This window comes from Trachurus japonicus, chromosome 17 (assembly GCF_045865225.1).
Source record: "Trachurus japonicus isolate A0001 chromosome 17, Traja_1.0".
NCBI lineage: Eukaryota > Metazoa > Chordata > Actinopteri > Carangiformes > Carangidae > Trachurus > Trachurus japonicus.
In genome coordinates this window covers 15355472-15496056 of record NC_140923.1, presented here as the reverse complement: position 1 = coordinate 15496056, position 140585 = coordinate 15355472, and the positions used below count along the sequence as shown (strand labels likewise).

The window sequence follows — 140585 nt, the reverse complement described above, 5'->3', positions numbered from 1 at the left end:
TCTGTTGTCTCAGTGAGTTCAGAACTGCTTCAAAGGTTTTAGAAATCCTACACCTTCAAGAAGGTTCAGAGGGGAAATCTGCTTCTTTTTTTCAGTTTCTTTCCAGTTTTTAATCCACATGTTTTCCAAAACAGCAGACTTGATGTCCAGTCCACAAGTTATTCCATACATGTGTGCAACCTGCTAGTCATATTGGATCTGAAAAATTTCTTTTTACACCAAAGTGAAGATCTCTTCTTTGTGTCTTCATAATACACTTAGAAATTCTATGCTATTTTGATGGTAATCATTTTTCTAAATGCATGACATACTGTATATTATTGATTTGCATATAGTGTTTGGATCAAAACACTTTTGCAGTTCCAGGGGGGGTCCGGCTGGCAATGGATTTTCATATAATGGCGGCGGATAGAGTTCACTTAGAATCGTCCAAAACACACACTATGAAACATCCAGATACCTCCATACTGCTCGTCCGTACTGACCCAAGTGTCCTGAAGCCACAACATGAAAAGTTTTTTCAGAAAAAATTTATTTGATCTCTGTTTTTAGCCTTGTTGTAGTAGTAGTTTCCAGTGTCTCTGTTTCTCCAAACCGTTCCTTGGCATGAGGGTGAGTATAGAAAATTGGTGAATTATCAATTTTGGGTGAAGTATCCCTTTAAGGTTTTATTACTTGATATCTTAAGAAACAAAAACTTAAGTCACACTTAACCACATCATTCTAACAAGATTGATACCTGCTAAATATATTGGTAATCCACTGTTCGCAGTTGTGTTTTAGTCAGCCTCGTTATCTGTTTTGTGTTCAAACTAATACGCTGCTGAAATATTTAAAACTTTATGGAACACATTTGAGTGCTGGCAAATGTTGACAAATTACTTAAAAAATTGATACATAAAAGTTGTTTTCGTCCATTTGAATCTCCGAGTAGGCAGCAGTGGACACAAACTGTTTCAAGATCAGATAGAATGAAACATCATCAGCAAACAAACTCACTTTAGATTCAAAAGAAGAGAAAAAGTCCCCTCCTATGTTGTACCCCAACCCTGGGTAAAAGTTTCAGACAGGATATTGTTTGTGAGATTTATAATGAGTTCACTTATTTAAACAGGAAAAATAGAATATTTAAATACCTTAGATAAGAAGGGCCATTCGAACGCCTTTCGGCTTCTTGTGTTATCACTGCAGGTTTTGCCTGAACAGATAAGAGTGTTTGTCTGCATGTGTCGACCTGATATAAACCTGTTTGGTGGGCATGAATTAAACGTACCCTAAGGTCTATTGCTTTGGCATTGAATGAATCTTTTGAAACATGCACCATCATGTCCAACAATGAGCGTCTGACCTCATCTATGAAAAATTACAACCCTTCTAAATGATGATGATTTATATGTTCCTGTGAGATTTAAGATATTAAATCAAATCTGGATCATGGAGGTAAGCCCTTTCTGACAGAGGGTGTAAATATCTGGGATAATCTGCAGGGACACAGGTGCATGGTTAGAGATTACAATGCCATGACTCTTTTTTTTTTTTTGAGTGAGTTAATCCATTTAGTAAAGATTGTGAAACAAGTTGACACTAGAGTAGTTTTCCAAATAATAATGTACCATTAGCAAACAAAACTGTCTACAAGTCTTCCAAGTTATATTTACTGTCAAATTTGTATAGATAATTTGGGGAGAAGTGGGTATATTTAGTGCATGGTTAAAAATACTTAGATCACTGTGGAATTTGTCTAGTTTAGCCTAAAACTCATTAAAGCTAGATTTGCTGCTGTAAACAGAAAGGAAGAGTAGAGGGAATGAAGAGTAGAGGGAACGAAGAAAGAAGTACACGATGACAAATCTGCCCAGTGTTCTGCCTCCTGATATAAAATTCAAGAAAATAGCAACATATTATATTTATTTCAATTTCTTAAGGTAATGTTGGCTATTTAACCACCTGTAACAACCTGGATTAGATTTTCATTAGTCTGTATTGATCTTATTATTGATCGTCTGCATTCTGAGATCTGACTTATTTCATCTTGACTGATTTATTTTTCCTCTCATATGTGTTCCTGTGAGAAGGGAGTCTTTGCACTGGGATTTGAAACTAATACACATTGAATATTTTTTTTTTAAAAAGGGTACAAAAGACAAACAAACAAACAAAAAAACATAAAACAAAAGAGAAACAAAAAAATAACACATTACTATTTAGGGTTTTAAATCCCTGAATCCCTGTGCCTCTTTTAAATGGCGCCGCTAAAACAAACGGAAATAAACAAATAATTATGGAAAAATACTTCTTCAGGGATTGTCTGTGCATTAAATCAACACAAATCCCTCAAACAGTCATTTCTTTAGTCTTCGTGGACTTATGTGTTCCTATGATGATGTACATTTTGTCCAGTAGAGAGTTTAAGATAGCTCTAATAATTCCTCTGGTAAAAATTGATCGGAAACTTTTCCTACCTCCGTCCCTTAAAGCAGAAGTCAGCGATCCGGTGGTTTTGGCTAATGCTGCGTTCCAGGCAGGCTTTTGAAACCGTAAATTACAGCTTCAAGTCACAACTTACGACTTTGTAGCGTTCCAGGCAACCCACTCGTGTTTTTCCGACCTGTTTTACCTGTGAAAGTCACTATAACGGCCACTCGTAACTTCCGACCCGTGAACTCGTACCAGATCGAACTGGTACGACTTCACAGGTCGGAAAAACACGAGTTACGGGTTGCCTTGAACGCACCATAACAGTCCTCGTCCCTACGTCACCACATTCACGGCATCCCTTGGCTGCACACACAGCGCTTCATGCCGTTCTCTCTCCTCATTGGATAAAAACTGTAGGATACGAGAAAAGTTTTCTCCTCGGCTCAGAGCAGAGCAGAGTGACTGACAGACCCGTGTTTCAGACCAAACACTCTATGTAAGTGATTGCTGTCGGAAGATATAACTATTTAAGACTTATATTAACACAAAAATATCGCTTACTTCTGCTTTAACTCACAGGGGTTTAGGTGGAGGTTTAGATGGAAAAATGTCCTGGTTCGTTCTTGGGTCTGCATGACTAAGCGTCATTATACCATTTCTCAGGTATTAATTCTTTCTTTTAAACACATATAATGTAATTTCAAGGCCAGATGGAAATTTGCCTCGCAATTTCATGGGGATGAGGGCTCCTCAGGAAATGCAATCCAATAATTTACTCACCACGGGACATTGTTTTGGGGGTGAAATTAGATTGACCCCATACACAGATGTCGGAAGTGTTCATCCTCATTAAACCACTCAGAGTGCACTAAAGGGACACTCGCTTCATTTCTATACTAGACGAATAACATGAAAACAGGTAAGAGCCATTTACAACCGTCACAGAGTCGGTGTCTTTATGAAAGTTGTAGCAGTTGTTAAGGAGGGGGTATAGATAAAGAGAAGCAGAGAAGTGCAGTGTCACAAAGATGCTCCTCATATTTTATACATTCAGTGTACATTAAAGCACTGATGTGAGCAGTAGCATGAATGATTTAAGTTTTCAATTTTCCCAAGACTCTTAGACAGTGAAGAAAATTCAGTGAAGTGTCTCCATGGGGCATACTGCTGCATCAGGGGAGAGGTGGCCGCTCAGGCAGCTCCCTGTTTTTTGTTTTGTTTTTTTTAAAGCTTGATTATGCGCTGCAAATAACAAGCATGTGTGCAGTGCATTGTTAGGATACTTGTTGGTTGGATTTAAAATAAGCTGAAAATGTTGTTCACTGTAACACACCCTGTCAACTCATTCAACACATCATAACAGTGTGCGGCTATAGTTTTAACAGTCTGATATGGGGTGTCACTGTTTCCTTGTCAGAAAAATGATATAAAACGCACAACAAAACCACACAACTACAGAACAGAGATGAATTAAATCTAGCAATTGGTCCAGTTTTGCTGGTGTTGAACTTTGGTACCAATTAAAATGTGTCCACAGCACCAAGTATCAAAAACACAGACAGCGAGAGACGACGTTGAAAGAATAGGTGGGCAAAATGGGACAGGAGAGGAAAAGAAAAGGAGCCATTAAAGCTGTTAACTTGTTAAGACGTGTTAATCATGAGTAAGAAACACGGAAAGTCAAGCTACTTTTAATTTCATTCTGTCTAAAGCCCTCTCTTACAGCTAATGTAATCCTTGCAATAGAGACGGTATTATCATTATTTCAAAATTGAAACAAACAACAACTTTGTCTTACTGGACTTCTTTCATTTAAACTGAATGCCCCTGATGTTCAGCATTTATTTTTGGTATTTTGCCTCCATCCAACAGTTCACAGAGACAATGAGGCTGACATGCAACTAATGTCGCCAGCTGGACCATTGCAAATGTGGTACATATCTGTCCATAACCCGGGGGGGTTGGACATCCAGTGCTTTGTCTTCATACCACTTTTTAAAGACAGAGGTTTGATGGGACCTTAGCAACAGGGAAACACAGTCAGGCTGTGGATTAAAAAAGGAAAGGAAAAAAAGGACAGACTACACAGATAGGTACAGCCTGGTGATATTACAGACAGCATTAATGATATCCGCCAGTGTGTATCTCTTAGACACGAATACACTGTTGACAATTTGCATATTGCGTGACGAACACTGGCTCAGGTCTGCATCAGAGGGTAAACAGGGCGCAAACCATATGATACACCCAAAGCACCATATTGAGCTCCGGTTATAGGCTCATTTAGAAATATCCATATGTGTTAATTAGGTCATCTTGACCCTGGCGAGGACAGGAGAGTCAAGAGTGGCGAGAAGTGAAGTGTGGCTCCCATTCTCTAGTTTGTAATTGCCCTGCAGTCAGGCAGCGAAGCGGGAGGTGGGCAGGCCGACACAAAGCAGCGTGATGTAAGAGCTGCACAAGCTGGGAACTTTCTGAAGCAGCACACACGCATATGCTACACCCGTGCATATGTATGGGTGCAGAGCAGACAGTACAAGTACAACCTTTGAAATTCCTGTTGTAGCTTGTAGACAAGGATCTGCCTGCGGAGGTCCCACTTAGAAATACTGAGATTAAGATGACAGGTTGAGGTGTTATTGTGTCTCCTCTTATCGGCTTTCTGTCTCTGTGTTTGGATTGTGTACATGCATATGTATGAGCTACACAGAGTTGGGGAGTAATGCTTACATTCAGCGGAGGAAAATATCCCCAAAATGTCCTCTTCAGGTGAAAATATTGCTTGGCTAATATTTTGTCAAGGGGCGCTTAAAAAAAAAAAGTGAGAGTTTTCCCAAAGTGAACGATGATGTAATTCGAAAAGAGGTTAAAAGGACACAGTTGTTCAATGTGTTTCCACCTCTGCAATTTTACTGTCAATACATACTAAGACTGGACATCATACTTTGTCAATTACTTTGGGCTTTGGTGACATCATGGTATAGATCTGCCTTGTATTTGCCTTTTTAATTATTTTTATGCTGTCATCGTTGGTCATTTTGCCAAAGATTAAGGACTCTGTTATGATATTATTGGATTTTTTTACACTGTTTATGCATCAGTGCAGTGACATTGATTATTCAAGTACTTAATTCATAGAAATGGAAAACACACATCCCTATCTTTGTAGTGAAAGCAGCTATGATCAATATTTTTGGACCAAATGACAGCAGGGTTGTGTACAGTGATGAGCCCACAAGGAATTAGCCTACTACTCAGCTCTGTAGTTCCTGTTAGAGATGTGAATGTTTTTTGCGTCTTTCAGCTGTTTCATTGTTTTGGTTTTGGCTCTAGATATAAAATACACTATACACACAGACTACAACAAAACAGACATACAACAACAAGCAGCAATTTAACATAGTGGAATATTCAAGAGCTACTGAAACACACACATATACAAGATATTTCTCTCAGCAACTGGTGGAGACCAAAAACAGAGCAAATAATACAAATAATGATGATGATAAAATAAATATGTTGCTCTATAGGTGTTGGATGTGAAAACAAAACAATGTCAACCTTTAAAGGAGACATATTATCCCCCCTTTACACAAATTAAAATAGTTCCCAGGTGTCTTAAAGACATATCTGTAACATGCTTTGGTCAAAATACCCCAAGGATCAAACATCACAGCTCTTTTTTCATACTCTCAAAACAGCCCTGTTCAGAACGGCTGGTTTCAGAGCCTGTACCTTTAAATGTAAATGAACCACTGCTTGCTCCGCCCCTTCTACCGGTCCCAGGTAGGGGTGGTGTAATGCAAATTCGAATCCTAGTTAAATCACTGGAAGAAAACTGAGGGAACAGCTCGTAAAACCACGTGGATTTCAACCTAGACAGCCTGAACAGTACAGATTTTTTTGTGAATTTTCACATTTTGGGAGCCGGAAGGCAAGATAAACACCCAAATACAAAGAGCCTTCAAAAAGTGATATTTCCATAATATGTCCCCTTTAAAAGTCAATGACAGAATATTTTCACTGTGTTTTTTTGTTTTTTTACTGTCCATTGAGAGGTAACTACGATCAGTTATTGCTGATTTAATCCTTCAAGGTTTCCCAGAGAAATAAAATTTTATCATGATATAAATGAAGATACTGTAAGAGGCAGTCTAACTTCTTCGTATCAATCTTTCTTATGTTTAGTGTTAAATATGAGTGTGCAGTTGTTCATGGACCCTATTATAAGGATATGCAGTGTATATGTAAAGGTACAGACACTCCAGCTGCGTTTCATCTACAACAACAATCTCTCCCAGCAGCTGGGACTGGACGGCTCATCCTCCTGCTGGGAAGGATGAATCCCCTTCATCTTCCTCTGTTGTTATTCTCAGTAGTTCTTTTTTACAGCACATTGTTTTCAAAGCTCCAGTTATTTTCTTTGAAAATAAATGCCTGGCTTTCCTCAGTCGCTGTGGACAAAGAGCCACAACACAGACGCCTTATGCTATTTTGGAGAATGAGACAGAGATCTTGCTCGGTTGCTCATCCTGCTTTTCTAATTGTGTATGAAGGAGTTATTTTACCCCATTCTTATGGAGATTATAGTTATCTATAGTGCGCAGAGATAGGATGATGACTTTAACATCATCAGCCTGCATACGTAGCCTGACAGTGCACTGGTTGAGTGGCATTTAGCCATTGTGCAGACTTGAGAGGAAGACATACTTTCCTATACGGAGCTACTATACTGTCTGTGCTTCCCTGAGCTGAGGGAAGTTTTGCTCAACTGTTGAGGTGAAGTCACTTTAGCCGAGACAGTGATAGAGTGGGAGTGACAGGAATGACAAAGGACAAAGAGGGGAAGGAATTGGTGAGGAGAGAGGTAGAAAAAAAAGGAGATAGAGAATAATGAAAACGTTCCCCTTGTACAAAGGCAGCGGCTCTGTCTCCTTGACTCAGAGTGCTGTCTACTCCGCGTCTGTGTATGTTAGAAACCCCACCTCCCCCAGTGTTTCTCTCCTCCCCTCCTCTCCCCTCCTCTCTCAGTCTCTGGCCGAGGAATCCCAGGCAGCGTTTAATTGCAGAGTGCAAAGGCTTTAGTTGGGCTAATGAGCGCAGCACCGGGGCTGGGACTCTTTCACACACTCCCAGAGAGACAGAAAACATTAATGGAGTCCTTTACCGGAGGAACCTCACAAGGCGGCTGGATTTCAGGTGGAGAAAAAAGAAGGAATTCACAAATTCAGGTACTGCCGACTATGTGAGAGAATATAAACCAGAGGCAGGAGACGGAGTAAGAGGTGGAGAAAGAGAGGAGAGCGGGAGAGGGGAGGGGAGGAAACGGGAAATACACAGCCAGAGAGAGAGAGAGAGAGAGAGAGAGAGAGAGGGAGAGAGAGAGAGACTGGAAGCCTGCAGCAGCAAATGAGATAGAACAACGAGGCGGGAGAGGTAGAAAGAGAGAAGGAGAGGGAGGGAGAGGGGCCCCGTGTAGGAGAGAGGACGACAGGGTGAGGAAGAAGCAAGGAGCAGGAAAAAGTTAGGAGAAGTAGGAGAGAGAGAGTGTCCGGGGAAGGAAAGGAACGGGTGCCGAGATTAACAACTACAGGAGAGAAGAAGAAGGGAAACAACAGACAGGAAGGAAGGGGAGGGAGGGAGGGAGGGAGGGAGGGGAGGGAGAAGTCTTGGGCAGAGAGAGGAAGAAAAAAGCTGAAGAAAAGTTTTCTTGTGGGAAGACGCAGATGAGGAAAACAGAGCAAGTGAATGACTGGGCTGGAGAGAGACGGGAGGGGAGGAAACCAGTTGTTTTCTAAGGCGTTTTCCACACAAGCCTCTGGACTTCATTGGACATGTACACAGAAGGCGCACAAACAACGGGATACCACCGATTTCTCCAGCACAAGAACTCCCCCCCACCCACCCACTGCCCCTGCCAGCACTGCGACCGCGGCCACTATGAGCAGCCGTACGTCCATCACGGTGGGCCGGGAGGATACCAACCGTCAGCGCCGCCGACGGGCAGACAGACAGACCACCCATCTGTGGACGGCAGGAGAGACATCCAGGCTCCTCGGGTTAAAGACGTAGGAGGCAGAGAGTTCCTGGTGGACAGGATCGAGAGGAGCGGTCATCGCAGCCCACAGAGGAGGCCTGTGTTCGCAGGGCCGGGCCCTTACAGTCATTTAGACGACTTGAGCCAAGTTTGCCCCTGGGAGTTGAACCCTGCCCAGTGGAGCTACCCGCTGGAGTCGGGGGTCAGACACTACCCGTCTGTCAGAGAACAGTGTGGCTGTGTGGCTGTGCAGCAGCAGCAGCAGCAGCAGCAGCAGCAGCAGCAGCACAGTGACACCACCAGGGCACACCCCCCCTTTAAGGCCGGGACGCCACTTCCTCCGCCTCATCTTCAGGTCAAAAGTCAAGGCTACAGGTACAGGAGGACGGTCAGGTACGTGTCTGTGGACGAGGAGGAGGAAGGCTGCGAATGCACCTCTGAGAACTTTCACGTGGAGTCACATGGGCCCCATTTGGGTCACTTGCCGCCGGTGCCAAATGGCAACTGTGGACCGAGGCCAGCGCTCTTTGAGGGAGGGGAGGAAAGAGATAACCATCAGGACCAGGGCCGACAGAGGGGTGGATCAGAGGAAGGTTACAACGGGCGCCGTGACTCTCACAAAGGTTTCTTCCCCACGGAAGTCCCACAGAAACACTTGAACCAAAGCAGACGGAAAGGGCCTTGCGTCCAGTCCACCGGCATCGCCAATCCGGAAACCTCGAAACCGACGACCAACAGCGACCATCAGTGCCAGGGTTCGGAGGTGGTGAAGCAGAAGAAGAGGCAGGATTTGGTGAGGGATCAAATCCGACAAGTGGTGACAGATCTGGAGGATGTGTTGGGAGGTTTGAAGCAAGTTCACGTGGAGATGAAAGAGGTAGGACACTCTATTATTATCAATGTTTATTTATATTTCCCCGTAGGAGTTACATGTATATCAGGTGTCCGGACATGAAGGTGTGTGTGTGTCAGGTGCAGATGCCCCAACCTTTGATCGATCCTCCCCTGGATATTGTGACATTTAAAGGGGTTTAACACAAAGCTGAGATGCTGACAAAATGAGTCACGGTGCAGATCGGTTTGACACAGGTTGTGTATCTGTGTGTGCATGTTCATGAGAGCCCATCAGTATGTTTGTGTGTGTGCACGGGGACTGCATTGTTTGTGACTCACTCATCATCTCTTCTCCGAAGCGGTGATTGAGAACGATTTGCACTGACCTTTTGCAGAACACCGCCAAAATTGGCAGCACTCCGGCCAGCACATTAAAAAGCCTGGCTTCAGTCTGTTACTAAATTATGCCCTGCTCTTACAGTATCCATTTTGCATGCAGCTGGAAAACAGCACTGAATCGCTGATGAATTTATCTGTGCGAGGCCTAGCATTGTACTGAGGTAACAATACATAACAACAAAAAAAAAGAAAAAATCTCCACGATTGTGAATTTGCACAGATGGAAACAAAGGAGATCTAAAAACAGCTTTGCTATGAAAGGTTGGTTGAATTGCTGACTGTCGCATGAGTTTTAGCACAGTCAGAGCTTGTGGTTGTAAATAGCGTTTGGCAGTGGTGGAGAAAGAGCTAAAAAAAAAAAAAAAAGACTCAATTAAAAGTAAAAGTCCTGCAATAAAACCCCACTTAAGTAAAAGAACAGAGGTATTATGAGCCAAATGTTCTGCAAGTATCAAAAGTAAAAGTGATAACATCTTTTACCACCATATTATGATATATGACATTACGTGAGTAGCATTCACAGCAGCGAGTTGAGATGGAGCCACTTTAAACTACTTTATGTACAGTTAAATAGTTTAGATAGTTCAGTCCAGACAGAGGTTATCCAACATTTGGGTCAGTGCACTTTCAAAGTGTCACTAGATAAATCTGAGGGGTCATGTGACGAAAAAGTTCTGCCACACAAATCTGTATTTCTGACTTGTCTTACCTCTCCTATTAAATGCAACCACAAAGGCAGCATAAATGAAAAACAACTCGTGGTGGGACTGCTAAAAACACAGGCACAAGCATTGACTAGACAGTTTTTTTTTGTTGTTGCAAGGAGTCACAAGGCAAAAGGTTGAGAACACGGTGCATTTTATAAACTTATCATGTGATTATCATGAGGCCGATCAGAAAAGTGACCAGTGCAGCTGTTCACTGTAAGAACAACATTTCCCTCTGTAATGTAACAGAATATAAAGGGGAAAAGTTCAATTACTTTACTTCAAAGTTACACCGAAGTGCAGCACTATAGGGTAGAAATGTACTTATTTACTTTCCGCCACTGCAGTTTGACCCTCTTCATTATCATCCAGGTGGTCAAGCAGATTGATCGCCTCACAGCCAATATTGACCTCAGCGAGGAGGCGCCCTGCAGCACTCATGGCTCGTCCAACAACATCCACAGCTCGACTCATTCAGGTGACCTCAGGCTGGCCCTGGCGCCCAATCACAAGCCCGCCGCAGTCCAGGCGCCGCAGCACGTCGACGAAGACCGCATCATCCTACGGACTAACTCGCCCTCCCCCGTCCACATGGCGTCTGTCGTCAAAACCAGCCGCTTCACCCCGACCAACCACAGCAGTAAAGACGTCAATCACGAAAGGCCGGGCGTGAACGGCCACCCGCCTCACCTGTACCCTGTACCTCGGGACTCGAACCACGTTACTCACTCAGAGCGCCACCCGCAGAGTCTAGACCCCACGGTCATCATTGGGAACAGCACGTCCAGTTCAAGAACTCAGAAGCCCCCGCCATACCCGCAAAACGGGCGGTGTGGCAAGGGCCCATCATCATACCCGCCGCCTCCCAAGCCCGTGAGGACCCCCGCCCACCCCGGGAGAGGCCGCCAGAGCACCAGCATGGTGTGAAGGAGGTGGGGGGTGGTCTGCCCCGGTGCCATGGGGGCCTGAAACATGAGACCCTGCTGCAGCGAGTGGCGGTCAGAAGGGACCAGGCAGGGGAACAACTCATGGTGAGTTCAGATGCAAGAGGACGTTTTTTTCTTCTTTTTTTTTCTTTCTTCTCTCTCTTTCTCTTTCTTCTTTCTCTTTCTCTTTCTTCTTTCACATTGTTGATGTTTCCGTCAGCGCTCGCAGCTGATGACGATTCCCGTGTTTACTGGCAGCATAGTTTTCAAAGTCAGTAAATGAATTGCAGTGTTCCCCCTCCTCTTGCTGAAAAAAAGAAAAAAAAAAAAAGAAAAAAAAAGGATTTATGTGTGTGTTTGATGTATGTGTGTGAGTGGTGTCTGTGTGTGGGCGGTGGTGGTGGTGGCGGCGGCGGCGGCGGAGGGGGCGTAATGTGTCTGCTTTTGTTGATGTCACATGATTTCCCAGTCTTCCCTACACTGCAAAACGTGTCCGTCTCGGCAGGAGTAACGAGAGATTAATCTTCTCTCTTGAGTTCGGTTACACATGTGGTCAACATCAGGCAGCAGCAGGGTGAGACGACGCAGCTCGGTTCAAGCATAACTCAGCTTTTCTGCGTCGTTTTGAGGAATTTCTCTCAAAATAAGCCCCGAAATAAGGCGTGTGGTGTTGCAGCAACTTAAAAAAAAAAAAAGTGTTGTTTGAAGGCAGAAAGCGAGATAAAAATCTAGAGACAGATTTTTTTTTGCAGTGTAACTTAGTCATGACTTCGAGGGAACTGAGAGTTGGCAGGGGCTCAGTTGTTTTTGGCACAGGAAGACCCTACAGCCACTTGACTCCACATCATGTGACACAAAAGAGGAGTCATTATATTTACAGGATGATCATAGCTGTGATTCAGAATTGGCATAATTTACTGTCAGGGAGGTGATGATGAGGAGGAACTAGGCCTCTCTTCTTGTGCCACCGTCAGATGTATCATTACTGACTGAGAGCTAGAGGCAGACTTAATAACAAGATGACATCTGTGAAAAAGTCCCTCTAGCAGAGGAGAGGGGGGGGGGGGATTAAACAGCAGATGCATACTGTTTAGTATTCCCCTAAAAAAGTCTACCTATGCAGATGCTGCAGAGGCAGACGAGCATGTTTCTGTACTTCCCTCTTGTGAAGAGTATGTGTTACTGCAATCTATTTTTCCGGCCCTCTCCGAGTTGGGCAAGCGCAATCTGGTTTTAATCATAAAATCCCCTGGCCACGTGCCAGAACGAAGTGAGGCAAACTCTTGGTATATTTGTGACGTCCTTATAAACAGGAGCACCGCTGCACAGCAGAGGCGGCTCTCCACCACATAATGCTGCAGAGAGAGACACGCGCTCTCAAGGCTGCCAGCCTGCAGGTCGAGGCCGGCAGCCATAGAAACGGGTTGAAAAGGTGTGCGTGTGTGATTGAGCTTTCGTTTATTTGGGGAGATAAGAGTTTAATTAGCTATAAGTGAAACGTTAGCTAGTCCGCTCAACAATGTCCTTTCTTTTCACTTTCTTTTATATCACAGATGCTGCTGACATTTTAAAAGCCTGAATCATCTGAATTAGTCACCCAGAGCAGGTTCAGTGTCGAAATGGCTCGCGCAACACATTTTGTGCTCAGCAACGAACACACACCTACACACACGTGCATGCACACACTCGTATTTATTTACCTTATGAGGATTCTCACAGACAAAATGCACGCCCTGTGAAAGCAAGTGTCATTTCAAACATGCCTTTTTATATGTAAAGTATACTCAATTGTCACACACAAACACAGATTTCTTTCTTTTACTGATAGCAGGATCTCCTTTAACTTGATTATTAGCCTTAACAGAGTCACTTTTAAAGTTAGTATAACATAGAATACAATTGTAATATATAACAGATACAATAGAGTTGCATAAAACTACAATAGGTGAAGGAGAAGATATGACAATATAAAATACAATAGTAAGCCAAGTAGAACTAAGCCTGATTAATATGCTGTATAAGCTGTATAGCAACTAAAAACTTTAAAAGTTTCTTATTTCCCCCCGTTCACTAAAAATATTGTGAGATAGCATGAGGTTGTTTTCACTTGCTGCACCCATCGTCCTTATTTTACGGCCAATCTGCTTTTTAAAAAAAATGTTTTATATAGTTTTAATTTGTGTAGTGTTTTGTCTATCTCGTGTTTATTTGCTTTATTTTATTTTTGTGTTTCACGGCTGTATGACTAATTTTGGGGACAAATAAATGACTGCTTGTAAAATAGGGCAGTAAGCGGAGGACCACAGTTAATTCTCTCCCTCAGGCCTCGCTGCCAGTTTAATCCAGTCCTCTGTGTAGCTCACTGACATGAATGATCTCATTTGTCATCACATTTGTCCTCAAAGGTCTCAAACTTACATTGTTCTTCACAAAGACAGAAGTGCATAAGAAAAGACACGTAGATCCAGTTTATAGTGCTCCTCTACACGTCAGTAAACATGACTCTCAGGCACACACACACACACACACCTCATTCTCAGTACTGTAGAGATTGCCACTGTGTTTCGGTGGCTCCATCAATGAATGGTGTTAAAAGAAAAGCCTTGAGAGGAAATATGAATTATGCGCACAGTATTTGATTGAGGAGCAGAATTCAATCTGAACTCCTGGAGGTGCCGAGATCTGAAACTAAATTATTTTTTCTCCCCTTTCCTTCTTTTTATTATGATTTTTCCAGCAGGAACCGATGCCACAGAGACGTCAAGCTGTCAGCTGATGGAAAGAGAGCGCGGCCTGAAGGTGGGGATATTTCCAAAGGGAAAACTCCCCCAAGAGTCGACCTTGTCTTGCAAGCACAGCAGCACGGAGCAGTGGCAGTCGAACCTCTCTGAAGGTGTATGCTTTTATCGTTACTGGAGATATAGTGTCAAACAATGAGAACTGTGAACTGCTACAACCACCCATAGAAACATAACGGTATCTTTTTGTGCCAGTATTAATTTATTTTTGCTATTTTTTTTCTCAATTGTAAAAAAAAAACAAAAAAAAAACATCTATTGTCAGGCAGCTTACACCAGTCTGGATGCTACCTATCCTAATGTATGCTATATCAAAATTTACATCATCTGAACTATTGTGCAGATATTTCACAGATAAAAGGATTTAGACTGTCTGTTTTTCTTCCTGCTACATGGTTGTCACAGTATGTAAGAGGAAAAACCGAGCGAGGAGACAGGAAACTTGGAAAAGCAGAGTGGAGATTAAATTGCCATGCAATAGATTCGTCTGCACTTTTCTCATACAAATGCATCTGACATCTCAACTACCTAACTCTAGAGATGTTGTATTGACCGCTGAATGTCCTACATTTGAATATGAAATAAAAGAAATGGCGCCAGCATTTTATCACCTCTGACTCTGACAAATGATTCATGCATCCATTCCAGTGTGTCTAAGAGAAGTTAGAGACAGTGTGCCTCAAACCGTTGTGGGAGCTGTAGGAATAGTTCTCGGGCCGATCTGGAGATGGCAGTGTGTGATCTCTCATGGCCTTATTCTGTCAGGCCGCTCGTTGCGGTGCCCTGGGCCAGTGAAGCCAGCGTCTGTGACTCTGTTTGTTTAAATCTTGTCTGAGACTTTCACCACTCCACTCTCACAAACTCCTGCTGCTATCAGAGCGCACCGCCTCCCCTCTGAGAGCTGGTACAATTCATTCACCCTGCAAAACATCCCTCACTCTCTCTGTCCCTCTTTGCCTCTATCGCTGGTGGGGAGAGCTACAGATGGATGGTGACACATGCAAGCTGTTAACTGTCCTGCCCACTTTGTCATTCACTGCAGCTGTGTCTGAAACCTATCGCTGTTGGATATTGTGTTTATGGCAAGTGAGAGGCAAGGTTATGCACTCGATAAGGCGCTGAAGGTGAGATAGATGAGCTACCTCTTGTGCCACAGGTTATTACTTGTCAAGAGCAACGTTTAAAATGAAAAATGGTGGAGTCCTGGTCCTGATCCTTGTATCACTAATAGCGCAGACTTATTTTAATGCAGCTTAATCTGACAAATGTATTATGGATAAATAATTCAGGCTATAAACTGTCAGAAATGGTGATGCTAATCACAATTTCCCCAAAACACAAGGACAGGGTCATAGGCAGCTACACACCTGTGCATTTCAAACATAGCCAAGACACTAGCCACAATTATTCATTAAAAATGCTAAGGAGGAGCTGGAACTAGACAATGTTTGGCATTTTTTCTTGATGAACAACTTCAGGAATCGATTGTTTTATTCCCCCTTGATTCAGGTTGATGTAATTGTTTTAGCACTAGACTAATGGATGGTAAGTGCAGAACTGGATCCCCAAAATTTGGCATCTTCTTGCAGGAGCAAAGACTAAATATTTTTATAGTTTGGTCATGAACTGTATCAGAACATTTTCCATCTATTTTCCAGATACAACACCACTCAGCCTGTTATTCATAGGGGAGGTCTGTTTTAGCAGTGATATGCTTTGTAAAAGAGCTTTTTTCTAACTACTTTGTTCTTGACTAAAATTGAACTTTTTCAAACAAATATCTTGGGATAGGAGTAATGCAAAATGCTGTGTGCCAAGTTGCAATTGCAAAACAACCATCAATCCTCACAGTCTCAGACTCTGCAGACCTGGATCTGAGATAATGTCTGCAGCACCTTAAGCCTGATGGGCTTTGAGAAAGGCCATGTCTTGGCCTGCTGTCCCAATCAAGGCCTTTCTGCATTCCCCGTCTATGGATCTTGTCAGACAGCAGGCACACCGGCTGAGCCATTGGCCGCGCTGCCGTTGTAAATACTGGAGTGACTATGGTATGTCAGACAGAGATTCAGACCAAGAACAACAACGACTCTGCCACCTCCCGTTGGTCTCATCTGACCAAAAATAATACATGAAAAGGATGCTGTTCATACCACAGGTGTTCGATGCTTGTCCAGTGGAGTAATTGTTTCCTGATCTGTTTAGGGATTTGGATGGAAAACTACAGCGTGCTGAACAACCAGGGTCTTTGTCTCTGAGGCCATGGCCTGATCCTGAACAACATGTAGGTGCTAATAGATCCAACAAGACTTCTAAAACACTGAGCCAGCAGGGAAAAGACAGAAACGGCTTTCAGATAATAACATGTAATTCTAACTGATTACAGCTATTTCTGTGGTTTATTTTAATGACTGGAAAAACAGTGATCAGATTTTGGTTATATATTGAGTTAAGTAGGTACACTTTTATTGACATAGTGCTGTAGTATGCCTTTTTTAAATAGATTTTTAATGTTAATTCGAGCCTAAGAAATTGGCAGTACATTAGTATGTATTATGTGTTTACGTTGACTGAAAGACTCTTTGAAGTTTGGAAAGTGTCTAGACTAGATGCATCTATCAAAAAGCACTGTCATTTTCATTTTCACAGAGTGGCTAACACAAGACTTAAAAGTAGTGTCCTCCAGTTTAAACAAGCTATTTATATATGAATAAATTGATTTTCTTTTATTTATGTGTCTTACACCAATTAAGGTGCCTAGCCTATAAGGGCAAACATAATCAGCAGAGTACAAACCAAACCAAACCAAACCACATACATTGTACATTTCAAGTGGAATTAACACAAATAAGCTTGACTGACACACCACGATCCAACTGACTTCAACGTCGCGTTAATGATGATTGGATGCTGTCTTTAACAGGTTTGTCTGTCCCGTAGGCGACTGACTTTTTTCATTTTTGTGAAAAAGCATTTAATTATTGGTTGCAATCGGAGTGTGAAGAGGATTTCAAGCAATTTTGTAAAAAAAAAAGCTCCAAAATAGGATCTCCAAGTTACCTTTAACCTCATCATCAGTCCAAAACAACTACAGTACTGTGCAAAGGTTTTAGGCAGGTGCGGAAAAAAAGCTGAATGCTTTCAAAGATGGAAGTGTTCATTTTTGTTTCATCAATTACAGCAGAAGTAAGCGATCCGGTCGTTTTGGCTAATGCTGCGTTCCAGGCAGGCTTTTGAAACAGTAAATTACAGCTTCAAGTCACGACTTACGACTTTGTAGCGTTCCAGGCAACCCACTCGTGTTTTTCTGACCTGTTTTACCTGTGAAAGTCACTATAACGGCCACTCGTAACTTCCGACCCGTGAACTCGTACCAGATCGAACTGGTACGACTTCACAGGTCAGAAAAACACGAGTTATGGGCTGCCTTGAATGCACCATAACGTCTTGTCAGCCGATGGAGTTAGCAGCCCCCGCCCTCGTCATGGATCTATTGGTCCTCGTCCCTACATCACCACATTCAGGCGCATCCCTTAGCTGCACACACAGCCCTTCATGCCGTTCTCTCTCCTCATTGGATAAAACTTGTAGGATACAAGAAAAGTTTTCTCCTCGGCTCAGAGCAGAGCAGAGGGACTGACAGACCCGTGTTTCGGTCCAAACACTCTATGTAAGTGATTGCTGTCGGAAATTATAACTATTTAAGACTTATATTAACACAAAAATATCGCTTACTTCTGCTTTAACAAAATGCAGTGAATAAAGAGATGAGAATCCTAAATCAAATCAATATTTGGTGTGACAACCCTTTGCCTTCAAAACAGCATCAATTCTTCTAGGTATACCTGCACACAGTTTTTGAAGGACCTGGGCTGGTGATTTTTTTCCAAATATCTTGGAGCTCCTCAGAGCCTTCTATCTTACTCTCTACGTGTAATCCCATCCCAGACAGACTGGATGATGTTGAGCTCAGGGCTCCGTGGGGGGGCGGCCACACCATCACTTCCAGGACTTGTTCTTTATGCTGATGATAGTTCTAAATGACACTGGCTTAAAGTTTGGGGTTGTTGTGAATAAATGATGGTATTGCATGATGGATAAGCATTCTGACTTAACAGCATTTTTTCACACCTGCCTAAAACTTTTGCACATCATTAGTCCAAAACAACTAGCCTATAATAAACTTATGCCATTGCTACATTGACAACAGATCCTTTACTTACCAGTTGCAAAAACATCCAGCCCTGAACTACACCTGTAAATGAACGGGGAGTTGACTCAAAGTTATTTGTGAAATGTTCAGCTTGTTGCATTAGCTCACCTACAATTTATATCACAAAATATATTAAAGGCATTCTCAAAAATGTTACTTTACATCACGTTTTTAAAGATAAAAAGGTGCAGAATCTTTACACGACGCTAGTTTTGCTATCGCTAACGTTAGCATGAGCAGTTTCGCTGTCGATAGCATTAGCATTAGCATCTGTTTACCTACCAGTGTAGAAGAAACGTCGTGTGTTCAGCACTACGGTTCAGCATCAAGCTCCATTCATTTACTCATTCACTAACAGATGTCTCCTTCATGGGTGGAGAGCGACACTCATGTTAAATGTTCACTTTGTCACGTATTTTCTTCTGACGAAGTTAGCATGCTAACAGCTAGCTACGGCCTGTGTCCTCAGTCACGTTCCCATAGCAACTAAAGTAATTGAGAAACTCGTTCAGTTTCAGGTAAAAACTGTGAAAATACCTCATGTCCAGACATAAAACAGCACGAAAACAGTTATTAAATATGTTGTATTTCATTATTTCTATTTTTACATGTTACACCAACATTAAAAGAAACCTTTTCTGAGGTTATCTTGACCCACTATAAATTTCAAACTGCGCATGTCTAAAAAAAAAAAAGTAACAAAAGGTTTTCACAGTGTGTTATCAATTAGGGATTTTCAGTTTTCTCTGTGGTAAGTAAAAAAAAAACAAAAAAACACCAAATATTCTGACAATCGCACCATGAATTCATTTTCTACAAATCCATGTAGGCCCTATCTCACAATAAAAACACAACTTTTCTTTTCCATCATGACCGGAGGCATTATTCTTCAGACGTTTCAAAGTGAACAAAACAAATTCTGTTCTGAGAAAAAAAATATGAGTGTTTGAGGTAAAAGATGAAGTGCACGACGCAGACAAGACAGACAGACAGACAGTACAGTGGATCAACAATCAAAGAATAACAAATCCTTTGAGCCCTCCCTCCAAATACCACCCAAGTCACAAAATACCACCCAGCTTGAAAGAGAGACACAATTCATCATCAGTCGTCCCACTAGAAGATGACGCCTAGCTGTGTTTTGTCTCAGAGCTCGACACAGTTTTCACCCTCTAAATTGACAGCACCGTGTCTGCTGGTTGTGTAAGTGACCCCCAGGAGAGGAAGTGGTCCGGCGTGTCTTGCCCTACTACACGCCCTCGCTGGTCCACGGCTGACCTCAGCACTGTTCCTAATCTCAATGGGATGACAGAAGTGCTGAGGAATTTCTCTGCTCCGTGCCTAAACCAACCTGTCAAGACGCTGCTTTTTAGGCCCGAGCACGTTCCTCTGTTACGTCCCCATGCCGGCTCTCACGTGGGCCCCCGCTTTGTTGAAATATGACCTGCAAATACCAGACCCTGGCCTAAGTAACCTCTCCAAACACTGCCCAATGTCTCTCCTGGCCACAGAATGTCCAGCTTTTTAGGCTGCGTCCCCCTCCTCACCTTACCTACCTGTAGACCGGGGCCTTGCTGAAAGCCAAATGTCTTCATCTAGATCCTCTTCTTTCTTTTTTTTTTTTGGTTTGGTCTTTGCCAGTGCTGCTCGGTGCATGTGTAAAAGCTAACGAGAGACTCCATCCAGATGTTGGTGTGAAGCTCCACAGCTGAGCAAACAGTCGCTGTCTTCTCTACAGCATGACATGTTTAATATGACATGCTGGTCCAAAAAGGAGAAGGGCCGGCTGAGTTCTGAGGAGCAGCAGAGCCGGGGCCAAACACTCATCACATGATAAAGTTCAACATCCCCCAGAGTTTTTATTGGACCTATGAAAACACAGAGAATGAATACTAATGACTTTGGTGACCCCTTCATCTTTTCAACACTTTTTTCTACAGTTTATGCAAAACTAATCACATTCATAACAGCCTCATCTCTCTCTCTCTTTCTCTCTTTTTGTTTTACACAGCATATGCTAACAAGTGTAACTGAAATAGTGCACCTTTTATATCTTGTTTGACTTATGTTCAGGAGCAGATCTCCCCAGTATAGAGATCTTTTTGCTGAAATAGTCATTGTCTGCAAATATTGTCCTGGAAATTCCAAGACAGACGGGAATGGAGTCGACTAAATAAGAGTCGGGGGGATTTTCCAGACACTTTCAACAACATAGACAATCTACTCTGGCAGGGAAGCACCTTGGCAACATCCAACGTAAACCATTTCAACTGGGCTTCATATCCCTGGATCTCTTTCTCTTTCTGAGGCAGAGAGTCTGAGCCGCCGCGTGTCGTTGTAAATACCCAACATCTGTACATTTAATAGCGCATATGTTGTCTGACACCTGCGTGTTTTCCAGTACATCATTCAAGGTTGCCTCATGATATATAAAGCTTTTTTTCGTTTTTTTTAATGGAGTGATTTATTCAAGGTAAAAATATCTTTGGATCTGGAGTGGGTTGCGAGGCACTACCCAGTCCGGAGCGAATACAATTGACACAGGTTTTTCTTTTGCTGTTTGAAACAGTCTAGTGCTTGCTGCACTAACACTTTTGCCTTTAGTGAAAACACATTTGAATGACTTGCTGGAGATATGCTCCGGTGGCTGTGTCAGTTCTCCAACTCAGACAAAATATCCCAGTGCTATTAAAAGGCCTGTCTGCTCAGACAATCCCCCCTTGGATGTGATTGAAGACGACGTGGTGAATTCTGGGCCAGCAGCTCAGACACACTCCTTTCTATTGTACATGTGCCGGGGAGGACCGAGAGAAAGAGAGAGAAGGCCTCCATTCATCATGCTCTGGCTGCGTTTTAGTAGATATGGCACGGCTGTATAAGATCCTGCAGGATGTGTCTTCACAGAGGCCTGTCAGTAAACAAGCCGCCGGGTGTCTGTCGGCAGGCCTGTTTGTCTCTGAGGCCACAATCTGCATGTATCTCTCAAAGTATAGAAGCTTTCTCCATTCAACAGGACAAGGACGAAAGAAATACTGATTCACTGCCACAGAGTGTGTTGAGTCACTTTTTTATAAAGCATGTTGCTTTTCTCCAGCCTGGGCACAAGCTCTTGAAACTGTCAAAAGAATAAATTCTGTAAATTGTCCTTGGTATTTTTTATAATAAACACAAGAGAAAATCCTCAGAGGTCAATGTTGTCTGTTGGCCTCTGAGATTTTCTCAGATTTTCTGGCATTTTATGACATTACAGTAAACTCTTGTCTGTGGTTGTGACTTCAAAGCAAAATGGAGGAAAATGTATGACTCACTCCTCACTCCGTCTTTATTGCATTAAATCTAACAGAATAAGATAAAAGTCATCAACATGGTTCAAGCAATATTAACAGTTTTACATTTTCAACATTTTCCATTCGCTCAGTTACACACAAGCACACATTTACATACTCCAACATTGCTCTCTTACTTTTTGAGATATTTATTACCACCAGGTGTTTCAGGATTTATAGTCTGGTGATATTCTGTTTTCTTATAAACCCCATGAAAAGACCAAAACCAAGAATAAAAATATTGTCTGTGTATCCAAGGACGTATCTTATTCCTCCACTGCTGAGCCACATTGTTGCACTGGATGACACACTCCCTCATTACCATGAACACAGGTGCTGTATTTTATACACACACAGTGTCATGCTGGTACAAATTCACATAAATGCACAACAAAATCTTAGAATAGGTCCTTAAAAATCACTATTTACTCTTGTTTGGGTAAAAATTATCTCTAAAAAAAACATTTACTAGTGCAACATGTGCATCTTCAGGGGAAAGCTGTGGGTTTGGGACTAAGAGCCAAAGTCAAGAAGTACTGAGATGTAATGCGATGCTGGTCCTTGGTCTCTTCATGAGATTTGTTGCAAATAAAATAAAGAATATCATCCTTTAAATAAACCTGTAACAGCTAATGAGGTGCACATAGCGTAAACACTGAGCAGAAAAACTGGACTACAAAAACAAAAAAGCAACACAAGACAAAGTTCAAGCAATAAACCAGCATTTAAGAAAAAAAAACTATAAGAACACAGTACTTGTATTTGTTAAGTAAAAAAAAAATGTAATGAATCAAGGCACATTAAGTAAAAACACAAAGTCAAGTAAACCTGGCAATCTCAATACTTTCATTTACAAAGATTGATGTAAACTTTTGCATTTGATAGCAAGAAATGCAACACAGGACTCTATGGCAGTTTGTAATGCAGTGTTACAACTGTGTTAAACACATTACCGATTGCACCTTGTGTTAGTCAGAGTGTTGATGTTGCTGTACGGCACAGAGAGAGAGAGACAGAGAGACAGAGAGGGAGAGAGGGAGGGAGAGATGTTTGCTGCCAAACTCCTGCAGATGGTACAGGAAATGAAGATTTCAAGCCCTGAAAATAGAAGGAGATGTAAAAACGAAGACATCCAACAACAACACACACACACGAGGCCTGACACAGCATCTTCCCAGACAGTTTCCTCTTTTAGCATATTTAGTTTCCATGTAGCTCTAGATGATCTACTTTTCATGACGGTACATTTTTCTGCTAAATCAGTGGGTTTTTAAGATTTAGGATAAATAATTTCATGAATTATTCATCAAATCTGCAGACGGTGTTTTCTTTAGACAGTGATCGATCACAAGCTCGTCTTAATAAGTATTTGATATGTTTAAAATGAAAATAAAGCATATGCAGGGATCATGTTCGAGAGACAGAGACTCTTACACTACCTTGTTACTCGACAGTTGCGCGTCTGGACATAAATTCCTGTGTAAGTGATATCACATCTCACTACGTTGTTGCTGAAGTCCGACTCAGGAACAAGGAAATTGGGATTGACAGTAACCTGAAAAAAACATAAATCAGAAGAGTTGGAGCAACTGTGCAGACAGGAAAGTGAAATTAATCTGCATCCTGTGAAATAAAACTCGCAAATAAATGAGATTACGATATAAAGTTGACCTGATATTTTTTGTTTTTACCTTCAAGATATAGTTTCCAGGGGGAACTTCGGTGATGTCGATCCACTGGCAGTCGATGTTGGCAGCGTAGACGTCGTGACATCCTGGACTCAGGCCCTGAAAACACAACAAACCCCCCCCCAGAGTGGTTCAAAGTCTTACTTCAGACTCTTTAGACGACTTTGACTGCTATTTTCCAACAAGTACATGCTGCAAATGTAGCAGATTTGAGTGTAAGTTATACAAACAGTTCTTGGAAGTAAAGCTGTTACAAGAAACCAGGACTAAGCAGCACAAAGCCAGAATCACAGAGCCCAGACAACAGATATAATAAATATTCCCATGACTACAGGATGTTTTTTTTTGTTTTTTTTGTTCACTGGCATACATCTAAGTTTTAGTTAGAAAAACATTTCTCAGAAGTGGATTTGGAGGATTTGCAAAAAAACTCGGACTTTGCGCAGCTCTGCCTTGAAACCTGAAGTCTCATTAAATGGTGTTTTTTAAAACTAAACTTTTTGCCTCAAAATCTCACGTGTCTCAAGTGAAGACAGACTTTATATTGTTTGGATGTCTACACATAACGGAGGAGTGTTACGGCCTTATCCACAGCCACACAATTAAAATAGAGATATGGTCCGTTTTCATCCAACCTCACCACACCCAACACAGAAATCCAAAGACAGGTTTATGGTTTCATGTGCTCTTCCAACTCATTACCACAGGCTTTGTTCACTTTCTCTGCAGCCACTTAAAGATACATTAAACACAATCTTACTTTGTTTGGTTTTATAATTTTGTTTATTAATTGTTCTGTCTTTGAGTGTCTAGTGTGTCTGTCCCCGCTCTTGGCCAGAAGAGGTGTTGAAGGATTTATCATCCAGTAGAAGTCTGTGTCTGTTTTATTTTGTTAGGTCACTGAGTGCTTTGCTCTTTAGTCGCTATCTGTTTGGACGACCCCTTTAAATTAAATTAAATTAAATTCAAATTTGTTCATTTTCATAATATTTTTTGGTGGAATATAACCTATTTTATCAGGTAAAGCTGTGGCTGCTCATCCATGGGACAGAGAATTATTCAAAAGACTAAATCTGTAACTCATTGATCGAGTTAACTACTTCTATTGTTCTTGTCGGATTCTTAATTTGCCTTTTACACAGGCTCTTCGCTGATTTTACACGGCTGTGAGCACAGCTGTATAATGTCGTCTGTGGCTCTGGAGGAGCTTTGTCAAGTCAGAGAACATGACTCACTTGAGTAATCTAATTTCAGGCTTGAAGACTTTGGATATAAGAGAAACCCGAGAGTGTAAATTAAAAAGAAATATGCAGGTGTTTCCGAAAGAAAAGAGGGTATAGATAAATTGGATCGGTGATCCAGTGGTTTCGGGACTTGACCCACACCAGCATCTCAAAGTCAGGATGTCTCTGGCCTCTATTGTCTCTCACAAATCCCCCCAAACTTTCTGACCGCCTAATTAAACCATGTCCTTCTGTACAGTAACACTGCCTCAGTAGGTTACACCGCTCCTCTCTGCTGTTCACTGGACCAGACCTTAAGACGGACAAACTCCAGACATCCCAGCCCTGATCCAGGACTGTCTCACTACGTATAGGTGCGTGATGTGTGGCCATGTTGAACCCAGACAGACAGACAGACAGCGAAGAGGTGGGAAACCGCTGTTAATTCAGACAAAAAAAGGCTGCTGCTTCTTTTAAAGCCAGTACAAACCACATGAAATTGAACAGGATATTGGATTTCATTTCTTGGCATTTAAAGTAGTAGACTGTGTGTTTTTCCCACCGTACAAGTTGCTAAGATCATTTTCTACAAAGTTGAAGGGCTGCTGAATGAAATGTTTTTGGGTTTTTTGATAAATTGTGTAATGTGCAGCTCAGTGGTACAGTCTCACAGCCTCAAAGAAATATGGTTCTTCTAGGTTTGATTCCCAAGCCTCGGGCCTTTCTGTTTGTGGTTGTGGCATGGGTTCTGTCTGGGTTCTCCGGTTTCCTCCCAGAGTCCACAGACATGCACACTTTGTTGACTGGTGACTCTGTAGGTGTGAATGTGAGCATGTGAGGTTATATGTCGGCCCTGTGATGGACTTGCCCTCGGTGTACCTGCTGGATGGACTGATCCAGCAGGAAGTGACCTGATGAACCATGTAATTAAATGGTAAATTGAACTAAAATGAGCCCAGTGTGTCGGTTTGAACCTGTTTGTGTCATGGCCCGTAAAGATTTGATTTGCTCTTTTGTCGTCTTGTGCTTCCTGTTTGTCTTTCATGTGTGTATTCCCCACTTCCTGTCTAGTTCTTCTCTCTCTTGATTGTTGATTATCATCGTCCCTTCTCTTGTGGTTATACACTCCGCTTTCCCTCTGTGTCTTTATCAGTTCGTCTGCGTCTTTGACTGTAGCGTTTCCGCTTTATTCCTTGAGTTATTCCCTCATATTCTAGCGTTTTTTTACCTGGTTTACGGTTCCGACCCTCGCCTGGTTTTGACCTTTTGACACTGTCTATTCAATCCGTTTGCCTCCAATCTGCTCTGTGGGTCCAGTTCTGTCCGACTCTGACAGTTTGTGCTTTTATGTTTGATTCCTCGGCCTCTCAGTCACCATAAGCATCCTGGACCCATCTTTAACTTCTCAACTCTTTAACCTTCTACACGCATCTCTTATTCATATATGTATGGTGTTTATGATCTGTGTTGTTGTCTGTATTGTCTTGCTGCTGCTCTGTGACATTTTAAATTTCCCCTCTGGGATTAAATAATGTATTTCTAATTGTAATCTCTCAGAGTTGATTTAACATTCACCTTGCGCAGCACCTGTAGCTGTATATTACCTGTGTATGAGACGTGCAGGCATAGCGACGCCTGAATCCAGGGTCACAGCCTGTGTCCTCCAGGCAGAAACTGGCCTTGTGTCCCTCTGCGACTTTGCGTCCGGTGGCGACGTCCAGCAGGTCGTAGTTACTGAAGGCGTCCATGCTGTGGTAGTGCCTGAGGGAGCAGATTAGATTGATTATTATTTTCTTGTAGCGGGGGGGTTCAGGAATTCCTCTAAGGCCACGACTTTATTGTCTTAACTGAATTTTGAGGGTGTGGTGTTTTTCTAGCTCGTTCTATCAGATGCGAACGGAGCCGCGCTAATCACGGCGTTTTGAATGATGTGAGGTCATTTGATTTCACGTCGGGTGCTGTGTAAACTCACTGGTGACAGCTGTGCCAGTCCCACTGGTATCTCGGCTTGACAGGGAGGAAGTCTGTGGTGCCTTGGTTCTTCACTTTCTGGGGGAACCGCAGCAGGACTCTGAAGTCGATGTCTCGCACGGCGGGTCCATAAGCTGACCTTGGACGGAGCAGAGGGGAAACGGGCATAAGCTGCGTTGGAAAGCGCCGCTGGCCGAGCTCCCGGGCCGAGTATTCTTAGGAGTAACGGAGCGCAGAGGGTTTGTTCCATTGTGCTTAATGCTTTTGGGAAAATCAACCCAGAACATTTATGTCTTGGCAGGACATCACGTCGGAGAATCGTTGCTCCATCACAAGATCAAACAGCTTTTGTGACTCTATCAACACAAAAGTTATCCTAACACAATTCAAAGCTATTCTACTGTAGCACAACCTGAAACTGTCCTCAGACAAGGGAAATTAGCCTTCACACTGTAAAAAACAAAGGAAATACATGTCTGTAGGTGGATGTCATGCAGGTGTGTGTGTGTCTGCGTGCTGCTATGTGCGTGCTGAGGCGGTGAATCACTTTTGGCACCACAGATTACCTGGCCAGACAGTTTTCCTCGGCTGCACAGCGGAGCGCATACATCTGCATGCGCTGGATATAAGCACCTGCTTGGATGGCATAGGGGTCTGGCACAAGGTCAGGCAGTCCTGGAGGAAATTAAAGGGACAATCCAAGTTTGTTTTTTTTTTACTGTAGAGAGCTGTCTGAGATCTAAGTGTTGCAATTTTATTCATGCTGAGTACAATCCGGTGAATTAGAGGCTGTCCAGGCTGAAAATCAGAGCAGCTGTTTGTGTTTGTTGGCATAATTCAACATTTTACATTCCTGAGCCGTCAGTCTGGGATCCACACAGTCCAACTGAGGTTGTTTTTACCATTCAATCTTTTTCTTCTCTTACTGAATGAGACAATCTGTCTTTAAAATATTCATAAACCCTTCTTCTGACTTCAGATGTAATTTTAATGCAGTGGATGATTATTGAGACCGAGGAGGTTTTATCCTGATTGATGCAGCCACTGGACCATCATGTCATTTCAATCCGTGATCATTAACAAGGTTAGACTCACTCATTCCACGTGATTAAGACACTTAAAGGAACACTTCACTCAAAATTGAAATTTTGACGGACCAGGAAGAGGAGCTTCCGCTGCAAACAAGCTTGAAATATACTAGACTTATTTAATTTTTTACATTACATACGAGCACTATGGAGGTATTTGGATGTTTTTTGGTGTGTCTTTTTGTTGCGGAGACAGTTGGTATCCATTTGCAACCGTTATATGGACATGCACTGCTACGCCGAGACCCCCTGTAACTCAGAGAAGCCACGGAGGACTCTGAAACCTCTCCCAGCCCTTATTAGTCGACATGAGGGTGAGTAGCCTAGATAATGAGTGCAATTTGAATTTTTGGGTGAACTATTCTTTTACACTTACCATTTTGGAAATATCTTGTTCCGTGTCCTGTGCCAGGTGGTGGTCGCCGGGGCTCGGGCCTCCTCTGCGGCGGCGGATACATGTTGTAGAAAACCGAGTTCCTGTGGTTTTTTAACGGGTTTCGAGGGTCGTCGTTAACCATGTCCTCTCCGTTAGCGGCGGCCTCGTTGACCGCAGCAGCAGCAGCAGCAGCATCCTCGGTGAGCGCGGGGAGCGGAGCAGCAGCGGCCTCGGCTTCTCTGTCCAAAGATGTGTAAGGATATGATGGGATGGAGTGATGATGGTCTGTCTGCGCTGGTTGCCTGGCGACAGACCCGACCTGAGGTTGAGGCTGTGGCACCGCGCGTAACTGCTGCTGCTGGTATTGCGAGACGTTGATGCTGTTGGTGATGATGTGCTCGGGGTTTAAAAAACGCCGCGCGCCTGGATAACCTGCAGCAGCGGCTCCTGCGCGAGGGCGCTCGGGCGGCTGTCTGGCCCCCGACGCACGAGGATTAACCGGCACAAACTGTCTAACAGCGTCTTGTACCGGTGTGAAAGACCCCGGCTGCACCGCACCGTGATGATGATGATGATGATCAGTCCTGAACTGCCTGGCTCCTCTGTGCGCCCCCGACGACGACCCCCCCGACCCCCCCTGGCTCCTGCTGCTCATGAAGACCCTGGAGTGGCTGCGGGACCGGACCGGGGCCTGGTACTCGGACCCGGTGCTCATCAGACTGTAAACCTGCCCGTTGTTCTGCCACTGGATGCGGTTCCGCCAGAGTCCAGCTGCTGCGCGCTGCTGCTGCTGCCCGAAGATGATGAGGGGAAGTAGAAGTCCTTGAAAAAAGTACAAAAACACAACTGACCATTTCGCCATGGTAGAAAAAAAAGAAAAAAAAAACGTAATAAAAATCAAATTCCTTTAGAAAGTCCAAGAGAAGTCGATTTATGACATGTAGCAGCACAGCGCGCAGATGTTTCTCTGTGGGACGCGGATGAAAAGCAGGAGTGCGCTCAACAGCATATCAGTCCACGAGCGACAGAGGAGAGGAGAGGAGAGGATGAGAGAGAGGAGGGCTGGAGCTTTTCTTTTTTTTTTTTCTCCTGCTCATTTATCGAACTCAGGCCAGTAACTTACGCAAAGTCAAACTTTCTAGCAAGAAAAGTTTAACCCATCCCTCCCCGCGTGGTTTAGTCCTGTTACACAAGGAGGTTTGCTGAGTAAACTTTACGCACGGGTGTCAACTCAACTCAAGTCATCTCAAAGAAGTTACCGTTCAGTTCAGTGTGGTTGATTTTAAAGGAGCAGCCCGTCCAGTGCAGAGAACAAAATAAAGGTTATGTGTTGAATAAAGCTTTTAATTCCACTTTCTCAGTGTCAGTCTTTCATTGAAGATATAACATTGTTGCTAATCCGCCATTCATCAACATAAACACTATTGTTAATGTTAAGTGTCATGCCACTCAAGTGCTAAACATCGAGATTAATAAACAGTTAAAATACCTGATAGTAGTTTTTAATCTAATCTAGCAACTTTTAAAATCTCTACAGGGTCTCCTGCAGGACTGACCACCGACCACTAGGGGGCAGCCTGCGTCTGCACTGTGTCACCTGTAACTTCAACATCCTTTAACCATCAGACGTCACTGCTGCTGAGCATGGAGGGCCGGTTTGAAGAGAAAGTAAAAAGTACTCATATTGAAACAGAGATTTTGTTCTTCATATCATTTTTATTTGTGTATTATTACTAAGATATTATCATCAATGTACACACTGACGCCTCTGTGACAATAAAACAATAACACAGGTGTTGAGCCAACTAGGCCTACTTAAAGCAGAAGTAAGCGATCCGGTCGTTTTAGGTAATGCTGCGTTCCAGGCAGGCTTTTGAAACCGTAAATTACAGCTTCAAGTCACAACTTACGACTTTGTAGCGTTCCAGGCAACCCACTCGTGTTTTTCCGACCTGTTTTACCTGTGAAAGTCACTATAACGGCCACTCGTGTTTTTCCGACCGGTGAACTCGTACCAGATCGAACTGGTACGGCTCCACAGGTCGGAAAAACACGAGTTACGAGTTTCCTTGAACGCACCATAACAGTCCTCGTCCCTACGTCACCACATTCACGGCGTCCCTTGGCTGCACACACAGCCCTGCATGCCGTTCTCTCTCCTCATTGGATAAAAACTGTAGGATACGATAAATGTTTTCTCCTCGGCTCAGAGCAGAGCAGAGTGACTGACAGACCCGTGTTTCGGTCCAAACACTCTATGTAAGTGATTGCTGTCGGAAGATATAACTATTTAAGACTTATATTAACACAAATATATCACTTACTTCTGCTTTAACTGAATAAAAACACAGTCAGATCATCTGTTAGTGTTGTTCAAAAACATTCAACTTTTTATTTGTTTTACATACTTTTAATTAATGTAGTTTTAATATAGGCTATACGTAAATAAGTATTTGATACTTAAAGCGGAAGTAAGCGGAATATTTGTGTTAATATAAGTCTTAAATAGTTATATCTTCCGACAGCAATCACTTATATAGAGTGTTTGGTCCGAAACACGGGTCCGTCAGTCACTCTGCTCTGCTCTGAGTCGAGGAGAAAACTTTCCTTGTATCCTACAACCTTTATCCAATGAGGAGAGAGAACGGCATAAAGGGGCGGTCCTCTCTGTGTGTGCAGCCAAGGGATGCGCGTGAATGTGGTGACGTAGGGACGAGGGCGGGGGCTGCTAACTCCATCGGCTGACAGGAAGTTAGCCAAAACGACCGGATCGCTTACTTCTGCTTTAAAACAAAGCAGGTTGTTCCACTAAACACTATGAAAATACTTTCATTCTTCTTGAACTGTAATCTTTTCACACGCAAAAAGAAAAGAAGACTTATTAGGCTTTATGCACAGCTCCACTACTCCCTGAAATAAGCCAGCTCCTTTATTTCCTGTCTTACATTACTGGACCAACTGATTAATCCATTCCAGGTGTGTCTGACCATTGTTGTGAGGTCTACACACCTGGATTAATCAGTTGGTCCAATAATGTAAGACAGGAAATAAACGAGCTGGTTTATTTCAGGAAGTAGTGGAGCTGTGCATAAAGCCCATTACAGAAGACCATGTAACATGTAACAAGCATTGTATGTGATACTGCAAAGTGACCAGTACAGTAGCTGCTAAATGAAGGAAGTGTCGAATCCAAGTATGAATGGAAATAATATTGAGTGGTGAGACACTGAATAGGACATTTCATACTGTTGGAGCTATTTGTTATTTTTGTAATATTTAAAGCAGAAGTAAGCAGAATATTTGTGTTAATATAAGTCTTAAATAGTTCTATCTTCCGACAGCAATCACTTACATAGAGTGTTTGGTCCGAAACACGGGTCTGTCAGTCACTCTGCTCTGCTGTAAGCCGAGGAGAAAACTTTTTGTATACTTCCTTGTATCCTACAACCTTTATCCAATGAGGAGAGAGAACGGCATAAAGGGGCGGTCCTCTCTGTGTGTGCAGCCAAGGGATGCGCGTGAATGTGGTGACGTAGGGACGAGGACCAATAGATCCATGACGAGGGCGGGGGCTGCTAAATAACGAAGTTAGCCAAAACGAGCGGATCGCTTACTTCTGCTTTAATCACTCATTATTTTGTTATTTTTTGAGGAATACACCTTTAGTTTGCTTATGATATTTAGTATTGTTTGAGTTAATTTGGGTATTTAGCAATGCTTTTATTTTGAAGGTACTAGGTAGCTGGGGCTCACTAGGCAGGTCTAGGTGGGCCAGGCACCTGGGAGGGCTGATGGTTTTTTACCAGGGCAAGAGAGGCGGCCATTGTTCTTTGTTTGTTTGCCAACGAAAAATAAACTCATGAGAAACTTTATTTTTGCCTGGACCATGTACTCTGTTTTTCCTGCACAAATTCACTCCCCAGGTGTCTCAGTGGCCGTTTGATTTGATTTTGTTTTATTATAGATTTTGATATTTTTGAGTTTTTTTGATCATCAACACTGAGGACAAATAGCCACTACACATACTTATATTGAACTGAAAGTGTTTTACATAGCTCATTAAACCATTAAAAACACACACAGACGTATAAATATCAGGCAGCTGGTTGGTACAAGTGCCTCAAAGCTGTAGTTATGTATCTAAGTACAGAAAGTGATTATGTGAAGCCTGACGACCATTTCACTGAGGTGGACTCAGTTTACACATAAACATTAAATCCAGGCTACAGATTATTAATGTGGATTTTGGCTCTTAATTCAGGTCAGGGAGCTGCTAGGCTGCTTAATGTGGGTCACAGATAGGAGAAGACACACACCCAGTCAGTCTGCCAGGGGACTTGAGCAGCGCTCGGTATCCGTCACCTCTCAGATGAAGCATCGCAGTGTGTTTCCTCCGCCAAATACGGCATCACGATGCTGAGCCTGCGTGCTTTTTCTATTCTTAGCTAAACAACCCACCCCTTGGTCCAAAGTTTAACACCGCCCTCCTCTCCGCTCCCAGCTCCAGACCAGATTTATAAGAGCCACAGATCCTCGGCACTGGTTTGGCACAAGACTTCCTGAGCAAGGACATGTAACCCACAAAATGTAGCCAGTAAGTATTGACGTTGAATTGAGTCTTTCTTGTGTGTCTGACCTGAAAGTAAACAAATCACAACAAGTGTTGCCACAAAAAACTAATCTTTAGTGCTGTAAATTAACTGTGCTTGGAAATAAAATAAACAGTTGCTGGTTGTTTTCATGGTACACCTACAGCGGCAGCGGCAGCAGCAGCAGCAGATCTTTCCCCGTGTGAAAGACTAATTCATTTACGCTTTGAATATATCTTATCCCATGAATCTAGGTATCCAGGCTTTGCTTCTTGTGAGATTTAACGAAGATGATGGTCTTAAAATGGTTTTACCACAAGAAAGCTTCCCCTACAAGGAATATACCTGTTGTCTTCCCCCCTGAGGCCTCACACTGCCAGTCTGAGGAGTAAAATGATAGATCCAGAGGGTTTACCACAGATCATGGGGAGACAATACAGGTGAGCTGCTGAAAAAAATGTGTGAACAATGAAAATGAATGACCTCTGTTCTCTTCCAATTATGTGGATACTTAGTTCCTCCTGAAAGCAAAAAAAAAAAAAGTTGAATTCTTAAATAAAATGTTGATTTTTTGCAGTGTAATGTGAATGAAAATAGAAAACGTGTGATGAATGATGAGTTACAGGGCGTTTGACAGCTGCACGGCAGCAGATGATCATCAGGTTTTGTGTGACACATGTCTTGCTTAACATTGATTAACCTTTTACCAAAGTCAGCCTGCATCGCTCTCCTTACGTTTCAGCTTTGAGCAACATGTCACTATATCTGTCTTCATGTTTAAGTTCAGCTACACGTGACAAATTAGCGTTCATAACACTTAATACGTGATCTATTGAAAGAATGTATTCCGCCGTTGGCTCCCAACTTTAACGACGTGCGCTCTAATGTCAGATCTAAGAACGAGGGAACGTCTCCGTCTAAAGCTCAGCGATAAGAGTGCAGCAGGGGAAAGTAACTAAGTACATTTACTCAAGTACTCTGGTTGAAAACATTGCTACTCCCACAGTTGAGTTAAAATTAGTACCAGCTTTATTGGCTGCGACATAAAAGTGATACACACATTTATAGAAATAATGGTCATAGTATAAAATCTTAAATTGTCCGTGTTTTTAATGCAAGAACAGTGAAGTGCAAAAAATATTTTCATTAATTCTGTGTCCTGAAAAAAATGATTTAACACAGTTAACCAAATTTCAAAAAAGGTCTTATTTCCTAATTAACATGATCTTTGTTGTTTTAAATCCTAGTTAAAGATGTGAAGTGACTGCTGCTCAGTCAGTGGTGTGGACTCAACTCACATAGTTTAGCGCTGCCCCACGTGGCTGAGAGGATGTGATATAAAACCTAGACTGGCCTGCAGACTGTACTTATGCTAATTATACTGCTGGATTATATTAAAAAAATAAAACAGTTCATTCATTCATTATCATTAGAAGTGCAGAATATGAATCCATTTTAATTATTTCAGAGAGGAATAAATCTGCAATTAAAAACTGATTCAGATCCTCTGATGAGAAGGGTGGAGGTGACATTGAAAATAATAGATTAGCACCAGATGCAATTTATTATTATAGGCTTTTTAGGTCATTACGAGCCAATCACGTGCCAGTGACTTGATCAGCCACCTCGTGGTCTTTTAACACGGAGTGAGACACCTAAGGCCAAAGTGTTCAGGTTTTACAGAGATGCCACACGAGTCATTTATCATACAGTATATGATTATATAATAAATACTGTATAACACACTATGATGTAAGTGAAACAATATTACAGTGTCCTTATAGCTGTGCACTTTAATGTGTTATAAACAGTTGATTAAATGTTTATCTACCACTCACACATGGGTAATTCTGGCCTGTCAGGTGTTGCACAAGAATGAATTTACTTAATCACATACTCTCCACTCAGTGTGAGACGGCCATAAATATTCTGGTGGCATGACCACAACTGTTCACATGCCCCCTCCCCGTCTCCTGTGTCCCGGCCTCGCCGCCCAAATATGGACACCCCTGGGGGTTACCATGGCAGCAGGTGACGTGGGAGCACATGCCACCCCACAAGGTTGTCACCTAACCCGGCCGGTGTGTGTGTGTGTGTGTGTGTGTGTGGGGACTGGCCCCTGACTCAGACGGGCCTGTGGAGCGTCGAGTGTGTGTGTGTGTGTGTGTGTGTGTGTGTGTACTCGTCAAATATACTCCCCTGACACCGCAGGCACTTGGCCTAAATATAAACGGACGGTGGGGCCACCTCGCCCTGCACTCCAGGCCAAATGTTGGCATGTAAAGACTCCCAGAAACGTATCACAAGACCCCGACTCCTCCGAACACGCCCTGTGACTGAGCTGCCCAGACTCGTCTCTCAGCGATGTACAGTGTGAGGTCGTCCCAGCTCAGAGCTACGTGACAATTAAGAGTTATCAATAGGCAGCATACCTGCCTCCATGTGCTCTCAATATATATATATATATCTCCTTTCATTTCTTTAGTCACCTCTGCCGCCTGACACAGGTCAGGAGTTTTATGCTGCAACAGTCACACTGCAGCCAGGAAGTGCAGCCTTCAAGGTTAGCACGTAATTCACAGAGGGTTTGATCTCAAAATATCAATAAAAGTGAAACTTTGCAGCTGTTTCCCCTCATTTATGTGTGGATAGTGTTGGCTGAGTGCACAGCAATGTGGGCACTGTTAAAAAGGCCGTCTGATCTTTTGGAGAGGCGGGAACCCACCACTCTATGTCTTAATTAAGATCACATTTGCTCAGCTTCTGTGTTACATTTCTGAGATACGTGTCCACTTAAGATTTTTTTTACATTAAAAAACACAAAGGCAACATGTATTTAAAAATAAATCCAGTGGTTCACAGCCTTTTGATTTCGGTTTTTCAACATTCACACACTGATTTGTGAGTTGTTTAGCGTTTCCACCAAGGCAACTTGTAAGATCTGAACATCTTGGTTGATTCTTGTTCAAAATAACCTGTTTGATGCCCAAAGCTGCTAAAACAATTTACACATATAAACTCAAACAAGTAAATCATCTCACAACGCTTCAGTTTTATCTTAAGCCCCTTTGTAATGGGGCCGACTGCTTCAGGAACCACTGGACTAAACTGTCAACTATAAAACTAAAACAGCAACAACTATAAAGTTAACACAAGCTTCACCTCAGGCAGCGACAACACAGAAACACTGCTTATACACAGCTGCATCAATATTGATAACAAATCTAAATCATACCATTTATAAAGATTCAGCCACAGGGAATATTGTAGTGCAGACTGAGTACTTTTACTCATGAAACTTGTTGTACAGCTGCTTTATGGTAAAGATACAGTATATCCCCACCACTGACTGAGCAATAGCAGGAAAAAAGGGTCTTATTTGTTTTATTTATTTATTTGATTAGGCCAATGCACATTAATCAACATATCAGCGAGAAGCATCAATATAAATATTTCGGAGTTAGCACAGTTGCTAAATTTCATCCGTTGTCCTAATAGTAGTGTAGGTATATTGTAAGCAGAGCAGGAAAGGTGAATAAAGTTTTCCTCGAAACATCTGAAGTTCAAGCCGCTGAGATGTCAGTGTGACTCCGACCTTGAGGAGGTTGTTGCTGGTTGTTGCCTGTGGCCGACTTCTCAGGTGATAGTATTTAAAGAAATATCACATTATTCTCAGCTCGTGCTTGAACATGTGCACGTTGAGTCATTTGAAATATTTACAAAGCTATTCTTTCCATCGTTTGAAATAAAATGCCCTTGATTCATTTGGCCTGTATCAACCTGATGAGTAATACCAAATAATGCATTTTATTTCTTTTGTTCATAGTTACAAAGTAGCTCAAAGGTCATTTTCATAATGTTTGTATCCAAATGTTTAAAACAGACATTTCAGTGGCGGTAAAACTGAACTACTTCTAGTTTCCCTTACTCCCTCCTGTTAACTAAAACAGTTCATCTATTGTCTTCAGTTGGAAAATGTCTTTCATCATAGTTTGGCGGGAACTTTTATTGCGTCTTGAAATCTAATCTTATAGATTACGAGGCTCATTCAAGAGCAGCGTTGTGTTATCAGTCGTCCTGAGTTGCACGTAAAAGTTTGTGCCATAAAACGTGAGGTTTGTGACTGTGAATCTCAGTGATTGTGAGTATGAGCGTGTGTGTGTGTGTGTGTGTGTGTGTGTGTGTGTGTGTGTGTGGTGAGTTGGGAAGAAACAAAGGAACCAGAAAAAAAGGGATTCAGTCATTTCTTTAAGTTGCGAAACAGAAATCCCCCCAGTGGGCGTTTCATTCTGACGTACAGTACAAGATCAGAGTTAAGATCCTTCCCTGATGTTAAACACTGGTCAATCCAGAGGTGTCTTTATCTTTTAGAAAAAAAAGTTACACAGATTATACAAAACACAACACTTCTGCCGTTAGTTCTTAATAAGTTACATGATTTTAACTATTTACAAGTCGGGCAAGAAGCACAGAGCTGATGTTACACATTTACTCAAAAATTATATTTACAAGTCTATACACAATCCGCTGTCGACCCCGTCCTGCTGCAGAGAGAGAGAGAGAGAGAGAGAAGTTAATCGCACTGAACGAAGGAGTGTTTTCTGATCTGCCACAACTACTTAACGTCATTTTTTCCACTTACCTATAAGTTGTTCAGCAGGGAGTTTTGAATACTTTCAAATGCACTGGTATAGATCTCCTCCTTTGATGTCATCCCATCAAGATACTCTGTTCAGAAAAAAAGACAAGTCAGGAATGAAAGACTTGTTTACAGGACTCTTGAATCTTTTAGTTTGGAGTTTGTATGTGATATTTTGCTTTTATTTTGTGGATAAGGAGATGAATTCATGGGGATGTTGACTTTTAGTCATTGAGGTGAAGAAGTGAGATAACAAACCTATTCTGTCACAGTTGTTCTCCATCTCTTTCCTGTGTTTCAAGTACATGGGCCAGACGTGGCCGTCGAACAGGTCAGGGGGGTCGGGGACTGTGTACGTCCTTGTACTGTGGAAACATAATTAATCAAGTCGTTTTATAGCCTGTGCTACTGTGTCTGCAGCTAAAGTGGCAAAAGTCGTAGTTGCTCCAAGAGCTCGTTACCTTCTCCTCTTTTTGCACTCCTCATAAGGAATGGAAATGTAGAGACATTTGTCATAGACGTCAATGAGAGGCCTGCAGAAGGAAACTCAAGATTAGTGAAAAGTTTCAGAGGTCAAGGGGCCTGTAGGTTAGATTTTAGAGCTTCGCGTTGAAAAATGAGACAGTTACACAAGTTACGCAAGTTACGCACTTGTAGTTGTAGATGAGGAACCCCTCCACGATGAGAAAATGGATCCCGTTCTCTCCAAAATCGGATTCCTCGGCTTCAGGTGACAGGGTGACACCGTGAGAGCGGGCGAACTTGACCGGGTTCTCCTGCCAGCCCTTCACGGTGCTCACCATGGCCTCCATGTCCAGGGCACTGATCACTGGGAGAGAAGAGAGAGAAAAGCGGGCTTCACCACACATGCAACCAACGTTCCTCACCAATGTGCTCTACTGTAACACATCAGTCTCGGTTAGTGAATGTCTGTAGCATTCACAGAATAGATGACAAATTATCACAAAGTTTAGGATTGATTGGTTACCAAACTACAGAAATGTGCAGGAAAGAAAGAGTACATTACTGCATGGTTTTCCTACGCGAAATCCATTCTTACCATCCCACTGTCTAAAGCCGTCCTCCCCGACTTCTATTTGATCGGGTTTCTGAAATAACAGTCACCAATAAAACATTGCTGCAACCTAGTAGTCAGTCGGAGCTGATCACACCTGGACAGGACAAGTCAGGGACTCGTCGCCACCAAAAGTAGCGCACGGTGACATCTATTTTTTGGTGCGGTTGACAATTGTTTTTTCCCAATGTTGCGCTTAAATTAAATTATATTATAACTTTGCAGAAGGGTAGTGATGTTTAATGAAACCGAAGGATTATCCCTGATGTAACTATTGCGATAACTAATGAGTGCAGTTTCTAGCAATTCAGAAATAGTGGTTTAAATTTTTTTTTTTCCCAATTGTGTGGCCCTCGTAGACACTCTTGTTTTGCTATGGAGATAAAACATTTGATATCAGGTAAAAAAAAAAATGTTGTTGCTGAGCTGTCGACCATCCCTAAATGCAGCACGACAAGTAAGTAGTGTAAAAAATAAAAATCTTCAGGCTCATTTTAAGCCGGAGTGTTAGGGGGTCATGCAAAAAATAAAAAAAAGCTGGTTGCAGAATTTGCAACATGGTTGGACAAAGTCTCACTTTAAGTGGGGACGCTCAGCCCTTTCATTGGCTGTCCAGGAGACAATCAGCCAGATGTATTACTAGGCTACTGCGATGACAGCACATCTGCAGGTCAGACTGGCGGATAATTTTCTGAGCACAAAATGTCCTCAGGGGCAAATTTAACGTAGCAAATGAAAAATATATATATTTAAAAAAAAACAACTTTCATTTACTCATTAAGATTAATGCAATGAAACAGTAGTACAGTAGCTTTACAATAAACAAAAGATTACATAAAGCTCAACAGGAAGGTTACTGAAATGTATCTTACCTTGAAGAAGTCATCCTGATGCACAACGCAACAGTTAGGTAATGTCTTTAGTAGTCTATTTGTCAAAGTGGTCTTCCCACCGTTGGTCACTCTGAAATTAGGATGAATTTTACACCATACAAGAGTTACACTCCAATTTTTCCCCCTTTTTTTGGATGATATTCAATAACAGATGAGAAGAGAAGGTAAATCAACTAAATGAGACTTACCCTCCAATGCCAATGATGAATTTCATTTTTCTAGCTCTTTTGTGTATTGGTCACCTCTGGAATTCGGTAAATAAAAGAAGGGAACCCAGCCAAGGCAAACACTCACTCACAACCAAAAGGCTTCTTGTGAAAAACCTTTCCTTCTCTCTCTCTCCTCTGCCGCAGTCGTCCCCCCCCTTTACTACTTCATTGATAGACAATCTCCCAGCCGGGCATATAAAGGATCTGGCTGCTGCGTCACCGCTTCTCAAACCAATCAGCCCCCTTTCGCGACGCAGCCAGTGAGCCGTCGCTTTGCAGCCGCTGGCACCAATCGGACGAGGGCAACTTGGGAGCCTCACATTTGCATGAAAGTAGATCCCTCAATTTTCCACCTGCTGTCAGGGGGGGTCACTGAACACCGAGCCAACTAAATGCACGACAAATCCCACTTGCAACCGAGTTCTTAGAAGATAGTAGCGATATGGTGATGCGGATAAGCTGCGAAACATGAAATTAATTCTGTTTGGAAAGAGCGAGACATGTGGCGCCTCAGACAGCAAAGTGTCAGCAGACTGGTGGTGACAAGGCTGATTGTTTTGAGCTTGTAAATTCTTTATAAACTAAATGTAATATATAAAAAAACATTATTATGAAATGATTTATGATGATGCAATGTTTCCTAAGGGAGGTTTTGTCTAGACGTGACATTGTATGGAGAGGAGGCAAAAGACTGTTAAGTGTTTAAGTATAAAAGTAGTGTTAGAGCATAAAGAAAAACCTCATTATTTGGATTTTATGATGGAAGTTTTCCATGCTTACACAGCTGAGCTCCGGGTGGGTGAAAACCCAGAAGCACTATATTTAGTTGGCTGTTGTGTGTGTCTGTGTGCTGCGTCACACATATTTCTGATGCAACCAGCTGGAGTACGTACATGGGACACCTGCCATGTGACCACAGTGTCTCGAGTCATGGCTACAGGTCTGATAGCAGCAGTGAGAGAGAGTCTCTTTCTTTGAACTTTAAAAAAAAAAAAAAACAGGCCCTTAAATAGCCTATCAGTATAGTTTATCACACGCCTCCACAAGCACGCAGTCTGCTCTTGTGTTAACGTTGATTTTACAGTATTTACAGAATGAATTGTGTTACAGCCGCCGGTCTTATCTGTAACTGTAGGCGTGAAGGAGGTGAACTTTGAGTCGCTGATAATCAGAGCAACTGGCTTCATGTTTCACTACCAAGACAATCTCAAAGGAAACGTGATGCTTGCTCGTTTGACACCATGTGACGATAAGAGTATTTTATCTCCACTCTTATATCAAAGTGATTGGCAGTTCTGATGTGCTGCAGTAGACCCGTGTTGGTAAACAGTTAAAGATATAACAACATACATTGCCTAAGAAGAATATGGGATTACAAAACTGTCCCACATTTGCTCAGACGTTTCACAGGACACCACATGGCCAACTGTGTGAAGCATATGGTGCACATACGTACTTTGTTCCCCTCTTAGACCCACAAGAAATACAAACTTGACCAGTATTTAGATGAATAAATGTATATTCTTTTCGACACATATGGAGTTTGAAAATAATATTCCTTATACAATCTGTTCACGTTTATGTGTTAAATCACAGTGACAGATTTAAATCATCAATGTTTGCAGCTTTAAAGGAACTGTTTTATATATTTTTGGAAAATACAATTGCATGAGGAGATCAATAAGCTCATATCACAGACATGATTCAAACCCTAACCAAACCAAAATGCTCCTACTTGTGGGACATTAAAGGGAGGTGCAATAGGTGGCCATACAAAAGGTAGGAAATCTCTTCTTGCAGTTTAATTGATTATGTAATTATTTAAATTGAGAGCAAGAACTTTGATGCATGGGCTACTATTATTATCAACATTATTAGTTTATGATGCGGCTCATTATTTCCCCTCACAATTAATGTGAACCACTGGCCTCTGTAGGCTACACCAAGAACTAAATGGTGTCTGATATTTTTTCCTCTACTAATAAATCTTGATTTAATTTAACATAACTATATGTAGCCAACAAAGCTCAATTCGCCATGATTACATCACTTCTGAAACTCACAGGTAACGTGATTGCATGTCATTTTATGGTGATTTATCAAACTTTAGTTTTAGCTTTAGTCACCTGTTGCTAGCAAAGTAATAACAAAGTGCACTTAGAGAGTTGACTTGAACATACAGCTGAGCTCTTTTTTTTTTTTTTTTTTTTTAAATTGCCACTAGCTTCTAATAATTATTAATCAACTCCCAGTAACCACCAGACTTGCTCAACCAGAGTTTAATTGCAAACTTTAAACCCTTTAGCTTCAGGAGAAACGCTGTAGCAGCTAGCCTAGCACAGTCAGCTACAATATGCTAACCCGTCATTCAACCGCTAATTACAACTCAGGAAGAAAAATAAAATAAAACAAAAACCAACAGTGATCTATTCTACGTCCATGTGAAGGGTGTGAAAGATAATTTAACTCACATTTCTGCGGGGTTTCAGTGACTGTCGTAGTTAATTATCCACCTGCCCACAGGTGTTGTAGCTCTCAGGTGCGTTCACGTGTCGTCCATCATATCACCACTACAGCTGTTCAACGGCCTTATCTCTGACATGGTCTTACATTGTTTTTCCTAATATTTTTCTATGAACTATTTCTTGTTTTTAGCTAATGTTGTTTTAAGTTTTGTTGTGTTGCTGTGAATTGGCTCGACGCCATTGTAAATGAGTCTCTCCAGATAAAATAAAGGTTTTAATTGAAGGGGGGGGGAGGGGGGAACCACACTAGCGAACTAGCATCTTAGGGGACATTATCATAATATAAACAGAGATGTGCAAAAAAAAAAAAGGAGGAGAAGGCTGAAATTAATTTCACTTTTTCCTTCATTATCCGTGATTGGAAAACTTGTTAGCTGTTAGGTTACCAGGTTTCCTGGGATGCGAAGGGACACAGATACTGAAGGAAGACCACAAGGTGTTTAGTTCAGTTTAGCATAAAGAATGAAAGCAAAGGGAAAATCTAGCCTAACAAATAACACAACAAGTGTTACTTTCTTAAGTATTGTTTCTTAAGTGTTGTTGTTCCAATGCCAATATTTTACCAGGGAAAGAGACATAATAATAAACGTCATTCATTTTCTATTGAAACCAATCAATGCTTGTGTCAAACTGATTGATTTTGCACAATATACCACAAAAGTTAACATTAATATACTGTATAAAATCTAAATCTCCTAAGTTGCCTGACAGACTAACAGTCATCACAAGATACTGTGAGTTACATATCCTTCTCACACCTAGTGATCACAGTGACCTTGCATATAAAAATAAAGGGTCACTCCAAGAGTGTCAAGTCCAAATGACCCCTGTGAAGAGCAGCACAGGACTGTCAGGTGACACAATGAACATCCTCTGACTTGGCCACCACCCTCATAAATCACAATTATGCTCTATAATAAGTCATCAGGAACTGTCAAAAAAACATTCTGGACCAAAGTGGAGTGGAGGGCAATAAAACAGATGCAAACAAGATGTACTGTACATGGCCTAGACTGTTCTTGTCATCGGTATCTGAGATCACAGCTTGATACAAGAGGCGATTGATAACTGCATGACAAAGTTTCTTTAAGTTCACTGGTTTGTTTTATTATTTTTTTTACAAACAGTAAATGGCACATTTTCATAAATAACACTTATAGCAATTAATCTGGCTCTCTCTTAAATATATTTCATTTGTAACAATGTATGCTTCCCGTTTTGTAAAAGTACCTTTTAAAACATGATGGCAAATTACTTTAAAAACCGACAAAAACATGTAACAGAAACAGGAAGGATATGAACAAGCATGCCACCTGCATATCAAACTCTGGAAAACTTGAAAACTGTAACACACGTTTGCATCGGTAACATCTACTGTAGGTCTAAGAACAATATCATTGCACATTATTTTTCAGTAAACGGCCTTATTACTAAACAATACACACCCATGCCATTCAATATCAAAACCCAAACATCTGTGCAAATGCCTCTCTGAAAAATATATATAGTATTTACATGACCTTCCCAGCTCTGTTGGCAAATGTGAAGTTCATCCAAGTCCATAAATTATTATAGAATATAGTTGAAGTCATGCAGTAGATGAGGCTCTACTTGACATGCAGGGAGCGGAAACATTTTGATCTAACTATATCCTGTAATGCTTTGGCGTAAATGAACTTTGAGTTAGAAGCAGGCATGTCGCTGAAAACAACGTTTTTTTTTTTTTTTTGGAAACTGATTGTCTTGCAGCTGATGGATCCAGTCAGGAGATTAAATCCTGCGCAACAAGTGAGTAGTAGTGGCTCCCCTTTTGTAAATGAATGAATGTTGCCCACTGCTTCTTCCCATTTAAGACTCTGCAATGCAAATAACAGAAAGATTAACTCAGTCACCTTTATCCTTTTATCAACTGACGCACATGCATCTCCACAAATTTCTGATACCATGCCCAGGTTTGGCCGTGAGTCAGGTAGGCATGCACTAAATCTAAACTAAATCCAACATGACACATATCAAGTTTGCCTATTTATTTTGCTCCTGCTTCCCCTGCTGGCATTTGGTTAGGAGACGGTGCCTGTGTCCATTCCTGGGATGTCGGCCAGTCCTCCGGCTGATGGCTCCTTTGATATATGGACGCTGATAGGAACGGTCAGCAGCACAGGGGTCCCGTCCGCACAGAGGGGTGGGAGTTTCTAAAATAATCCCTAACTCACCCAGACCTGCTGCTGCTGCTGCTGCGGTGGTGGTGGTGGGTATACTTTACCCCCCGATTTCAGAACACGCTGTGCGGGCGCAGATCAATTTGCCAGACCTCAGTGGCACTACAGTCCATTAAAAATAGAATCGATCGGTTGTGAGCAGCAGACGGGCTTAAAGAGATGAGCAGCTGTGCTTTATGTAACACGGGGTACGGTGGGGGAATATGATGTTGGAGGCTCAGTTAACATTTCTTGGACGTTCATCCGGTGTGAATTTAAAGAGTTGTAACATGACTGGGCAAAAGTGAAAATGAGCTGGACTTGTTCGGATGATTAATAGTAATCACACAGCCGTATATTTTTCCAAAGGTCTCGGTTCACAGTCCAGGAGGAAACTGGACATGGTTGTTTCTTGTTCAATCTAATCCAATCTAATCCATTTTATTATTATTTTTTATTAAGCACAATTTTAAATAAACACAAAAGTTTCCAAAGTGCTGTACAGTAAAATAAAAACAATCAAAACATAATAAAAAGACAAATTACTATAGATAAAAGACAGACATTAAAACATAATAAATCAATAGACTGTCCGACCCGGATAAAGTATCTGTGCACATAAAATCAACAACCTACGTGGTGTGAAAAGCCAAAGAGGTTTTAAGAAGAATTTTAAAATGTGCAGCGGTAGTTCATTCCCAATTTTCTTATTTGTATCATCAGATCAAAACATATGATCCACTGTAACTGCTCCACTTTTCCTCCCCATGAAGAGAGATGCACACTGAGTTGGGGTGAAAATCTAAAACTACATATTCAGAGTTTAATATTTAATATTAAAGTCTGGAGGCGTGACTCATCCTCTTGTTCTTCCTGGCTGACTCTGTGTTTTACTGTAAACTGGATCTCGGTGCCGCTGGGGGTGAGAGATCCTGACCCCTCGGACCTTTTGGACAGTGACACAACGCGCCAGACAGGGATGCGCGTGTCCAGCATGTCAGTGATTTACTGTAACGCGTCTCTTTTGCGCACCAAACATAATGCGAGTACACGCAAGAGAACATCTCCCTGTATGCGAGAGATAAGTTACAGCGGGGCTGACATTACAAACCGGTTTGGGTGAAGCTGATGGAGAGGTAGTTACGTGCATGAGGGCTCTTACCTTAATGTCAGATGTCACAGCCAACCTCTGCGATCATTGACTTTGGCCTGGAAGTGAAAGATTAGATTTAAGTCTTAAGTAAATATAAATATTTTGCTTGGTCATCTGTCTAGCCTATATTAGGTTGTGTTCTCCGTTTCCAATGTTTGCCTAAGTGGGTTCAGAAATGATTAAGCTACTTACATCACATTCTTGTGATGGAAAAAGCTCGGTTATTTCAGTATAAACACTTAAGTTGCACTGTGCATAAGTGAGACATACAAGGTTTCATACTTTTAGCAGCCATCAATACTTTTAAAATAAATCAAATAATGATATCTGAACATTTTCCATATCAGGTGCTGCAGATAAGGGGTTTATGTAATCAAATGGCACTGGACTGCCTGTGCTGCAGAATGAGGTCACCTTTCTTTAGGCACAGTTGAGCTGGTCTGCTGCTGGTCCTGCTCCAGTCTGTGAGTAAGAAAGGCAAATATTAATACCTCCTCTTACCTGCAGTAAAAAAGACCATGCATAAAAAAAACCCATATAACATTAAATCTGAAAATCTTTTCCTCACCTTTCCCTCTGGGCCCTTATCTTCTCATCGTCATACCTTTAAAAAAGTGGAGAACAGAAAAATATGACTAATGTGTCACTGCAGCCAGACACTTTTCATCAGTGGCAGAAAGAGAAAGACGCTCCGCTGCTAAACATCATATGAAGAAGATGATCCAAAGATAATTTCTGCACTTATTGTGTTACAGTGTTAATGCATTCACTGCAGTGCTTCCCAAAGCCTCTGGCTGAGTCTCACTCTGATATCACTATTGATTTCTGAGGTACAACCACCTAGAGTGCTCCAAAAATCAATATGAAATCTGATGTGAGCTTTTTTTTTTCTTCTAGAAACTTTAAAATGTTTTAAAAAGTTGTTGTTTTTTCTTACACATTTTTTTGTAACACTATCTTAAATCTGTGTATTAACACTGCTCACTGTGCTGGGTGTTCTCCAGTGGTGTTACTACACAACGTAACGAGCTTTGACAGACAGGAGTCGTGTCTCAGCAGTGACCTCTGGTGACTCAGAGTACTTACTGCAGCACACACTCTGGGATCTGCACATGCTCCATGGGGATGATGTGGCTGAGCTCCTTCAGGGTGTGAACGTATCGGATTTTATCCATGAACTTGACGCTGCAGAAAACAACACACATAATGCGATTATTGCCTCATATCATCCTTTTGTGACGACAGCAGATGCTGTTATCTGTGTTGATGTGACAATTTGAATGCACAACAAACTTTATCAGTGTGACATCTTTGCAAAGCTTCTTGCCTTCACAAGCATAATCAGTCATTTCATTCTCTTTGCATTTTTTGTACTTTGTTATTTTATTCTTTGTTATATTACTTTGTGAATATATACCTGGAGAAAACCCTAAAGAAAACAGACAAACATATACAGTACATTTCAATCTCATTTAGTATTTCCCTAAATGAGGATCTCAGAGAAAGGAAAATAAAAAATAAATAAATAAACTAAACTAATTGGAAAATAAATCATTAATTTAAATAACTAAATATCTAATTATCTATGGGTAAATGTAAAAGGAGCTGTGCATGTATGCGTGTTCATGTATCTGTGTGAGGTGTCACTTAGTTCACCTCCTTAATTTGATTAAATATTTCCACTGTTTTGATCAGCCTTTCTTTACAGTATAGCTTATTCCAAATATGTGTTTGTTCCCTATTTATAAAAGTTATAGTCTTTCCATCTCTACACTTTGTTCTGTTGTTAATATCCATGCTCTTAATTGTGGTGTATTTGGTGGTTTCCAGTTACTCTCAGTGTATTAAAAAAATAAACGTCCTTTGCTTTTATCTTTCCTTTTAAATAAATACCTAACCAATGTGTGACATTAGTGCATAATGATCCTCTGTTTTTCAGATTTGTTTAGAGGAGGAGGAGGAGGAGGAAGAAGAGAGATCGTAAACATGCTCACCTGATGAAAGGTCTTGAGATGGCGAGGACGGTCCGGATGAACCAGGTTGGGTGAGCGATGATCAGACACTTTAGGTTCTTCCTCAGTCTGCACAAGACGGTTCAGACAATCAATCAACATCATCATCATCATCGCTTCACATTCTTTTCTGTTGTTGCGGTCGTTGTCGTATCTTACTTCCTGTCGATCATCTGGTAGCATCTCTTCAGCCAGCTGATGCCGGGCATCTTTCTGCGAGGAGTCGCTCCGTTCAGGTAAACTATCATGTAATCTTCTGCCACCAGGAGCTCCAGGCTGCTCACAACGTACCTGACGACGGGACGGACAAGCTCAGATCAGACTCGATGATGATGATGATGATGATGATGCATGCACATTCATGATTACACAGTGTAAAAAGACAGAAATGAGCTAGATAATAATATTACAGGAAGAGGTTCTCCATGATGTACGTGTAGTCCTCACAGCCGCTGTCAGGAAGGTAGCAGGCTGCGAACACGATGATGGCGTTCAAACCCTCGCCATAGTAACCTGAGGCAGACCACGCACACATACACACAGTTATAATGTTTACATTCAGTGTTGAACAAGCTGCAAAAACCTTTTTCCCATGATACGTCGTATTTATGAATTTATTGCTCAGTTATTATTCATTAGTTCTGAACAGTTCTTGTTTCTGTTGTATTACTTCAATAAAAAGTTTTGCCTGTTAAAAATTTAAATCGCTGTGTGTGTTGTGAGTGCATAGTTGGTGTTTAATGCCATCACGCTACTGTATAATGTGTATAAAATGTGACATGTAAATTAAGTTCACATTGCCTCTGTGAGTTTTAATGTCCCTTAATGGAGCCGGTGGCTGTTTCAGTGGCTGCTTATGAAAGCACTAGTGAAAACACTCATGGGAAATAACTTGATATTTAAAAGTTTCTCCATTCAGCACACAGGGGGAAACACACACACATTTCAGCTTTGCTTTCTTCAGTCGTTTGGATTTTTATTTGTTTTTCATCTACAATGAAAACGGCTCTCAGTCAATGTTGGTGTATTAGATGGCTGCATCAGCTAATGACAATACTGTAAACAATCCACTGTAAATGGCATCTAGATATCAATTATGGATAATTTGATCATTATTACAGGGAATATTTTTCATATTTTGAATACGGGGGTTATATTATTATAACTTTTATTCTATATATGTGGAGTGGAATACTGTAACATAACACATTCCTACACAGGATTAATAAAATATTATAAACACTTTTACTAAAAATGATCTACGTCCCCCTCCCGTATTAAATCTCAATCCATCTACACATTTGCATAAAAAACTTAAGATCAATAGCTATGATCTATAATTCAGTCCCTCCAGAATTTTGCAGGCTTTTTTTGTGATTGTTGCGGCTTAAAATGCCTGATTTTGCAGCCGCATTTTTAAAAAAATGGCAGTGCATGTTGCGATGTTTTAAGTGCTTTTGTTGCGGTTAAATTGTGGGAGACAGCGAAAATTCCCCCAAAAAGTTGCAGCCTTGTTCTGAATAATTAATTAAAAATCAAAGGAAAACTGAAAATTTTGAAATGTCACAAAATAATGTGAGATCCTATTATACTGTACCAGCAATTTTCCACTTGTTAAGAAAGGCACAGGACAATTACAGAGAGTAGAAAGTTGTTTTACTTAATTGTCCTATCAGTGCTGATCTGTCAGAAGCTCTGACGCCCGCTCTCTCTGACTCACCTCCATGTGTGACCACCCTCAGGTACGGTCTGATGACCTGCATGTCGATCCGCTGCTCCTGGTCACCGATGATCACTGTTCGCCACAGACGACCCGACGCGTCTCGCTCTTCCTCACTTTCACCTGGAAGACGTTTGGCGGTGGCCACAGGAGTGTCATCTGCATTCAAGATGGCACGGGAGAAAAGTTTCTGGTCTTAGCGGAGTACATTCTCATCAATTAAATGTTTTTACAACATTAAAGCTGTGAAACAGAAGGTGAATTCATGTGACATTGCAGGTAATATGAGTTGTTTTCTTCTCAACCAATTCCAACACACATCTCTTGACCTTAAACTCGTTTGACCTCTGTCTGACTCTGACCTTCCCACTCCAGCTCGTTGCCGTTGTTGATGAACTCCAGCGAGTCGGTCTCATCGGGCGTCTCGATGTCGTCCACGTTGATGTCCAGGTCGTCGGGCGTTTCCAGGAAGTCGTCGGAGAGCAGCGACCCCTCGCTCTGATCCAGGGACAGGTTCATGTCGGGGGCCACCAAGGTGCGGCGTTTACGCTGGGCCACTGACTCGCCCACATTCAGAGAGGACGGGGGATCTACAGTGAAAACAATGGGGCAAGAACATTTAGAAAGACCATAAAATTAAAACTATGATTGCGTATTTTATTTTCCTCACTGTTTCTGATGTCGGTGAGGCCACATGAGGAGTCAACATCTCCATCTTCTGGCAGCGGCCTGCAAAGGAAAACATAAACATTGATGATTGTTTTGGTCTCTTAAAGAAAGTCAAGTTTTGAACATTAACATGATAAAAGAGGCTGAAATAAAGCATCAGTCACTCCGGCCATTGTTCTCCTTGTCTTTTGTTTTTGAAGAAGCTCTATTGTGATTTAACTACAGAGTGTCCTTGGAAACAGTCGCTGGTTAATTACAGTACAACTCCCCTTTGACATAACCGAATAATCAGGCAGCTGAACTCTCACTGCTGAGCAATGAGGGGAGTAGATGTGAGTAGATAGTGCTGTTACAACCACAACCACACCCACACACAGACAAAGAGTCAGACATTAACACAAGCATGCATACACAGACATCAACACTCCCTAAAACAGCACAAGTGCAGGCTTGCTGATGGAGCTGCCGGGATAATTGCTGTTATTATGTTGTCAGTATCTTTGTGAAAGGTAAGTTAAACAGCACAGCAACACCAGTGGATTCAATTCGCATTTGTTTCTACAGAGGAGTTGTGTTTAACAGTTTGCAGCCATCTTCAATATTATACATAGACAAATAGAAATGCACGAATGCAAACAGCAAATAACGAGTTGAATGTGAGTTTCCTCTGAGGAAAAAAAAAAACCTGATTCCTGACAGTGAACAGCTGCAGGTTGTTGGACGCTGTGACTCTGTGTCACTGCCTTTTCTCAGTCTGCCGTTTCATCCACGTAACGCATAATGACAACATCATGGAAAAGAACACACCTGCTGCCCTTCGGCATTAAACACGTGTGACTGATTTTCCGCGATGACTGTGGCTCTGTTTGTCAAAGCTTGTTGCATAAATTGGATTCTCCCAGACTCTCCCCCTCTCTCTCTCTCTCTCAGTCTCAGTCAGCGAACTCAGGAGTACCTGGGGAAGTCCTCGTCCTGCCACTCGTCCTTCGTCTCCATGCTGTCCATGCGTAACGTGGCCTCTGCTGTACCCATCCTCTGCCGGGGGAGGACAGGCTTCAGCTCACTGAGGTCGACAAACAGATGAAATCATGTCAGAGTTCAGTAAAGCATACAGTACAGTACATACAGTCGCAGTCTTAAAGGGACACCCCGCCCATTTGACACATTTTGGTGCAACCCAGGTTGTTTCAACAGGATGATTCATTTTGGCTCATCAAACCTACGACACAGTCAGCGCGTTACACACGAAAGGTGAGGATGTGGGTGTTCACCAGGCAGGGAGGGTCTAATGAAACAGACCACCCTGTTGTATTATGGGAGGCAGTATTTTGTGTCCTATGCGCGAAAGAAAAATCAGGATATCTCAGCTGCCTCTGCTTCATTTTTGATCAATGCTGGAGATTTCCCTAAACAGAAGGTCTAGAAGGCAGCAGCAGCAGCAGAGAAAAACTGTAGATGTTAGGAAGAATCTTACCCTCTTCATCTTCAACTATCTTTCTTTCTTTTTTTACAGAAATCCAGTGGTTAAAAATCTACATTTTCTAAATCCAAAGTACAATGTTCGGGGTAATTACTGTTCAGTGAAGTTAGGAAAATAACAATTTGGTAAAACTAAGTCCCGCTGGGTTTCCTTCTACAACCCTGAGGGAGGCGACAAAAATAAAACACATTACTCATACTGTACACTCCCTCAAGGGGGATACAGGGAAATCATACATGCAGCCACGAAGCAGATAGTGATCTGAACAGAAACTATTTTACATAACCAAATCAGAAATGACAAGAGGCTTCCATCTAAGGTTTCACAGCCTTCTTCTTATCATGTCACGTAAAGCTTTACGGTGTGTCACGTTCTGCTCGGGCGTCGCGGGCTGTCATACGAGGATCAGTGATGCACGAGTAGACATCGTGTGTCAGAAATGTGCACATGATGGGGGGGGGGGTGGATGGATGGATGAGTGTCCTTCCTGCATCTCTGTCCCAGTCAGAGTTCATGCAGCGGCAGCAGACGTTACCACAGTCCATTTGTCCACTGGGACGGCACTGATGTGCTACTGAGAGACACATCAGAGGCCACATGGAAAACACTGCAACTACGAGGCACATGGCCCCAGGCTGCGTGATGTCAGTGTTGTGACTGCGTCGTAAATGCCCATTCGCAGATGTCATGTATGTACATACACTGAATGTTACTCATGAAATATATGTACTTATGTAACAATTATATATGAAGCATATTAGAAATTGTAATAATTTAATATAGTGACATGTAAAGACCATATAAACATGTCACACTGTACTTTGACATAATGAATATTATTAATTATACATGTCACTTATATGTAGTGAATGTGTGTTGTATAGATTTTACAGTTTGCCATTTATGCTCAGATTGTGAACCTACATAACATGTACATTCATATCGATACCAAAGCCTATTGACATATGTTAATAATATATATATAAATATAAAAGACAGGCATGTATATCGATGTACGTATAGGTATGTCTCAATAAAATTGCACATTTACAGTAAACATATAGTACTAATGTCTCTTGTTCCATCATCTTTTCATTATATATTTGCATACAACTATAAATTTCACACCTATTCCACACGTAACTCTTGTCACCTTAGAACCCAATATTGTTGTACCTCTCAATCACAGTTCTGTATACTTTATCGTGGACCAAGAATATGGAATTTATTACCTGTACATTTTTTTGATTTATCTTTACAACAATTTAGGAGAGCACTAAAGCCTCTCCTGCTAACCAGTCAATACTTTCCACATGGTCTGCCTATCTAAACTGGGATTATTTTATATTTCTTATCATATGTTTATCAAGCTTTTTGTATTGCATTGTACAATGTTAAATCATGTTAAACCATGTTTGTATTTATTATGTATGAACGACTTTTGTACCTCACAAATGTATGCTCATTAGCTTAGAACTGTAGTCGGAGAATGCCACCCTACAAGCCCCTGGAGGGTTTTTTGGCATTCCCCTTCACATGGTTTTGGATTTTATATGTTATATCTTTTTTTAACTTTGATATGTGAAAATAAATAAACAAACAAATAAACAAATGTATATAGGTGAAACATATGATGCCATATGAAATTTGTTATGTAGATTTTCCTTACATGCGCGCACACACATTTTATGAAGGTTGTGTTATCTATGTTATAAAATGATCTTCATATATCCAGATGATGTATATATGTAATAATAATATATCCCTTATAGTATGTATCATAAATGTCACATATATACATTTCAGTGTGGATGATGGAGCAGAGTGGTGAGGTGTTTACTGTCTATTACAGCCCATGAGAAAGTCCTAGTATTTTATGTGGGGAATTCCTTTATCGCAACTTTCATAAAAGGCTAAATCAAAATTGGAGTCGCCTTCCTCTGATCTCACAATCGTATCATCACACACAGTGAGACCGATTGATCATTTCCGCCTGCTGCTGGATCAAAACAATAAAAAGACCGAGTGAAGCAGAAAGTTCACACGGAAACAGCAGATCAGTGCGTGAGGTTTGTTGTCTGCGTGCAACCGAGGCTCAGCTGCTCACACACTGCGCTGGTGATGATTGACGGACACAAAGTGATGCTGCAGCAGCACGTGTTTGGTGGGGATTTGTGTCCAGATGGCAGAGCAGCCTTCATTTCCCAAACACAATGTTGTCAGCCATTCATTATGTTTTATCCATCGAACACCAAAAACTCTTCACTCAACAGAACAGAAACTGAACTTAACCCTCCTTTTGACACACAGTAAGTAAAACTGTAGAGGAGCAGTAGATCCTCCATTTGAATACACTGTTTCCTTCCTCCTTCTGCCTTATGTAATAATTTACATGGCTGCAGCTGGGAGATAATTATCAATGGAGCCATTGATGATAAAAGGCACGAGACATTATGAGTGAAATCTTCCTCAGCTTGTCTGACGCACATCTCCAGACACAAGAGCAGTGATGTAAACAGACTTCAGAGCCCATGGAAACAGTCCGTGGATAAACAATCCAAGTTAAAACACGTCTCTAGATATCTACTGAAGCAAGTTTGACCCTCCAAGTGTTTCGACTTTGACAGAAATTAACTGGACACATTTTTCTACCACTAGGTTACATAAAATATTCAAAGACTCTTCATCCCTCTGTGCCAAACGTTCAAAGGATCAAGAGATGTTATCTCTTCAACTCCTACAAGGTCAGACGCTGTGAACTTTTTGGGGTCATCTATCTGTGGTTTCCCCGACCTTCAATAATTGAACATTTTTGGGGTAGTTGAGCCAGACATGCAGCCCAGGTCACCTCTTTAGACAGACTGCTAGTCGGAAAATTATTGTGGAAATCATCTGATGAGTGGCTGAAGGAATCTGTTTCTCTCCGTCAAACCAGGAAGGACTGTTTCAGAAAAATCTGTCGACCTGTCATCAGTCTGACTCTGATCCGAAAGCTGTGGTGAGCGGTTAATGGTTAAACAGGTTCACCTGGTCTGGCCATGTTACGCTGTAACTTTAGCCATCAATTCATCGTCATACTTTCATTGTCACATTTTGTGTGTATGTGTGTGTGTGTGTGTCACCAGCAACATTGTTCTTTTATCTGTCTGTTTGGTTGCTCTGTCGGTTTCTAATTTTCTAAATTGGCTGGAATCATAATTATTGGTTGAGAAAATAGATTGTCAGGGCGGTAGGGACCCTTGTGTTCGGTCACGACTGCCATCGTTTCCTTTACTGACGTTACGTATAGGGTCATCCATAGAAGCAGAGTGAAGGACAGTGTTTACATGATGTCATTGATCCGCCTCATGAAAAAAAAACCCTCTTGTCTCCAGGCAGCTATTAGCAGAAAAATCAAGGTTAAGATAAATGTCAAAAGTACTCACACACTGTAATTAAAGAAAGATTTCCTCTTCGCCGTTTTGAAAGCTTCCCTGTTTCACTCTCAGAAGCTCTGTTTTCTCTTCCTCCTCCTCCTCTTCCTCCTCGGTTTCAGAGCTGCCTGAACAGATCGAGGGTCCTCACTGTTTGGATCTGCAGGTGGGACATTTGTGTCGACTCTGCCTGTTTCCTGATGCCGCTGCTGCTGCTGATGATGCTGAAGGCTGACGGAGAGGCAGAGTCCCCCCTGCTGAGAGGAGGAGAAGCAGGGTCATCACTCATCACACAGACACAAACACCATCCTGCTGCTCTCATCTTCACATCCCGTTTTTTTTGGACCACAGATAATCCCAGCTCGTCCCGTGATGAACACTCTCCATCACTCTGCCTCACATCACATCTACCCCTCTGAATCCCCCTCCTCCTCTCTCTCTCTCTCTCTCTCTCTCTCTCTCTCTGCCGACACTAATGCCCCTATCCCAGCCTCTAATCCTGCTGTGGTGATGATGTCACCCGTATGCGAGCTGTGTTTTCATGGTTATGTAATCACACCTGCCTTACCTTCTCTTTGACTCCCTGAAGTTCTGCCCGCGGTCACAATCAGCTGTTTTCCTTCTCCTCGCGTCCGCTCCACTTCACATCCATCGTTTCATGTGTTGTTGTCCTCCTCCTACAAGCTGGGGAAAGATGGACGTTTCTACTTCACCGCTGTTCCCTGGCAACAGCATCGTCCCCCCCTCTCCCTCTCTCTCTCTCTCTCTCTCTCACTCACACACACACACAGTCCTCCCCTCTCCGCTCTCTCTCTTGCTTTTTCTCACCATCTCTTTTAAGCTCCCTCACCCTCAATGAAACCCCTCCTTCCTTTTCTCTTACTGTGATGCTCACGCCCCCTCCTCCTCCTCCTCCTCCTCCTCCTCCCTCCTTTTCTCTTCCTCCCTCCTCACAGCTGCACCGAGCTCTGGGCGATGTCAGTAAACACAGAGTAGCAATGCACTCAACGCCCAGTGGGAGCAGCCAGTTTTTTTCTTATTCTTCTCCCGCCTGTGGCTGTTTGGCAGATAAATGCATTTCGGGTGTGTTTCTAGTTTTCTATTAATAACGCTACTTTGCACAGAACTCAAATGCTGCAATATGTCCAGACTTGTGACTGAACACATTTATTTTCCCACAGATCAGTAGAGTTGACAGACGGAGAAGCTTTAGGGGTTTGAGGACGAGCCAACATTGTCTTAATGATCGAATAAAGTAATGGCTTGTTTTGATTTATCTCATTTCCAAGACAGACACAATAAGGTTTTTTATTTCCTGATTTAATTTTTTTTTTTTTTTAAATAGTGAAAATAGTGATGTGAAATGATGTCTTAATGTTTCTTTCTTTCTTTAATAAACCATAATCTCCTGTAGCTCTTTGCAGAAGAAGCACAAATAAAACAACACAGATGTTTCAGCTGCAGGAAAAGGCTCGGCTGTGTCTATTCCTATAAAATACAGTACCATTAAATATTTACCAGTTCTATATGTACAGTACTGTATATGATCATGAATCCCATGTGTAACTGGGTCACTGCCACTCCGGCCACCAGGTGGAGCTGGAGGGCTCCCAACGAAAGACACATATTATATTTCATATACCAGGTATTTGCATTTTGTCAGATGGGATTAATGGCAGCTAAACATTTTATCATGAAATTAAAACATTGTAGAGCCACAATCATTAAATATCTCTGTTCATATCCTACAGTATGAGTCTGAATTACTACTGTTGTTATCACCCAACAACAACATGAATCTTCTTACAAATTTATGTTGTGAGGGCTGATGCAGCTCAGAGCTGGAGGTTGTCTCCCACCAGACATACAGTAGCTCTGCAGCTCACATCTGGCCAGATGCTGCACCACATCCACACTGATATAGTCAACCAGGACACTCATGACCGTCCTCACACAATCCCTATTGACAAATACACATAAAGATCTGAGGCCAGAGTAGGGATCTGTATATGTGAGAGTTGGTTTCTGTCTGTTACATGTTACATGTTATAGTTTAGGGTGTGAAGTTTTACAATGCAACAGGTGAAATTAAATAAAACTATTCATCAACTATTCATTATTTAAATTCAAAACATAAAGGACAGATATAGCATTTAAGTGTGTGTCTCAACACCCTCATTGACAAATAATGTAATTCTATCAATGAACTACTTTTATGTCTTTACCTTTTGTCTTCACCCAAACCTTATATTCTAAAACCTCAAACAGCCTTTAGAAGAAGTGAATATAGATCAAATCTCTTTTCACTTACAGAATCCAGTCGATTATCAGAAGCAGCGATACATCTTCAGTGGGCGATCCAGCACACGACAACTCTATCACCATGGAGACCATGCCAGTCTGTGGGATGCCTGCTGCTCCGGTGCTCGCATCTGTGACGATCAAACTGAACAAGAACTGTGTTGGTTGTGCACTCACTCTGGTTTAAGGCAAAACAATAAAAAATATATAAATAAATGAACCTCACGGTTTTCATCTGCCTCAACAAAACAGACATCAGAAACATGATTTTAATGTAGTCGCATTCCTGTTTTACACTGGAATATAAACATGTTAAAAGTTTGTGAGTATGAATTAGTGACAGAACGAATATAAAAATGATCTTACCTTTATGAAACAAGCTTCAACCAGAGGCATGTTTGTCTAAAAATGTAAAAACACATATTTGTTGCATGTACTCCCAGTTGGAGGCTGACGTCTTACTGCATCCTCATAACTTCCCTGTAATTTGGATTCATCACCAGCACACACCTGATCAGATCTAGAGGCATCAACACAGCGCAGCACAGCCTCCTTTCCACCACTGGAGGGCGCTGGGCTGCTCCTGGATGAGTTTCCTGGCTGGATGGTCACAGCTGAGGCGGTGCCAGCGAACGTAGCAACAAGTGTGGTGGTGGTGACCCTGAAATAGCTCAAGACCCTTAGCCCAGTTCTTTTCTGTCAACAAACCACATGTCTGATTCAGAAAAAAAAGGTGAAAGTAGGTCACCATGTAAATATGTACGTCTTTAAAAATATATATTTCAAAATATTTTTTTGGCATCATGTCAGAGATATTCTGGTACCCTGATAAATCTATTGTGTTTATGTATTGTATTGATCGTTATCAGAAAGCTGAGTGTGGGTCAAACTGGTTGTGTGTGGCTCTAACCTGTGATCAGACTGGAAATGATGAGAGGCAGCGTCAACGTCATCTGCAGGATTCTCATCCGCAGCTCTACAGGGAAGGCTGAATACTTTATATTGGTGGTGGCTGATATATTAAGCAGAGGAAAGCCCAGGACAATTCCTTGGAGAGATGTGAACACAGATTATCAAATTAGTCTGTTTGTCAGAGGCGGAGTTCAAGTAATGCTGGAGAACACAGACGCTAATACAAAGCAAGCAAAGGGGAGGTTTGCTTTTACAGCTGGAGAGAAGAACAATGGTTGGTGAAGAAACAATGTTCACAGTGCAGTATGTTTGAGAACCACTTACCACAATACAACAGTGGTAAGTGTGACAACAACAAAAGTATCTCTCTTGAGAAAGCCCATAATATTAGATCAACTCTGGGATGAAGGTAAAAACCTGAGGGCTTGTTACAGTCGTGTAACCGCCACTGAGACCGACTGAGACAGGTCATTAGAGCCGGGTTGTGTCTTTTTCATATTTAGTTCTCACAAACAGCAGACTGCAGAAAAAGAGGAAAGAAGTGTTTATATTATTATATTAGTCTGTTTTTTTTAGCGTTATTAGAACAAGGATGTCAACAGTTGTCAGAGGCCATGAAAGCTAAAACATGCAACATGAAAGAAAAGGCGAAGAAGCTACAGATAAACAGCATTACATAACATCCAGTCTGCAGAAGAGACACACACAGGTAGTGAAGGAGGTGAAATAAATTCTCACTTTTTCTTTTTCTTGGGTAGAGTCCAGTCACCAGTGAGGATGTCATGGTCAGTAGGAAAGTCCAGTTATTTTCCTGTTGGCAGTTCGCCAAGTCTTCCAACACCGTCACTTCACTACATTAATCATCAGCTTTCTGTCTGTGCCTTTGTGATCAGTGTTTGATTTGATTAATTGAAGAGTAGAATAGTGTAAGTTCTAGGAAGTGCTGGATTTTCTCAATAAAATAGTTTGTTGTGGAATCATTTCTGTGAATTATTTCAAGTATAACCCTATTATTAAACAGTTGATTGATTGTGAAAAAGACAGATCTACATCAGAGACTCTATTCCACAGGTTTTGGACAAGTATATGACATTTTAAGCTATTGTTTCTAGGAGTTCAGTTAAAAATCTTTTTCAATGTCTGATGGACAATCGGTGGACAAACACAAAGATCACAGGGATGATGTATAAAATACAACCCACTGGCAGCACATCAGGAAGAAAAAGAGACAGTTTTATCTTTTTGTAAGTCTACTTTGCTGCACTGAAATAGCAGCTTGTAGCAGCATCTCGTCAGTACTCTACCAGTCATTCATGGGCCTGGAACAAACAGGACGAACAACACAGGGACTAAGAAGATCAATTACTCTTGACAGTCTTCCCCAAAACAGACTTCTACAGTAAATGTGTAGTTGTCTTATTTTTTGAGATCAGCTGCATCATTTGACTCAAATCTTTTACAGTAGAAGAGATTTTATATCAAAATGGTCACACACTTGGATGTATAAAACAAAACCCACTGGCTAAATATTACTTGTACAGAAGTCGTATGTTTGTTTGGAACATTTTTTGGCTTCTTCAGTGGTTAAGTCAGTCACTAGTCTGGTATTGGGACTTGAGCCTAGAGTTGGATAGTTTGGCTCCAGTCCACAGAATGGGAGAGGAGGTAATATCAACAGATACTATAAGTATTTAGGGGATTGTAAGTCCTTTGACCTTATTGTCCTTATTAGTTTTGTGGTCGGTGCAGAGGTTTTAGGTCACTGAGGTGTTAAGTCTACAGCAGCTGAAATACTGAGTCTCAGGATGACAATATAGGGGCAGTATGGCAAAGGTAGGAGGTCAGATGTTAAGTTTTTTACAGCTACTTAAGTCTCCTTGGATCACAAATCCACTAGTGGTGACAGAAGTCCCAACAGGACACAAGAAACACCTGCAAAATTCCCTTTGACTATTGTGAACTGTGTTGTGTGAGAGATTATAATGAGATCAATTACTGTACCTCTAAACCATTAACAAATATTATTATTTCTAAGAATCAATCAGCTTTATGTGATCAGATTAATGATGCAGCTCAACAAAGGTTTTTCTCTTTGCCTCTTTTAACTCATTGTTTTGGTCTGGGGTAACAGTCAATGGAATCAATGGAGATGTGACAACATAATCATTATAAGAAGACATGATAACATTATAATGATAAGTCTGAGTGGCTGATAGTTTAAATTTAATAATAATTCTGCAGTGATAAAATGTAAATTTGTTACTTTTCATGCTTTAATCTGTGTGTATTACCACATTACCTTGTGCGTACTATGTATTAAATGTTGGTTAGTGGTAAGTGGTAAGTGGAGTGGACAGCCATGACCTACATCCTGAGGGTCTATCCTACTGTACCTTGTTGACAAGGTAAAAGCCCTCCATTGTCTATAGGGGGCCAATTATGAGCTTAGCTCTTTAGAGATTTTACTCCAGCCATGAGTTATTGAGACGGTCTAATCATCTTGACACACAATAGCTAAAGTATCACTTTGAGCGGCATGAATAATAAGCAGCTCCTGTTGATTATTTGTTTATTTACACATTGATGGGATTTTAACATTATTCCTCCTCCTTCCATCTGCCATCAGTTTCCCCTTCGCTTATCCCTGCAGGTCTGAATAAGGTCTGTGTGAAGAGAGCTATAGAGTTAGTCACGATACAAATGTTGGGTGGTAACCTGAAGACTTTTAATGCCCGAGGTAGATGACAGTAAACACCCATGTCCATGGGACATTGTAAATTCGTAGCAACACGGACTACGGTGCAGTGAGAATAAGATGTATGACTGCACAATGGTAAACTGAGCAGCTTATAAATATTGCTTTGTAGGGAGGGCAGGGAGTAGGTACACAAGATTTTCAAATAACACAAAGTTGTCTAAATGTGTATGCAACTGGAGGCACAGTTGATAGTTCTGGGATTTTACATTTTCTGGACAAAAATTAAGCACAATTTATGTGGGAATGTGTCATTCATAATTATTGAAACAGTCAATTCAAAAGAGAAAAAATGACCTAAATATCTTTAAGCAGGGATTAGCAGGTGTGATTAGTATTACTTTAAGCAATACTTGTCAACAGTAGAACTACACATATAAGTAGAATTAACTGACCCACACATGTCGCCAATGTCTCCTCCAAAGGCTTGAAGTGTTTTTGCACACCATTATCTCATAGTGAATTAGACCTTTAACTTATTTCAGTATAAAATGTTATCACTTCAACATTTTCTTCTAGTCCAAGTAAATGTTTGTACCAAATTTTAAGAATTTCCTTGAAGGCGTTACTGAGATATACAGTATGTGGTCACGAGAACAGGAAGGACGCTTGAACAACCTGAAAACTTGATACCTCCGACTAGCATTGGACCCATACACAAAACAAGAAGCCTCACATCTTCAGGTAACAGTGGAGGAAAGATTCAGCACACTACAATACACAGCACCTGTGTTTACTCTGAACATCCACTTTTGAATGTGGACCAGAGGTGCTTAGTGACTCCGGGCGTCAGTCCATTTGTAGCACTTATGTAGAAACAGGTCAGACCAAGACATGACAATGCATGATTTCGTGATTTTACAACTTAAAATCCATTGAACTTTCCTGAGTCGTAAGGTCATACAGTAGTTGTTGAGTTGTTGAACAAAATGAAATTAGTAAAAAAAACATTGGATTCACCTCACTGCAGTAGCCTTTGACTTATCTTGTCTGGCCAGTTTAAGTGTTGCAGCACAAAACATATTAGATCTAGTATATTAGTATATACCTACTCATCCATCCATCCATCCATCCATCCATCCATCCATCCATCCATCCATCCATCCATCTTTTACAGTCTTGCACATTTCAAGATTACAAGATAAACCCTTGTGAATCTCCTTTAGCAAACCCTTCCAGATGGGAAACACTTGCTGTGAAATAAAATCATTTAAATCGCTACCCTCAGTGTTTGTTAGTGGACAGTACAACTACAAACTATGTGATTGATAAAATAGCAGAAAAAAACAAATCTTTACACAGATACTTGTGAATTATATTACACTAAAGTCGTACACACAACCTATTAGAATATGCTGCAGTGACATACTGTAATAGCCAATCAGTGCCATTCATACCAAATGCAACAGGTTAAGTTGTTCATATTTCTTTTTTATCCATGTGTGTGGGTGTGCATTAGGCAGTCTAAACTTGCTTGCCTGCCTGCCTGGCTACGCTACATGTGATGCAGTTGTGACATCAACGGATGCGAGGCAGGCTTATAAGGTGGCTTTAGGTGGGGGTTTATTTTCTCGGGGCTCAAATTAGCCAGAGAAGCAGCTTAGGCTCCGTGTGTAATAACTCGTCAGGGCATGGTTTCAAGAAGCCACCATTAAACATGTCTCTTAGCCAGTGCGCTTTAAAACAATAATTATTTAATCACCTTACAGTCTCAAGTAATGCTAATGTGTTAGTTATCTTCACTTAAGTAAAAAGGCAAACTGTAATGAAGTCTCATTAGAGCTGAAAGTGTGGCGGTCTGCACGAGACGTGTCATTTTACTACTGGAAATTCAAGTGGCAGGAGACATTCAAAGGGTCAACAGGTTCATATTTCATTCCTTAAATTATCGTCTTAAGGTATATTCCACATCCGGCAATACATTTGAGTAATAGTAAAAAACAATACAATGAATGCAAAAACTACAGATGGTTTATGTTAAACACAAGTCCTCATTTTGTTTTATCTAGGTCTGTGACCCAGCTACAGTTTCATTAAAAGCGACGAGATCTCCATTCTGGCTGACCTATTTGACGACTCGAGGCATAAAACTAAATCTCGGTAAACACTGGGATTGCCTTGGTGAAAAGATAGCACAGCAGTAGGAGGTAATAAGGTGAGGGAGTGCAGCCCTGGCCAAGGCATCAAGTAACTGCCGATCTGTGCAGCTCTTGGTGCAGGTAATCTTATTAAAACAGGGTCAGAGCCTGAACAGACCCTCGCTTAAATAGACATGGGCCAAATCTTACACCAACATGGACACTGATGACGACATTACCGCGGGTACACTTAATATTACCGGTGTGCTAGTAACATAAATGACGTACGGTCGTGATTCCCTGACCAGACAGGTAAAGCTGTCAAAGAAGAAGCGATTAAGTGGGTGAATTAGGTAATAAGATGCCCTGGTTAAGGTATGGAGTCAGATCAGTCTCAAAATGGATAAACGCAAACAGGATGTAGTCTGTAATTTATACGTAAACAACTCACTCCATTCAAGTATTTTTCAATGCACACAGATGTATTTGTGGCTCCATTTTGCGTAAAAAGTATCCACTAAAATCTATTTCTGACGTGCACAAATATTACTGAAAAATAAGTAATGTGGTGGATATTCATCAGTTTGTATAAAGTTTTTTTTTGATAAAACGGCAAATTCTTTTAAATACATGGACTTGAGGATTTCTATCATATACATTTGTGAAAAGAGGAATCCCACACACTGCGTAACTTGCACAATAATTAGAGCAACTTTTTGGTCTAATGACCTTCTTCAGGCAAACACCCAGGATTGCAGGCACAGATTCCTCTTTTCACAAATAAGTCCGGATCAACTGATCTTAGTCCGACGCACATGTAAAAACAGATGTGCAAAGACGCCTTTTACTTATGTATTTGAAACAAAAAATAATTGATAATAAGATAGCAGAAATATAAGAAACACTGGTCTGACCTGACTTTCCATGCTTTTATAGTCATCACCAAGCATTTTTATTTGTTTTGCTTTTCAAAAATAAGACAATTTTTGTTATTTTACAACTCCATCCATCCATCCATCCATCCATCCATCCATCCATCCATCCATCCATCCATCCATCCATCCATCCATCCATCCATCCATCTTCTTCCGCTCATTCGGGTCACAGGGACCAGACACTTCCTCCTTGTTCAAAATTTTGAACAAATTTTGTAGCACTGCCACTGGCTTTTTGTAGCATGATAAAGATATTTAATCGCTTTTTGTAGCACTGCCACTGGCTTAATGGGCATGATAAAGATATTTAATCGTATCCAGCTCAGTGATGTTTAAACTGTCAGACTGTTCAGAGAGGAGGTTTTAGGCCTTTCCTCTGGTGCTTTACATTGCTCCACAACCACAGTGCCCCCACCAGGCCAACCTGTGCTAAATCACAAAAAACAAAACTCATATCTTTGTGTATACAAATGAGAATGAAATGCAAGCATGTAGAAAATTGTTAGCTGCATCAGACTAAGAGAGTTTATTTATACCACAACCAACACAGACATGATCATACATGGATGAGAAATGGTCCACAGCTCACACAGCCTGAACAAACCAGCGCACTGGGAGTGGCTGATTAGATTAATAAGATAATGTTTCATAGAATGATCTCACTGACTGCGATCAGGCATTCCCAGTGTAAATTGTTTTCCCTTGCTAACAACATTACTGTAATGTGGTAATGCTGCTGTTGGTAAGACACTGATCTTTAAGGAAAGCTTTACTCAAAGCCACCTGCTTCTTTAGCTACCCTTTGAACTTTTAATACACGGCCCTTATGCTTGGACACATAAGTTTGGGCTTAGGGCTTGTTGTAGAGGTAGACAGATATTTGAGAGTCTCTGAAATGTGTATTAATAGCCTTGAAAGATTTTTCAGTACATTAATGTTGTAGTTATTATTTGAATAATTTTGTGCGACTATGCTGCACAGTTGTTTTTACAGTTTCAGCTACTGGCTACACAAACTGTGTGTGTATTTTTCTGCAGGATTGAGTGCGACAAGGATGTAAGGTAAACTCAAACTTCAGATATGCAGTGCATCACCTCTCATTTGTTGACGACAGCTAATTATTTCAATCCAGCCATTTAATCCATGCTTTCTAGCGTATTACAGCTGTAAAGTGATGCTATTTAAATCTTAAATTGCTTCTCTAAATTAACTGGTCTAGTGTTTTACCTAGTATTGTTTTAGAATTTATTTTCTTCATTCATTGTGGAATTATTTGGATATATTAATTTTAAATCTGTTAGATTAATTCTTTTTTGACATTAGCTATGTGTCTAACGTTAAATTGTATTTTAAGTGGAAAGCATTAACCATAGTACGAGGAGGGCCCTAATCTGGATGAATGGAGGGAGGGTTAACTCCTTGCACTACTGTGTCAAACAAAAGATTAAAAGATAAACTACCTGAATGCTCCAAATGTTTTTTTTTCTCTGACCCAATGACTGATTACCAAGTTAAATTATGCAATAGTAGGTAACAGTAACTCTATAGTCCACAAATATGTACTTCACCTACATCATGTTATCTCTGGATATGATTTACCACAATATCGCACATTTTGAAATGATAGTACCTATAGAGCACATTATAGGACATACTGTTTATTATTTATTTATTCAACATTATGTTGACTCTTTATACCTGCTGACCCCTGTGTTACTTAGAAGGAATGAAATAAATAAACACCTCTCTTTCCTCTTTCCACCTCTACTGGTCGATTTAAAAATAAACTGTAAAGCATGTTGTTAATAAATGTTCAGCTTGACGTTGACAATATCCATATTCAGCTAACACACCTGGGACGATATACAGTAGGAGTGACAGGACGAGCTTTTCTTTCACGTTTCGGCTTGAGTTGATCACATGACCAGTCTCTCAGCGTTTTACCCTCCCTTTCCATCATCTCTGTGTCATCCCCCTGCTGCTCACCATCCCCCTTTCCCCCTGTAAGCTGACGCAGCGCCTTTAAACATTAGCCGCTTTCTTCCTAATAGGATCTCAGGGGCTTAAATTGTCATCTGATAAAACTAAGGAGCTTGATAGCTACGCTGTACCCTCTTAACCAATTTGTACTCAATTAGGATAATGGGGAAACAAGCAAAGAGGGACAGCTTTAATATATTAATGTGATAAAATGATTATCAATTTCCCTTGTCTACGACCTGAGTGGTATTACTGTAGAAGCAGGTAGCAAAGTCTCATATTAATATTTGCCACTGACGAAGCGCACCAAACAATAAAGTGATCTCACAAATATTTGAGTAGATCTAAGAATTTGTTCAATTTGTTCTTTTGTTTGTAACACAGCATTCCCAAATACACGAATCCAACATTTGACCTGTCAAATACACTCATCTGTCACTTCATCAGACACACATTGCTAGAACCGGGTCACACCCATTTGCCTTCAGAACTGCTTTAATTCTAAGTGGTGTAGAGATTCAACAAATTGCTGAAAACAGAGTTGCTGCAGATTTGTTGCCTGCACATCAACGATGCAAATCTTCTGTTCCACCACATCCCAAAGGTCAAAGCTCTACTGGACTGAGATCTGGTGACTGTAGAGGCCGTTTGAGTCCACAGAACTTATTGTCATGCTCAATCACCCAGGTTGAGATCATTTGGGCTTTGCGACATGGCACGTTATTCTGCTGGAAGGAGCCATGAGAGGATGGTACAGTTCCTAATACCTAATAAAGTGGCTGGTGAGTGTAGATATAGCTAATGACAAATCTTTACAGGGTGAATTTAAAATTAAGTGTCGTATCCAGGCCCCTGCAAACATTGTACAAGCTGGTGCACGATAATTTAAATTCCCAGCTGGAGTCTGAAATGAGTGATACATCAAACCTTTCTATTTTAAAGTGCATGTCTCTGCACAACTCAATACACTACTGAACCACTCACAATGAATCTTCTCACGTCCACGACTAATTAATGAGACTAATCACCATCCACTAAGTCCATTGGATGTCTAATAGTATCAGCTCACTAAGGCAATTACTGCTCTTTTCAATGTGTTGCCTTTCTGGAAGTGATATTTTGAAATCATGGTGCAACATACTGTATTGGACATGAGAGATAACAAATGAGAACCGGAAACCGTCATTCTAAAAAGTCATTAACATGGCATAAAAAATAAATAAATCTATAAGAAAAAAGAAAAAAAAACTTTTTTGTACAATATCTTTGCACAACAGCCTCTAGAAGTAACCTCTCCCTCAGTAACCTCTCCCCCCGCCACCGAAGTCTTCATTTCATGTCTCTAGTGGCAAAGCTTGCTGCTTGCAGGTAAAAGTAATAGGCTTTGCAGTCTCGCTTTTCCTGGAAAACAACCTTGACAACTAAGAAAAGGTGCACAGCCAAAGAGACTTAAACCTGAGCCATTCTACTCAGAGAAAGCATTGGCAACACAATTGTGTGTTGCCATATGGCTTTAAACTTGTTGGTTTAAACTTCCTCAGCTGCTTAGACATGTGCCAGTGAGACAACTTTCAACCAGCCTCAGTTGAAGACGGTGCATCCATGGACAGAAGTTGTAAGCTTTTACCATCCACTACACTGGTGACTGCTTGCACTGTGCAAAACTCTCACTGACCGCTGGTGAAAAGTGAAATAAATAAAATAACAATGTGACAGGAACACGCTACATATCAATACTGGTAGTTTAGACCAGAATTTTCCATCTTGTAAAAAAAAAATCCTGGTGAAATAGATGATGGCAGAAGATATAAAAAGAAATGCAACACTGTAATAACTGTATGTTGTTATTGTGCCTCAGCTAATGCTTGAGCCTTAACTAAATTGGAAAATATTTCTTCTGAAGACAATTTCCTATCTCGGGTCAGAAAAAATCACTTTCTGTGCCACTTTTCCATGTTGCATTGTGGGTTTGGCACGTAAAGAGCTCCTAAATATATCTTCAGATCGGAGCAGTGAGGTCAGAGGAAATCTCTAGTGAAGTCTTTAGGCTCATTAAGGATGGGATTGATCTCTGCAACACTTACTGTAGCTGCCACAGCTTTGGTGAACTGGCCTTGGTGAAACCTGCAGGCTGCAGGATGCCCCCACCCCCGACCCAGATTCCACTCTGAACTACAGTATCAGGGGCAGGATTAAAGTTTACAGGTCTAAGAGGCAATATTAATTATCTGTTTATTCATTTGATACCTATAAACAACATAATTTTGAGTCACAGATGCAACTGACACATTTTAAAGGGAGGATAAGGATCAGGATCAGTTTTAGTTGTGTCCACTAATTGCTCATGTTTGAATTAATTAGGTTAAGTAAAAGGTTGTCACTTACTACTTTGCTTGTCTAGACCTCAACTCATTTCTTGTTTATGTTGTTTTTGTTGTTCTTCTGGGTATAAATATGAAAAATGCAGCATGAAATGTGTATTTTTACTGTACAGTGGATCTTATAAGCTCTGTACAGTGCATAGAAACCCATTATAATGAGACAAAATTCCCTAAACAGGAACCTATAATAACGTTTCTTATTATTTTTTCCCCTCTGAACAATGTAATGTAATCAAATCGTCTTTAAACCATAAGTGATTAACTTCTTTGTTTTTATTTTATTATCAAAGTCTGCCATTCCAAAAGCAGCAGTGCTCATAAAGAATTAGGTGCCTACTTGAATTAAACTACTTTATGAATACAAGTCTTTACAGTGTGTACCCATTCAAATTAAAAGTCCATCTCTGTGTCTTTTCTCCCTTACATTGTCTATAATGAAGGGATTAGCGAAAAGTACAAGCCATTATCTTTCAGACAATAGATTTTTTGAAAGAAAGTTTTGTCGAGGCTTCATTAGCAATGGCCTCCCTCTGTGGTCTGAATTCAGGACACATTTGGAGCAATTACTTGACCAGAAAACAACTGTCAGTCATTCTTAAAGGGGAAGGATTCCAATTAATAAACCTCTTAAACCCTTTGGTTTTACTACCATTCCCCTAAAAGCTTTGGTGTCTTGTGTGGTTAAGGAGAGTTTTGTCAGGAGAGAACAACATTACATGTGCTTGCTGCGCAGGACAGTCGGTCCTTTGCTCACTTGTGTGCAGGGGATTTCAAGGACTTAACGGCGAGTAACAAGTGCCTTCAGTAGATGTTGTTAGTGTCATTCGTCTACTTATGGACTACAGAGACAACATGTGCGCAGCATAATCTGTGGTAGGAGCCTGAGGGAAGGTAAGATTCATTTATGTACTTGTACTACTTGTGCATTCTGTTAAATACGTTTTTTACATTTTTGTTGATAAGCAAGTTTCCATAATGAACTTAATACTTAAGTAAATCTTCACATAGAATATACTAAAGTTCAAAATCTTTAAGTAACAACTGATAGGAAATGGTTTTGAAAGATTATTTGATTATTTTTTCATAGCACTATTAACGACACATACAGTACTCATGGACCCTACGGATTTCCTTTAGAATTCCTCTTTCTTACTTATATATTTTTTCTTAAATGTATCTGATAGCTGCTTCTGACCTGTTACTCCTGTATGTTGCCAACAAAACGTTTGACTGTGATTATCAATCGTAATAGAAATAATGCTAACTTAGCGTTTCCTTCTGAAAGATATTCACATGGACTATTTAAAGTAATTTATCTTGAAACAGGTCAACTTGGTTACAAATTATTAGTTTTAACTTCCGCAACAACTCTCACATGCAAAACAAATAAGATTACTGATAAACTACTTTTGAATGTAATTGCATCTCTGCAGAATTTATGTTGATTTGTCTATTTTCCTCTTTCAGATGAAAATGTGAGCTTGCTCTGCTATTGAGGAAACAATACATCAACCCTCACTGAAGTTATACTTGAAGGATACAGTCTTCACACTTCACATAAATCTGCTCCATTGCATGTGAAGCAGAACAGCTCTGTGCAACAGCTGCTTCACCTTCTTTTTCACTTGGTAGCAAATTGCTTTTTTTGTTTTTCTGACAAGGAAGAGAGAACGTATCCCTAAAAGATCGGATGCATTTGCCAATGGATACCCTGGGAATTGTGGACGATAGTTGCCTGGACAACTATGACATGGCAAAAGGCGCCGGTTCAAGCAGTGGAGGCAGGGTCCACAGTATTGATGTCATACTGGGGTTCACTAAAGACCAGGACCCTTTACTCCATTCAGTAGGAGATGACGACAGCCAGAAAGCCAATGAAGAAAACCCACAGCACTCTGAAAAGCAGGTCCCTTCAGACCCCTATGGACACTTGCCAGAACTGGGCGACGGCTCCGAACACTCCTACCAAGGTGAGTCTTTTTAAAACAGAACTTCTCAAAAACTCTCAGAAACTTTTGCTCTGGATGATAATGAGTTCAGGGCTTTGTGTCTCTAACAATGCAACAAGTGGAACTGGAGATGTCCTCAGTTTGTCAAAGTGCCGTAAACAATACTCCCACACTGTTTACACAACGTACTGGACCATTGCGCTTTCATAAAAACATTCAGTGTTTTAGCAGTCATAATGACTTATTTGGTTGTTTGAAATTAATATTAAGTATGTAAATATAACTTGTACCTTATCCGAACAAGTCAAGTAGAAAACGAGAAACCTACTGTAGCACTATATTCAAGTGCAATTCAAAAGTTTTACGTGCAAACTTTTGACTGACACTGTATATTTTTGTGCCGACCTTTAGAGATTAAAACATGACATTCACAATACAAGACAGCAGAAATAAACAGCAGCAAAAAGAAGATTGATTAAGTTAGATTCTTTGTCTGCCTGTTCTGATGTTGTTTTTATCTACATGAAAACACAAATAGTAACTACATAATTTAGTGGTACCATGTCAAATGGAAGTATGCTCTGTGTCCATCATTTTATGCCTTTTCTCTTTTTGTTTGACACATGTGTAGCTACTAATATGAAAATCAGTTAGACCCTATTCATGTGCTTTAGTGCCAGGGCCCAGATATTGTTACTTAATGAGACGCCTGGATGTGAGTCAAGTTTAATGTAATTAGTTACACCTGTGCTCTTCTTGATTTGTTTATTGTGAGAAAGGTCCATTCAGCCGAGCTCATGTGTTGTATCTGGTAACTCTGGGAAGTTGACATTTATAAAATGCCCTATAATGTATAATAACTCAGATGAGAGTTTTGCTTAACCACAAAACTGGCTGACGCAAGTATGGACTTTGGGGAGTCTGTTGGAAAAAAATAAGTTCAAAAGTTGGTGAAATTAGCCTTTTGCCAGCCAATACTTCTTACTGTAAATGTGTTATATTTGGGCATTATAAGGGATATTGGAGGGTATATCGAAGTTTCAATGGCTTTTATTTTACAACTACTTATAACCTAAATATCCTATTAAATCTGTCAGATATTAGGAACTTATTCAGCTGATGTTGGTTTAAGTTATCCAAAACAACAAAGGTATATTCTCTGAAATAACTTATGAACTGATGAAGCACTTTTGGTAAAATTACAATTAAACAGACCTTGCAAAGAGCAACAAACAGAACAGTGCCGTAGAACAATGGACACTTACAATCCACAACTTCAAACTACAGAAACAACAGATATTCAGCGAACAATAGATGCATCAATTCTTCAACTGAGTGAATATAGCCACAGCTATGAGAAACACCTGTCCTGACATGCTTAATAACTGAAAATATCAAAACTTAATAATCAAAGCTGCAACATACACCATGTTAACAGTACAATCACTGCCAATGTACAGTGTTCACAACAGACAGACCCCAGGAAAGATTTCTTTCTTTCTCTTACTACACTTTTGGTAAATAAAATGACAATTTCTCCATTTTCAAAGACATGACTGATAACTGCAGATTGAGGGTGTTTACTCCCTGGACATACTAAAGAAAACTAACTCTCACTATATGCCATACATGCCAAGACCATGAAGTGACTTGAAAAGTGATTTCTGACAAATCTCAAAACTTTCACTGTCACAACAATCAAGATTATGTGCAATCTGAAATTCATCATGCTGCATGCTGTTTTTGCTACAAGGTTCACGGTTTGAGCAGGTACGCAGAAATATGGAAAACTTAAAAAGAAAACACGATTCCACTCATTCAGCAGCATATTCATGGTGTGAACTGGACTCTGGAACAATCATATTTTTAAGATCAAAACAAATAACACAAAAGCCTTTGCTGCTTGGCATCCTCATTCAAAACCAATGATCTGCTAACCATACCGCCTTAAGTGATTTGGTACGATTAACGAGCTTTGAGGCATCACACACCTGGCTCACTTGCTCTGCATCAATTTCTTGGAAAATGCTCTCGGCCTGTGCAGAAGCCAACTAAGTCCCTTGTTAGATTAGAGGAGGCGGGCGCTTGGAGCTTTAACTGGTAGCATCTGTTACTATGGGATTATTGCAAGGGAAGAATTCAGTGAAAGATGTGATGTCATTTGTCTCCCCCAAACCCCTGTGGTTCACAGACCCTCAGCAGTAATAGAGGGTCAGCAGTCATTAAGCTGTTTTCTCATGAGGAGAGGATTTCACTTTTTGACTATCAGGGTATATGTTAAGATGAAATGATCAATAACACGAGTAAAAATGTTTTCGCCTTGAAACTGGATAAAATAATGTACATTAGATCAGGAATAATTCAGCTGCAATTCATTTGATAACAAAGAAACAAAAGGATTTCAGTGAAGTATTATCGCTCATAATTAAAATATTGAGGACTTTTTAATGGTTTTAGTGTCATGAGAGTTTACTAAGCTTCTAGCTAAAAAAAAAAAACGGTGACAGGACGGAAAGTATTGTGGGCAGATAAGTTGTTTGCTGATAAACTCGAGTCATCAAAACTTTTAATTACATAGTATGAATAAATCAAATCAAGTTGTTATGGGGGAGCCAAAACGGCTTTGTGCCCCGACAGTAAATTGATGTAATCTTTGGCTGAGTGGTTTGTCTGTGGTGTTAAGACTTCTCTAAGATGCTGAACTGCTGCCTCAGCTGTTCCCTTCGTCCTCCAATTCTTGGCTTTAGTCAGTCAACCAAATAAGATTTAGTCAAGATGGCGAATTCAAGGGCTCCTTACTGGTTTGACACCAGTTCCACACCAGAATGCTACATTAATTTTGAAATTGTGAAATTACAGATGGTAATGATGCAAGTTTTAGTCATTTAATGGAAGACCTCTTAATTAACATTAAAACTTACAATATGTAATTTCTCCTTCATTTAAGAATCAGACCTTTTCTCTGGTGACAAGTGCGATGGAGAAATGAGTGACCTGCAGAAGGACATGGATGATGCTGAAGGGTCTCCAGATCCCATGAAAGAGGAAGAGCACACTAAAAAGAAACACAGAAGGAATCGCACCACCTTCACCACGTATCAGCTGCATGAGCTAGAGCGAGCTTTTGAGAAGTCCCACTATCCAGATGTCTACAGCCGTGAGGAGTTGGCAATGAAGGTCAACCTACCTGAGGTTCGAGTTCAGGTAAAGACATGCTGACATCTTAATGTCCAACAAAGAAAAAAATACTTTCTTTATCTATTTCATTCTATCCTTTTCTGCAAAGACAAATCATAAATTAAATGCTTCAAATCTATTATCACTACACATCAGCAGATACGAGAGTTATTTGTGGGACGCATAAAGGCTAAACATTCTTCCAATTCTTTCCAACGTCTGCAACAGTGGCGGACAGCCCAACACTTGTGTGAGTCTTGCCATTGTTTCTCATCGCCTCATTTCTCTCTTTCCAGGTGTGGTTCCAGAACCGAAGGGCCAAGTGGAGACGTCAAGAAAAATTGGACACCAGCACCATGAAGCTCCATGATTCCCCAATGCTCTCCTTCAGTCGTCCCCCAATGCCTCTCAACGCCAGTCCAGTGGGTAACCCGATGCCCCTAGATCCCTGGCTGACCTCGCCCATCTCCAGTGCAACGTCTATGCATACAATCCCCGGGTTCATGGGCTCACCGCAGGGCCTGCAACCTGCGTATCCAAGCCACAGCTTCCTCAACACCCCGCCTGCCATGGTCCAAGGTATGCAGCCCATGGGCCCACCTCCCTACCAGTGCCCTCCCAGCTTCAACGATAAATACCCAATGGAGGACGACAGGAGTTCCAGCATTGCAGCACTCAGGATGAAGGCCAAAGAGCACATTCAGTCGATGGATAAAACCTGGCAGCACATGTGATCTGGTGAGGTGCTGTGAACGGATTTTTGAGCCGCTCCCGTGAATGTTTACAAACTGCTTTTCCACTGTTTGTTTCATGTACCAATGCAAAGGATACATGACACCAAAGGAGGTCTAAGTCTGTTGTTTTTTCACTGATGCTGACAAGCAATTTTCACAACGAACTACTTGTGATTTTTTTTCCCCATCTTAAATTCAATTAATTTTGAATCAAGTATGTTTAAGGCCCAAGGATAAATGATCCAATCTCTGGGGTCATTTAGTTTGGATCAGTTCAAATTGTCTGTCTGGGAATATACTCTTTTTTGAGTGAGAGGAAATCTTCAACATGAATGTTTTGACAGTAAAAATACATGTCAATGTTACAATTTTGTATATTTCTGGCAAATGTCAGGCAAACTGAAATGTGGTCTAGTCTATGAGAGGCTTTGTAGAGCCATGTGGTTGGTCAGTAGTAGCATTGTTTTTACTTTTTGAGTGATTACCTGGTTGCAAATGTCAACAAATTTATGCAAGTTTTCTGTCTTAATCGAGTGGTGGGCTGACCAAAATATATTTTATTAAAAAAAAAAAAAACTTTCCCGAACTGTGTACCTGGATAAGCTCTCTCTGTTCCCTTAAAGACATAATGAGGTTTACCGTAATGACCACTGCACTGCGCTTTAAGGGTCATTGTGGGTACCTTGTCCTGTAGAATTAGACATTTTTAGTATATTTGGTCTCTCACCCTGGGTGGTATGTAAATTTGTGTACTGTATTTTCAGTTGCTATAAAATGTGCAAAAATATATATATATTTTTAAAACAAATTTTCCCACCTAAATTTAACTTTGATTTGAGTTTAAAGGCAATATGAGCATTTTTTGTTTTTATTTTATTTAAATCATTAAAATGGCCTTTTGGAGTACATGGAGTCCTGGTGGGGGAGGTTATCAGAAGTCACAGAGTGTAATCTGGCTTGGAAGCTAATTTAAACAGACAAACTCACCTCTTAACACCTAATTACTGCTTTTAAAGCGATTAACCTCGGATTGTCAGCCATAGACAGAATGCCCTCAGATGCCCCTGAAAACCCCTTTTCAAGACCTGATTAACTCCTCTCAAACTTGTCCAGTTGTATTTTTCCTAATTTACAGCTACAGCACTACCTATCAGTGTTATTTTTTATCACCATGATGCACCGTCCTTATCTTCAGTCTTAATGGCAAAGGATGTTTCCCATTGCATTGTTGACAAATTGTTCACTCAAGCCAAGTGGATTTAGACTGAAAAAGTTAATGAGTGCTGGCAGCCTCTCATACCTCTTGAAATAGCACAGTTTGATGCAATTGTAGGACGATAAATCAAAGGAAATGACGTTTCGCTGACGTTACTCAGACATTAAGTCGTGGTGAACCTGGGAGTGTCTTTTTACACTGCATGTGCATTTGGTGTGTGTGCTATTCAATGGATATATAAGGGTGTTTTGCTAACAAAGTGAGACTTCCAAATCAAGCTTTCTTCTGTGTTACTTCTTCTGCTCTTGAATGAGGAATTAAACTTATTGTTTCATGGATTCAAGGAGACAGGAAACTTGCAAAGCACCTTACCTTTGTTTTCCTCTACTCTACAAAATGTGACATTAAATTAGATTTATGAATACCTAAATCACTCAATTTACTTACTAATATCAGTACCAATCAAAAAGTACTGAGGAAATGCTTTGAGAAATCCACTCAAAGTCCACCGTGAATCCCATAATGAAGTGTAACGAGGACTGATCAACGCAATCACTTAAAATGATCACCACTTATCTCTATATCTTGGCCTTTGGAGACAGCAGCATCCACACTCTCAAATGTACAGGTTTTGTTGTTATTTTGTTATAAATCCCTGTTAACAGTGGACTAAAAGGCCAAAGAAATGAAAAGGAACATGTCTTTTTACTAGAAGAAACATTTCTAAATATATGTGGATGTTTATAATTTTTTTTCATCAGTTTTCAATATAATTATACACTAATTTTTAGTTCTTTCAAGTTTTTAAATTGTGACATTCATTTTCCATGTGCAAAACACAGAATAAAGTTACAGTAGCACTACTGTAGAGGCACTTTGACTGTGGATTTTGTTTTTCTTTCCACACATCCATTAGTGAGACACCAACATGACTTAGTGCCGTTAATGAGCACCGGCGTACAATAGGCCATGTAAGCTGTGACAGAGCAAGCTGGTCTGATGGAGGCCTGTTGTGTTCGTCCAGGCCTGTGGAGCTTTGCCAGGCCGTTAGGCAGATGAAGCTCCACTCCATCAGGCCCAACCAGGGGTGTCAGGAGGCCCCGCCTGCTAGGCTGCAGAGGCCACAAGGGCTCAAGCTCTAATTGCCCTCCAGTAGCCTGTGTGGCTTAACTGCTCCAGTTTTTTTGGGGGGGTTGGAGGATTGAATAGTGACATACTAAGACAACCTAAACTTAGGAACTTAATATGCACAAATATCTGAAACATGGGGCAGTTATTTTAAAAGACGTGTCCATCAAATACCTTTATGCTAATCTATTGTACGATCTACAGTTTAAAAATAAATAAATAAATAAAAAGCTTTGGATGTTGGTGTAGAAAATTAAAACACCAAAACATCAGTTTTAGTAGTAGTTTCCGAGCCCAGTGGTATGCTCAGATTATCTAAAGGGGAAAAACTTGAAATCAATTAACTACATTTAACTACCTACAAGGGTTGCTTTTTTTTATTTCGTCGTAGTAAGATAATGCTTCAGTTTACAGCTTCCAGAATACCAAAGCCAACTGCTTGAAGAGACATCACTGCATTAATTGTAAACTGATATTGAGTTGCGTCTTTTTAGAATATATTATTTAATAGGACAAAACTAAAAACTGCTCCAGTTTTGGCATGTTAGATGGACTGTTGCTGCTCAAATCCTGACAGGCATGTTTGTAATATAGTGTAAATGCATTTCAGTTACTGTCTATCTTGTACACATTAAATGTTTCAGACCTGTCTGTGAGAATAATACTGATGTTTCTGTGAGAGTTTGAGTCTTACAGAATAGTATAGTAGGAAACTTAGTAACTCTGCACTATGAAGTTGCCTTGACAGGACGTAATCATCTTAATATAGTAAAGTTTAAAATTGTTTTTTTTCTGTCTGCCCTGCTACTAATTGCTATGCTTTAGTTTTGCAGGGAACAGTTGATAAATATTCACTACAGTTACATGCTTGAGCAGTTAGGCATAATAGATCAGCAGAAAAGGATGTAGATGAAAAGAGTCTTGACCATGCTATATTTAGTGAATACCCTCTCTCACCACACCTTTGTCAGAAAGACTCAATGTAGCAGCATCCAGAAATTGCAAGAGACGCACCCAGAACTAGTAATTAATTACACACATTATTATGTTATTTTGCTTGGTCAAGCATGACCTTCGCTGGGGCCGAGGCTCTAGTTAACAGGCTGACTAGTGGGATGTGGTCCACGGTGGAAATAATAAGGGAAAAGAGCGGAATTAATTGGGTTTGATTAAGAACACTTTTCAAAGGGACACCATTTTCCCCTTTTGACATAATTGCAGATCACTCAGGGGGTTGGGGGGGCGGGGTGTGATGGCTGGCGCCAGTAGCTTGTCTTTGGCCTGGTGTTTACTTTGTGAAAATGCACATCACTCAGACACCACCCCTACACATGATGTGCATAGTAGCACACGTTAGTGCCTTAATGCTTTAATTGCATCGACTAAATTAATCTCTCTGTAACATATAATATTAGAAACTTTACTCACTAGTAAGTGCATAACTAATATTGGTCTAATGCTGCTTTTCAGAAACCATGCAGTCCTGGATGCAACTAAAGGGAAGCTACACAGACAACATTAGGTTTGTTTTTACAAAAGATTATCATCTGGCATGTGTCTTCCTCCTCCCCATTGTATATTTGGAAAAACAGCTTTCCAAAAATTAATGCTGTATGCTTTTAAATTTGGCCATGTTGTTTGCTAAAAAACTTATTTTATTGATAATTATTATGCTATCAGTGCTTTCACCTACGCACATCCAATTTTTCTCCCAGCTTTTAAAATTCCCCTGTCATCAGTTGATAGTTTACAGAAGTTACAGACTTCTTCCGCCTTTTTCTGTGGCTATATGGTGTAGTGACTTCCACTATACAGAACCTCCAACAGCCCTTAAACTCTTATGTTGGCCTTTCTTTCCCCAGTAAAAGTTACCTGTTGCTCTTGATGCTGGGATGAGAGTGGTGGGCCCAAGTGGAGTGATGGTTGGCTTTACTGGTTTCATCTCTACTGTGATCCTGTACACAAAACAAAGGTCTGAGCATCATCATCATTTCATAAAGAGCAACAAATTCAAATAGGAGAGTCTTACCTTCTTCCACTCACAGGGAAGTTGAACATGTCACAGTAGATGTCCCTGACAGCCCAGCACTACAGTCGCTGAGTCAGTGCCACCGTTTTCAGTGCAGACATAGAGATGAATGGGTTGCTGTACAACAACAGTTGGAGAAATACGTTATGTTAAATTATATTTCAACACTCTTGAATATCAAGTGGCGAAATATTCGAGCGGGAGGATTTAGCCACTTACCCGAGAGGCGCCACATTTGAACCGGAAATTGCAAAGAAGGCACCAACATCGCCAGTCTCGAGCATGGATCTAATACATCCACGGTCTCGAGGCTGGTAGCCGCCAAACCGCTATCAGCTCCTTTGGCATAGCTGGATAACCAGCACCGCATCTCTCGTTTTTACATGACAAACAGAGCAGTGGACTAAAACACAACATGCAGGGCAGGCCTTACTTAGGTCATGGGTTCTGGCCCCTTTTCAAGAGTAGAAAAATATGAACGGACTACAGTTCCAGTAAGAAAGTGACGTCATTGACGCAGACGCAATTAAGCCGATCAAAGAAAAAAAAAAAAGATCTGCAAAATAAGCATATCATCCTCAGGTGATTTTAACAGAATCACTTTCACTCTATCAGTTAAGTATTTGCTAATCACGTTTTATGTAAACTTAGTTTTGTAAAGTTTGTCCGAATGGGTTTATCATGGCTATATAATCCTTGCTAGATAGATAGATAGATAGATAGATAGATAGATAGATAGATAGATAGATAGATAGATAGATAGATAGATAGATAGATAGATACCTTACGCATCCAAGGCTGAGAAATTATTGTGCTACAGCAGCGTTCACATTAATGCAATAGAGAATAAGAAGAATGAAAATGAAACAATATATCCACAAATCTATAGTTCATGATGATAATCAATACTTAAAATAAGTATACCTGCTCTTGACAGCCTTTAAAAACAGAAATTAATTTATTTCTTTTTGATCAATATTATACATCAATTGGAGACATGCAGTCATCTTCTATGCAATGTCACAGAGCAGAGCGACCCCACGCAGGATCCAGTGGTCTGGTGATTCACTGCCACTGGGCAACACCACTGCTGTGATGTAATTCAGGTCTGTGCGCCTTGGTTTCTTGTAGACGGGACATACATACAGTTTAGGATCCACTGGTGCAGTGGAGTTGACGGCAAACATGTGGATGACGGGCAAAGGTATGAAGAGCACTTTAGGTGAAGACTCGGTAAGGCAAGTGTTCTTCCTGTCCCAGCCAGCGCCATCCAGGAACAGACCATAAACATAAACTCCCTCCTGTTGAGATAAACACAATCAGTGACATGTTCATTTGTTTCACATCAGTCACTTAAAAGTAAATGTCCAGCCAGGTTCATAAATGTTAGTGAAGGCTGAGCATGAGTTTATGCTTTGCTGTTGGCGTGTTGTTAGTGTTCTCGTGCTCTTTGACTCACTGAAGGCGAAGCTGTGATCTCTTCCCTCCCCTGCTTCAGTACTTTATTGTGCAGGGTGACTGTGTCCAGGGCCCAGCCTTTGTTTGCCCTTGTTACTTCTTGTCTCATAGCTGTGAGGAAACCTGTGAACGGCCCCAGGTCAGGACATTACAAGCATAAATTCATCTGAATACAAATCCACTTCAGCTGATAGTAGCATTTGTTGGACTCCTTAATTTGAGTTCACCTTACAACCAATAACTGGTTGGCATGTTTCACTAAATCAGGGAGAATCTGTATTTACAACTCGTATAAATGTTGTATTTATTGGAGAAAGGCAGCTCAGGGTCAGTTATCTGTTTCTCACCTTGTGGGTTGAAGAAGCCGGTCATCCAAAAGGTTTTGGGTCTTCCACCAAACACCCAGCCGTAGAACTGTTTGTTTCTCTCTACCAGCTCAGTGAACCAGAAGCCCAGTGTCGATGACTCCCAAGAGATTTTTCTCCACAGATTTGGCACACGGGCATCGAAAATATTGTCCAGGGCATCGCGCAGGTTCTATAAGTCATGTATAGATAAAACAGTTTCTCTTTAGCACTTCAAAAATATCATATTTGACGCAGTTTAAAAATTAAATCATCATACTCCAGGAATTAGAAACGTATACATTTAAAGTAAATATGAACTGAAGTTTGAATTTCAGAAAGCAAAGTCCGACAGTGAGATGAGTCTGTAATCTGACCTCGCTCATTATGATGGTGCCATCAATGGCCAGCTTCAAGTCAGTCAGGCTGGTGCGCACCACGCCGATGATCCTTTGCATCCTGTCAACCTCCTGACGTAGGAAGATGTTCATTGGCTTCAGGGCGCCCATCTTCAACAGCCTTTCTCTGACCTATACCCATAAAAATGTTTAGAATTCACTCAGTGCAAGAATCAGTAACAAAAAGACCAATGGTTGCACAAGCTGACCTCATGTGGCACATAATTAGGAGGCAGTTTGTCCAACATGTCTTCTGCCATGCTGTAAACAATGGACTCTCTGGTCTCTCCTGATCCCCCAGCACTTTCCTTGGGTTGAATATTTGTGATTGTGTCGAGCACTTCAGCAGATGTGTTTGTCTGATACCTGGTCAACATTTAACAGAAAGTAAAAATGCAGTGTCAACATGAAACATTATAAGCTCAATATGATCATTAATAGTTTCAGGATGTCTCATTACGTGATATCAGCATTCGGATGCAGCCCCAAAGCTTGAGGTGAATCTACAGTTGGCAAGCTTTCAATGTATTCCATGTACTCGACTACTGTCTTGCACACTGGAATTTTGTAATCCGTGTAGAAGCAAAATGCTGGGTCGAACATCTTTTTACTGAACCACACCTGCAATTAAAAACACAAATGCATTGTAATACATTACCTAAATGATTGATCAGGGAGATATAATAACCGAATAAACACAGAAGTGAGTTATTACACGAGCAAAGCACTTGAGCAGGCGTTTGTCGTAGTCATCTGTAACCCTTCCTCCATATTGAACCTCAGCTAGCATGTACCGCACAGTTACCCAGGAAACGTCCTGTAAGGGAGAAAAATACAGTAAGACGAGATAAGCTAAGATCATAAAAAAAGCCTTAAAGCTAGTCAGTTGAATTTTCACCTTCTTGGGACCGCAATCATCCAAGTGTCTCTCAACAAATTCCACACTGGCAGTGAAATCAGCAGAGTTGAACTCATAAGGTATGTTCCAACCCAGTGGGCCAAATTTGCGTCGTTCCTAAAAGAAGTGTCGAAGCAAATTATCATGTGTGCAACCAATACAAGTTATAATCAATTGAAACATAGGCCCTTCTACGTCATCAGTGATTTGTAAATGACCAGTACCTGCACAGCAGTGTGGAGAAAAGCTACACTGTACAGCAAAGGCTTCCACATGGGCAGGTTGCTGACTTCCAGCTGGTTCTGTGAAATTCCTGCAAATGTTCGTTTCAGGCCGGCGCGCACTCCTTGGGGTGGATCATTGGTAAACTTGATAGAGGACTAGAGGAAAAGAGGTGAGGAACATTTGCTTTAAGCTTGTTCATGTACTTGTTTATAAAAGTAATACAGTATTTGTAGAGGTTTGATACATTACAAAAAATAAAGCAATAACTTCTTGACACCTTCCTGTACATAAAGGTTTTGTAAAGTGTCACCTGTAGGAGAGTGATGGAGAATCGGTCGTGTGGCTCCGTGGTGACCCACACTCTGAAAGAATCATGCATGCTTTCTGTGACTGTGATAGTTTCCAGCAGCTCATCCATAAACTCCAAGCCCAAGTGACAATTCTGCAGCAGGACCCAGCCGCCCTACATGCATCCAAGTGCAGAGAACACAGATCAGGTGAAAACTCAGACATCACTTTGTAAACACAAACATACAATGCACGTCATAAACTAAAAATAAGAACCTGTGTCATCGATGTCTGAACAAGCTTCCTTGCATGAACCTCTTGCCCCTGCCCCATGGATATAGCTCTGCACTCTATAGGACACAGCAATGTGTTAAACTCATGACATACGACACAATAATTCCTCAGGTTTAAAATGAGAAGCTAATTCAAGGTTAAGAGGACTGTAAAGCTCACCCAGTTGGAGTTTCTTAGCGAGTGCTTCGATTTGTTCTGTAGGATCTGAGCCCATGGACAGGAAGCAGATTAAAGGGGTGCGAGGGTCACTCTCCTCCCATGTGCTGTGAAGGTTCAGGATGACTGGCTCAGCAAACCTGTCACCCATGGAATCTGCCACGTACTTTCTTGCCTGAGACAAGGTACGATCCGGGCACCAAGACCTGTCGATTTAAAAGCTTGTAAGATAACTGTAATATCATATTGTGTATTTGAGCAAACATGGAACATGAGCAGCACCAGAATCCAACCTTATTAACAAAAGTTTACTGAAGACATCAAGGGCGTTGTATCCATCTGGAATGACACCTTCCTCTGGGGCATCGAGATTGACCCATGCTTTCCATTGTTTCCCGTTGTGAGACACCTTCCAAATGTGTCAACAGAAACACTTTGTAAAGACACTTTCTGGGAGGATCCAATGTGTAATTCATAGAGCTTATACTCACCTGATTTATGACGTTAGTGAACTGTCCCAATTTGCTTAGTTCCACTAAGTTCAGCCACACCATATCCAAGATCCAACTGAATGGCTTGGTCGGACAGGTCTTCAAGTCAAGAGCTGCGCCACCTGTTTGTTTATTCAATGAAATGATCATGTTTAGGGAGACCAAATAAAAAACAAGACGATTAAACCTTTCTAAGAAAAGATGGCTATCTTACCTTTTATAAGAATCTGAAATTTATTGTGCTCTATTTTGTTACCCTGCAAGTCAATCTTGAGGGCCAGCAAGAGTGTGAAGATGAACTTGTGGTTTTCATAAAGGCCTCTTACTGTGTATCTGAACACCTCAAAGGTCAGATATTCAATAATGTTTGCTATTCGCTTTTGAGTTTTAGAGGACTTCTCAGACCTGCAAAAAAATATATGAAAGTGACAATTATAAACGGACAACTAACAGAAACAATAAAATAATAAATTATATAAAAATAAATTATTTCATTATCAGTACATATTAGCTAGTTGCTAAGCAAAGGGAAACTAAGCCATGGTTTGGTGAGATTCAAATTTCGAAGTATAGTGTGGAATATGTACCGGTAAGTCCATAGTACAAAAGCTGTGAAAACCCAAAAGCTGTTAAAACCCCATGTTTAAATAAAACCAGACCTTGCCAGTGACAGGTCGAAGATTTTGAGGAACTGAGCCAGGGAAGTCTGGTACATAATGTTGACCATGCTCATCTCTGTGATGAGGAAGTAGAGGATGCTGCCTCGAGATGCAACAGGACGATATTCTGCTTGAGCCATGTTGATCTTCAGCTCTGCGTCTGCTGCAATGCTGAGCTTTGCACTAACTTCAGCAGCAGTTTGCTTAGTTACACTCAAGATGCCAATCATGGAGTCATCATCAACCAAGGAACCTCAGATCATACAAACAGAAACGTGTTATTATTTTGACAAATGTGTAAATACATTACTATATGTCACTGATGTTTACCAGTAACTGTTTTACCTTTTGTGCTGCTGAGTTTGTACAGCAAGTTGTCTTCCAACTCTTGCATCTTCCTCTTATTGGCAGTTACATCTTCAATCAGCTTCAATCTTTCTGCTTCTAGTTCCTGTTAAAATCAGGTAATAAACATAGCATAAATTCATGTGATGCCTAATGAAGCCTGGAGATGCAAACAACAAAAAATTACGATCCATTTAAGAATACGTGGTAAAATTTCACTTTTAGACAATTTATCCTGGCAAAACATTTTTCACAAATACTGAAAGGAAAAAATAAAAACAAATAAATGTGTGTCCAACATGAAAAAAACAGTCACTGACATATTTTTCTTTTAGGATGACACGACCAAGGAGCTGGTTCTCGAGGCCCTTCATGTTCACAGTGAAATCAATGATGGATGTCTTGGCACTGATTTCTGGTGTGTATGCTGGATTAGGCAGTTTGGTTGTTATGTAGAGCTGGAAGCCATCCATCACATTTGCCTCTTTGTCTCCCACTTTTACCTACACAAGTCAAATCCAACAATTAAAGAGAGGACACAGGTGTATCGTACTGTTATATTGTTGATATTACAGCTGCTTACCTTAAAACTGGTCCCTGACTTTATGAAGTTTTTCTCAAGGACATTGTCAAGAGCAGGGTCAAGCTCCTCACTCACATCTTCAATAAGCAAAGGACGTCCCAAGGAAAGACAGTCTTCCAGATGGGTGCGAAAGAACTTGTGGTTAATTGATGTTACCTGGAGAAAGAGATTAGATTATTTCCATACACGTGCTACCAAAACATCCCATTTAAGTGAAAGTGGCACAACTCTGCTGAATTCCACTGTGTACTTGGAGTTGGTTGGCCTTTTCTTTTTCCTTAATCCATGTCTTTCCCTGAGTCTGGGGATCGATGAGGAGAGGATATCTTGTTGCTTTTGTGACAATGATGCCGTTCTGTACGGACAAGTCATCTCCTGGGAGTCCCTGAAGGTTCCACTCACTTATCTACAACAAAAAGAGGAGTGCACTGTCTGCATCACATGAATAACTTCAATCAAAAGTAAGTTTATATTGCACTTACAGTGGGAGGGTCCACCAGGGCAGAAATGAGGTTTTGGTTTTCTGTAAAAGGGATTTGATGGGCCCTGAGCTCTGCCTCCCAGATCTCCTTCAACAACAGGTCACGATAACTCTGGTTGAATGGTCCACAGTAAGACAAGAAGCCAGTCAGCTGGAGCACATCACCCACAAGTCTGCCAAAAAGAAACAAAAAATATATAGATTTCATGATCAATACATTGAAAATATTAGAACAAAACTCAGAACTGGAAATAATGTGGTTAATTACAATAAAAACACCTGTTGATCTGTGATTTGAATTCTTTGCTTTGCTCTATCCAACGAATTTTCTCTCCACTGAGTCCATCAATAAGCGCAGACGCAGCCTGCATTTTATTCCTGCACATCTCAGCATCATCTAACAAGTCCTGAAATCATTACATTTTAAGTGAGCCACAATATTAATTTACATTTAAAAAAGGAAATGCAAAACATTTTTGAGCGCCACCACACCTGTTTCTCTTTCATAGCTGCATCACATTTGGCTTTTACTTTGTCAAACTCTGCTTGCTTCTCTGCCAGCGTAGCCTCAGCTTTGCTTAGCTCATTATTAGCCACTCTCAGTCGTCCTTCCTGAACGATTAGGTTAGCCTAGAATCACAAGTTCATAATAAACCACAGCAGAGGGTAAACAAGAAGAATTCTTTGATCATTATTATTTTAATAAAGTTAATACAAGGGACTATAAACTATAAAGGTCATAGCTGATGATAAGAACACAGGCAAAGAGGACACAAGACAGACACGAGTAGGCTGGTGCAGTTACAGTAAGTTATTTTAACAGACTAAATGTGGAAGGCCAGACAGGCTTAGGGGCAGGAGGGCAGTTTAACAGACCTCAGGTTGGTAACAAGAATGAATATCCAGAACATGAAGACACAAAGAGAGACACACTGCAGCTAAGTGGTGAAAAAATGATAAGTGGAAATGAGCGAGGAAGAGGAGGAGAAGTCTGAGGACCTCTGGTGGGTGACAGGGGTATGACAGGAGACAGAGTGGCCAACAAAAACAGGACAAAGACAAGAATCATGACAGAAATATATACCATGTGAAAAAGGCTTAAAGCAGAAATGTTTGAACTACTCATAACTAAATTACTATAGTCAACTATGTCTGATCTACTTTGCCAAAACTTTAAGCTGTTATGAATAAGACTGATTTTACCTTGAGTGGCAATACTTCCTTGTTAATGCCAAAGAATATGGCCATAGCACGGGTCCATTCTAGCAGACCAGCAACGTTACCACAAACTTTCTTGGCATTTTCCATTGTGTAATCAGGCATGTCAAAGTAGGGCTGCAGCAGTTCTACTGTTTCCTCGTTAATTTTGTCCTTTGGGAACTGCTGGAGCAAAGTCATAAAACCTGGGGCACTCATGAGCTAAAGTGTAGAGAGAGAAAATTGTAGAAAAGAGTCAAAGAGTAACTATAGAGTACTTAGACAATGTTGATTATGTTATAATTATTGCTCTTCAGAATATGCATACTAATAGATATAGATGTGTATCTCTTTTTGTGAGTTTACAAAAGCTCCTTGTACAGTATTAGGTTTTAAACAAGTGGAGCAGAAATGTAAAACCTGAAACGTCATAAAAAAAAGGATTTGTTACCTTCAGTGCTTCTCCCCATGATGGAATTAGACAGCGCAGCTCTTGATCCATAGAGACAGAGTCTAACTTCCTTTGGAATAAAAGCAGGCAGCAGTCCATAATCCTCATGATCAGATGTGGAGGTTTGGACAATTTTCTCAGAGTGGCAATGTCAGCAGGCTTGATGGTCTGTATGAATGTTAAGTATGTACCATGAAATATAATCTACATGGTTAAATAACCAAATATTAAAAACAAACAAACAAAAAACAATTCTCACGTTAAGAGCAGCTAAAGCTGCCTCTAAAGCTGGCTTGGCAGCTTCCAGTTTCTCCTCCGCAATAGCTTTTTCTTTTCCAATTCCTTCCACAAGTTTTTGGGCTTTATCCTTCACAACCTGGACTTCATTCTTTACAATAGTAGCAGCTTCCGCACTGACCGTCACCTCTGCCACCACCTGTGTGAATGCAAAAAGAAATGTATTACCAGATGAACAGTATCAAATAAATATACAAGCGCGATTGAGCTTTTATCTAGTCTTTTTGAAATTCATGACCAACATCTGTCATGACTGCCACTACCTTTTACAGTCTTCATGTCCCAATTCTGAGGTAACAGTCTGAGGCAAGTTACACCTAACTATCCATTCATTACCAGAACTGGGAGCTGCTGTGATACAAAGTGTCCATAATAGATGGCTTTGACTTCAATGAAATAAAATATTAAATTTTTTTCACAGATTTTTGACATGGTTCTACTCACCTGTACTTTAATGTGTAAAAACCTGTTTAAATTTTGTTCTGTGCTGCACTGTACAGTATGGAAAAACTGGATGGAGGATTGGGGTCTGCATTATTATTTACCTTGTCAGCTTTAATTGATGCTACAGCCAGTTCTTTTTCCTTGACCTCAAGATATTTGGATAGTTCAGCCACAGACTCAGCCGCCTCCATCAGTTTGGCCAACCCTGGGGATCAGTGACAACTTGAAAATCTTCTCTCAGAGTACACCTTACAAAGTACCGCATCATAGCCTTGCAGTTAAATTTGTCTTACCAACACTCATGCGTTCTGCAAGTGTGTTGATATAGTCGTGCTTCTCAGCATACAGTGTTTTGTAACCATTTATAAAAGAGAGGTAAGATTTAGGGGTGACATGGATTCTCCTTCGAAACCTGAAAGATAACACAGCAAACAACTTTAAGCTTGTGTTACAAATATTTTGAAATTAAATAACTAAATGTGTAGTCATGTGAACTACAGGTTACATGTGTGTTGTTGTACCGCTCAAAGTAGCTGTCACAGGCTTCAGATACTTTGTCGTGGTATGTTCCCATGGTCGTGACCACAGCAGACTTCACAGCAGCAGAGCAAACCATGGGAAACTCTGACAAGAAGTTGTTGGATACAGCCACGAGAGCCTCATTGGGCCAAGGGGTGAACCAGTCCATTGTACAGCCAGAGGTCAACCCTGGGAACTTCAGGGATCTGGAGCGGAACTTTGGTCCAACCTGTTGAGAAGAGCAGAGAAGTGTAGATGAAATTAGAATATAAACAGAGGTAGCTTAGTAAGTGCAATGCAGCAGTTTAAATAACTTTAAATGAATATGGAAATGTAGAGAAATACACAAGGAAACAAAGAATCTGAGTACCCTGTCTTTGGGCTATTGCTTTTGGGTGATGAATATGCAAAAGTTATGACCTACTGGTGAGAAGCAAAGAACTACATGCAGGTTCTTTTTGGATCGGGAGATGAAGTAGTCATAGAGGTTGTCAAAAGTCGGTGGGATACGAGGAAACTCCTTCTTCATCACAGGGATGAGGTTCTGAGTGATCTCTGTGATCTCATCCTTGGCAAACAGATTGGAGACCTGGACACAGTTAAAACACAATCAAGTCGGACTCGGGGCGGCGTTTAGCTCACTGGGTAGAGCTGCCGCCCCATGTTGAGGCTCAGTCCTCACGTCGGACGGCCCTTTCCTGCGTGTCATTCCCCCACTCTCTGCCTCCCCGTTTCCTGTCTCTCTCGACTGCACTATCAATTAAAGGCAATAAAAGCCCAAAAAATATACTTAAAAAAAAAAAAAAAAAAAACACAATCAAGTCATCAGAATCAGTAAAAGCCATTTCCATCTTCATTCTGTCTCTAATCTTTGTTTCTGTAAAATAGCAATTATATATTGTTGAAATGAGAATTAATGAGACTAAACTAAAATTTCTAAAGGCAGGGGCAGTTGGTTGTTTTGTGTGACCATGGATTTACGAGTCAAATACATCAAAGGTACCTCTCCAGAAGAAAGAACATTGTTGAGGTACTCCAGAAAGGCTTCATCTTTGATTTCATTGTCAGTAAAGAGAAAGGTGATGCCTTTGCCGTCAGCCCCAGCCGTTTTATACAACAGTTTCAGGTCTTCCAGGAAATTACTTATGTTGTAAGTTCTGAGAAAACAAAATGTAAATGTAAGAAACAAGACTCCAGTACATCATTAAGTTTGCATGCAGTGACGGTGTGAGTTTTTATGTCAGTGGCTTTTTTATCTAAGCTCACTTTGTCAGTGTGATCTGGAAGATGCCGTATCCAGCGATGTATGCAGCAAGGCGAGTCAGACTCTGTTTGCCTGATCCTCCCACTCCCACAAGCAGGGCATTTCCATTGTCAGTTCGAATGATGCGTGAGATCTAAAGGAAGGAACATCTCAAATAAAACTGAATTATCTACAGCCTGCACAACAGGATATGTATTATTCAGGTTAGCTTCTAGACTGACCTTAACAAGATGAGTCATGGCATCAGTGAAGAAAACCAGATCTAGGTTAGCGCCTCTCACAACCTCATTGTGCTGGGTCTGGTACATCAACAGCTTTTCTTGTAAGAAATTAAGACTTGGCACCTGGAGGAACAATAGTTAACTCAGATGATGCTGACAGCTTCCTACATCTATCAATAGTATTAATACCAAGTTACCAGTTCATAAATTTTGGGGGCATCAAAACAGGCATCATCATCTTCTTCTCCTGTGGGCTCAGGAGCCTCTCGTAGGAAGTCCACAAAATATGGTTCAGAATGAAGGTCTGCGACAAGACTGGAGTCAATGTGCTCGTCGACCACACGGGTTAAAGCCTTCTCAAACCACTCTCTGTCCTCATAGCAAATAAACCTACAACAAAAGAAATGTCTTATTTAGCTTTTGTGCCACCCTTGGTTCATTCAAAATGGGGATTTGCTGTATGAAAGGACTGTACCTGTCAGCTATAACCCTTGTACATTCACTCTTGAAAAGAGCCATGAGAGTGAGGATATCATCACACTCCTCAGCTTTTATATTCAACATCCCTTGCCAGATCCTGGACAAGTCTCTCAAATTGAAGATGTAGTGGAACTTGGATGGTGTTGGCAGCATTTTTGCCTTTAATGTGAAATCATTAAATCATGTTATGACATCATCATTATCAATACACAGTAAGGTGCATGTTTGATGATGATATATTATCCTATTATCGTATATTATACTATCCTTACAATACAATTCACAATCTCCTCCAAGTGATTACCTTTGTCCACTGCCATACGATCCTCCCTGCAGACACAAGGCACTTCACCATATCTGATATCTCAGGCTTGAAGTTCCTGCAAGCATCAAAATACCCAGATCCAATTACACCTGTAGACAGAGAAGAAGAAAGAGAATTTAGGATTTCATACAACATAAACTATGCTGATAAAAGTATAGTTGGAGGATAACTACCAAAGATTTTATCAATGGAGCTGTTGGATGGCAGAGTGCAGTTGAAGACAGTAAACTGTCTCTTCAGTCTCTGTGGAATGTCATTTCTGCCGCCCCCAGGATGAATCATGGCCGCCAGCATCTGTACGTCCACAATAGTGGTGAAGTCTCCTGGTTTGTCCAGATTGTACATGCCAGTCATTTCCATCATCTGACGGACTATCTCATTGGTGATCTATTGTAGAGTCACAGTAGTTACTCAGACAAGTTCATAACTAACTGACACACACACACACACACACACACACATACACACACACACACATACACACACACACACACACACGTTTACCTGATCTCCCCATTCATTGACAACTGGCATGTTTATATCATCAACAAAGACGGTCATCCTGCGTCCTCCTGGGGGTCCGTAGGTACTGCCAATTCGTTTTTCAATGTAACTCTCCACTGTTCGCTGTAATTGGCGAAAACAAACAATAAAACAATGCTTTGCCAAACCAAAAGCTATTCTGAACGGCACCAGTCATGTAAAGCACAGGGAACACTACCATAAATGGTCTACCTGAAACATCATAGGTTCTGTTGCAGATGAGAAATTCACAGACTTGGACAGGTCTGTCTCAGGATCATAATTTTTCATGTAGCCTTTTATCATCACTGTTTTGGCTGTCCCTTGTTCTCCAATAAGAAGTACGGCCTATACAAAATAAAATATGGATTTTTCTGTTTCTTTCACAAACATACATCAAAGCAAAAAAAAAGTTTTGATGTTTGTAATATAAACATAAAAAAAAAGAAAAAAGATCACCTTGCGTTGTTTGGCAATAACCTCCAGAAGGAAAGAGGTTCTTGTATTATCCACATTTGGCACAAGGATTGAAGAGTAGCTCGGCACATGGTCAGATGGATATACATACTCCCCCACATGGTCATTCCAATGACACCACTCACCTGAAGTTACCACACATACATTGTTGTGACCATGATAAAATAGTCTTTAACCACTCAGTTAAAAACATAAAAATAACTGTACCATTTGTGTTGACCATGTATTCAAACATAGTTTCTCCTGGCTGTGTTTGAGGCACATCGATGCTGCTTTCATGTGCTCTTATGAAAGCCTCTAGTTTGTCCCTGTCCTCCAACTCTAAAAGGGCTCCTATGCTCCACATCAGACAGAAGACAAAGAGGCGCTCCATGTGTTTGTCACCAGCCAAGCCACCTGTCTCCTTGGTTGGGATGAGGCCTTCCAGCAGATTCACAGACTGACAGGAGATAAGTATTTCATCAGACACGTTTAGAGCCATAATCTAATTCATGTTTGTCTCAATACAAACCTGCATGATGTAGTTGCACTCCAAAAGTTCCATTTTTGGTTTAAGGTTTTGCTTCATATACAAATAGGCATCCTCAAATAACTTGTCATATAAAGTCAAAAGGCTTTCTGCCTCCTGTGCATTGCGCTTGTAAGTCCATCCCTACAAAATAAAGCACAAGTTCCACATAGGCTCTTGTTCGTAAAACACTGCAATGCAAAGTACTCTCCTTTGACAATTTAGCAAAACAGTTGTACCTGAAGTATGGGTCTCCAGCTGAGAGCTGAGGAGCTCATGAAGACCATACCCACACGGGATACAGTAGCGGGGGAAGCATTATCCATGTTGTGTACCTCAAACACCAGCTTGCAGCATGGAGACATGGTGATGCGGTCCCCATTAGCTAAGGTTAGTGTTTTGTTGTCATCCAGCACAGAGTTCAGGTTCTCAATCCATATGGCATCCACAGGGCCATCTAACACAATCCATAGGAACTCCCCTGAAACATACAATATTATTGTAAGATTCAAGATTGGTAGTGATCAAACATAACAAAAACTGCTTTTTACCAGGCAAAACAGACACCCTAATTATGTTTTCTTCATGACCAGCCTTAGCTCCCTTTTTAATCTATGTATATTTAAAAAGAAAACAAGGTCTATGTTGATCTTACAATCTATTGTTCAAATAATGTTGAATTCAAATGTGTATGTGTACAAAGGCAATCTGTGCCATATATTGAAAAACATTCGTTTGAATGTGCATTAAACCTTGTGTTACAAACCTTTCTTGGCTTTGAGAGACCTCCTCCACAGAGTCGAAAAAATGCCGTCAGTCCAGTCATTGGTGGCTGCATCGAGACGGCCAAACATCTGTGGTGCAGTGATTGCTTTGGGATTCATGCGCATCTCCCTGTGTGGGGTTCCACATTCAGTCAACGCTCGCATTAAAATGTTGATAACTACGGTCTTTCCAGCTCCACTTGGTCCCAGGGTCATCAGGCCATGGCGCACTCGTGAAGATTCATAAAGCTGGCAGCGACAAATACTTTACTTACATCACTCAAAAATACACAAAATACAACAGGTAGTGAGCATTCAAAGCCTTTGAGATACCTGAACCAACTTGAGGTTCCAAGGGGGGTGGTTAACAATACCAGCAAGCTCCACTTGGTGGCCTACAGCGGCTTGAAGTTCTGTGTATGTACTTCCATCAAGCTGGATACCAGGGAACAGGTCATTGATCAAACTAAGAAAGAGGGGCTCATCCTCATCGACCTGAAACAGAAATTCACATGAACAGTGTTTGCCACATAGCATAATAAAGTCAGAATTTTTTATATGATCCCTGATGGTCAACAATATAAAACAGAAACATGATGGCAACCATACTATGTTACTTACCAGTTTAGAAAGATTCATGTCACGCAACACTCTCATGACAGTACTGGACTCTGTGTCATCGGGGCGTGCTCTTTTACAGGCACCCAGTGTTCTCAATACAGACAGGATGTTCCTCAGGCCGAAGTCATAATGGACCTAACAAATAGCAGTGGCCGTGTGAAGGTACCTCAATTATCATTCAAGGGGCGAATTTAGCACTGGCAAACAGATTCTCACCTGTTTTGTAAGTTGTTCTTCACACAGTTTATAAAGAACAAAAAATTTCTGGGCTAAGATGACATTGTCATTGAATCCACAACTGGCTAATTTGACTCTCATGATGATCTGCAAAAGACAAAAGAGGAGATGCGACAGTATGTTGAGTCAAAAACAAAAGAAAAAAAATCTAATTTCCAGAAAATGTAGACTGGACCCACCTGCCGGTCTGGCACCATCATAGACACTGTCCGGAATTGCACTTTTAAGTTTTCAGGAAGTTCCTGACGACCTGCATATCCAGGGTTCTAGACATGGGAACATGACACCATTCAGAATATATTTAATGTCTTCTTCTGGATTTGAGATATTTCTTATAAAATTGCTGGGCACTTGTATATCCTACCATAGTAATGAAGAGGCCGAACTCTGGATTTAGATCCACACAATCTCCATCGGTAAAGATGAATTTGGTTTTGTGTTTCTTTCGTGACTGCAGAACAATGTAGATCTGCTGAGCAGCCACAGAAAGCACTGGCAGGTCGATCCTGTTAAACTCATCAAAGCAGCCCCAGGACCCTGACTGCGCAAGGCCTGAAAAATGAACATGTCATGAGATAACTGAGATTGCACACCACACCACTTGATGAATTGTTTCACTGTCGAAGATACCTTTGTATATCCTGCCAAGTCCTCTGAAGTCCATCTGGTCTGAGCAGTTGAACACCACCACATACTTGCCAAGACAACGTCCCATGTCTTTCGTGGTTTCAGTTTTCCCAGTGCCGGCTGGCCCTGCAGGTGCTCCTCCCATGCTCATGCCAAGAGCTTGGGAGAGTGTGATGTAACATCTGCAGGCAGTGAACTCATCTTTAAAATTAAAATATGTGAAAAGTGAATTCAGTTACTAATTAACAAAATGAAACATTTTCCTGCCTGTCGGTCAGAGGGGTGATGACCAGACGGTCGGTACAGCCTAGGAATTCATTTTGATAAATGAAGTCCACATTAGTGATTGACACAATGACCTTATCCAGATCCTCCTTGAAGTAAAATCTGCTCTGTTTCAGCCATTCAAAGTCATTGATAGATCTTATACGCTTTTTGACCTGGGGACAAAGCAGGATATCAATCTGAGTGTGTGACAATCCCAGTCAATGAAGATGCAGAAAGATTTTTCAAAGAACCTACTAGGTCATTAAAGATATCGCTCTGGTGCACATGGATTGTGACAAGCGTCTCATATTTCACTCTGTCAAACTTGCTCAGGTCGTGGGTGGTTTGTTTAATGAGAATGCTGAGTAATTGTAGAAATTTCTTCTTGGTATAGGGCATGACCTCTCTATCGTCTTCAGCATTGTTCAATGCCTCCTCTGAATCTCTTGTCCAAAGCATCTGGATTCCCAGCAAGCCCACCTAAAAAAGGAGCAAAAGGACAAATGTTCAGGTGCATCTAACTAAATTTCCGAAATATAACCTGAAACTTGTGACGGCCCCTCCCTGGGTTTAACATAACTAACCACTAACTCTTTAATTCTACATGGTCTGAGAAGTGGTCACATTAAATCATTTTAACAAAAAAATAGATATAGTGTCACAGTTCAGACTTTTTAAACATTATGGTATCAGGCTTAAGCAACAGAAATGATCTAACACAGTAATACTGTGTACAAGTATGGTGCTGATCTGATATCTAGTAGGACATTAGTAACATTTAGTTAGTAATCGAAGCCTATTAAATCATTTTTCTAACACTGTCTTCTGACCTGTGCTTGGAACTTGTTGAGGAAAGCCAGAAGATCAAAGTCCTCATCGTTGATCTCTAGATCTGAAGCTTTGATAACAGAGTGTAATGATGCTTGCTGTTGTAACAACAATTTCCCAAGCCAGAGCTCTACTGGTCCCTGTGCCATCACAGGATTGTCCAGCTGAAACCACAAACACACATCCAGTCTCCTTGTGATCAGGTCTGGGAAGGTACAATGTATTCACTCAAGCTCGGTTTTAATGTAATATACTTATTTCCCTTCTGCACAATTGTAAAATTCAACACTTTCGTTCAGCACATGCACTTTCACATTCTATTAACATTTGGCAAATGTAGAATTACAGTGTATTTACAAACTGCAAATGCAATTAGGATTACATACCGGTAATTTCTCTCCCTCTTGTGAAATTACAGCCATGATCTTGTCATACTCGGTTGCATGAAACTCTGCTTCGTTGACATTGTCAAACACTCCAAGGAGATGTGACTGAAAAATATTGTAACTAATATTATTCTTGTTCATTTTTATTGACCATACTGAAGAAATAATAGTTCTTGTGACAGATTAAAAAAGTACTTTCAGACAAATTTCAGACATGCTGCTACTTTACATGTAGTGACAATCAATATTCTAACCTGAATCGTGTGAGAATCACTGGCTTGTCCAAGAATTTCCAAAAGGGCCGGATCAGACACAAAGAAGAATCGTGGAAACAGAAGCCTCTTTTTCTCAAGATACCTGTTGAATTAGACGGTATCATCTACAGTGCACAGTATCATCTGCAGGAAAATATTTTCTTTTTGGTCCAAAGCATTCAAGATATTTATGAATCTTTAATCTGAATGAAAAAACTAATGAAGAACTAATTAAATACATCTCCCAAAAAATTGTATTTGCTTCAACAAAGCACTGGCACAATTTGTGAGAAAACTGGGGGACGTTACATATACTATATACTAAAAAGGGTGGAACTTCTTTAAATTTGCTTGAGAAAAAAATGTTGTTTTGCCCCTCATTCATCCAGGACATCGTTATCTCTGGGCAACAAATTGAATCGATCACCAGTCAGACTAGTGAGGACTAGTCAGACCGATGTGTTGTGAACTGATGAAGCCCCTTGGAAAAGAGGAAATCGTCTTCCTAGACAAATCCAGTTGCCTTCGATTCAATTTGTTGCCCAGAGTGATCCTTTATGTTTCTGACAAAGTAAAAAACTAAACAAAACTGTTACCCTGCAAGGGACTTTTGACAGAACTCGAGCTGTTTCTGAAGATCTGGTAAAAGCTCTGCTAGAGTTGGATCCCCCACACAACACTCGACCACATTTGGGACTTTTTGGGCTCGTTGCATGATCTTAATCCATGACTTGTCAATATTCTGAAAACGCTTTGCCTCCTAGATAGGGAAATATTTTAGTATCACAATTGTAGTTACGGTACTTATTGATAACTATAAATGGCAAAACATTAAGATGAAAAGCATAATACTGCACCTGTGGCAAATCTTTGGCAATGTCACCCCCAACAAACACAGCCTCCAAATAGATCCACAAGTTTTGTACAATAACCCACTGTTCAATGACATCAGATGATGTTGACAGCTTGGACACCCAATCCTGGATCTCTGCTTTGTAGAAAGCACTGTACCTGAAAAAGGCAAACATGGACAAAAATTCAAGACAAGAAAGCACAAGACAGCATATTGACACCAAGTCTGAAAAAATATGTACCATATGAAACAAAGCCAAAATTATTTCCATAGTATGCCTTATGAATTGTCAGTTATAGTCAAACAAGTCCAGTAGGAACATTTCTGCTGAACATACCCCATCTTTTCTTTTTCTGTGTATTAAATGTTTGTTGATTTCTCCAGTCACTGCTGTATAAAATGGTGAACTTTCTGAAAGTTTAAAATTGAGTTTCTCTACCTGTTGCTCAGCAGAGACCCCAGCACCATAAGACTGTCCTCCAGAGTGGTGAAAATCTCTGCTGTCTCCGCCCCTTTCAGCATCAGTTCTCCTCTGTCCTTGAATGTATTCAAGCTCAAGGTTTGGCCAACCCACACTTCTTTCACTTGTGACAATTTTGCCTCAATATCTTTCTCCTTAACAGCTGATATGGAGATGTCCTAAAAATGTAGAATTTCAAGGGTTTATAAATAATGACATATTGCAGCTTGAATTAGTCTTATGGAATTAGGACAGGCTGTAACCAAAGCATCCAAACTGGCAGCAAACCTCAATTTCGTCCTTATACTTCAACAGGGGTGCTTCCATGATGTTTCGAAGCATAAAAGTCTTGGACTCCACCTCAAAATGGTGCCCAGTGAGCTCTGTGATCCGGTCCCAGTGTCTTCTCATCATAGATTTGTTTGCCATCATCTCAAGCAGGGGGCATGACTCACTGAAATCATCAATTGTCTTCTTGAGGTCTAGGAAGGCTTGCCATTCCTTCAGTCCTTTGGGCAGCTTCCGGCACCTAAAATTAGTTTGTTTTGTTTTTTTAAAACAAAAACCCTGGTGTTACAGCAACAGCGAATAAGAAATTGCATTGCAAATTAAATCAGCTGTATCAGTAAAGGGGGATATTGACAGAAATATATGGATTACCTGTTCTGAAATTCCAAAAGTTCTGCATTGATCTTCTCAATATCTACATCTGTCCACAGGATGTCATAGTACCTGCTGATCTTAGTCATGACTGAATCATACAGGCTGTAGAGTTTCTGTAGCAGATCAAGCTCTTTTCTGGAGTAACCAGAAGAAATCAAAGGTTTGTTAGTTTGAATACACTACACAGAACACGATAACACTGTAACAGTATAGAAATCATTTTCAAGGCTATGGAAAGATTGGATAAGTCTTTATAAAACATGTCCATACTTTTTCTTCTGTAGACAGTTATATGGTGTAACTGGCAAGCCCAGAAGCTGCTCCCCAGAGTTGTATGTGCTGAAATTTTTCCACAGATGTTCAAATTTACCCTGGGTAAAATAATGTGAAAAAAGCATTTATATTATTATTTATTTATAGAAGAACCAGTACAAACATACATTTGACCATTTCAATACAAGTAAGGACAAACTAAAGAAAAAAAATCAGCGGATATAGATACAGTAAATGTTTAGGTAAAAAAACAACAACAACTAATCTACAAGAATTTTGATCCTTTTCACAGATATTATTTTTGATATTTGAACTGAGCTACTTGGATAGCACATTCATAATAAACAAGGACAACACGTAGTCCACTTCATCAGAAGAGCATGGTTTTATATGTATTATGTAAAACCTTTTATAATTTTTTTGGTTTGTTTTATGTCAAAAGTGATTTCATTGAAAAACTGAATGTTTGTGAATTTTAATGCATCTTAACCTCAAACTGAAACATCTTTGGTGTACTGTATTGTATGTATGCTGTGTGTATGTTTGAATGCTTTTCATGCATCTAACACTGACCCGTGTACCTTAGGATGATTTTAAACTAACTGACAGCTACCTGAAAAATCTGAAGCCTGCTGCTGGCCTCTTGTGGAGCTATTCCATCAGCCATGGGGCCTCCCTAAAAACAGGAGCATACATAGTATTTAACAGATTTCACTTGACTAATTTGCTTGAAAACTTACACAATTTACTATTAAGAAAAAAACAAAACAAAACAACAGATTACTTACTGAATCATATTGCTCCATAAAAGTGGAAACATCATTTTGAAAAGTAGCAACGCACTCCAGAAGGTTTTGTTTGAATTTGGGTTGCCTTCGAACAAGCTCATCTTGCACTGCCCTCTGGGGAAGTCAGAAATTTAAAATGAACATCACAGATGAGTTACAGAAAAAACACACTGTAAAAACATTAGACACAATAAAAGACTACTAACAGCTTTAGACTGAAGTTTTGTGAAGAGATGCCTCAGATTGTGCACCCCCTCTTCTTCTCTTTTGGTCACATCTGCTTCGTATTTAATCAGAATGTCAAAGGCTTCCTGCAGAGTGTAAGATCATCATTAGATTGTTATTCACATCTATATCTCTGAAAACAAATTGTGCTTTTTAATACCTCGATGGAAATCAATGTCATATCAGTTTGAATTTCAGTATCCCGAAGCTCAGACAGGGCTGCCATGGCACAGCGCACATCTTCCAGATTAGTCACAGTATGGGACAGTTGTGTGAGGTACTTGTTAGCATGTATGCTGGTGTCAATCATTTTTTTCTTGTACTCCTCCTTCAAGTATTTGCACAACAGTTTCTTCCAGGCTTTGGTCTCAACTTTCAGGGCCTTCTTTAATGGATCTGTGTACAAGAGACACAAATTTTATTCCTCCGTTCTAACACATGCACACAGTTCTCCAGCCAGACGTTACTTAAAAGTGACTGTCTTTTGAGGTCGAATAGAGGGACAATAAATGTGTTTTGATTCAGTAAAAAAATGTGGCAATAAACAACAGAAAAAGGTCCCACCTCATATCTTGATTTTTAGGCTTAGTGTTAGGTTACATTTATTTATAATTTTTCATATTCTGTCAGATAACTGATTCTATTCCAATGAATCCTAACATCAGCATGTTATCTGACATTGAGTTAGCATTTAGCTCAGAGCACATGCATAAGAGTAACCTCTCACAGCAGTTTCCAATAGTAACAGAACTAACTAGGCTTTTTGTCACATCATTTATTTGGTTGCTGTCTTGAACACAGGATAAATACCTTACCTGTTGATAGCTCGGTAGACATTAAAAAGATGACGGTTTTAATATCATCAGCGTCTTTTTCGATCGAGTTGTAGTGCTCGATTTTAGATTTAATCTGGATCAAGGATGGACGGCTGGCCATGAATTCCTTAAAAAGTTAAAATAATGATGATGCTGTTATTTCAGAAAATCTTAAATGTTGAATTCAAAGCATATGCCGTACAGTAGAGATGTGTCTAAAGTCAAAACAAATGTTGTTGTGTTGACAGGAAAACAAACCTTAACTTTGAGGTTCTTGTCCTCATTCCAGATCACACTGTAGGGACTGAACTGTTTCAGGACATCAGTCACTTGTCCTTTCATAGAGGTGACCGCTGTTTTCAGAATGACCATGACCTTCTTTATGTCCTTGTGCTCCGCTACTCTGTGATAGAAATTCTCTTTCTCTTCACCTACGAAATGGTTGTACACAGGCAAATATTTAAAAAAAAATACCCCAAACATTGTTCTGGATGATTTCAACCCTAAATGATTTAACCAAATTCTATTCACACATGAATTTGAATTTGTCTTTGTTTTTTTTGTATGTATGACTGACAATGACAAACCTATGTTCTTTGTGAGATTGTTACTGTACTTCTTCTGCCAAATAATGCCCTTGCTAACTTCCAACACCCGGTCGATGAGATGATTTATGGCGTGTTGCATCTCATCTACAGTGGGGCTCATTACCTGGTGACAACAAATTCCAGACATAGGTACTACAATTTCTGTTTCACAAGATTGGTACAGTAAATACTTACTCTTTTTCCAAATTTTATTATTCTTCCAAACACAATAACTACCAGTCTATGTCATGCAATCAGTCATCAATCAGTGGCAGAAACTTACCACTTTGGGTATGACAAGCTGGACTTCTGATTTTATTAGTGGGACCATCTTCGACTCAGATCTATTTATTGATGTTGATCTGTAACAGATTGTATTATATTTGTTAGATATTGCTCCTTTTTGTACATGCTGCCAAACAACAACACACTTACTTGTGACAAATCCTCCTTTTTAGCATCTCCAGAGAAAACTTGGTCATTTTGACCAGTGCCTCTAACACTCTTGCAGTGAGGTATTCATAGAGCTTCTTAAACTCCTGAAATAAAGATGAGGCATTACTGCATTTGTTGTGAAACTGTGAACAAGATAAGTGTTTTGATGCTGGTAAGCAAACATACCCTCTCGAATTTGATTGATTTATCTCTATCGAGACATTCAGAATTATTTCCCTGATCCTGATTAGATCTCTTCTGGCTCCCTTCTGAAAATGTCACACCCTTCTGTCCTGTAATTTGTGTTGTATATGTGTCAGCACAAAAACAAAAATTGTACACACACATTATATATTTAGAATTAGGAGCATCTCTTTCAACTGCAATTTAAGAGTACCTACCTTCTGCAGTGGTCTTCTTGGTGCCTTTTGGTTCATAAATGGCACTAAAAACATTACTCAGCTCCTTCACTGCTTCTTTAACACGACTACATTTATGGTCCAAGGTTTTTGCCAGCTCCACACATCGTTTCTTTAAACGAGAAAAATGAACATTGACACTTCCATAATACATCATGTAATTACTTCATGATTTTGAGGGTAAAAATAAGTTGTTTATACCGATCCATACCTCATTCTTGTCAATCAGGTCATGCATTGATGACGCATGACCTTCTGGGAGTTCAAACAGTTCAGTCTCTGAGATGTCCTTCAGAACATCATCAATGTGTATCTTAGAGATATCAAGCACCTGACAAAAGAAATGTATGTAGTAACTTTTACCACTTGAGTAACGGTATATTTAGAATACTCAATAAGTAAAACTGTAACATACCGTCTTTACAAGATGTTTAAGGTCAAATAAAGCAGAGTCAACATTTTGGAAGAACTTGTCCAGGGGGAAGGAGGACCAGGTGAGCCGCACTGATCCATGGCGAAGCACAGATTCCACCTTGCAATTTATCAGTAAAACAAGAATGAAAAATTAGCAACCCTGGGAGCACTGTTGGATAAAGAAATAAATGCACTTCATGAACTTTATGAAGTCCATTTATTATGCCAAAGGATTTCTAAGATGCTTACATTTTTTATTTTTGAAGCCATCAAGCTGATGAAGTCTGCAGGTATGCTGTCACAAATGGACTCATAGTCTGCCAAGATGGTCTGTAAGAGACAAATTATCATAGAAATAATTTTATATTAAGGTAACCCCTCTGCAAAAGAAAAAAAGAAAAGCATTACTGTATGTTACAGTTTGATTTACCTGTAGTCTGAGGTGATTTGCCTTTATTGTGCTTTCCAGCTTGACCAGGCATAAACCCTGCTTCGGAACCACCAGACCCATCTTCAACAGACACTTAGCCTCCCGAATGACCTCAGTAACTTTAGGATCCAAGTTGACGACTAATTTTCCAGTCGCTGGGTGTCGAACCAGCAGTGTCATATTCAAGACTGATATGAGGTAAAGAAAGGGAAAGTATTTGAAATGAATATTTACACAGTGCTATGCTGGCTCATAACAAGGGATATACCATCTAGGGAAACAACATATCAAGTTAGAGTCAAGAACCAACCGTAGTCTAGTTTTGACACTTCATCTAGCCATGCTGTGTGGAGAACACACTCAAACTCAACGAGTGCTAAAGCAGTTTGGTTGTACATCCTGACCACATCTTGTCCCTCTGGGCTGCCCAGAATGTCGGGGTGTTTCTGTTAAAGACAAAAAATGTATTCACGATTAAAATATATTTTTATGATAATGAGGTATTTCGAATTGGTGTAGGACACACAATGCCTTACATTTAGATATGACATGGGTTCCTCTACTCTTTTGTAGAGGTGCCTGACCCAGCTAATTCGTCCAGCCACAGGAGGCATGTTTCTGGCTAATGGGGGCTGCTTTCTCTGTTTGTCATATAGCTGCGAAGAAAATTCACAGGAGCAAGTCTCTTCTGTTAATCGAAAATGTCCATAATATAATAATAAATGTGTCAAAAAAAGGTCTGCTATATTCATGGAGTCTGGTGCCTGGTACCTCTTTCAAAAACTTTACTTCAGAGGCATAATGGTGAAGAATAAGACCCAAGATGTTGGAAGTTTCTGTCTCCAAACAGGGAATGTTCAGCTTCCGAAAACTACAAATAAAGTAATTTTTGTGACCTGTGTTAGAATTTTCTATCATACCAAATTGTTCACAATGAAAAAAATACTTCACAATATTATACTGACCGCTGTATAAAGCAGAGAGCTTGCCGTGATGAGAAGATGTTAGAGAAGCAGGACCTCATAAATGCCTGCAGCCGGGTCTAAAGAGAGAAAGAGGCAAAATTATAAAATGATTGTGTACATTGTAAACAATAATTGCTTTAGAGAAGGAGATAATATATGTTATCTATACAACTTCCTGCAGCACAGCATTTTTCATACCTCAATGTGGCTCACTTGTACCATAAACTCAGCAAAATCATGTTCAAAATCAGTAGTCCTGGGGGCCAACATATCAGATGTCCTCCGTTTCAAATTCATGGACACAGTGTGGAATTGTCGGGCCAGGATTTCAATGCCTTCAATGTTTGATTTTCCAAGAGATTCAAATGTATTGAACACTGTGATTATTTGTTTGACCTACAAAAGACATTTTTATTAGTATTTGGCAAGACCTTCATATCAAAATAGAATTCAAACTTGAATAAAGCTCTGAACCTTTTCGAGTTGCTTGCAGAACCTGTCAAACTTGCAAAAAATCAGCATCTCTGAAACTTCCAAGGGCCTCTTTCCAGGCCTATCCAATGTTCGTTTCTTTGTTTTCTGGAAGCAAGTCTGATACTCCTGATACAAGGAGATACAGTCCTGCCAAAGACAAAAAAGACAAAAATGAATGCAAACGCTAATATGATTATATTGTGATATATTCAATCCTTAGTAATGATAGCACAGGCATTATCCATATACCCATTATATAAACACATATTATCCATTGAGGTGTCAACATCACCTCCATTTTCTTCATGATGTCTGTAGGGTCTTGGTCCCATATTTGACATGCACCACTGTTTGTTATATATGATCTGCATGCTGTAACCATCTGACTTGTGACCTGGAAGATTTTTCAAAGATGTTTCCATGAAAACCACATATTCCAGAGCAACTATGGTTTTTCCTAGACTGAATAATATTCACTTACTTTGATGAACAGTGCAGATATATTTTCTTTTATACTGTAGTATGGTGAAACACTGTGTATCATTTGAATGGCATTGATGATGTTCAGCACACTTTCCATCATATTGACCTGCAATCACACATTTATGTTTGCCCATATTATTTCCTGTTCATAATAATTCTTTGCTTGCAAAAATGATTGCCATCCATTAGTCTTATAATGAAAAAATACTCAATGGAAATTCATCGCATTGTATTATTGACTATACATACCGGGTCACTGTTGTAAAGAGGCTGACAGATTTTCTCCAGTGTGCTCAGGAATTTCACATTGTCTTTTGCCTCATTGACACGATCTGTTAAACTGACATCGATTGCCCGCCACATCTGCAAAGGTGCATGATTTTAAATTATCAATTTCAGTTCATTCTATAGAGCTCTCTTTTCTCTTTTCCTCATTTAAATTCATCAATCTATAAAAGCCCTGCACAGGTTACTGCACCAGAACCAGATTAAAGTTTTTCAAATGGAAGAAAACTCAAAAACGTTTGAAAACCTCTAAATGTGATACATTTGGACATTATAATTTTGAATAATTCTGTGATGTCTTAACTTGATTACAATTTCTTCAAAAGTTATTAGATGCCAATGATTGTTTTAATGGTACATATTTCTACTTTTCAGATTATGATCCATTTCTTCATGCACTTTTCAGTCACCTAGCAATAACTGTTATTAACCTGTTTTTACACTCTGGATAATTTCCAGTGTTATCATGCATATAATTGTATGTCTTCTAATAACTAACTTAACTGATTAGTTGTAGTTGAACACTTGTGTGTCAGTACCTTCATAACCTTGGAACGGCTGATGTGGAGCACCATTACCACTGCCTTACACTCTGGACCTTTGACATGACTAATGATGGAGTTGAACCTCAAAGACATTCTTTGCCAGTACTGTAGCTCACACAGTGGTCCTGCAAAATCATCTGTTTTCCTCAACTGATCACTTTCCAACAGGACCTGATGATTATAGATACAGATAAAGGTTACAATTTCCTCTAACGGTGCAAGTATTTAATCAATGACTAGGTTCATTTAAATGTAAGTAACATGCTTATCTGCAGTTTCACTTTCACTTTCTTTATAAACTGAGATTGCACCTGAATGACATCCTAATTCATCTTTATCCAACATATAATAAGGAAGATATTTTCCTCTCCCCACTTTTGCTCTTGTTGTTAATTCCTACTATTTATTTAATCTTCAATCCCTTCCTACAGCCAGTCAGTCTGAAGAGGCTGTGAAACTGTACTTGTGTGAGGTGTATGAAAACCAACCTGATTGATTTGCTTGTACCACTGCATCAAAATTTCTTCAAGTTGATGTACCATGTCCATGTTGGCAGCTGCAGCGTTCATATCATCAAGGGAGGTCAATTTAGAGAGGTCAATGTCTGAGACTGTTTTCAGATGAACAATGTTCTCATTGTTCATCTGGAGTTCTGAGGTACGAACAAGAGGAATAATACAAGATCATTAGAACTGGTTGAAGGCTGGTATTTGGCCATGATATCATGCAACAAATATTTCAGCAAGCAAAAAAATGACTTGCCATCCAAGGTGTTAAGACAATGTTTAATGGTGTACTTGAAGTCCTTCTTAAACTTTTCTCCACGTCTTGTCTTATCTAGGACACCCCAGTTTTGTTTTGTATCAAGAGCTGGTAGCACAAAGTTGTAGGCATTTCTTATTCCTTTCAGGAGGCCTTGTCTGGCATCAACCATCGAAAAAGTGATCTCCTGTAATGCATCAAGATAAGATTGCAAAATTGAATTTAAAAAGCAAAAGCTAAAAACTAGCTTAGAGCTGGTTAAGCGCTAACCATCAGAGCATCTTCCCGCTCTTCTTGAATGAGAATAATGAATTTGTATAAGTGTTATTTAAATGGGGGGATGGTGCAATTAGCAAATCAGTATCTTTCACAGGTAAATCTTAACTTTCTGGGGCACAAAAAAATTTGAAATGCACATTCAGGCGACTGTGTATGGCTCTTGCAACAATAATTGAGAAAATGTGTCTATCACAGAAAGCAATCAAAGAACTACAGTTACAGAAACACACCACATTATATACACACACACACACACACACACACACACACGACAGTCTTACCTCATGTATGTTTTCTGAAGTAATGGGGCAGTCCACACTATTACGTATGAAAGAGCAGCAAATGCCTGTAAGGCATATCTGAGACAAATCTGCCAAAAACAACCTCAGTATTTTTTCCCCTTTGGTGGTCCCAGGATATGTACGGCCACTCTCTGAAATTCAATCCAAATGATTTTTGATGATATAAGGAACTACAAAGGACCCTCTTAGAAATAATTGCTCTCTTACAGATATCTAACATCACTCCATGGGCGGGAAGTGAAAAAAATCTATGGTGTTACATGTGTTCTCCTATTTCTAATACTAGCATGATAACAGTCACATAAAAACAAAGTAAGGCATTGTGGAATTTCAGTGTTTCTACATTTATGCTTACCTATTCCTGGGACTTCTGCCTCTTGATACACAAAAGAAATTGCTTTACGACCTCCTTCGGCAAAGAAATGGTCAAACATAGCCAACTATTGAGCAAGCAAAAAAGAAAGAAAGACATTTTTTAAGAATTTTTTTTTCTTTGCATGTTTTTGTATTTAAACATGCATGGCAGACATTCAACCAAAAATCGTCTTGATCATCTTAGGGAGAAATATCTGTACAAACTTCTCAAATTCAAGAATGAAGAGCACCACATGCATCTTGTATTATATCATGAGTCAACACCAGAAATACAGAAAGCAAACTCTGACCAACATCAAACCCCATGTGAAAGGCTGGAAAAGGTCTGACTGGTGTATCTTCCAATGGCTCTACAGTAGCAGATAAAGACACTAATATGATGTTAAAATGTGTATTTGTTGAGATGTTGCTGCTTTTAACAGTATCATACACCCCACAGTCTTGAGCAATTGTTGAAGCATACGTGTCATGATAATTTCCATCTAGGGGGGTAAAGTGAAGAGGTGCAGTAGCCACCGACAGTATTTTCCCCAAATTCGGAAAGATCCTCTGAAAGTCAGTGTTCAGTCAGTGTCAACAGTCCATAATCACAGGGAAAATAAATTACTGCTCTTGTGGGATATTCTGTAAATAAATAAATAAATAAATACAGTCAACATTTACTCACGGATGAATCTAAAATAAAGCCTTCTACTGCTGCAGGCTCCAAGGAAAGCCTCTCAGCCAGGATGTCAGTTATGTACTTGTGTGCTGGGGTGAGGAGCTTTCTTCGCTCTGCTCTGGCCTGCTTGTATTTGATCTGAGAAAGACAAGGGTTGTAGTAACTGTATTTGCTCGAGTTGTATACTCAATAAATTGTATGCTATTGTTTGCTTGTAAGGTATATGATCACTTTACCTGACATCCATGCTTGTTTGTCTTTGTGTCATGTGAATCCATTGTGGCACAAAATCACCTCCAACCGCTGCCCAGGGTATTCTCACTAGATTAAAAACAAAACAAAAAAGGAGATTAAACATAAAGCCCAAAACAGATCACAACAAAAGTAAGCTGTTGTTTTTTTTCCCCACAGAAAAAGTGCTAAGTGCTAGTTTTGTTTGTTTGTTTTATCAACTGGAATTAGAAAAAGTGAATTTCAATAGGGTTTATATGAAAGATTATTTAGTATTTGTGGGGCATGATATGAAATTCACACCGACAAACTGATGCCTGTTAACGGCAGTTGGCTGTTGAACCACTAACCAACGACTTTTAGCTAATTTACCACTGTAACTAATACATCTGTGTTGCTAACTGGCACTGCTAAGACTGTGCGAATCTTAAAGTTGGTAATACAAGAGTAAAAGTTGTTGAAATAAAACTTTCTGGTTACTAAATTAACTTGGTGGATAATGCTAACATTGACTTTGTGATACTTGAAGTAACGTAACGTTAGCTTACCGTTACCGTTAGCAAACTCACTAACGTTATGCAGTCAGACGGTTACACATTTCCCAGTCCTTACCTAAACTCGGTCACCCGATAAAAATAAAAATATAGCCGCCTAGTGGTAACATTTTCAGTTTGTTCTGTTGTCTCGGTTGTAAAATAAATAAATAAATAAATAAATAATGAACAAGGACCAGTCTTTTTTTTTCTACCGCTGACAATTAAGTTTCCGTCCAAAACCTGCCGTTATTTTTGAAAAACTGCCTAACGTACAGTCACGAACCACAGCCGTTGGTGCAAGAGATGACGCAGTACTATTTTACTATTTTAGGTAACTGGTAAACTGTGTTCATCTATCTGGCTCTTATCCAACCGATACCTGTTAACCAATAAAGTTGGACAAATATCATTTAAGATAATTAATAGATTTTTTTTCTTCCGTCTAATGATCATATTGTTAGAAGATTAAAAAGAGACATTGATGCAAAATGCACCTTCTGTTCTGGAAATAGGCCTACTGAACAGATATATTTATTTTGGCACTGCCCCAACATTGTGCAAAGTCTATGGATTGACATTTGTTAGTTTGTTGCTAACAATGTTGATAAAGAATTTATGTCCAAATCTGTCCAAATCAGGACTGGTTTTATACAAATCTATGACCAACATAACCTGTTAATATATTACAGTATTGCATAAAGGTCGACCATATGTTTTTGTAAAACAAACAAACAAACAAACAAACAAAAAAAGATTCAAACTGTCATAGTTTGCTTATGGCATTTTCCTTACTTTTAAGGTGTTGTTATAGATTTGTTTGTGCTGTGTGTAAACCAAACTACATGACTCACAAGATAAACAGCACTGTACTATGGACTGTCTGCTGTCGCCATCTTGTTCTCTCCGTTCCAGGAATCTGGCCCCCTCCACCGGACTGTTGCTATAACTACACGATTACATTAACAACCGATCGTGGATCAGTGACCGGTTAGGACATATGTTTCGTGGTCCACTGTGATTGGTCCAGGCACACCGCGCTGTCGTCCAATGGCAGACAGACATCTGTTCGCTGGAGCAAGTCTAAAATATTCCCTTCTCTTCCTCCTTCTCCGCTAGGTGTTCACACTCACTGGTCAGCTTGGGCAAGTACCAGCAGCAGTAGTGGAAAGTGGGACTCGAAAACGGGCAAAAATGCAAGTCTTGGGTGTAATTGCGGTGATACTAGCGGTGTACAGCGCACATGCAACGGTTTACTTTCGGGAGGAGTTTCAAGACGGTGGTAAGTTTAGCATGAACATTTCCAACAGTGACTGCTGCTACTAGTGCAGGGGGTCTAGTTCATTTCATTGACTGCTCTCCATTACTTTGTCAGAAATGTCGTCGTGTGTGTGTTTTTTCTCCTTGAAAGCTCTGTCTCTTAATTAAAAAAAAGAAGCATTTTCATCGTTGATAGTGTAAAGTACCATCCTTCTCATCTTAATAACTTTGACTGGGTTGTTAGCCGGCTAACTTTAGCAAGGCCCCAAAGCTAGCAAACGCAAGGCTGTATAGCACTGAAGTTTCTAAATATAAGTTGCACGTTGATCTAACTTAACGGATTTTGACTGTTGCATTTCAAAGAGTAACGGTAATGAATGGGAAATTTGCATTTTATGGGGGGTGTCGTCAATCCACAGTAAACTTACCTGTCGTTTTTTCTGTTCAGATGCCTGGAGAAGTAGGTGGGTCAGCTCCAAACACAAGTCTGACTATGGAGAGTGGAAACTGACGGCTGGCAATTTCTACGGAGATGCTGAGAAAGACAAAGGTAAAGCGGGGGTCGAGCTCCCATCCCACTTATCGCAAAACAAAAATCACGTGATTTGATCTTAAATATTCACCCAGATATTTTTTGATGTAATTAGGCTATGTCTTATTGTAACGATTGATATGAGCAAATAATATTTTTGAGAGAGTAAAGAGGTGCCACTTGACTCTACACCTTTCTTATTTTGCATTACACGACAATCTTTGTCATTTTCACATTTGTCAGTAGTCTTAAAAGGTTATTTAGTCAGTAATTGTCAATGCTGTAGTATCTGTGTCTCAACTAAGAGAACATATTTTGAGTTTATCTTGCTCAATGCTTCTTTTGTACTTCCTATTTCAGGTCTCCAGACGAGCCAGGATGCTCGTTTCTATGCCTCCTCTGCCCGATTTGAGCCTTTCAGCAATGAGGGCAAGTCCCTGGTCATCCAGTTTACAGTCAAGCACGAGCAAAAGATTGACTGTGGTGGTGGCTATGTGAAGGTCTTCCCCGCTGATTTGGAGCAGACTGCAATGCATGGAGAGTCTTCATACTACATCATGTTTGGTAAGTGGTGTTCACAGTTATGCATCATAGCAAATGCTCACAATGAAAGGAAGAGTCTGTAAAAGTATAACATACATTTGTTTCCCCTAGGTCCTGACATCTGTGGCTATAGCACCAAGAAAGTCCATGTCATCTTCAATTACAAGGGAAAGAATCACCTCATTAAGAAAGAGGTTAAGTGCAAGGTAAATAAAACTTTTATACATTTGGAAAAAAAATATTGACATCACCACCTCTGCACTGTTGGCTTAATCGAGACACCTTGGTTTCTTCTAGGATGATGAACTGACCCACCTGTACACACTGATCCTGAATCCAGATCAGACTTATGAGGTGAAAATTGACAACGAGAAGGTAGAATCTGGTAGTCTGGAGGAAGACTGGGACTTCCTGCCTCCTAAGAAAATTAAGGACCCTGAAGCCAAGAAGCCAGAGGACTGGGATGATCGTGCAAAGATTGATGATGCTGATGATACTAAGCCTGAGGTAAATTGTCTCACTGATGTAGATGAGTTCTGCTTTCTGTCCTGGTTTGCATTGACTGTCGTGATCCTCTCACAGCAGTCCTGGGTCTGACAAGTAAAAAAAACAAACATTTACAATTCTTTTATTTCAGCTTTTACATTTTGATAATTTGTTCCTCTTTTTAGGACTGGGACAAAGCTGAAAACATCCCAGACCCTGATGCTAAAAAGCCTGAAGACTGGGATGAGGATATGGATGGAGAGTGGGAGCCGCCCATGATTCCCAACCCAGAGTATAAGGTAAGCTGAAGCAGGATTTCAATGTCTAGTTATGGTTTGTTTGACCTCTTTTACCCAAGAAATGCCTTTGTAATATGATAACTGGTTTCTCTATTACAGGGAGAATGGAAACCTAAACAGATCGACAACCCCAACTACAAAGGCCCATGGGTGCATCCTGAGATTGACAATCCTGAATACAACGCTGATTCAAACATCTACAAGTTCGACAATATCGGTGTTCTAGGACTTGATCTTTGGCAGGTGAGAGAGAAAGAGATCAACATTTAATTGTAATGTTGTTGTTGCTGTAGTGATGTTGAACTACACTGTAACATTTGTTACTGTCTATTCCAGGTGAAATCTGGTACCATCTTTGACAACTTCCTGATCACAGATGACGTGAAGGAAGCAGAAGACATTGGAAAGGAGACATGGGGTGTGACAAAGGTATGCCGTGCTGGTACTCTTCATTAAGCCATATCTTGTCGTATGTACAACACATGAAACCATTGCCAGTTAGATGCTAAATAGCTAGAGACATGGATTTGTTTTTAATCTTCCCTCAGGAACCAGAGAGGAAAATGAAGCAAGAGCAAGACGACCTGAAACGAAAAGAGGAGGAGGAGAAGAACAAGGAGCAAGACACCGAGGGTGGTGATGATGAAGAAGAAGACGAAGATGGGATTGATGAAGAAGAGGAGGAGGAAGATGAAGATACAAAAGACGAGCTAGAGGAGGCGCTATCAGAAATGGAAGATGAGGAAGTAAAAGAAAAAGATGAGCTTTAAGGAGCCATTAGAAACTCTGTCCTGTATTTTCCAGGGGTATTGTGGCTGCTGTGCATCCTTTCCCTGAGATATGGACACAACTCGACTTGGGGCGGGGGGGAATGTAGTGAAGTGGGGCAGTTGGGTGTTAATGGACATAGTTTCTTTTTAATTTTGGTCTTGATGTTACCCTGTTGCCCCTGAACAGCTCGGTTGATTGTAAGGTTTTCCACCTTCAAAGTCCATTCCTCATTTTGTAATAAGAGAATAAGGAGGCACTGACATCCACTGCTTTCTTGATATTTGCTCGATCTACACATATAATTCATTTGCTGATTCCCTCTTGACATTTCTTCATCTGTTAAAGTATTTTTGGCAGTTTACAAGAACCTGTGATTAAAAAATGTGGTCAATATGATAAAACAGAGATCTGCAGAGACATTCAAATTTCAGCGTTGAGAAACGCACTCGACTGAACACACGGCGCATACGGTAATCTATAAGACTTGCAGTAAAACAATCACAAAGTAATATAGACAGGAAGCAAGACTGATGTAATGTAACTTATTTTGGTTATGTCTTTGGCACTGACTTTTTATTTTCCTTTCCATGCTCTTGAAGGCATAATTGACTGAAATCTATATGAGCAATGAAATTGTTTTTCTACAACATGACAAGACCTGCATTATATCCTGAAAGTCTGGAGAAACAGATGGTGAGCCTCTGGTGTGACACATGACATCACTGAGGGTCACACAGTTCTTTTTATTGGACAGAATGTTATTGATACCAAAGTTTTTATTAAAAGACTATAACCTTATTGTCTGGTGGTATTTTCACTGTATACGCACATTATGGAGAGTTAAAGGATTTAATACAGTAAAACAGTTGGCTCTGGATTTTAAAATGTGTACGTGGGTTATAAACTGCTCAGATTTGTTTAAAAATAATGCCCAATGCTAAAGGTAAAGAGGTCACAAAGTTAGAAAATGGAAAAAGGATGAGTTTAACCATTCATAAAACCCGGTCTTGTGTCCTATCCACCCATTTCCTCCTCCTGGCACTGCCTCTTTCGAGTGGCTGTGCGCACAACACTGTAGACCTGTGTGGTGCGCTGAGGGAGAAAATGTTCGGAAGTGTTTATCAATTTGAATGGCATGAAACATGTAATGTAGGTTAAAGTAGATTTAACCTGAGGGGAAACTCTTTTCACATATATCTTATTCGGTATTTACATTGGACCCAGCAGGACACTTAGGTATCACCCACCTGTGCCTGTGCGTCATAGGGTATTTGGTTTTCTTTTTCCCTGACACGGCACACAGCTTAGCTAGGCCCATTGTTTTCACAAAGCCACATTTTAATTGGAAGGGGGGGCGTCTGATTTCCTCTTGATCGCAATAGCCTATAAAAGATTTCTTAGCAAATGTCAATTTTCGATTTCTGTAAGTTTCTTAGCATAATTTGTCTCAAGATTATAATTAGTAAAGTTCATATTTGAACTATTTTAACAGGATTCAAACCCACCCACCCCCCTGTATTATTACCACTGTAGCCGTTGTCCCACCCTGTCTCTTCTCTAGTGTTGTGATGGAAACGGTTCTCCCACCGGAACCTCTGTCCTCCTCGTTCTATCCGCGCTCACGCTCGTTCGAATAAGGGGCGTTGCGCGCTCCCGAGACACCAGGAAATATGGCGGCGCTCATGAGTACCAGTCAGGTAAGAACAGCCAGTGTCTCAAGGAAAAGTGCCTAATTTTTTTAAAATATAGATCATAATCAAGTGACAGTGACAGTGGCTGTAAGCTTTCGCCGCACCACTGCTTTATAAGCTGCGGTGTATGTGGCCCCGCTGAACCGTATTAGCACCCTGTCGTTGTCAGCTAAGTTAACACGGTTGGCTAGATGTAGTAGTAAGGATAGCAAAGTTACTGTACGTTTTAATGGAAGAAGGAAGCTGCTATTGCCAGGAAGGCGGTGACGTTACTAGCGAAAAAGGGTGCTTGGTAGCTAAACCTGAACATAAATAAATCGTACGTTAGCGTTAAAAGCTGTGTTTACCTACTTTCACCTTTTACAGTCTCCTAATGTTAGAGCCATAACTAGCTTTACAACGGCGTGTGCTAGCTAACACACCCTCCTTCATTATATTTGTTGTAATTCTGCCCTATGTTCTTCTTTTATAGTTATCGAGTGGAAACCCAGCTTATGAAACCTATTACAGACAGGTAAGCTCGTAGTAACTGTTGTGATTTGATTTTTCATACAAAAAAAATCAGTTGTGTGAGTCAAAGCTGTGCCAGCTGTTTCCACTTATCGCCTTGTTATTGGTTCTTCATAGCTCGATCCAACAAACACAGGCAAAGTATCAGCTGGAGATGCTGCTCAGTTCCTTAAGAAGTCAGGCCTCCCAGACATTACATTGGGAAAGGTGGGTCTTAAACATAAATACATACATATACGTGCACACGAATGACATTTAATCAATTATCAATAGCATCTAAATCTGTTTTATTATATTCTCAGATATGGGATTTGGCAGATTCAGAAAGAAAAGGCTATCTGGATAAGCGGGTAATCTTACATTTCCGTTAAAAGTGGCTGTGACCACTGATGCTGATGTGTGCATTAAATCCTGGGCTTGCCTTGGTTCCTTCCTCTTTTTTTCAGGGTTTCTTCATAGCTCTGAGATTGGTGGCTTCAGCACAGGGTGGAAATGACATCAGCCTCAACACCCTCAACCAAAACCTAGCTGCACCCAAATTTGTAAGTGTTGAAATACTTTCTTACTGTCTTTTTTCTAATTTTCATGAAAATATACATGCAGATTTTGTGTATCGGTCTGCCCTGTTTATTAGTATCTACTCCTTACCATATTTTTACAGAGAGACACTAGCAGCCCATTATTAAGTGTTTCAACAGCGCTTGACTCGCAGTGGGCGATAAGGGTGAGTTCATAGTGTTTTTATGAAGATTCATGACGATATATAAAATCAAGCTTGTCATCTAAACTTCAATGTTTTTTTTTCTTTCCCAGCCTGACGAAAAAGGAAAGTTTGAAGGCATTTTTGAGAGTCTGTGTCCAGTAAAGGGTCTCCTCTCTGGGGATAAAGTCAGGCCAGTTTTGATAAACTCCAAGCTACCTCTGGACGTGTTAGGAAAGGTGAGATGACACGTTGCAATGCTAAACACATGCCAGTGTTTATTCAAAGCAACTAAATCATGCTCACTTTGTCTTTTATGCACTGTTTTTGTAGATTTGGGACCTAAGTGATGTGGATAAAGATGGACATTTGGACAAAGATGAATTCACAGTGGTAAGTCTACCACAGCCTATATTGGGAAGCAAATGCTTATTGTAATAAAACATAGTCTCTAATAGAGTAAAGGTTTTTAAAAGCTGATTTTACCATTCTTTTAAAAGTGCAACGATTTCCCTGTTTTCTAGGCCATGCATCTTGTTTATCGAGCCATGGAGCAGGAGCCCATCCCAGCTAGCTTACCGTCTTCACTCATCCCCCCCTCTAAAAGGAAGAAAACAGCTGGCGGGCTGCCAGGCGCTGTGGCTGTGCTGCCTGCTCTGTCAGGGTTTATGGGTGGCCCAGCTCCTCTCAAAGACACCTTACGAAGCACTCCTCCTCTGGGCAGTGCTTCCCCCCTCAGCACCAGTACTGTCAACCTCTCTCCAAAACACTCCTTCAAATCCAGCTCCCCGGTACGTCCATTCATCTCCTCTCCTGTGCTTCTCTTGAACTGCCGTTGTAAGTCTTATGTATTAGAGATGAAGCACTTCAGTTACAATTCATATCACAGTATTTTAATTAATGAATTACTATAAATACAATTATAGAAAGAGTATGAAATGCCACATATCAAACTAAAGTTCAGTGCAAAGATAAACTCCATAACTATAATCTGCTTTTCTGCATTAGACCAACAAATTCTTAATTTCTATGAAATATTGTGTTGATTAGCCTTTAATTACAATTTGCTAATAATTATACAAAAAATGTATTTGTTTATTTTCAAGATATATTTATATTGATATTTCATAAACGGTATTTCTTAGCTCTACTCGTTTCATTACAAAACATATTTTAACCTTACTTTGTACATGTATAAACCTAAATCTGGTGGTTACATACTTACATACTTCCTAATGCAGTGACTTGTGGACCAAAGTAAACTCTGGATGTCTTAACAACGTTTTGAATGTAGATAGTTTATTATGAGAAATTAAGAAGGAAAAATTGCACACACTAAATCCTCATGGAAAAATCAATGCATTACTTTTCCCTTGTGTCTCCCAAAAATAAGCGTCACAAGAGCAGGGCCTGGTGGTTCAATGAAACCAGCATTTCATGCATTCATTGATTCTTTCTGTTGCTAATGGATGGACTCGTTTTGCCACATTGTTGTCAGCATTATGTATCAGCCAATGTGTTTCTTTCTACCTTCTTGTCATAGCTGCAGGGAGCTTTAACTCGTGACATTTGAAAAACAGGTTTTCTTGAGAGGGAAGAGAGGCCAGGTTTCCTGTTCATACTTGTACCATGGTCACCTGATGTAGCTGTCATACACTTGTTCCAATGTCCTCTCTTTTTCAATGAATGTCCTCTTCCCTTTATTTAAAACATCCCCAAGTTGATCATTTCTTTGTAACTTGCCCAAAATAAAAATCTAGGCTGTCTACACAACATGTACTAGACTAGAAATATAGTTGTGCTACAGTACTCCTTCAATTACAAAAATCAGATTTTATCATTTTTTGTTTTTATCTAACACACCACCATTTCCAGTGTGTGTGTGTGTGTGATATGTCAGTAACCATTCTGTTTTTGGGTAAACAGTTCATGAATAAATGCGTGTTTCCATTAAGGGCAGGATTTTTGGAAAATGTTTGGCTGCACCTTTTGGTGTTTATAGTGAATGTTTTCTGCATTTGGCTCCAACAATGCTCAATTTCTTGCTCATTTAACCTAAATTTTGTCTTTTGTTCATTCCAGCCGGTGGTGAACTGGGTGGTACCGGTGGCTGACAGGGAGAAATATAATGACATTTTCAAGCAGACAGACACCGACAATGACGGCCTTGTCTCCGGCACCGAGGTGATAGAGATCTTCATGCAGTCCACTCTCTCCCAGACGATGTTGGCACAGATATGGTGAGACCACAGCTCAGTTCACAACACTTTTCATAAACTGTGAATGTTACCGTGGCTGAGAGAGAGAGAGAGAGAGAGAGAGAGAGCTAAATGCACTGCAGCTGAAGAAAACACAAACATAAAACACCTCCACATAAAAACTAGCAAGAACAAGTCTAACACCAGATGTATTCACAAAATCACATGATGAGAATGTGGAAAGGAAAATAAACAGTGTTTGCTAATTTTCAGTCACCACTGAAGAGTCGTTAATATATTTGTTTGTTGTGTTCTGTAGGACATCAGCGTCTTTGTATTTATCGTGTTGTCTTTATTCGTTGCGTGTTTGTGTAAACTGCGCATAACTTATTAGTTGGCTCGTTCTTATTTGCATTTTTAAATGTCTGTCTGTCGGCGAAGTGGTGAAGGTTTAGTCTTAATTTGCTTGGTTGTGTTTATTTGCATGTGCTTTCTCAGGTTGCAGAGCATTGTACAGCAGAGCCCTCTCAGCCACTGTAGAATGTGTGACGGCAATAAAAAGAAAAGGAATGAGTTTAAAGACAATTATCAAGTAATTAATTACCTTCTTTACTTTTATGTAGATTTGAAATTGTGCCTACCTATAAAAAAAAAGATAAGTAAAAACTGAAATTGCAAGTGATGAAAAGATGGTGCAAATATGCTGCAGGTTTTTGAATGTGAAGGTAAAACACAGTGTGATAGTTGAAAACAGAATGGCTTTAAAGATTTTAATACCATGATGTACAAACTCTGCAATCTGTGTATACATATACTACAAAGCAGATGCTACAATGGTGGCCTGACTGTCCTGAACTTTACCTGAACCATGGAAAAACAAAAGTTAGATATATGTGTGTGCAGGTTCTCAGTCATTCAGGTTGGTGGTCATTCAACCATTAGTGGATTTTTAAAGGCCAACTTTGGAGCAGGAAAAAGCTAATACCCAGTTAATCAGCTGATAACCCCATGAGGAGATCTGGTGCAATAAGATGGTGTTAGCCTTACTGTGTGATTGGTGCAAACAGTTATCAGCCACAATACTTCTGCCAATAACAAATAGTCTATAAAATGTCCTATCACTGCCGATTTATTGTCCAAACCAAATAGTCGGTCTACCTTTAATCCAGGTCATGGTACTCATTAAATGCTGGAGTTGAAGGCAACTGGACTTCTTTTTAAATAAGAGGTAAAATGTCTTCAAGAGCGGAAAAGAAGTCATTAACTATTTATTCCTGTGGTGAACTTGTCACTACTAGTGCTTTCATTACTGACTAGTGCTGAACTATCCACATAGATTAGAGTCTGTGTTGGCTTAATGCCACAGCACCCTCTTCTGGACAGTTTGAGACATCACATTTTGTCCAGGGCATGGGTCAGATGCAAAACTTGAGACAGTGGCACCAGTTAAGAGTTTGTTTGTTTTGTCTACGCATACTGGGTATCTTTATTTCACACATAGGATTCAGTATGTAACATTTTGAGTGAAGTTTAGCGCTCTGTCTGCAGGGGATTGGCTGACACTAAGCAGACAGGCAAGCTGACCTGGGAGCAGTTCTCTTTGGCCATGCATCTGGTGCAGCAGAAAATGACCAAAGGCATCGACCCTCCCTCCACTCTCACACCAGACATGATCCCTCCCTCAGAAAGGACGGCAACATCCGTGAGTCCTGACTTTACCTCAGCTTATATCAATTACTTGTGTTTTCTCAAAGCCAACCTTTTTTCACTTTCAGCTGCATTTTAAGAACAGTGATTTCTGCTCTCTTGCTTTTTAGCTTTACCTTGCAAAACTGTTTTTTATGCTTTTTCTTGTTTGAGCTGTTTTCTATCCTCTCTGACAGAGCTATATGGGGCTTATGTCTTCTATGAGACCTGAACCTGCTGCACTAGCTAATATGCGCCGAGTGAGTAATTGAGCTTTGTGTCACTGGGTGGCGCATGTGTTCCATCAAACGCTCTCCATCTCAGTCTGAAGCACCGGGTTTAAACAGAAGCATGTTGGTCTTTAGCCTCTTTATTGTGTATCAAACTTTATTTATTATATATTTCCCCCAACAAAACGAAACACTGATTGTCTTAGATTTTAGCTTTTTCTCAGCATATTTCTGATTTCTTGGGGTTTTCACAAATGTGTCTTTTTCTAAACTTGTGTTAAGGGCATCACACTGCCACCTGCTGTCATGTTATCAGCATTGATACACTACTACATGATACATCACTTTATTAATACAAAGTCTAGAATAGCCAGTAGTTAAGATATTATAGTTTTGGCGGCCTGAGCCATTTATGTTTAAGTAAAAACATGTTTAATTGTAAAGCCAAAATGTGTTTATTAAGACAGGTTTTTACCGGTGGGATATAGGTTTAAAAAAAAAAAAATTTATCCCTATTCAAACATCACAGGTGTCATTTTTCAGTTTTTCCATACAGAACAGATTTTTTTTTTGGACACAAGAGCAAACCTTTTAGATAAGTGTGTAGACTCTTTTGTGTTGGTATTAATAAGAAACAGATGTGTTTGAATAGAGTCGGATCAATTAAACAAGAGTGTGCAAAGAAATACTGTACAACAGATGAGCTTTTGTAACTCTTGTACAAGTAGCTTCACAACTCACATAGACTCTTTTACACAGTTTCCTTTTTTTGAGATTGAATCTGAGACTTTAAAAACAACTAAAAGGCAAAGTTTGTGTCTGGCCGGTGCTTTGAGACAGTTTTGGGACGTTGTGATTTTCTGATGAAACTCCATCGTTGGCATGATCTGTTGAACACCGATGCATAAAATAGATTTCACTGTAGTGTTGCATTCTTTTCCATTGTCTTGTGCACATTTCTCTTCATGCATGTATTGTCAGGATCTCTTGCTCCCTCCCTGGCTGTGCGAGGTGTTTGTCCTTCCTTCCTGTGTCTTTTGTTTTGTTAGACATATCAGTGGGAAGCTCCTCTCTCCCCTTGCATACCTCTCGTGTCCCCATTGATCTCCTTCTCCCTCCTTTATGTCCCACTTTTCCTTATTAAAACATTTTCCCCAATGTCTTTATTGCGTCCATTTAATCCGTTTCCCGTCACTCTGTCTTCGTCTCTGTTCTCACCGCCCCCACCACCACCTCCCTCACATCCTCGATCGTACTTTCTCATCCGATGTTACTTTTCTCTCACTCCTCTGTCTCAATGTCTCTGGCCTCAGGACAGCGCCAGCTCCACGGGGTCGGCGGAGCTGACAGGCATCAAAGAGCTGGATGACCTCAGCCAGGAAATAGCTCAGCTGCAGAGGTGAGCACCCTGAGTAACAGGAGGATCGCTTTGTCTCACTTCCTCTGAGAAAAAGGAGAGGTGGCTGCAGCGAGGTGATGGCGAGGATCAGGATCAAAGCTTTTTTAAAACCATTTGTAATAGTTTTATTTAATGATTTTAACCTTTTTATTGTACTGGAGTGTTTTTATACCAAGAGAGACTTGGCAAAGAAAACATCACCACTTAGAGTCTTGCGAATACTTTCTATTATTAGGTCTCTTTCTAATTGGAAGTTTCAGGCAGACATTACACAGACTTGAATATCTCGTATTCAGTCTGAAGTTACAATAAGAGAACTGACTAATGAATGAAGTGGTTCTATGAGGTTTTTGGGTAACACTTTAGATTAGGGAACACATATTCACCATTAACTAGGTGCTTATTAATATGCATATAAGTAGCTTACTAGTTCCTTATTAGTAATTATTAAGCACATATTAACACCTTATTCTACATAGCCTTATTCTACCTCTATTACATCATGAATTAAGATTTTTCCTCATATTAACTCCTAATTACAGTATGGCTTATCATTGTAAATTAATGCATTGTTGTTTCTGAATAATGATGTGAATAATAATAATAATCCTTTATCACTCTGAATTAGTATAGCATTAATGCATTAATTTACAATGAATAAGCCATAATTAGGAGTTAATATCAGGAAAAATCTTAATTCATGGTGTAATAGAAGTAGAATAAGGCTATGTAGAATAAGGTGTTAATATGTGCTTAATACTTACTAATAAGGAGCTAGTAAGCTACTTATATGCATATTAATAAGCACCTAGTTAATGGTGAATATGTGTTCCCTAATCTAAAGTGTTAACCGGTTTTTGCCTTTCATTACGTTGCTCTTGTCTCTTTAAGCCATGCATTTTGCCAACATTAGCTTCTTAGGGGTAAAAAGCAGAGTTTCTTACTTCCTGCCCTCACTCCTCTTCCATGTGCTTTACCTACAGAGAAAAATTCATCCTGGAGCAAGAGATACGGGAAAAAGAGGACTCAATTAGACATCAAAACAGTGAAGTTCAGGTAAGGCCTCACAGAGATACGTTTGTATGGAACTTGTGCCTAATGACTGACGTGTAAGTGTCTAACTCTCTCTGTGCTTGGAGCATTAAATTTATGGTACAAACCAGCTTCTTGCGCAAGTTACACAATCTGGAGGAGAACTAGAAGAGTTGATACTATAATACAGTCTGTAAACGTCTCTTTCTAACGCCTGTATGTGTGTGACCTTCAGGACATGCAGAATGACCTGGACAGGGAGAGCAGCAGTCTGCAGGACCTGGAGTCCCAGAAGCAGGATGCACAGGATCGTCTGGAGGAGATGGACCAGCAGCGCTCCAAGCTGGAGGGGATGCTCAATGACGTCAAGCAGAAGTGCCAGGATGAGACACAAACGGTTACAAACTTGACTTACTCACAAGGAATTCTGCTGTATTTTGTATTGAACCGCAGGTGACACAGTGATGATTACACATGCAATTCTTAATAAATTGTGGCGAAATCTTTTTATTAAGCAAATTATCAGTCACACTGTGAGGGCAGATCAAGTTCAAGTTGAATTCATACTTGCTGTGCATTATTATCTTCAAACAGTCACCATTTTAAAATAGTGGGACTGTCTATGTTTTGATGACTTTGTGAAGGATTGCATTGCTGATTCATCTGTGGCCAATTAAGTTGGACATATTTAAAAGTTGATTTAATGAGGACCACCATCTAACTGTACTGTGTTTTTTTTATTTTTTAAAATAGTGCTGCTTTGATGTGTCCTAACAAGCAAACCAAACCAAACCAGTTATGGCTATAATTTCGAAATGTGCAGCAATTTAACTGTTATGCAATTGATGAACCTACAAATGAAAAACGGCCTTTTCTCTCTCTGCTCCAGATTTCGTCCCTGCAGAGCCAGATCCGCTCTCAGGAGTCAGACCTCCGCAGCCAGGAGGACGAACTGGGCCGCACCAAGGCAGACCTGAGCCGGCTGCAGGACGAGGAGGCCCAGCTGGAGCAGAGCCTGCTCTCTGGTCGCGTCCAGCTGGACAGCATCGTCAAGTCCCTCAAAACCACCCAGGAGGAGATCAGCCAGGTCAGTGCAGACACAGAGACACAGGTTACATGAGGATGTTCTGCCACTTTTGACCGTTAACGGATTAACTCAGCGCTGTGGAGCATAAATATACAGTTTTTTAGTGCATACGGAAATTCCACGTGTGCACAGTTGATGTTGAGATTTCATCCTGTGCTCCACTATCCTGTGGTGCAGTTTTAGCAAGGCAAAGATGAAGAAACTCCAAGTGGCATATAATGATGCTTTTAGGTTATTTCCTAAAGAGGAACTATTCAGGATTTTTAGCTTAACTATGCTACATTTTCACCTTAATTTAACAGCTTTGGAGTAATTGTGATGGTTTAATAAATGACATGTAACTTGATTCGAGGGAGGATGGAGGCTCTCTGCCTTCCACCTTTCATCTCTTGGCTGAAAAACCCTGGTGTCCCAGCTCTCGTCTTTGTGCACCATGACACAAACGTGCCCTGTAACCCGCAATCTCTTGTTTATGGCAGATAAGGCTACACAAATATACTGTACACGTCGTAACATCTTACATGATAACGTTATGTACCGCTCTCTTGATTGATTTCTCTCCGGCTTCATTGTAAACAAATGCACATGGCTGAGAGGAGAGTTAGCAAAACAGAGGAAAAGCGACCTGACCTGCAGTGCATACCGTATTTCCTCAAATAATAGTCGGTATTCAATTAATAGCCAGGTCACGAACAAATAAAGGCCGATCCCAAATACAGGCCAGGTCGGAAAAAAAAAAAACTCTGCCGCCTGGAACAAACTGACGAGGATATGATCAGAAACTCTTTAAACTTTTGTGGTCTGTCTGTGAGGACTGACCGGAGTGAAGCCGACCTCATCCCCTGCTCCAGAGAGGGACAGCCTTGCACTGCTGAACGGCAGGTTTCTGCTCCGTGGAGCACAGCGCACATGAAAATGCTCTGATTGACTCTAATGGGAGCGAAGCGCTATGGAGACAGAGACCCAGGTCCGACAGCGCAGCGAGGAAGATGAGTGAAGATGAGCTACAGAACGATGAGCTTGGTCGTTAATGTATAAATAAACAGAGGGATTTAGAAATAAAGGCCGGGTCTCCTAGGCATTTGTGTAAATAAAGGCCCCGGCTACTATTTGAGGAAAAACGGTAGTTCCCCTTTAAACTCCCCAGATGGACCAGGGCAAGGGAAATGTTTGTTAGGAGTGATGCACCCACCTGATTTATGTGTAGACTAAGGGAGTCAAGAAATGAAATTATAAGGGGTGATGTAAGGTATTTCTCATGCTTTTGGAAATATTGGAGCCAAAGTCTAAATGTTTTTTAATCTCTGGAGTTAGAGCTCCAGTTTATAGGCTGTCTGCGTTGTTGTTAATGATTGGTTTATATTGTTTTATATATATTTAATTGTTCCTGAAATAAAGCTTATCATCATCATTATCATTATCATCATCATCATCATACAAATTAAGTTTAAGAAACGAGATAAGGTTGTGCGTTCATGTGCGTGTGTGTCTGTGGACTTTAAACTTGTATTTTACGCTGGCGGAGAAGGTTTCGTTCACACGGAAATGTCACATTCGCTTTACGTTTACCGCTGTGACCATTGTTCATAAGTATTTACCATGCCTTGAAGTACACTAAAGTGAAACTCTTTTATTGTGGCGGTTAAGGTTATTTTCACCAATCTAACCACTAACCACTACATGTGTAGGCTACGTGGCTGAAAACCAGGTACGTTCCTCCGTCTGCCGAGACTATTGAGTAAACTGTTTCTGCCGTTAGCCGTGGGAAATCTACTGTATGACAATTCGAAATTCTGCTGCTCATGTGATAGTGTGGGAATGTTATTTCAGCCTCAAAAGGTTTTTGAAAACGTGGCAAGAAATCAAAGTAGCTTAACCACAAGACCAGTGTTGAACAGCTGAGAAACCTGGTAATACAGAGTGAAGAAAATCTGATGAAACTGTCTTTTTTTAATGTGTGTTTAGGCCCGGAGTAAGCTGTCGCTGATCCAGGACAGCCAACAGGAGATGACCAAGACCATTGAGCAGTACAATAGTGCTTTGAGCGACATCAATGGGGGAAACTTCAACAACCTGCCAGACTTGAGCGAAGGGTTTGCTGAGAAGCAGAACGGAGGTTTCAGGAGTTCGGTGAGGAGATGATGAATGAATCTTCTTGAAGACTTTAGCGTCTGGGTTTGTTTCCTGCCCTTTAAAAATACAAATGCAGGACGGAAGAAACTAAGGCACATTTCGGATTTAGTAGTTTTAATGTCACCGCTTCATATCTGACAAATATTCCTCTGAAACCTTTGTTTGTTCCCCAGTTTTGTTATTCCCAAAGTTTTTAGTTCTTATAATTTGAGGGCATTTTTGTGGAAAAGGACTTTCAGTCATACTTTACAATTACAGATTAGACATGCTAGATCTGTGCTCTTTGTTTGGAGTCTGTTTACTGACTCTGCATGTTCTCTTTTATTGTTGTCTCGCTGTGTTTTGCTTTGTCACTTAAAATACTCACTACAAGTCCATTGTTTTGCTGTTTCACTGTTGAGACTTCACCAACCCCCCCACATGTTTATTAATTTGTGGGTTTTCCATGGGCCGCACCTCTCACTCTGACCCACTCTGACACTCAGCACAGGGGCCCCACAGGGCTGTGTGCTGAGTCCTCTCCTCTATTCCTTGTACACATATGACTGCGTTCCATCACATAACACCAACACAGTGGTCAAATTCGCAGATGACACGACCGTGGTGGGGCTGATCACTAAAGGGGATGAGTCTGCCTATAGAGAGGAGGTACAAAAACTGACAGAGTGGTGCACAGAGAACAATCTGAGCCTCAACATCAAAAAAACGAAAGAACTGATAATTGATTTCAGAAGAAGCAGGACAAACACACACCACTATACATCAACGGGGAGGGAGTGGAGAGAGTGTCAAGCTTCAAATTCTTGGGTACACACATTTCGGAAGACTTATCATGGACAATAAACACCACTGCAATAGTTAAGAAAGCACAACAGCGGCTATACTTTCTCCGCACACTGAAGAGAGTCAACCTGTCACAGCAGCACCTGACATCCTTTTACCGCTGCTCCATCGAAAGTGTGCTGACCTATGGCATCCTGACGTGGTACGGCAGCAGCTCTGCTGCAGACAGGAAGGCACTACAAAGGATCATAAAAACTGCCCAAAACATCATCAAACAACAGCTACCTACCCTGGACTCCATCTTCAACTCCCGGTGTTTGCAGAAGACACACAACATTCTGAAAGACTCATCCCATCCTGCTAACCATCTCTTCGAACTGTTGCCCTCAGGGAAACGGTACAGGTCCATCAGAACACGCACCACAAGATTCATAAACAGTTTCTACCCCAAGGCCATTACCATATTCAACACTGACCTGAAACAGATCCACCAACATCTGCCAACATAACAGCAAGAACTCACAAAATGCACTGCACTTTGTACCATACACAGCATATGCACTTTCACTGTCTCGTTTTTAATGCATACAAGGTACTGAGTAAATGGTGTGATGTATGATGACGTGAATGTGACTGAATGGATGAGACGATGTATGGATGAGTATACTTTTTAATTTTACTAGAGTATTTAATTGTTTTTATATTGAGCCCAGCATATTGAGTGCAATGTAATTTCGTTGTATCAACCATACAATGACAATAAATCTATCTTGAATGTTCTCATTCACCAGGATGACTCGTTCAAGTCGAGGATAGCCATGTTCAACAACAGCACAGCTAAGGAGCCGCCACCGGACCCCTTCCAGACAGAAGACCCCTTCAAAGCCTTCAAAGGTCTGAACGCCTGCACGCCTCTTTTTATTATCTATTCCTGTTTTTCAGAAAGCATAAGGATTATTCCAGCTTGTTTTGTTGGGGATTAAATGCAAATGTCAGTCCAGAGTTCATACTGTGGAGAAAAAGAAACGTAAATGAGTTCCTGTCAGAGGTTAGAGATGACTGTCCTGTCTTTTTGTCGTAGATCCGTTCGGTGACCCTTTCAAAGAAAGTGATCCCTTCAAAGGCACCTCATCTGACGATTTCTTCAAGAGGACAGACAAGTCAGACATGTTTGGATCTTCGGAGCCATTTGGTAGAAAACCCACTCCGCCTGCCAAGGTATCAGACATACCCCCTCTTTTTTTTTAATGAAAACAAAAAGATGTTTCCTGTCCTGCGCTCAGTGACGCGCTGCGGTTGTCACAAAGCTGACACTGCAGAAACGAGCTCTGACGTGTCTTCGCCGTTATGGCTACCTGGAAAAGTCAACCAGGAGGAGGACAGAGGGATTCTTGGTGGTTGTGCTGATGTGGTCATTGTGTGTGTTTGTTCAAGATCTTTTCAATAGCTTGCTCACTGTACTTGTGCTTGTGCTCCTTTGTTGTTTTTCTTTGCAGCCGAGTGCCCTCAGCAGCAGCGGTGGTGACCCGTTTGCATCAAACAGCCCCAAGCCAAAGGGTTCAGGTACTTTACTGCAGACTGAACACACAGGGAAAGACTTTCTACTGAGTCTTCCCAGTTGTAATTATAAAGAGTAGGGTGATTTTCAGTTGTTTCTGGAGCTTATGTCCTTACGGTAAAAATCAAAAGTGCTACAGTTTATCTATCAGTCTCATCTATTTGTATGTACATCTCTGTCTTATGAACAGTGTATCCGTGACATCATACTGTAATGTTGGCCTATATTCAGCATTGTGACTGAGGGAAAGAGAGCAACCACATCCTGTTTCTTGGTTAGGGGAGACACAATTGTGTTTTGTACTACACACTGTACCGTTGAATGTGTAGGCTCAGGCTGTGTGTCATTTTGTTTCAGGTACGTAGATAGGTAGATAGGTAGGTAGTGAATATGGCGGCGCCACAGTTGAATGTACTGTGCTATGTCGGATAAAGGCATGAATGCACAGTCATCCCTGTACTAAATATGTACAGATTTTCCATGCAGATTTCCGGGAATGTGACTCTATTAACCGCCATCTGAACATGAGAGAGTGTCCTTGTTGTGAAATTAGTCTCAAAGAGTCATTCTTTGCCATTCTGGGTGACGTGTTAGATTTAGATTATATTTTTGGGGGCATGAGGGGCAAACAATTTTTACTCACTGTGGCTTCAATTTTTCCAGCGGTTTGGGGCTATTTTTAGTCGAGTACCTACGCATTTAACTACTGGCCAACTAAAAATACTCCCCCCTACCCTGGAAAAACAGGAGGCTCGCAGCGGCCAAACATAACAGAAACTCTGTGACTGCTGGTCCTGCTCTACTAGAATACACTGCCACTCCTTTTAACCAGTTCACTCCTGCCTCTGTTCTGTCTTTATATCTGCTGCTATTGAGCTGCTCTGCCTCATTCGCCACAGAGGTTGTTTTAAGTTAGTGGCCGGTGCTCTGCCGTGCTACACACCTTCAGAGGAACACAGAGGCAACTGTAGACCTGAGCCGGGTTACTGTGCGTAAAAGAAAAACACAGCGTACTTCACATGAATGGGGGCTCTTGTGGTGGCACATTCACAACAAACATATTCTATTACAATGTTTTGTTTTTTCACTGTAACCATCTGCAGTTTGCCTCTTTTTTCATTAAGCGGCATACCACCGAGCTTCAAAACAACCCAGGCACAGTTCTGGTTAACAGTGCGCCAACTGACGCCTTTAATTAGTTGATCAGTTGCATACGTCAGGTTAAACAAAACGTCTGCTTTCCAGGTTTTTTTTTTTTGCGAAATGTCATGGAAAATTAAACGGTCGCGCCACATTCCCTCCTCTGGAAATCGCACGCAGGCCTTTTCAGAATAAGCCGTAGATGTAGAGATGATTTTGAATGTGTGGTTTGGGGCTGAACTTCATTATAGTTTGTGGCTCTTCCCATAAAAGTATTCAAATGTTCCAAATGCTCTTCAATGTGCTCTTGTCACAGATGTGTTTGGGCGAGCGGACCCTTTTGGTAGCAACTCCTTTGGAAGCAAGGGGGGTGGATTTGCTGACTTTAGTCAGATGTCAAAGGTAAGCTCCTGGGATTCTTGGGAGTTATGAACCAGTTGCACCATAAAGCATCATTTTCCTCTTTAGCTGTAGAAAGCTGTGTTGTTATTGTTACTCTCAACATGACTGATTTCTTATTTTTCCTGCCAATTTAACACATTTATGAAAACAGTCTCTCTGGTCTGAGGCCATAGTAGGCTTTAGATTTTGGCTGACATTTCTGTTGGAGTCGTTATTTTGTGTGATAGTCGAGGCGTTTTATTTTTGTTTTTTGTCTTTTCCCTGGTGTATGAACAGAAGTCGGACAACCCTGTGCTGCCGTCAAAGAAAAATGTGCCTAACCGGCCTGCACCTCCCTATGGTAAGCCCTGATTTTACGTGTATATACACAGTAAGTCCGCGTGTGATTGTGCTTGCTGCTTAATGTGACATCGGTGATTTAGTGATGTGCGTAATCAGCATGCGATGTCGCCTTAAACCGGTTGAAATGAGTACAATTTGTCATCAATCACGCCGAAGTGTCAAATGTTTATTTGACATTTGTTACTTGTGATGAAAATGTAAATGCGGGCAACGTGTCTGCATCCCTCTTGTGTGACTCAGTGTTGTCAGGGAGTTTTGAGCCCTGGTGATACGTGAAAAAAAAAGAGACTTCCCTATTGAGCTGTGTGGGTGCAGAGAAAGTAATTTCTTCTTTTGAAGTTGCATCAGGAAAGGCTGGTGGCAGAGATACGGTGGTGGTAGTAATAGTAATAGTAATAGTAATAGTAGTAGTAATAGTAGTAGGGTTTCAAAGTCATGTGGCTCTATAAGTTTCTCTTGAATCAACCAGTGTGGTGAGATTAAGAACCACCTCAGCCTCTTGGATGCATTTAGCCTCATGTTCATCTTTTTCTTTGTTGTTTATGTGAAGTCCTTCTCTTTCTCTCTCCCACACACACACACGCACACACGCACACACACACACACACACACACACACACACACACACACCACAGGCCATGCCCAGCACATGCCCTTCCGCTGTTACCTTGCACTTACTCTTTTAGCAGAAGCCACAGCGTGAGAAAGTTGGTGTTCCCTTTTGCTTCGCCACACACAGAGGGGTAGAGATGAGTAGCCGCTGTTAAGAAACCGAGCGAGCTCCAGAGATGTGCCGCCTACGTGATGGGGAAGTGAGATCCCTCTCAGAGTTGTACATTGTTTTGAGTGCTTGCATCACAGGGTCAATTGCAAAACTAGTTTTGCTCAAGTAAAAACACTGGTGAAAAGTGTGTCACAGCGATTTTTGAGGCATTTGTGAAGAGGTTTCAAGTATTTTAATAGGGCAGTAATTGGATAAATGAAACTTAATTTGGGTTGAAATGCTCCTGGTATTTTTGATAAGATAAGGGGAATAATTAGTTGGCTCGAAGGCCCTCATTTGCAGATGCAACGTGTTGTGGAACTGGTGCAAATTAAAGAGCTGCACAATCATAACCAGATGAGAATACCGTCAATAAAGGAAGTGTCTTCAAAGCCCCACAGTAGACAAGGGTGGGTCAGCCTTCTGCAATTCTATTTTCCAAAAAAGCAACGCTGTGCTTGTTAAGCTTCAATGCATCAGTGAGCTTTATACAAAAAGTGCGGTTAACACCTTTTTTAAAACCAATATCACCCGTGGGTGAAAACTCTGAACTTAAAGCTCTTGGCTTCCTGTAAAACATTTAGCAACAGTGTATTTCACAAGTGTCAGGTTATTTTCCCCAGGGGCTAACGGTTGCTAGCCTCCAAAGTCAAGGCCGCCAGAACTGTTTTTTTTTTTTTTTTTGCGTGGATTTGGAAATTAGATCTTTTTATTTGAATGTCTCCCTTCTCCAGTAGGTGCGCTCAGTTCGGCTGCATCAGAGCTGCTCCAGAGCGGCGGCTCCACAGCAGACAGTAAAGACTCTGTTGTTACGACAGAGTCGAGCAAAACATCCAAGGACTGTCCTGTGGGTTTTGCAGATTTTGCCTCTGTAAGTGTAGCGCACTTACAGTTTTTTCTCTTGGAACAAGCGCCTTTGTCTGCATAACGCTGATCTCACTCTTCAGACTGCAGAGCTGAAGGCTCACGGTGTCAGCTCTCTGTCACCGAGCCTCATTCTGTTAACTTTCCAACCCCTCACTCAATGATTTCACAAAGCCATCACAGGACGGCTGTTTGTTTTTTTTAACTGGCTGTTGACTAACAACTGACAAAAAAAACATCTGAGGGCTTTGTATGGAAGGAAAAAATCTGCATTTGCATGAGCGACCCGGACAGTCCTGGTGCGTCTGCCTCTGCGCTGTCACCTGTTGCCATCGTCCAGCTGGTAAAAGGGGGCTTGCATGCTTGTTGTCGGCTTCAGCCTATCCAGAGAAGATTCAGCGAGTTCATTAACTTGCCTGGTCAGGTCAGGTCAGGTCAGGTAGCCTCCACGAGGAGCATTTTTCACGTTTCAAACTACGGGCTGACGGCTTATTCTCTGTCATAGCATGAATGGCCTCGAAGCAGAGCACATCAGAGCAAATCTTCCTGTTTGTCCTCCACCCTTCCGCCTCTTTGCCGTCGTGTGTCGTCCGAAAGCTGAACGCGCTCTCACGTTGGAGAGATGATGCATGGCAGCTTTTTGTGTCTGGTTTGTATATCGTTTGACATGACACACATTCATTTTTTCCCCCTCTCACTATAGCATGACAGTTGGTAAAGGGATTTGATGCTCTTTTTTTTTTTTCCTTTAATTTTTTTTGTTTTATATCGAGCACTGTGTTGTAATCTTTGTTTTTCTGCCAGGATCCGAACATGTCAAGGTAAGACCGTACAAGGGTGTGGTGGTCGATCCCTTTGCATGTGAAAAACCTGTCCGCACCGCACCGCATAATCTTAGTAGGGTGATTCATGAGCACGGTTATTTTCAATGTATATCCTCCTCAGTCACGTTGATCCAAGTGATGAATAGAGGACATATGTGAGCAATGTTTTATGGCACTAGTGAAGCACTGTGTATTGTGCAGGAGTCTTTTGTTTTGTTAAGCTTGTAGCGCTGCTTTCTTGGCTTTTTCTTGTGACGTCCAAGTGAAATCTAAATGTCAGTATTGTTTAATTTATTTTTTCCTCAATTGACTCTAATATATCAAATCATTTCAACTATGTCTGGACATAGTTTTTGATATTCTGCCTAATTCGAAACACTTGATTTTTTTTAATTTGCATCAGCCGTTCCTTTTATCTCAGCTTTCGTCCAGCAATTCATCTTTTTTTTTTTCTTTTTTTCCTTTTTCTTTGTTGCGTGTTGACATTTCAGCCTGCATTTTTTGACTTTTCGTGCACATCTAATGTTTGTTTCCCTGCCCCTCAGTTTGGAAGTGAGAGCCAGCAGCTGGAGTGGGCCAAGCGGGAGAGCGAGCGTGAGGAGCAGGAGCGGCTGAGGAGGCTGCGGCTCCGGGAGCAAGAGGACCTGGAGCTCGCCATCGCTCTCAGCCGGGCCGACATGCCCAGCGCCTGACCAGGCATGCCCCCACCACCACACCACCACCACTTTACAGTCGTCCCCGTTCCGGCCTCGCAGCCCTCCCCGTCCGCAGGCTCATGACAGCAGCACCGACACTGGCCCGACATGACTAGCAAGCCCCTGTTACCAATTTGTGAAAGAGACCAGAGCTTTCTCCCGCCATGACTGGACTCAAGTCAGATGACTCCACATTTAGCAACCAGTTATGGTTCATTGCTCCCAAACTACATGGCAACTATAATCAGGGACAATACGGAGCCACTTGATTTACGCCTGGCTTCAACCCTGCAAGAACATAGCGATTTAACGCAACCCAAACCAGCAGGGTACCAGACTACAACCTATATCTAGCTCCATATCTTGTTATGGTTAATCACCCTGCCTTAACCAAAAGCCAGTGTGTTGCAAACAAAAAAAAAAGAAAAAAGTTAAGGATATTTTACTGTTTTAATTGTATACAGAAGCAATGAATCTGTGGTGTATGAAGTACAAGTAAAATGCACTGTATAAACTGTTTTATATAACCTTTAATAACTGTCAATAGTCAAACTACGCGCGCTGACTTCCCCGTTAGCCCGACTTTAGTCACGTACTGTAAATATTGTTAGATAACGGTTTTATGTGCAAGCCATCTTGAAGGACTGGAGTTTAATTATCGGCATGAAAATGGCATGATTTTGGTTTTTATTTTGAATGATACAAGTGTTTCCTGGCATTTAGGATCATGGCACCTGCTATTTATGGCCTTAAAGTACATAGGTTGATGAAATGTTTGAGTATAATCAAACTCTCTGAAGTTTTAGGGATCCCCCATGAGCTTTTTCAGTCCTAACTAAGCTTTGGTTAAACATGATTTAGCCTCTTGTATTTACAGTAATTAAGATGCTAGCGATAATCATTGACGTCTTCCTCTCTCGCGAACAAAGTCCAGTCTACCTGGAGCGCTGCTGCACACCACCCCCTCTCATGTCGGCAGCTTGTCTGTCTGTGTGCACTCCCATACAACTAAAAGCCTCTATAAAAATGGAGAAAAGTGTAAAACTACATTGTTTATACTGGTGCTGTTACACTTGCGCTTCGTCCTCCGTGACTCTTCTAACATTATCACTGATACGCAGTGACATCTGCTTCCAACCTTCTTGCTTTTTTCACAAATCATCGGATTTTCTCCTCCGGGGGTTGGTTTTAATTTTCACTTCATCCATGTCTCATGATCCTGTTGGAGGACACTTTGTGTAAAAGCCTTAAAATATTGCTTCCTTGTAATCATTTGACACTAATCAGGTTTATTCGGCACATAATGTATGCACTGTATATTCCAGGCAGTACTGGACATGTACAGAGTGACAACGCCTTATTTATCTACATATCAGCATTGTAACATTATAATATTGCACAGTATGTATGTGATTATATTAAAACAATCCCTTGGAGTTTTAAGTTGCTCAAAACTTAACCAACTTTTTAATTGAATAAAAGTGATTTTTAACATTCTTTGAACATGGTAGGTTTGGTATTTTAAAATTAAAGAAGGGTGTGGCTCATTGACAAACAAAGCCATGAATCATTTGTTTGATTGCAAAATAATTGTGTCAGTGATAAATGTAGAAACAAGAAAGAGTAAACAGCCTGGGGGAACAGTGTAGTAGTTCTGTTTTAGGGTCTTTATCTCCTTTCGAAGATCAAGTCTCACTATTTACGATGGATTGTTTATATCATCAAGTTCTGCATTAATATTGGAACAAAAAAAGTGAAATGAGAGTGATACATTTGCATCCACCACTGTAGATATTTTTGACCTAGTGCACACTTCCTCTTTTTTGAAATATGAATAATTCAAGCTGAGGTTTTATTCAACACCTCCCATTATTTTATTAGGGCTGAAGCAAAGTGTAACTGCGGACTAGAGTAGTGCCACTTTTAATAAAAGGTGAAGTTGTTTCAAACACTTTAAATTGTCATGATACAAAAGACCAAGCGCACATTTGAAGAAAAATGTTTAATATTTACGGATTTAGGGGAAAAAAAAAACATTGTGTGGTTTTGATGCATCTACTTAATTCTACCTTTCATGTGGGTGAAACAAATACTCCCCGACACCATGCAGACATAATATGCACCGACTCCAATACTTTGAAACTGTAGTGCACAGTGACTGTGTAATTGTAGTATTAAGGCCCTTTGATGTCCTACTATAATTTCTACCCATCAGAAAGGGAGTCTAAGGGCTCCCTGATGAGGGTTTGCTGTGCCCCTCTGTCCAGACGGCTCCTGGCTCACTCTGTAATTATGGAAATGGAGTGTTTGTATTTATAGGCTAAGCCCACAAGTGGCTGCCCTTCTCCGTCTTGCAGCTGCATAACATCACAGTGGAAATCAAGTGCCTATGTTTAAAAAAAAAAAAAGTGGGTCTACAATGGCAACATGTATCTGGTGAAGTCGTCTGTTGGTGCGCGGGGTTTATGTGCCTGCACAGAGAGGCAGTAAGCACAGGATGAGGTAGTATTGCAGAGTGGGCGGATGCAGATCATTAAACTAAATGTGTGAACAGCAGCAAGTGTCTTGAATGCTCAAGCAAGCGTAAAAACGAAAACATTCCCAGGTCAGATGTTCAATTTCATTGTTTTGTTTTTTTAATATTTACAATAAATACACATTTACAGTATAAAATCCATTTACATATTCATATAAATTTAAGTAAAAAATAATGCACAGGACATCAAGCCCTGATAGTGTAGACAGGGGCTGGATCCAAGAGTTTCACGCCAGAGGAGTCAACGACCACTACATACAGGAAAAGGCAATAAAATACAACAGCTCAGGCCACTCAAGACATTGAGGCAGTTTTAAATAAAACATTGTCTTTGCACATGTTAGGCAAACTGTATGTGCATGTCACTCCTGTCAACAAGAACATGTACTATGTTGTGGTCATGTCTTTTCTGTCACAAGAGTTTTACAGTAGCAGAGTCATAGAAAGGCACTTGTGTTAAACACCGCATTCCAGTTCTGTCAAAGAAGAGTAGTATATACAGGGCCAGCCCCTTCTTGGTCTGCCTGCTCTAAAGCAAACAAAGCTTTTCTAAAGCTTTTTATAGAACCAAAGTAGTACCAGCTACGTTATTAGAAAATAATTACGCTAAAACTTCTTTTTGTTTTTTAAATTCAATATTATATATAAAAAAAAGACTTTGGTCATGTGTAGAACAGTTTAAATAAAAAATACATCAGTTGGTTCACAATGAAAAATAACACAAACCCAGCCATTAACCCCCCCAAGTCCTTTTTTTTTAATGTGGGCTCCTTCACATGTGTCTCTTCATGTGGAGAGCCAGGTGGTCAGACCTGGAGAAGGCACGCTCGCACAGGTGGCACTGGAAAGGCCTGTGTCCGGTGTGTTTGCGGAAATGACGGGTCAGCTCGTCGGACCGGGCGAACTTCCATCCACAGCCCTCCCAGCTGCAGTGGTATGGCTTCTCACCTGTGGACAGAAAACATGGGGATTCATTAGAATGTGCTGAGAGGAGGAGGTGGTGGTTTGTTTGTTTTTTGAGCACCGTGCGTAATTGCGCACAGAAAGAAATCAGCCTCGAAAGGTGAGCTGTGACTTACCAGTGTGGGTTCGGAGATGTGCCTTCAGGTGTGAGCTCTTGGTGTAGGTTTTGCCGCAGCCAGCGAAGGTGCAGGTGTGCGTGGCTGTGCGCTTCCGCGGCCATGTGCGCCGTCCTCTCTTGGGTTTGGACTCCAGCAGTTCGAGGGGAGAGGAGGGCGGCGTGAGCATCACCCTCTGCGCGCCAGGCTGCAGGCTGAGACTCTCATCGTACAGCGCGAAGGCAGTGTGCGGAGCGTGGTAAGACATCTGCAGCTGTGGAGCCTGAGGGTGGTGGTGGGGGAAAGCTGCCGGCGTGTGGTACTTCTGTGGGAAGTTCATGGGCTGGCACAGCTGCGCCTGGCAGTCCGAAGCTCCCTGGTCGTCGGGGCTGAGAGGCGGTGTCATGTTGCTGGCTGCCCGCGGGGAGATGGCCACTCGGGGCTGCTCGAAGGACATCATGCATGAAACGTTCCCCTCTTGCTTGATTTTGCTGCAGCTCTGAGGCACCATGCCCAAAACGGGGCCGTAACTGTCCATGGATGGCTCCACTTTGATGTTTTCCGGGCGGGGGAAAGGGGCAGTGTTGACATAAAATCTCCCCTGAACGCTGGGAGTGCGCGTAATGCCATAGCTGCTGTTGGTTCCCTCGGAGCGGAGAAGCTCTGTCATGAGGCTGGCGCCGTACGGGGGCGGCGGGGAGCGGTGGTCGTCTGCTGGGTAGGATGCCACCGAGTTTCCAGTTGTGTACATGCTGGACTCAACTGTGCCCATATATTCCGCCCCGCTGTCTGCGCCTGTTGTGTTGGCGAGAATAAAATCCAGATCCAAATAATTACTCAGATCCTCGTCGTCCTTTTTGCTGTGAATGTCCTGGCTGTGTACCATTTCAAGCATCGAGCAGCTGCTGGAGACCAGTTTGTCCATATCTCCTTTCCACCTCTGAAAGAAGACAGATACAATATTAGATTACAGATCGTTACAACTCTGATAAAAGTGAAATACAATCAATCAAAGCTTGTGAAAGTGCAGATGCGAGATCCAGCTGGAGAAACCTCTCTATACTGACTTTTATCCTCTTATGTGAACTTTATTTTAATTTTTTGTACATGTCTTTTACAACATATATTGACTCGAACAGCTTCACTTGATCTCCACACTATCATCTATCTACATCAGCAGGTGAAACTACACTATCTTCATTAAACTCGCACAGATTTGTTTTAAAGCAAGATGATCAACTTACGTTTTCCCAGGTCTTTTCTCTTTGGTTAGAGAATGTCGAAAACGACGGTAGCATCACTCCGGATAAGGCCATTATGTTTTTGTTTCTTTGCTGAAATAACAACTAGTATCTCTTGTCAAAGTCGGGTTGAGTTGAGTTGAGTTGAGCGGCAGCCGCGCCGGAGTCTGTGCGCCTGTTTCTCACCGTCTCCGCTGCTGCTGCGCTCCGAGGACATGAACAAGTTTAAAAAGTGGTAGGAGGTCCCCCGACCTTATAACTCTCCAGCCAGAGTTCGCCTGGCCAATTGTGAGAGCTCAGGAAACAACGTAAAGTTTGGTAAATTTAGCTCTTTATAAAGCGGCTCCTTCAGGCGAGCGGGGCTCAGTGCGCTGTGTGACAGAGCGGAGCAGCGCAGAGGAGCCTATAAAGTGCAGGCGCTCCCCCCTCCCCCCTCCCCCCCACAGTCTGACGCACATGGACCAACCCACCTGGAGCCTGGAAAAAAGTTCCAAATTACAAACACACACACACACACACACACACTGGCAATATAGCAACCATAGATACTTACGTAATAGGCTGAAAAGAACAAGCCTAATGACAGAGACTCCGGCAACTTAATGTAAAGGCTGTCAGTGCTTCAATTAGTCGTTACTATGGAGATGTGGCTGTTTTGATGAACATAAAAGTACAAGTAGAGAGTCAGAGAAGTGGGTTTAAAACACAGTAATAAGCATTATTATCTAACAAAGTTGTATTATTTGATGATTATTATCTAAAGTGCAAGCGAGTTTGTGAATATAGTTTCTACTCATGGTGCGTGCATCTGATGGCATTTTTATTTACTAGCCTATATATTAAAAAAAAATAAAATAAATGTATCAATATAATGAGAAAAGCTCCAAAACCAACTCTTTCATCTATGTGGATTGAAGTGTGTTATGAACGAGCAGATTAAAATGTGTTTCATAATAATGCAGTTGTGAAGATGATCTCTATGTGTGTGTGTGTGTGTGTGTGTGTGTGTGTGTGTGTGTGTGTGTGTGTGTGTGTGTGTGTGTGCGCGCGCGTGTGCGTGTGTGCGTGTGTGTGTTGCTGCTGTCTCCACCTGTTTGACGCGTCTCGCTCTCGGGCTCATTATCATTAATGGACGATTTGGTTTTTTTTGTTCTTTCCCAGCGGGCTTGTCCAAACAGGCGCCAGGCTCGTCTGAAACGGTTCGCGCGGCGTTTTAACGCTCTAACTACTGGTGATGTAAACATGATTTAAGGGTAACGTCCCATTCAGGTGCAAATGGGGGATGAGGGGGCTCGTAAAGTATCGACTGGGGGTCAAATTTACATCTCAACTCCCGTCCCGCTTGATGCTGTTGTTTCTGCAGCACTATAGGGATCTGGTTTCTGGCGCGAGGATCCTCTGCACTTTGTGTCACCTAATAAAACTAACATCAAATATGACACAAAATAAAGCATGACACACACTCACACACAGCATAAAACACTGATAATAATAAACTTTCTACAATTAGACATGGGACATCAACCAAAGACAAGTCTGTACAAGTCAGTTTTATTATATTTCACAATCAGCAGTGTCAAAAGAGAGAATAGCAAAACCACAATGTAGCCTATAAATATCCCACAGTAAGTAAACAATAACTATCACAAAGTCTCAAACATACAGACTGGCCCCCATCAGTATTATATAATCATATATTACAATATATTGATTATTATTGCCATTCCTCTGTAAACAGCCATTATCATATAAAGGAATAATATCTCTCATGTAATCATACTGTGTAGTGAGCATGTGCTTTCATATGTTCTCACTTTCATTTTTTAGATTTTAAATATTTTTATTAGAGCACTCTGTAATATTGTTACATATTTACATAAAACACATCCAAGTGTATAATGTATATCCATACAGAGATGTATGCAGTTAGGACATAATGCCTTCTTTTTGTTTTTTAGAACAGATGAAAGAACAGATAAACATGTATACAAAGTACAGATGAAGAAAAATAAATGAAAATGAAAGCAAAACCTAAATAAATATCCCTCCAACCCACCATACCCAGCCTTACCCTTCCGTCTAATCATATTTCAGATTTTAAAACTGTAATTACCAAATAATGACACACCATAAGTCCCTCTCAGTGTAAGTATAAAGTAGAAATTAGATGTATCCAAATATTATAAGTACATTACGAAATGCTTTTAAGTAGTGTTTGTGCTGTTGGTATGGTGGTGCCTATATGAGTGTGACCTCCGACACCCCCGCAACAGGTACAGTCAGAAAAAAAAACAGTCCATGATCATCTGAGTAAACACAGAACGACCGGGCTCAGCACCACATGACAGACACATCACTTCTCATCAAGCTGTCATGTCCACCATCACCAGGAAGCCCTGTGAGTGCAGCTGTGAGGTGTCCACATCCTGATCCCTGATCTGCACAGTGTGTTCAGTGGAAAGTGCGTCACGCGGCAGGAGTCCAGTAAGGCCGCTGCCTCTGACCTCTGCCGTGTGCAGCCGTCCTCTCCTCTCCTCCGCTCTGCTCCGCTACCAGTGAGAGTGAGTGGACTCTCACTTCCCCTGTTACTCAGCTACAGTATAAGCTACATTACAACGCTTTGTAATGCTGCAGAGTTTCAATTTAAGGAACTTAATCCACTGGTGACCTCTTAGTACTTACAGTCATAACTCATAATTAACTTGCAGAAACACTTCTTAACACTCATAAGTGTTTGGAAATATTTCCCACATTTCGGAGGCCGTGTTGGAGGTGTTTTTTTTTTTCTGTCAGCGGCTGTGGACAAATGACTGCTCTTCCACATGAAAAATGTAACTGACTCCACAGAAAGTCTGCCTTGAACTTCAGTTGAAGCTTTTCTCCAAGATTTCAATCTTTGTTTTTGCATGGCAGGATATTTTAAGAACAATTTTTCAGTTTCTCTCTGAGAATAAAATAATCAGCACTGCTCACATCTCTTTTACAGACCCATGAAGCTACAGCTGGGAGACCATTAGCTTCAGTTTTCTCTGCTATACCAGAAGCGATTTCTTTTGTTTGTGGTCTTTATAGTACAAGAGAGTAGGCTATGATATGACCTCTGACCTCAGCGCTCTGTCTTTTGGGAGTCACAGTGAGTCACTATTGGAGAGTAAAGGGAAAGAGCTGGAGCTAGCTGGTTAACATACTAACCCCAGTTGAAAAGACGTGATATAAGTTAACAGTTCAGCTCTTTTTGACTGTTTTACTATCTATCTGCCACACCAAAACAAGCCTATATCTCAGGATTTCTGACATTAAACCACCGTTCCTACAATTAATGACTGACCTTACCTTGACCTTTCCCAACTAGATGCCATCTACCAATTAGTGGATGAAGATAATGTTTTTTTAGAGGATTGGGAGTAATCATGCCCCTTATTTTGGCAATTACCTGCCTGAATCCGATGAACTTTCACTCAGGCTTGTCGCAGCTGGTTTATTCATCATTGACACACACTCACAGTCAAATGTCATGATGTAACCAGACCTGGTTAACAGGAGATTTGCAACAGACGGGAGTGTATGAAGACTTTACTAGACAATTGTGCACCTGGTGGATTCAAATGTCAGCCGGAGAGGACTGAAACATTTGCACTTGAGTAGCCTGAAATCATGTGAAACTGCTCACAGCGTGTACACTGCTCGGTGAAGTGCAGCAGAGGGATGAGAGAAGCAAAAAGAAAAAAAAAAGAAAAAGAAAAGAAAGAAAGCTGTAGTTGGCAGGTCTGGTGTTTCCTTGGAGGGAGCTCTCGCTAATTCGTATGACGTTTAAGAGACAGGTTTGTATTTCACTCTGATCCGTCACTTCCTGTGGAGAAGTGTACGTACCCGACGAGAGAATTTCATTTGGGCAAATTGGGCGAAGGTTCGGGGCCTCACATACGTTGGGTGGGACACTCTTTTTTGACTGCAGCAGCGCACGTAAAAAACATTTCTCAGTGGAGGCTTCAGTTAAAGAGATCTGTTAGGAGTCCATAAAGAAGTGGGACTTAATTGATCCCTGTGGGGAAATTCTCCTTTTTGCTTGCTCCCCTCCACACTGAGATCAAAGGTCCAAACCGG

At 40.8% G+C, this 140585-nt stretch overlaps 9 protein-coding genes and 2 long non-coding RNA genes across 23 annotated transcripts; 5 read left to right on the top strand and 6 right to left on the bottom strand.

Moving 5' to 3' along the window:
• The first annotated feature begins 8069 nt into the window (after positions 1–8069).
• Positions 8070–14729, top strand: LOC146970354 (uncharacterized). Of its 3 annotated transcripts, none has more exons than XM_085804123.1 (4): positions 8070–8700; positions 8764–9332; positions 10768–11426; positions 14059–14729. In XM_085804123.1, exons 1-3 carry the CDS (start codon positions 8253–8255, stop codon positions 11320–11322), a joined length of 1572 nt encoding a protein of 523 aa, XP_085660249.1. In that variant the 5' UTR covers positions 8070–8252; the 3' UTR covers positions 11323–11426; positions 14059–14729. The 3 variants fall into 3 exon arrangements, with proteins under 3 accessions (XP_085660249.1, XP_085660248.1, XP_085660247.1); XM_085804122.1 differs by having other exon boundaries at positions 8070–8702; positions 8733–9332; positions 14062–14729; XM_085804121.1 differs by having other exon boundaries at positions 8070–8702; positions 8733–9332.
• A 5226-nt stretch (positions 14730–19955) lies between these two features.
• LOC146970353 (protein-lysine 6-oxidase-like) lies at positions 19956–29002 on the bottom strand. The gene is made up of 7 exons (XM_085804682.1): positions 28002–29002; positions 27104–27212; positions 26539–26676; positions 26171–26327; positions 23347–23442; positions 23095–23210; positions 19956–22753 (listed from the first exon to the last, which is right to left on the bottom strand). Exons 1-7 carry the CDS (start codon positions 28861–28863, stop codon positions 22747–22749), a joined length of 1485 nt encoding a protein of 494 aa, XP_085660808.1. The 5' UTR covers positions 28864–29002; the 3' UTR covers positions 19956–22746.
• Positions 29003–32419: 3417 nt separating this feature from the next.
• On the top strand, positions 32420–49855 carry LOC146970351 (uncharacterized). Of its 2 annotated transcripts, none has more exons than XR_015037994.1 (5): positions 32420–32595; positions 32845–33030; positions 47222–47326; positions 49037–49271; positions 49390–49855. It is a non-coding gene; the product is annotated as an uncharacterized LOC146970351 (long non-coding RNA). The 2 variants fall into 2 exon arrangements; XR_015037993.1 differs by having other exon boundaries at positions 49037–49293.
• On the bottom strand, positions 36821–39576 carry LOC146970352 (nicotinamide riboside kinase 2-like). 2 transcript variants are annotated; one of them, XM_085803798.1, is made up of 8 exons: positions 39386–39576; positions 39177–39267; positions 38290–38338; positions 37881–38058; positions 37691–37762; positions 37488–37594; positions 37233–37318; positions 36821–37134 (listed from the first exon to the last, which is right to left on the bottom strand). In XM_085803798.1, exons 1-7 carry the CDS (start codon positions 39409–39411, stop codon positions 37233–37235), a joined length of 609 nt encoding a protein of 202 aa, XP_085659924.1. In that variant the 5' UTR covers positions 39412–39576; the 3' UTR covers positions 36821–37134. The 2 variants fall into 2 exon arrangements, with proteins under 2 accessions (XP_085659924.1, XP_085659926.1); XM_085803800.1 differs by having other exon boundaries at positions 36821–37131.
• LOC146970350 (caytaxin-like) lies at positions 43013–55397 on the bottom strand. 2 transcript variants are annotated; one of them, XM_085803865.1, is made up of 14 exons: positions 55146–55397; positions 54589–54830; positions 50639–50746; positions 49685–49743; positions 49377–49604; positions 49015–49173; positions 47705–47807; positions 47454–47585; positions 47277–47363; positions 46369–46467; positions 45851–45886; positions 45697–45744; positions 45274–45338; positions 43013–43768 (listed from the first exon to the last, which is right to left on the bottom strand). In XM_085803865.1, exons 3-13 carry the CDS (start codon positions 50713–50715, stop codon positions 45299–45301), a joined length of 1068 nt encoding a protein of 355 aa, XP_085659991.1. In that variant the 5' UTR covers positions 50716–50746; positions 54589–54830; positions 55146–55397; the 3' UTR covers positions 43013–43768; positions 45274–45298. The 2 variants fall into 2 exon arrangements, with proteins under 2 accessions (XP_085659991.1, XP_085659992.1); XM_085803866.1 differs by having other exon boundaries at positions 54591–54736; positions 55146–55388.
• A 12799-nt stretch (positions 55398–68196) lies between these two features.
• LOC146970349 (retinal homeobox protein Rx2-like) lies at positions 68197–74372 on the top strand. Of its 2 annotated transcripts, none has more exons than XM_085804727.1 (4): positions 68197–68810; positions 69387–69889; positions 72822–73072; positions 73342–74372. In XM_085804727.1, the coding sequence occupies exons 2-4, from the start codon at positions 69610–69612 to the stop codon at positions 73777–73779; spliced, it is 969 nt and encodes a 322-aa protein (XP_085660853.1). In that variant the 5' UTR covers positions 68197–68810; positions 69387–69609; the 3' UTR covers positions 73780–74372. The 2 variants fall into 2 exon arrangements, with proteins under 2 accessions (XP_085660853.1, XP_085660852.1); XM_085804726.1 differs by having other exon boundaries at positions 72816–73072; positions 73342–74371.
• A 4719-nt stretch (positions 74373–79091) lies between these two features.
• LOC146970348 (dynein axonemal heavy chain 8-like) lies at positions 79092–107944 on the bottom strand. The gene is made up of 93 exons (XM_085804557.1): positions 107798–107944; positions 107191–107275; positions 106961–107092; positions 106274–106358; positions 105898–106049; positions 105338–105524; positions 105064–105227; positions 104570–104746; positions 103995–104108; positions 103744–103851; positions 103555–103656; positions 103263–103409; positions 102987–103184; positions 102789–102865; positions 102595–102694; positions 102360–102479; positions 102134–102269; positions 101824–102011; positions 101643–101723; positions 101395–101511; positions 101191–101310; positions 100962–101091; positions 100747–100865; positions 100561–100664; positions 100409–100487; positions 100126–100249; positions 99797–99969; positions 99539–99665; positions 98884–99119; positions 98705–98809; positions 98499–98612; positions 98324–98386; positions 97708–97808; positions 97435–97572; positions 97063–97303; positions 96754–96953; positions 96319–96472; positions 96058–96221; positions 95462–95564; positions 95208–95312; positions 94824–94985; positions 94249–94473; positions 93994–94166; positions 93730–93908; positions 93464–93651; positions 93279–93365; positions 93079–93186; positions 92863–92997; positions 92575–92736; positions 92244–92490; positions 91717–91958; positions 91481–91621; positions 91177–91408; positions 90952–91094; positions 90706–90840; positions 90475–90597; positions 90144–90357; positions 89950–90059; positions 89641–89804; positions 89363–89555; positions 89166–89288; positions 88947–89077; positions 88684–88837; positions 88105–88269; positions 87683–87909; positions 87455–87573; positions 87263–87366; positions 86680–86856; positions 86421–86588; positions 85976–86191; positions 85265–85402; positions 85052–85179; positions 84774–84945; positions 84542–84697; positions 84292–84447; positions 84029–84211; positions 83709–83814; positions 83364–83616; positions 82919–83109; positions 82705–82826; positions 82507–82622; positions 82217–82419; positions 82040–82113; positions 81786–81938; positions 81475–81630; positions 81251–81367; positions 81068–81169; positions 80813–80973; positions 80562–80718; positions 80332–80484; positions 79958–80147; positions 79612–79733; positions 79092–79453 (listed from the first exon to the last, which is right to left on the bottom strand). The coding sequence occupies exons 2-93, from the start codon at positions 107230–107232 to the stop codon at positions 79163–79165; spliced, it is 13674 nt and encodes a 4557-aa protein (XP_085660683.1). The 5' UTR covers positions 107233–107275; positions 107798–107944; the 3' UTR covers positions 79092–79162.
• Positions 107945–108847: 903 nt separating this feature from the next.
• Positions 108848–112407, top strand: calr3b (calreticulin 3b). The gene is made up of 9 exons (XM_085804556.1): positions 108848–109000; positions 109427–109528; positions 109871–110074; positions 110165–110259; positions 110351–110560; positions 110725–110838; positions 110938–111081; positions 111175–111267; positions 111387–112407. The coding sequence occupies exons 1-9, from the start codon at positions 108913–108915 to the stop codon at positions 111606–111608; spliced, it is 1272 nt and encodes a 423-aa protein (XP_085660682.1). The 5' UTR covers positions 108848–108912; the 3' UTR covers positions 111609–112407.
• Positions 112408–113254: 847 nt separating this feature from the next.
• Positions 113255–133149, top strand: LOC146970345 (epidermal growth factor receptor substrate 15-like 1). 7 transcript variants are annotated; one of them, XM_085804921.1, is made up of 24 exons: positions 113255–113306; positions 113773–113814; positions 113928–114017; positions 114113–114160; positions 114257–114352; positions 114472–114534; positions 114624–114749; positions 114844–114903; positions 115035–115301; positions 116593–116750; positions 118257–118410; positions 118592–118654; positions 119938–120023; positions 121007–121079; positions 121291–121452; positions 121945–122142; positions 124108–124272; positions 125850–125952; positions 126140–126276; positions 126555–126621; positions 128073–128158; positions 128435–128498; positions 130932–130948; positions 131497–133149. In XM_085804921.1, exons 1-24 carry the CDS (start codon positions 113280–113282, stop codon positions 131641–131643), a joined length of 2499 nt encoding a protein of 832 aa, XP_085661047.1. In that variant the 5' UTR covers positions 113255–113279; the 3' UTR covers positions 131644–133149. The 7 variants fall into 7 exon arrangements, with proteins under 7 accessions (XP_085661047.1, XP_085661043.1, XP_085661042.1 ...); XM_085804917.1 differs by lacking the exon at positions 130932–130948 and adding an exon at positions 130001–130134; XM_085804916.1 differs by lacking the exon at positions 130932–130948 and adding an exon at positions 129998–130134.
• Positions 128957–129259, bottom strand: LOC146970346 (uncharacterized). The gene is made up of 2 exons (XR_015038071.1): positions 129121–129259; positions 128957–129052 (listed from the first exon to the last, which is right to left on the bottom strand). It is a non-coding gene; the product is annotated as an uncharacterized LOC146970346 (long non-coding RNA).
• A 1110-nt stretch (positions 133150–134259) lies between the features above and the next one.
• On the bottom strand, positions 134260–136861 carry klf2b (Kruppel like factor 2b). The gene is made up of 3 exons (XM_085804924.1): positions 136485–136861; positions 135262–136180; positions 134260–135130 (listed from the first exon to the last, which is right to left on the bottom strand). Exons 1-3 carry the CDS (start codon positions 136554–136556, stop codon positions 134955–134957), a joined length of 1167 nt encoding a protein of 388 aa, XP_085661050.1. The 5' UTR covers positions 136557–136861; the 3' UTR covers positions 134260–134954.
• Between the last annotated feature and the right edge of the window lie 3724 nt (positions 136862–140585).

Excerpts from the sequence above, each read along its gene's own strand:
- calr3b (XM_085804556.1), top strand. The coding sequence starts at position 108,913 with ATGCAAGTCTTGGGTGTAATTGCGGTGATACTAGCGGTGTACAGCGCA. Across the intron at positions 109,001-109,426 it reads GGAGGAGTTTCAAGACGGTG|ATGCCTGGAGAAGTAGGTGG; the intron begins GTAAGTTTAGCA and ends TTTTCTGTTCAG. Across the intron at positions 111,082-111,174 it reads TAGGACTTGATCTTTGGCAG|GTGAAATCTGGTACCATCTT; the intron begins GTGAGAGAGAAA and ends TGTCTATTCCAG.
- LOC146970350 (XM_085803865.1), bottom strand. The coding sequence starts at position 50,715 with ATGGGTACAGCAGAGGCCACGTTACGCATGGACAGCATGGAGACGAAG. Across the intron at positions 47,364-47,453 it reads TACCAGATGATCGACAGGAA|ACTGAGGAAGAACCTAAAGT; the intron begins GTAAGATACGAC and ends CGTCTTGTGCAG. Across the intron at positions 45,745-45,850 it reads ATAAGGGCCCAGAGGGAAAG|ACTGGAGCAGGACCAGCAGC; the intron begins GTGAGGAAAAGA and ends TCTTACTCACAG.
- LOC146970349 (XM_085804726.1), top strand. The coding sequence starts at position 69,610 with ATGCATTTGCCAATGGATACCCTGGGAATTGTGGACGATAGTTGCCTG. Across the intron at positions 69,890-72,815 it reads CTCCGAACACTCCTACCAAG|AATCAGACCTTTTCTCTGGT; the intron begins GTGAGTCTTTTT and ends CCTTCATTTAAG. Across the intron at positions 73,073-73,341 it reads TACCTGAGGTTCGAGTTCAG|GTGTGGTTCCAGAACCGAAG; the intron begins GTAAAGACATGC and ends CTCTCTTTCCAG.
- LOC146970352 (XM_085803798.1), bottom strand. The coding sequence starts at position 39,411 with ATGAAATTCATCATTGGCATTGGAGG. Across the intron at positions 37,595-37,690 it reads GAGTGCAAAAAGAGGAGAAG|TACAAGGACGTACACAGTCC; the intron begins GTAACGAGCTCT and ends ATGTTTCCACAG. Across the intron at positions 37,319-37,487 it reads GAACAACTGTGACAGAATAG|AGTATCTTGATGGGATGACA; the intron begins GTTTGTTATCTC and ends TTTTCTGAACAG.
- LOC146970354 (XM_085804122.1), top strand. The coding sequence starts at position 8,253 with ATGTACACAGAAGGCGCACAAACAACGGGATACCACCGATTTCTCCAG. Across the intron at positions 8,703-8,732 it reads AACAGTGTGGCTGTGTGGCT|CAGCAGCAGCACAGTGACAC; the intron begins GTGCAGCAGCAG and ends CAGCAGCAGCAG. Across the intron at positions 9,333-10,767 it reads TTCACGTGGAGATGAAAGAG|GTGGTCAAGCAGATTGATCG; the intron begins GTAGGACACTCT and ends ATTATCATCCAG.
- LOC146970353 (XM_085804682.1), bottom strand. The coding sequence starts at position 28,863 with ATGGCGAAATGGTCAGTTGTGTTTTTGTACTTTTTTCAAGGACTTCTA. Across the intron at positions 26,677-27,103 it reads GAGGAAAACTGTCTGGCCAG|GTCAGCTTATGGACCCGCCG; the intron begins GTAATCTGTGGT and ends GCTCCGTCCAAG. Across the intron at positions 23,443-26,170 it reads CCTGCACGTCTCATACACAG|GGCCTGAGTCCAGGATGTCA; the intron begins GTAATATACAGC and ends TTGTGTTTTCAG.
- LOC146970348 (XM_085804557.1), bottom strand. The coding sequence starts at position 107,232 with ATGGATTCACATGACACAAAGACAAACAAGCATGGATGTCAG. Across the intron at positions 97,809-98,323 it reads GCAGGCTTCAGATTTTTCAG|GGTAAATTTGAACATCTGTG; the intron begins GTAGCTGTCAGT and ends TATTTTACCCAG. Across the intron at positions 79,454-79,611 it reads AGATCACAGCTTCGCCTTCA|GAGGGAGTTTATGTTTATGG; the intron begins GTGAGTCAAAGA and ends TTATCTCAACAG.
- klf2b (XM_085804924.1), bottom strand. The coding sequence starts at position 136,556 with ATGGCCTTATCCGGAGTGATGCTACCGTCGTTTTCGACATTCTCTAAC. Across the intron at positions 136,181-136,484 it reads GAGAAAAGACCTGGGAAAAC|AGGTGGAAAGGAGATATGGA; the intron begins GTAAGTTGATCA and ends GTCTTCTTTCAG. Across the intron at positions 135,131-135,261 it reads ACATCTCCGAACCCACACTG|GTGAGAAGCCATACCACTGC; the intron begins GTAAGTCACAGC and ends TTCTGTCCACAG.
- LOC146970345 (XM_085804916.1), top strand. The coding sequence starts at position 113,280 with ATGGCGGCGCTCATGAGTACCAGTCAG. Across the intron at positions 114,750-114,843 it reads CTCTGGACGTGTTAGGAAAG|ATTTGGGACCTAAGTGATGT; the intron begins GTGAGATGACAC and ends CTGTTTTTGTAG. Across the intron at positions 120,024-121,006 it reads GAAATAGCTCAGCTGCAGAG|AGAAAAATTCATCCTGGAGC; the intron begins GTGAGCACCCTG and ends CTTTACCTACAG.